This window comes from Olea europaea, unplaced genomic scaffold, assembly GCF_002742605.1.
Source record: "Olea europaea var. sylvestris unplaced genomic scaffold, O_europaea_v1 scaffold568, whole genome shotgun sequence".
Taxonomy (NCBI): Eukaryota; Viridiplantae; Streptophyta; class Magnoliopsida; order Lamiales; family Oleaceae; genus Olea; species Olea europaea.
This window is the reverse complement of record NW_019264016.1, coordinates 104,954-209,577: the sequence shown is the minus strand read 5'-3', so window position 1 is coordinate 209,577 and position 104,624 is coordinate 104,954. Positions and strand designations below refer to the sequence as shown.

The 104,624-nt window shown below is 35.6% G+C and overlaps 8 protein-coding genes, 1 long non-coding RNA gene and 1 pseudogene across 10 annotated transcripts in view; 3 read left to right on the top strand and 7 right to left on the bottom strand.

Annotated features, from left to right (window-relative positions):
* The window catches only part of LOC111389189, a 2,979-nt gene extending 2,606 nt beyond the window's left edge, over positions 1-373 (bottom strand). The window contains exon 1 of the mRNA XM_023014080.1: positions 198-373. Within this exon, the coding sequence (XP_022869848.1) occupies positions 198-373 (176 nt within the window). The remainder of the gene's footprint in view (positions 1-197) is intronic.
* A 4,776-nt stretch (positions 374-5,149) lies between these two features.
* On the top strand, positions 5,150-6,769 carry LOC111389177 (UDP-glycosyltransferase 89B2). Its single transcript, XM_023014069.1, has one exon. The coding sequence runs from the start codon at positions 5,242-5,244 to the stop codon at positions 6,664-6,666; it is 1,425 nt and encodes a 474-aa protein (XP_022869837.1). The 5' UTR covers positions 5,150-5,241; the 3' UTR covers positions 6,667-6,769.
* Positions 6,770-7,047: 278 nt separating this feature from the next.
* LOC111389178 (temperature-induced lipocalin-1-like) lies at positions 7,048-8,429 on the bottom strand. Its single transcript, XM_023014070.1, has 2 exons — positions 7,964-8,429; positions 7,048-7,526 (listed from the first exon to the last, which is right to left on the bottom strand). The coding sequence occupies exons 1-2, from the start codon at positions 8,333-8,335 to the stop codon at positions 7,341-7,343; spliced, it is 558 nt and encodes a 185-aa protein (XP_022869838.1). The 5' UTR covers positions 8,336-8,429; the 3' UTR covers positions 7,048-7,340.
* Positions 8,430-19,237: 10,808 nt separating this feature from the next.
* Positions 19,238-43,045, bottom strand: LOC111389198 (FIP1[V]-like protein). Its single transcript, XM_023014085.1, has 9 exons — positions 41,981-43,045; positions 40,061-40,317; positions 37,599-37,725; positions 37,407-37,475; positions 37,117-37,251; positions 36,745-36,846; positions 36,360-36,655; positions 33,320-34,997; positions 19,238-20,470 (listed from the first exon to the last, which is right to left on the bottom strand). The coding sequence occupies exons 1-9, from the start codon at positions 42,983-42,985 to the stop codon at positions 19,907-19,909; spliced, it is 4,233 nt and encodes a 1,410-aa protein (XP_022869853.1). The 5' UTR covers positions 42,986-43,045; the 3' UTR covers positions 19,238-19,906.
* On the top strand, positions 28,530-30,860 carry LOC111389199. The gene is made up of 2 exons (XM_023014086.1): positions 28,530-29,974; positions 30,091-30,860. Exons 1-2 carry the CDS (start codon positions 28,668-28,670, stop codon positions 30,446-30,448), a joined length of 1,665 nt encoding a protein of 554 aa, XP_022869854.1. The 5' UTR covers positions 28,530-28,667; the 3' UTR covers positions 30,449-30,860.
* Positions 43,046-56,456: 13,411 nt separating the features above from the next.
* Positions 56,457-61,712, top strand: LOC111389183 (trafficking protein particle complex subunit 5). Its single transcript, XM_023014075.1, has 8 exons — positions 56,457-56,621; positions 56,996-57,084; positions 57,599-57,662; positions 58,560-58,637; positions 60,578-60,654; positions 60,811-60,877; positions 60,958-61,065; positions 61,323-61,712. Exons 1-8 carry the CDS (start codon positions 56,550-56,552, stop codon positions 61,350-61,352), a joined length of 585 nt encoding a protein of 194 aa, XP_022869843.1. The 5' UTR covers positions 56,457-56,549; the 3' UTR covers positions 61,353-61,712.
* A 3,746-nt stretch (positions 61,713-65,458) lies between these two features.
* LOC111389179 (protein RTF2 homolog) lies at positions 65,459-68,768 on the bottom strand. The gene is made up of 2 exons (XM_023014071.1): positions 67,540-68,768; positions 65,459-65,861 (listed from the first exon to the last, which is right to left on the bottom strand). Exon 1 carries the CDS (start codon positions 68,609-68,611, stop codon positions 67,544-67,546), a length of 1,068 nt encoding a protein of 355 aa, XP_022869839.1. The 5' UTR covers positions 68,612-68,768; the 3' UTR covers positions 65,459-65,861; positions 67,540-67,543.
* An 842-nt stretch (positions 68,769-69,610) lies between these two features.
* LOC111389195 lies at positions 69,611-70,998 on the bottom strand. Its single transcript, XR_002701699.1, has 2 exons — positions 70,761-70,998; positions 69,611-70,137 (listed from the first exon to the last, which is right to left on the bottom strand). It is a non-coding gene; the product is annotated as an uncharacterized LOC111389195 (long non-coding RNA).
* Positions 70,999-74,446: 3,448 nt separating this feature from the next.
* Positions 74,447-78,223, bottom strand: LOC111389188 (annotated as a pseudogene).
* Positions 78,224-92,590: 14,367 nt separating this feature from the next.
* Positions 92,591-98,427, bottom strand: LOC111389175 (two-component response regulator ARR12-like). 2 transcript variants are annotated; one of them, XM_023014066.1, is made up of 6 exons: positions 97,949-98,427; positions 96,761-96,913; positions 95,939-96,328; positions 95,764-95,843; positions 94,036-95,229; positions 92,591-92,865 (listed from the first exon to the last, which is right to left on the bottom strand). In XM_023014066.1, the coding sequence occupies exons 1-6, from the start codon at positions 98,094-98,096 to the stop codon at positions 92,797-92,799; spliced, it is 2,034 nt and encodes a 677-aa protein (XP_022869834.1). In that variant the 5' UTR covers positions 98,097-98,427; the 3' UTR covers positions 92,591-92,796. The 2 variants fall into 2 exon arrangements, with proteins under 2 accessions (XP_022869834.1, XP_022869835.1); XM_023014067.1 differs by having other exon boundaries at positions 95,764-95,840; positions 97,949-98,387.
* Positions 98,428-104,624: the final 6,197 nt, after the last annotated feature.

Below are 104,624 nucleotides of genomic sequence, written 5' to 3'. Positions count from 1 at the left end.
TTGCTTCAGGCGATAATGACTTCCCTATGCGCAAGACTTGATTGGGGTCTTCTGGATTGACTGGAAAAGTTTCCAGTTCTTCCATTGGGGTCGCGTTTGGTTCATAATCAATTATTCGGGGATCTAACTCGTCAAGAGGGTGTCCTTGTTCAGGGGCCTCTTCCATTATGACATCTTCCTCTTGTTCAGAGGTATGCCCTTGTTCAGGGGCGTCGAGCATCTCCACGTCCGTACCGGCTTCAGCGGGTACTTCTGCTAGAATTACATTGATAGTCCGGGGCTCCGATTTGCGTAGTGAGTTCAGGTAGCATACCCTGGAGCTCATCTGATCGCCCCGAACCGTTGCAATCCCACGTTCGGTTGGGAATTTCATGCACAGATAGTGAATGGACGTCACAGCCCAAAGATCTTTTAGAGCCGGTATGCCCAACACCCATGATAAGCCGACCTATGATCTACCACCAGAAATTCCATGAAATGCTGGGCGACCAGGGGGGCCGAACCCATTTCCACAGGCAGGGTAATCCGCCCTCGTGGGATGATGCTGTCCCCAGTGAATCCGAACAGCGGGTCGGTCATGGGGATTAACCCATGTTCAATTTGCATTTTGTCAAAAGTGGAGCCAAACAATATGTTCACGGAGCTGCCGTTGTCAACGAGCATGCGTTTTAATCCGTTTCTAGCCACTACGGCCCTTACAACCAGAGCATCGCAATGGGGATGGTGAACTCCCTCTGCGTCTTCCTGCGAGAAGGTGATTGGGGCCATCTTGTTCGCTGTTTTTGATTTGTCGACAATGTAGGTGATCATCGGGGGATCCTTAGCTTCTCTTGTATAATTTCTCTGGGCGTTCCTGGTGTTGCCACCGACGTGGGGTCCCCCGATGATGGTATCGATTTCCCTGATGACCTGGCTTCCAGCGAATTGAGCTTGGTTCTCTTTCCTGGATTGGCCTCGGTTTCTTGATTCTCTTCTGCTAGGAGGTTGTTCCTGGTGACCCCTTCCTTCCCTCCTCGGGGAGGGGGATCTGCGGGGGTGCTCATTTCTGCTGGAAGTGAGGGGGTTGCTTCGATCAGGGCGCCGGTTGACATCCCGACACTCACTGGTGTCATGCCCATATAGTTGATGGAAAGTACAAAATCTTGCTCCTGGCAAGGGCCTGTTTGGCCTCTTCTTCTTCTTGTTGTTGTTGTCAGTTCTTCCGGATGGTGCTGCCTCAGTGGGTGCGCTATCATATGCCAACACCGGCACTGCGTTCAATGTGGCGAAAGCTAGGGCCTGTCCGGATGTGGGAGCTATGGTATGCCCTGCTTGGGTCCATTGCTGAGTAACAAGGGGCGCTGCGGGGCCTCGACCTACCTGCCTCTGTGGGGGAGGGAGTCCCTGCGTGGCACGGTTACGATGATCAATCATTTCTTCACTAATTATTTCCACCCTCATCATCTCCACCAGCTCGTCGTACGTGGAGGGATTCTTGCTGCGCACGTCCCTCCAAAACAAAGTGTTCATGTTGAGGCCACCTTTCAGGGCCGAAAGGGCTTCCCTGTCAGTGACCTGTTCGCAGTAAGTAATCTCGTCTGTAAACCTGGCGAGATAGCTTTTCAGCATCTCTCCAGGGGCCTGCCTCATGTCTTGCAGGCGTTGGATCGGTGCCTCTCCTTCCCTGCATGAGAGGTACTGGTTCAAAAATGCTTTCTTCAAATCCGGCCAACTTCTGATGCTTAGGGGAGGAAGCCTGCTGTACCACACCTCGGCGGCTCCGCCTAGTGTTAAATGGAAGGCTCTGTACTTTAGAGCAGGTGAGGCTCCCCTAAGACTCATTTGCGTCATATACTTTGTGAGGTGCTTCTCCGGATCCCCTTTTCCCTCGCACTTGGGGATCTTTGGGGGCATGAAATTAGTTGGCATTGGGAAGCTTCGGATTTCCCTTGAGAAAGGGAGGTTATCGTCATCATCGTCAATCTCGTAAGATCGGCAGGGCCCCTCTGATCCTTGGTCATCTTGGACGTCTTGGGATGGAGGAGGTGCTTTCCCCCGGCTCCCCCAATCGACTAAGTTTCTCCTCTCCTTCCTGTTTCTAGGAGGAGGGACATACTCCTCTTTGTTGTCTGACCGGGCCGACCCTCTTGAAGGGCGGATCCTATTGCTAGGATCGTTCCCTAACCGGTCGAAGACGCTTACTGACCTCTGGTCATCATGTTCTTGAGGAAAGTTGTCCCCCAAGGGTGGTTCTGATGGGTGGCTCTCCTGCATATAAGATGTCGCTTCGGTGTTATCCTCTCTTTCGAGAGGACGTTCGGTGTGCCGACTCGTGTGGCCTCGAGAATGAGACAAAGGGATTTCCCGTACCGGATACGATCCTTGGGGCATCTGGTGTCCCTGAGCTTGCATGAGAAGTTCCCGCATCGCCATATTCTGAGCTGCTATGTCTCTCATGCCTGCAGCTATCTGGGCCATTCCTTCGGTGAGTACGGCTGTTCTTTCACCTCGTCGACGCCGGTGATGCGGTCTCTGATGAGTAACATTGTTGTGAAGTATTTCCTCTTCAGAGGCCTCTCTGATGGGGTTGTCTTCACGGCTGTAGCTCATCCTACCTCTTCTTTCAAGGATAGTAAGAACTTGGATTGTAACTTGACTTTTATTCTTTTTCAAGAATGCCTCCCTTTTCAGGGTCAGTCGCCGGTTTTCCGGTGGCTTCTCCGACGGGGAATGTAGGACTTTGAATGGGGAATGACGTTTCCCACAGACGGCGCCAAACTGTTGACCTCTAAAAATGGCTCTTCCACGTGGCCAACTTGTAGCTACTCCACGTATTCCTCCCTACGAAATGAACAAACTGTCAGGCGCACACGGCCGGAACCGACGGGGGTGGCGGCCGTATACACTCCGACGGTCAAGTCAGGTTTGGGTGGTCGGAACAGTGTCCAGGGACTACACAAATCAATCAGTCAATAAAGGGGGAGGAGAATATATAAACTTGTTATGGAGTGCTATCTATTGAGAGTTTCATTACCTTTGCCTCTGGCCAATCTTTGGGTATTTATAGGTGGTATGAACCGTGGGATGTGGAACACGTGTATACATCTGACGGTATGAAGCGTCTGCTCATAGGCGTCAATCAGCCGCGCTTGTAGAGTGGGCGGACAGTTTGTTTCCCCCGAGTTGAATTGACATAAAGTTGATAAGTCACATCAAACAGCTTTATGGGGGACGTCAAATCAATTTAAACCTTATATGAAGAGCAAATCTTAAATTGGCAGCGAATCTTCTAACGGGGGTCCACTTGAACCCGACCTCAGAGACGGGACACTTCGGTAGATCAGTGATAGGAATCGGTGTATCACTTTGGAGAAGTTTCGGGAGGTCGGAGTGATCTATTTGATTTCACCGGCTTCGGAGTGGCGAGATGACACTTCGGTTACTTCGGTACCGAGGCTCGTAAAATGAGGCGTAACAGCAGCATTTATTTTTAGTACTCCAAAATAATCGTACTCTTTTTCCTTCATTTTGATTTTATTCCCATTGTGTTTTTATCAAACAAGATTTTTACGAGACAGATATTTTGTAATGTGTCATTCAAGGGAGAGTGTTGTAAAAGAAAATTTTATTACGATTTAGAGGTGAAAGACAATTATACCTCTGGAGCCCTAAAAATAATTACTGTTGTATCCCTAATTCTGCCCTATAAATACAGGGCTTTAGTTCATAATAAAATACACACAAGTCTATTGACTTCTCTCCGTTCTCTTCTCTTTTTTTCATTTTTATAACAATATGAGTTTATTTATAGTACTTCAAATCAAATTTGTCAACCAATTCTCTCTAGTCATATAAAATGTATATCGTTCACATAAAGTTGAAAATCCGAATTTTTTATTATGACTTATTTATTAGGCCACATGACATACTGATGTCTAACTGGTGTTCAATTGATACTATATAGCTTTATTTGATTCAAAAATATACATATGACTCTTATTCAAATGTAAAGCAATTCAATTTTGGTGATTTTTAGCGTAGTAAACCCAAGTCATTTAAAACGAGCTGCTCTGTTAAGGAAAATCCTGAAACAAGCTCGTCCATGCACTTTCGATTTGATTCAAATTGCAATTTAGAAAGCTCAAATAAATTTTCAACTTCAACCTTTCAAAAACTTTACGAGACTAGCAACTGTGAGTCAAAACTATGTACATACAGTTGTACCAAACATGTGTACAATTGGAAATAAATATGTCAAGAAAGTAATTTCTAACACATTTTTCTTTATTGTACGGTGCCCAAAGCATGCATTATTGATTTCTTCAAAAAACCTCGAAAAAATTAAGTGGTTGGTGAATAATATTAAATCTTATACGCTCTAAGTGCTGAGAAAAGAAGGATATCATTAAATGAGATTAACATAAGAAGTATCAAAATAAGAAGAAAAATGTTATTTGTTGTATTTGAAATGGTATAATTTATTTGCTAAATTGTGAATTTGATGGATAGTATGGATGAATGTGACAATAATTCATTATCACATATACCATTATTAACAATTAACATTTCTCATTTGGAATTATTTGAAATTATAACAATTGGATTTTTTTTTTTTTTGAAAGAACGTGTAGTTAAAAAAATTTATGAAACTTCTTATAATAATATTTTATTAAAAAGAATATAATTGATAAGAAGAAATGGAGATAATTTTAATGGGTGAAGCAGGACTTAGGTCAATTTCCAATTAAAAATGCTCTGTGTACAGAAGGATGTGTTATAGAATTTTTTTACACACTTACATGGGTGGAGACACTCAAATGGGTGGGTTTCATGGTGTAATAGGAAAAGGTCAAAAAAAAACACACTCCCCTGTCGTGAGTATTCTGTGACATTTCGTGAACTAAATTTTTATACAAAGAGCACTGTTGATTTATAAATGGATTGAGCTCCACGTACAAGAGCTCGGTTCACGGGCCTCACAAAACCCTCACAGTAAGGGTCAGGGCCCACAAAAAAAAAATAAAAATAAAAATAAAAATAAAATAGGAGGTCACCTCCGCTCTTGCCTGGTGGGGGCCTGCGACCTCCATCCTTTTTCTAAATCTATCTTGAAACACGAGGGCCCTACTAAAAGGACAGATAACCAAAAAAAAATGAAAAGGATGACCCGGTCGAATTCCATTGGTTCCTTATTCAACTCTCTCACCAAACCCATTGTAGTCCCCCAGCCATATTCTCGCTCCGATTTTCCGAGGACCAAGGATGTCTGAATCCGGAGCACACATCCTGATCTTCCCTTATCCTGCGCAGGGGCACATGATACCCCTTCTCGACTTCACCCACCACCTAGCCACTGCCGGTCTCACTATAACCATTCTTGTCACCCCTAAAAACCTCCACCTCCTCCACCCTCTTCTCTCCAAACACCCCTCCATCAGTACCCTCGTCCTCCCTTTTCCACCGCACCCCGCCATCCCAGATGGCGTCGAGAACACCGTCGATCTCCCCGCTGGTGGTTTTCGGTCAATGTTGCACGCGTTGGGTCAACTCAAAAGTCCTATACTCAATTGGTTCGAGAGCCACCCTTCGCCACCGGTAGCCATCATTTCCGACATGTTCTTGGGGTGGATCCACCATCTTGCCGTTGAGCTAGGAATTCGGAGGTATGTTTTTTACCCATCCGGTGCCTTGGCTATTTCTGTAATTTTATCCTTGTGGTGTGATATGCCAAAAAGACAGAAGTCGGAGGACGAAAATGAAATGATAAAATTTTCCAAGATTCCGAGTTGTCCGGTTTACCCCTGGTGGCAGCTTTCTCCTATATATCGTAGCTATATTGAGGGAGACCCAGTTTCAGAATTTGTCAAGGATGGGTTTCGTGCTAACGTGGCGAGTTATGGGCTTGTGATCAATACATTTAGTGGGCTAGAAAGGGTTTACTTGGATTATTTGTCGAATGAGTTGGGCAATGATAGGTTGTGGTCCATTGGGCCGGTTTTGCCTCTGGATGATGTTGGGCCGGTTGAGCGGGGTGGGCCGAGTGAGGTTTTGTCTAGTGTAGTTAGCTCGTGGCTAGACGCGTGTCAAGATCACACTGTAGTTTATATCTGTTTTGGAAGCCAAGCAGTGCTAACAAATAAGCAAATGAAGGAACTAACCTTAGGCTTGGAGAAAAGTGGGGTGAAATTCATCCTGTGTGTTAAGGGCAAGACGAAAGGACACGTGGACGATGAAGATTATGGCGATATCCCACCCGGGTTCGAGGATCGTGTGGCCGAACGAGGCCTCGTGATCAAAGGATGGGCCCCACAAGTGTTGATACTTAGGCACAAAGCCATAGGTGCATTCTTGACACATTGTGGTTGGAATTCTACAATTGAAGGAATTGTTGCTGGGGTGCCAATGCTGGCATGGCCAATGGGGGCAGATCAATTTGCCAATGCAACCTTGTTGGTTGATGAACTTAAGGTTGCAATAAGAGTGTGTGAAGGGGATGAAACTGTACTTGAATCGAATGATTTAGTGAAGTTTTTGGGTGACTTTACAAGTGCGAAATGGATAGAGAAAAGGGCGATCGCAAAAAACCTAAGCAAGGCTGCAGTTGAGGCAATTGGAAAAGAGGGAAGTTCATTCAAGAATTTGGATGCATTTGTAAGGCATGTTTCTGAATTAAGGTTTGGTTTGTAGTTTGGATCAACCATGTGGAACTTGTATCTTTGTGACAATAAAGATGAAGTCTATGTTTACATGCTTACTACTGGGAAGAAAAATAAATTAACGTCTTTTTTCATGTCTTGTATTTCTATTAAATAACGTTTGAATTATTTCGAAAAATAAATTAACATCTTTTTTCGTATTTTATATTTCTATTAAACAACGTATGAATTATTTCTTGATCAAAAATGATCAAACTCTTGCCTTGGATATTGTCCCATCGCATAAATTAGTTCATCCCGGAATGAATACCCTAATATATAGGGAACATTGATAATCTTAGCACATACGTTCAAGAACCTTTACCCTTACAACATTTTTTAACATTTTCGGATAAAAATGAAGATAACCAAGGACAATTGGAAATTCTCATTCAAACTTCACATGGACAATCCAAAATGCATAATAAAACACACTTGACTTCATAATCTACAAAGATCAAAGAGAGAATACTTATATAATTTACAATACCTTTTGTGCCAAACACAATCAGACGATATAATAAGCAAGATTTTCACTTCTATTCTTTATTGTCTAAGTGACCAACCAAACACGTCGTTCACATGAAGTTTGGATAGGGCTCTGACCATAATTTTTTATATTTCTTACACACATTTAATTCATTTTATAGTTAATCTGCTTCTTAATCACTTCCCAAAAATGGACTTAATCCACCAAATTCCTTTGGTGTCCTTAGGTGCATCTTCACTCTCTGGTGGAGGATTAGCCTGTGGTGTCTTGTGGAGTTTCTCAACATCATACCCTTCATCTTTAGCTTTTTGTACAAGCATATTATATGTCTCCTCATCGAGCTGGGGCTGCCTGCACAATATCTGAAACAAACACAAAGAAAATGAACCAACATATGTTTATTAGGATCATCAATTCATTCGCAACAAATTTTAACTATTTTTATGTTCACATATTTGAGAATTTTTATATTCACACATTTGAGATTGTTTTATACTTAAAAGGAATCACAACTTTTATAAGCATTTTAAGTATATATTATCGTAATCTACTGAAAATATGATTTTTGTGTGTACTAAACAGAGGCTAACATTCGAAACAACTCTTAAGAGCTACCAAGCTTAGCCAAATTCCTCTAAAATCATCAAGAATTTTCAATATTCGAAGAACAAGAAATCATCCAAATCAAGAAACCACCAAACAGATAAAAATGTGAATATGAAAAGAAGGTAAAATAAAAAAGATACACCCCACATGATGACATGAATATATATGAAGAAATAAAATGAGAATAACATACCCAAAGATATCTCCTACTGGGCTGGCCAATCAAAGCATGCTGATAATCATCATCAATATACAAAACCCAGTAGTCCCCAGTGACAGGAATTATAGGCAAAAACGGGGGCACATAGAATCTGACTTCGAGTTTTGCCTCATCACTTTTGGGATCAACCTTCCATGCAGTGCCTTGAATGAACCCTCTTTTGCCATCAGTCCATGTCTCATTAAGAACACGTACAGTTCCATCAGGGTTCAGAGTGTAGGTGGCTCTTGTATTGACACCATTTTTGGGCTGAAATCTTGATGGAAATGAAGCTATTTCGTACCATCTTCCCATGTATTTTTCTACGTCCAAACCCTTCACCACTTCCATCTCTCTCTTGGCCATTTCTTAAGATTATTTTTGCAATCAAATGAGAGAAATATGTAGCTTTGTGTGTAAGAAAGAGGAGGAATATCTGGATAAGGCAAATCCAGTTGTGGGTTTTGATTTTGAGATAAATATAAATGTGACATTCCATTAGTGGTGATATACGTGGACTGTTTATGGACTTACACGTGTGCAATTGAAGATATTTGGAAAGTCCTAGAATATTGGGTTGTTTCTGGAATATGACCATAGTTCAGCTGGCTAGAATGTATGAGGGTAGTGTCTATGTAGGTCGAGTTGAGTCATTATCGTATTGACTGAATTATAATTTGAAAAGTAATTATAATATAATTAATTTTGATTAAATAAATTTTTTATGTGTACAATTTGAAAGATTCATCGTCATTATTCATTTATTATTTTTAAAAAAAAATTCATAACTTACAATCATTTAAGATTTAATCAATTCTCACATCAAGTGATAATCACTTTTTGGATAATTTTGACCCCACAATAATTCAATAATATCTTACTTTTTATTTTTCAATATGTAATAAATATTACGAAATATTTATCATGTATGAATTTTGTGTTAATAATTCTCGATTAATTACCATTCACATTAATCTAGACTCAATAACTCTTGATGTACATGAATTTAAAATTATTATAGATAAACTTATTTTTATTTATGTATCTAGTAATTTTAATGGATGTTTAGATTCATGTATTAATAATTTATTTATATGTAATGAATGTAGAATAAAAATCTTGTTCATTTGTAATATTTTATTATCACAAAAAATTTGAATCATAGAATTCAAGTTTTAAGATTGCAATTTTATTCTCTTAAATTTTATTTTCTTTAATTCGTTTGAGACTCATCAAATTATTCCAACAAATTGGTATTAAATACTATTTTTACATCACTTATAAAGTATTTAAAAATAACGTGCATTTGTATGTTCAACTCTGACTAATGATATTGCACGTTCAACTTTAGCTAGTGGTATAAATGTCTGTTTGGTTATGGGATTGAGGGGTTGGTTTAGTCTACATGGAACGTTTCGGACTTCTTAGGCCTACGCACATAAAATTTGATGGAATGTTCGGTTTGATGGTTTGGATTGGGTTGTCAAATGATCCAATTGTATTTGTTGAATTGGGCTGCGTAAGGAATTAATTTTAGTGGAAATTACATGGACTTCTACTTTTAAATATTGCATTTCAAAAATTAGAATTGTTGTAAAATAATGAGATAATTATTGATGATTATTTAGTATTATCATGATACATATATTATCATGATACATAGATAAACATTATTTAGTTTAGAAGACCTATTTTATTTCAATTGTAAATCTTATAATGGGAATTCGACTTCAATGGGGTTTCCAAAGCCCGGGCAAGGTGGGGGGGAGGGGTGTCCACCTTTTAGGGCTAGGGATGAGAATCGATTTGAATGCTAAGCTCGCTTGCGCTTTAGGATTCAAAACCTTATGTATGATCGATGCTTGCGGATTAACCTTATCTGGAGGCATTACAAGAAATTCTTTCATTTAGATATCTTAGAAGTCAGACCTTTCTAAACTTTATTTTTCAGTCTAATATTGGATACGGCTTTATACAGGAGCGTCATACTCATGGGTAGGCGTCCCATAATGTATCATCTACTCAGTCCTTCTCCCCTAACTTTTTTATCTACCAAGCCCCTCTTCAAACCTTGGGAGGATCCGAACTAATTCTGCTTTCATTTTTCCTGTATGAAGCACTGAGTTACTTACGTTATGGTCTTCAGTGGGTAGGCTACACTGAAGATGGCTAGGAAGGCCAAGAAGTATCAAATATTTTCGATGAGATCCATGAAGCAATTCTTAGATAGCAAGAACTAGCTCCTAGTGCGACTTCATAAAAATCAATCAAAGAGAAGATCGAAGAGAATGAAATACACGTGGCCAGTTATTGGCCCTAAACAAAAAATGAACCCATAAAAAAGAGTAAGCATTTCCTATCGAAAGATGCACATTTATTTGATCTTGATGCTTGTGGAATGAAAGTGAGACTAGACTGGATCTGCACGACCCTCTTAATAATATCCATTAATGACTTGCTTTTCTTGCTCTAGTATGAAAGTTCCATTTCAGGAAAAGACGATGTACCGAGAATTTTTTTATTTTTATTTTTTTTTGGGGGGGGGGTCAGTTTTGAATCTGGAACGAACCTTTTATTTTTGACGTAATAGCGGTAGAACATAACAAAATATTACAGCCACCTAACATAGGGGCAGGAGTTACGGTTTGACTCTCTATTTCTTTTCTTATTTTCTCTCTTTTCTTTAGTTTTATAACAAGAATTATATTCTATATATACACAAAAATCATATAATAATACGATATTTTAATAAAAAATAATAATATTATAAAATTCAATTGATTATAAATCCAAATCTCAAACCCTAATATTCATTTCTTTCTTCCTTCTCAATCCATTCTCTCTCTACTCTACCTCTTCTTCTCTCTACCTCACCATCGTCGCCGGACATGCCTAGACGTCGGAACAGTACTACAGGAAGTCGTGCATCGCCATCGACAAGGCTTCTCTACGTAACGTCATGCGCAAAAGCCGTTCGCAACGTCAACGAGGCATATTTGCTATAGCATTGCTCGTAGCGACTTGGAAACGTTGCGCTTTAAGGCACCTCGCACAATGAATGGTGGTGGCGATGGTTTTACTTGTTTAGAGTGTGATTTTTATTGGTGGAAATGGTGGTGGTGGATCTGGTAGTAGAGATATATTTTGTTGGATCGACGGTAGATCTAGGGGGATGGATTTGATGGTGGCGTTGTTGGATCTGATGGTGGCAGTGGTTTTGTTAGATTTGGCAGTGGCGACGACGGTGCAACGACAACGTAATAGTATCATCGTTTTTAGTGGTGATAGTGAGGTTAGGTTGGGCATGGAGAGTGTTTATGATCAGTTATTTGGTTGATTGTTAACCATAAATAATTTGTAACTAATTCTTTGGTTGATTGTGACTCAAAAAATTGGTTAATTTGTAATCAATGAAAATGTAACCTAAAAAATGTGACTGTGACTCACAATTTACTAAGTTGTGATCGATTCATATGATAATTTGTGACCATTAAATAAGACGTACTTTATAAAATTTGTGATTTTCTAATTGATGTATAATCTATGACCTCTAAAATTTTTAAACTCTCACAGAGAATAGTTTGCGACCTATAAATTTTTTGATTTGTGACAGAGAAACAATTTGTGATTTATAAAATTTTTTATTTGTGACCCAGAATTAAATTGTAACCAATTAATTCGATAATTTGTAATCAAATTCTATAAATTTGTGACATTAATATATTTAATTAATAATTTCATAAATAAAATTTAATAATACCTAATTTTTGAAGTTTTAAACCTTATTTCTTAATTTTGAAATGGGTAATGGTTAAACTTTTAGATATAAATCTTTTTCTTTAATTTTAGTGAATTTTTGAACTATTTAGAATAAATTAAATGAGTTTGAAAATTATAACACTTTTCGAGGCCAATTAATTAATATTTACTTGTAAGAATGATCGAATCGAGTTTGAAAACTACAATCCTTCTCGATTAAGTCCCTATTTGATGGCCATCAAAATAATATTTTGAATATTATTTTTTGGACAATGTATGGTAAAAAAGTAAGAAAACTTTTTAAATTTACATATAAAATATTTTATTACATGAATGTGATTAAAAATTAATATGAAAATTAAAGAGTTTTATTTTAAATAGAGAGCGAGGTGTAAAATGACCAAACTCACATGTTGTAAGCTGGGAATCAAATGGTGAAAAAAAGTCAAATATCAATATAAATAATAATAAATTATGCAGGTTATACGCTCGTTTGGTCTCTTTTATTTCACGTTATAATAAGAAGAATAGAATTTTTTGGAGAATGTGTAATTTAATTTTAAAAAAAAATTTGAATTTACGTGTATTATTATTTTATTGGAAAATGTGTAATTGATAAGAAAAAAGGAAAAATAATTATAATTTAATATGGAATAATGGGGCCAATTGGGCGTGGGTATAAATGAAGACCCAAAAATCTCATTTGCTGAAGAATGAGGGACGGAAAAAGAGGAGGGTGTTTTCGAGGGTGGTTGCCCCCCCTCTGCGAAATCGTGGCCTATAATTTCACAACTTTTTGCTATGTCAACAGCCCTTGTGATGTAACTTGATGATGAAAATGATGATGATCCCCAGTAATTTCCATTCTTACAAACCCTAATCGTTAATCTGTACTAATTTTTTTCGCGAAGAAAAAGCATTGAGTTCTGTCCTGGGCTCAATAGATTGAGATCGGTTATCGAAAATGTGCAGTGATTAATCAATTTTTGAGGCTGTGATGAATTTTTGAATCAGAAGATCAGATATAAGCGAATCCGTATATTGGCGCGGCGAAATCTGATTTGCCCATCTCAGTAGGCAACTGATTTTTGCAGCCATGGCGGATTCAGCCTTCGATTTTTTGACGATAAAGGTGAATCTGAGCCTCGGATATTCTTCTAACAGACATTTGATGTTTTTGTGTTTTAAAAAAAAAAAAAAAAAAAAAAAAAAAAAAAAAAAAAAAAAATTAGTAATCGGATTTAACTTAATTCTATAAAAAATGAAAATTTCTAGTTTTGAAAATAGTGTATTTGGCTTTTTTAGTCGAAAACTTTACTTTTCCCAAAATAACCTTTACTTAAGTTAAATTATTTTTAGGGATAATTGCAGTAGAAGTTTCAAACTTTTGAAATATTAGCAGACTTTTTTCAAACCTTTCATTTGTTGCAATCATGCCACCGTTAACATTTCCAAATGTTACATGTGAGGCCCTTTTGAATGGTTTCCATAAAAAATTTCATTAGTTAACCATCAAACTAAATTTTGACCACTTTTAATCAATTTTAAAAGGGCAAAATAGTAATTCTTTATTTACCACATTAAACAAATCAAAAACTAAACTCAAAAACAAAAGAAAAAAAAAAGAAGAGAAATCCTTCTTCTTCTTCCCCCAACCTAATCTGAAACGATTGCTGCAACCACCTCCACCACATCCTTGAACACCAACATTCAAGCTCATTTTTTACTAAATAGCTTGCAATATCCTCAAATTTATAACTAGCCGGCAATGAAACCATGGACTTTGTCATGTACTTAGAAACCCTAGTTTCCTTGTCAGTTACTTTTTCCCATTCAAATATTTTAACAATCCCCAATAGTTTCGATTTTCGAGTTCCAGATTCAGTTACAAAATTGCAAGGAGAAGACGAAAACTCATTGGCAATAAAATTGAATCAGAGGGAGATTTGAAGATGAGTTCATGCCTGAAGGGAATTTTGTGTGATTTTGCTAGTCGAACCAATGAGGCCTAATGAGAAGGTATGGTGTTAGAATAGACTATGTTGATTGCACCAAGTGAGGTCATGGCGACCGCCATGGAGGACTTAGTCACAATGTCCATGGGGGAGTAGGGATGTCAAATAGGCCAAGCGGCTCGTTAAAACTCGGCTCGTGGGTGGCTCTGACTCATAAAAAAATGCAAATTTATAAAAAAAAATGTGCAAATTTACCAAAAAAATTAAAAAAATCACGAGCTCGCGAGCTGCTCGTGGCTCGACTCGGCCCACGAGCTAGTGGCTCGTGACATCATGAGCTTCGCTCGTCTTTCACAAGCCACGAGCTCGACTTGTCGAGACGAGCCGAGCCCATCACTATGGGGGAGGCGATGCAAGGTATAGCAAGGGCAATGCGACGGCTGTGTTTCGTGGAGAAGAAGAAGAACAATTTCTCTCTCTTTTTTTCCTTCTTTTTTTTTCCTTTTTGGGTTTTTCATTTTAATTTTTTAATTGTTTAATGTGATAAATAGAAAATTACCATTTTAACCTTTTTTTGGCCTTTTAAAATTGATTAAAAGGTGGTCAAAATTTAGTTTGATGGTCAACTAACAGAATTTTTGACGAAAATCATTCAAAAGGGCATCACATGCAATGTTTGGAAATGTTATGAGTGACAACTGCAACAAATGAAATGTTTGGGGTAAGTCTGCTAAAGTTTCAAAGGTTTGAAGCTTCTCTTTCAATTATCCCTTATTTTTAAAAGAATGTTACTTAGTCCTACTTGCATTAGAACATCAATTTCAAGTAGTATATGATAAATTCAATTAAATAGATCAATCTCTATTTACATTTTAATGAATTAACATATGTTGTCATCTTGATGGGTGCTTGATACCTACAAGACTAACTAGCATCACTCTTATTTGTAAGCTTTAACTCAAACTCATAGTGTGAACTTATCATTTATTTTACAGCTTAATTTTTCACTTATGAGTAAACTAGCCTCATGCTCGTGCAATGCACTAACTATGTTTTTTCTTAAGGTAATGTTAGTATATGGCAAAATGGAAAATGCATGGTCTTACTTTTGAAATGGAATAGGAGATATCCATAATAAAAAAAGGTTAACCTTACAACATAGATTCTAAAGAAGAATAAATAATTTAGTCATGAGAAGTGGAAAAGATTTCAGTAAATTAAAGCATCTCAAATTGATCCTATAGTTTGTGCTTTTTACAAGCAAAACAAGAAAGACTCAAAGGGAAGAATAGACGCATATGGAACAACCAGGTACCTGAAGAAACACCGTGTAGTTTTGCCTTCATATAAAACTGATTCAGCTTGAACTCCAACTCTTCAAAGAGTCTCGGCAAAACTTTTACCGGAAGCAAAATTTGTTAAAAGTACATTTTTATAGCCTATGAAACACGTATGAGCTCTTTTACAATTGTTCAAAGTAATCTATTGAGTGAAAACATTATTTTCTTCTAACAGACAGCAAAATTTGAGTACTTGATTTATTACGTAGAGGGTGATGTATTCTGTTTGGATAAATGAGACCATCAACTGTCTTTTTTGTGGCTGGAGAACATTTATCAACAAAAAGTTCATGGCATAAGCATAAGAATAATGACAAACTTTGGGCATTTTACCTCTGGTGCGCCTTTGCTCACTTGATGCAGTTTATCAGCTGGATTTATGTATGCTAGAACCGTCCCTTCGTCTGTTGGATTGAATGGGAGGAAGTGAACTTATGTGAATCCAAAATGTGCCTTGCAGAAAATAGTTGAATCAAAAGAAAATAAACAGTACTTATGAAGTCATTCTCTATTTAAATTTATTCATCATTCTCTATTCTTTTGTATTGTAGAAGTATCTGATATTCTATATCATCCAGAGACCTTGACAACGGGTGAAATTTCTATATATTAAAATTAATTAGAAGTAATGAATTTGATTCATTAAGAGCAAAAATTAATTCAATACTTAGCAAAGCACTGAAAAATGAAAAAAGGGAAAATAAAAGATATCATAAATACCTTGCAGCAGCATCGAAACCCATAGATATCATAAACACCCATCCAAGGACTGTGACACTGTATATTAATTAATTAACTAATTATTTTAATTTTTTAGAACATGAAATAGTTTTTGAAGTAGACAAGAGAATGGTGAAATTTGGCCTTACCAAACAGACATGGAGTCCAATACAATTGTAAGATTGGGAAGCAAATCAGCAATAAAAATTAAAATTTGAGAGTACCAAGTCTTCAGGTAAAGCATAATCTTTTCCTTTGGATCCCCAACAAGTACTTGTGTTTTCGTTTTAACTTGATTACAAAAGCGTCAAAATTCCGGATAAAAAATAGGGAAAAAAATATTATAAAAGATACGCAATATCATGAAAAAAACTGCATAACACTTTCTTATGAAAATTATGAAATTAAGCACTTAAATTATACACAAAAACCTAGACAACACAGACAGAAAAGAATATCATTTGATATTTAAAATAACTCAACAATAAAATCATATTTTTATATCTTCAAAACAGTAAAGACGGAGGAAAAATAAGTCGTCTTACAATGATCCGACCATTCACAGATACGAGGCCTAAGCGAATTTGGACTGAACTCTAGCTCTGCTAACACCATTAAGACTGAATTCTTCGAATATCACTGTTCGTTTCCCAAAAAGAGTAGGTTTAGGAAATCAGCTTCAAACATATGGACATATACACAATTACACTTAAGAGCACCAAATTGTAAAGATAAACCCATCGTGTCAAAATTATCGAAAAGAAAACATAATATCCTAAAATTCAAAGAAATTGAAAAAATATGGGTTAAAAAATTTCTTAGATCACAAAAAAAGACTAACCAGGTGTGGCTATCAAGAAGAAAAACGTCGACTTCGATCGCTTGCTTACTATCGACAATTTGGCTAAAAAAAGGGGGGGGGGAGGCAGCGTGAAATGTGATTATGGCGTGAGAGAAAGAGAGAGATGAAAGATAGTAGGTTTAGATCTTGCGTCTCGTAAAGTTGCGTGATGAGAAAAATAAAAACGAAAAAAATTCTCCGGGAAGCAGGAAAGGGAAAAAAAAAAAAATTCTCCGTGCACAGAGTGAATATTCACTCCGTTTTCACACCATGCACGGAGTGTTTAAAAATATTTACTTAAAAATGTTGAAGTTAATATTTTTTTTATCGATAAGTAGCTTTTACAATTATAAATTTTTTTATTACTTTTAAATAACTTGAAATATTTTTTTACTTAAGTAACTTTTACATTCTAAATAGTGTAATCTTTTTATTATTATTTAATTTAAAAAACTAAATATTTATACTTAAAAAATTTTAAATTAATATTTTTTTTACTTATAAGTAGTTTTTACAATTATAAGTTTGTTTTACTTTTAAATAACTTGAAGTGATCTTTTCAGTTATAAGCAACTTTTTAGGTTTTAGAAATAAAGAATAACTTTTATGTAAAAGAGTATTTAAAAAAAATATTATTACTAATAAAATTATAGGGTATGGTCGATAGTTGATAACGTGAGAAAATGGAGAAAAAGTAATGTGTATCAAATTCAAAACATGTAAGCTGCAGGTAAAATATAAAACAGCGTCGCATGCACGGACTGTAATCTTTTTATTAATATTTAATTTAAAAAATTAAATATATCTCAATATTTATACTTAAAAATTTTAAGTTAATATTTTTTTTACTTATAAATAGCTTTTGCAATTATAAGAGAATGAGGGATTAATATTTTTTTACCTATAAGTAGTTTTTACAATTATAAGTTTTTTTTATTACTTTTAAATAACTTGAAGTGATTTTTTACTTATAAGTAACTTTTTACATTTTAGATAGTGTAATCTTTTTATTAATATATAATTTAAAAAACTAAATATATCTAAATATTTATACTTAAAATTTTAAGTTAATATTTTTTTTACTTATAAATAGCCTTTACAATAATAAGTTCGTTTTACTTTTAAATAACTTGAAATGATCTTTTCAGTTATAAGCAACTTTTTACATTTTAAAAATAAAGAATAACTTTTATGTAAAAAATTGTTTAAAAAAATATTATTAATAATAAAATTATAGAATATGGTCGATAGTTAATAACGTGAGAAAATGGAGAAAGAGTATTGTGTCTCAAATTCAAAGCATATAAGCTGCAGGTAAAATAGTAAATGACGTCTCCACCAATTAAAAAAAAGAAGTTATCGTGTGACAAAATATTATTTAAAAAAATATTGCTACTAATAAAATTATAGGATATGATTGATAGTTGATAGTGTGAGAAAATGGAGAAAGAGTATTGTGTGTCAAATTCAAAGGACCAAATCAGTTTCAAACCAATTCAATGTGAAAATCAATGTAACAAAAATGAACAGTAAACCTCACATTCTCAAAAAAAAATTCATAAAAATTTTAAATGAAAAAATTATTAATAATATGAACAAAACAAATTACAAAATAAATAACTAAAGAACAAAATTTCCACCCATTGGAAAGATCTCTCCATGAAATGGAGTCTCACGGAGGGTGTCTGTCCTTTTGAAAGAAGAGAGTAGTCAATACTCTCCTTTCGAAAGGCATCTCACGGAAAGATCTCTCCTTTTGAAAGGAGAGGAGAAACTCTCCTTTTAAAAGAAGAGAATCTCCCTCTCCGCCCACGGTGAGAATTTTGTCCTCATTTTTGTTTTATGTTTGTTTTGTTCATGTTATAAAAATATTTTTTTTTTGCGATATAAAATTCTTTTTAATTCTTTTCCTTTATTATAAAATTAAATTTTTTAATTTTAATTAAATGATATTTATATATCATTTGTTTAATTTTTGTAACTTTCTTTTGTTTTATTTATTTACTTAAATAATATTTATTCATTCTTTATGATAGAACGTCATTTGTTAAATTTGAATTAAATAATATTTAGTTTTAATTTTAATTATTTCAATTTAATTTAAAAACTTTTTAATAATTTTTTTTTCTATTTTTGCCTATAATTCCTTCCTTTTTTTTTTTTTTTATAAACTTTATATTTAGTTTTGTTTCTTTATTATATAGCATAGTATTTGATTTAATGAAGTGAAGTGTGTAAAAATGAAGAAATATTGCAATGGAAGTAACATTGCAATGAAATAACGCGTGAAAATGGTGACATACTACATTGTGATTGAATTGAATAATTTACTATTGCCAAATCAATTTCAAACCAACTTCATGTGAAAATTTATATGACAAAAATGAACAGTAAACTTCACATTCTCTCTTTTAAGATAAGAAAGGATTTACTTTGAAGTAGACTCGCATTAGAACAAGGAAGAGCATTACAAAACAAATTAGGTCAATACATCAAAACTCACTGGCTCTCGGAGAATGGACAATGAATTAAACAGCAAAATTCAATCTTTGGGATGTAATATTGGACAGAATTTCACCGAGGAACAAGATTTTTAAACTAGCATCCCATATTGCCAATTCTAATCGATCAAACATGTAGGATTACTATCAACTTGGCAAATTCAACATCCAAAAGCTCTGCAATTTCCTATCGGATAAAATTCAGAAACACGTAAAACTGATAGAATTCAATCTCAACATGGACACTGAAGAATAATAATTTCCTCCTTTCAATACTTCTATATCTCACTGGCTTCAGAAAAAGACAATAAAAAAGTAAAAGATAACTAATCCACATACAATACAACACATTAGCAACCATATTTTTCTAGCTCTAATCATATTCCACCCACAGTCTCATCTGCAGTCGAAAGCTTCATTCTCATACATTCCCTGGTTTTGTGTATTCTCCATATCTCAACATTCTAATTTTGAAGAAGACAAGCAAAAAAATCTCCATTCCTGGAGCTTCATCTTCATGCAAGGCCAGATCCTAAGATTATTTGTCCACTAGCAGTACACTATAAATAGAGCCATAAGCAACTAAAAAGTTATAGCTAGCCCCAATCAGCAGCCAGTGTAAATGTTACACATAATCATGTATACATGTACTCAAAATGAAAGGTATGTGCCACGGAGTCATGATTACAGTTCTGTCATTCTATTAAAGAGGTACAGGATAATGGCAGGTCGCCAACTATGCATGCTGTGACCGTAAAAAAGCGTACAAAGCAGATATATATTGGGGAAGATGAATTAAAGATCAACCAAAGTTCTTCCGCTCACTTCAAATTTCCAGTCCACCTCCTTTTTCGTGCTGGACGCTCTGGTTTGATCTCTGAATCTGGCTGGGTTTCAATTTGCCCTGAAGGCAAAGGTTCACTTTCCATTTTCTTTATCACCATGGCATCCTTTTCACTTGGCATGGGAAGCTTGAAACGCTCACTTCGCTTCTTCAACTTTGCAACTGTGTCTAAGTGTCTGTCATCCATTGGTTTTGTATCGGCATCATTGACTTCTGCACCTCCACTGTCTTTCTCTTTAGATGAAGGCTGGGTGTTATCTTCCACCTGCTTTGAAGGTTCATCGGGAAGTTTGTTGACCAAAGAAGCACCACTGGCTGTGTGCGTGTCTATATCTTTACTCTTCGAAGTAGATGATTTGGAAGTTATACCAAAATCCCTGTCCTTGTGGCTCATCCATCGTTCCAATTTAGAGCGTCCTTGCCTCGAGCTAGGCTGCTCCTCATCTGATGAGACCTCCACCTTGTGCTTTCTGGAAGAATGGCGATTCACACGGATCTCATTCTCACTGCTTTCTTGATCGGTTCTGCTTCTCGATTTCACCTAAAGGGGGAAGGTGGAGAGTGAAGAAAAATAACAATCTTTAAGACAGACAGACAGGGAAAGCTTATACCAGTAAATGGGAGAAAATAGGGAAAAAGCCATAAAAGAAGAAAAGGATGCACAGCTGCCAGCATGAAAATTATCAAAATCCAAATAAATCAAAGAACGATTTGTTGGGCATCTGGAGCAATTATTAATCTAGAAAAACTCCACGTCGTTATCTAAAGAGCCATTTGATAGTTCATTTTCTAGCTTTTTGGTTCATTTCTGTCCAAGTGAGCATTGCATTCTTGATTTGGACCCTCGGTGGTTTAGTAATGCAATGCCACCACCAGATTCACCATGCACTGCAAATTTCCATAAGATCAATAAATGGTAGTTAAACTTGTGTGTGATGGATTGGAATCATTGATCTATAGACTGTAACTAGTGTTAACAGTGAGGCTCCAGATCCGTGAATTCTCATCAGATGAAATTGCTGTATAAAAAACAATTGAAGTTATTAAATCGTGATTTATGTCAATGATACAAGTAATAAGACATCTCTCTCACTCCCCTCCCCCCTTCTCTTCGAACCTTCCCCCACCCCCACCCACCCATACACCAAAAGGAGAGGGAAAAGGATGTGAACATTACAATGACAAAAAGCACATCACCTCACTTATTATAGTTCCAAGTTAGGAATCTGTAATGATATGAACATAAAACAATGAGGAAGTAGGTTGTTTATATAAAAAAAATAAAAAAAATAGTCCAGCGAATTAAAACTTTTACAGCTCATGAGAAATTAACGAGTGCAACATATTGATTTATTCAGATACAAGAACAGAAGACATGTAAACAGATTAAGCCCTTGTTTGAGCTCCATTTTCAAAAATCTATTTTTCTCCATACTCATTTTTAACCACACATTCTCTAATAAGAAAATTTTACACGTCAACCCAAAAATTTTCCCCACTTTTTAATCACGCATTCTTCAAAAAATAACTATTTCAAGATCTACTTTCCCCAAATAATGGATCTCAAACAAGGTCTATGCCAAAACTTAAGAGAATGATTTTGCATTCCTAACATGGCAATCTTGCCATTTGACCTCACTCACATATCACCACAGAATCTATAAAGTAAACCGTCCATAATACAAAATTCACTTAGATGAATTTTCAGTTACCTACTAATTAGTTGAGTGACCCAAAAGATGGGCACACAAGAATTTGTATGCTGTTTAGTATTTGTCAAATATAGTTCCCTTTGGTGTCTATATGGATAATGCTCCCTTTATCGCATAACATTTAGAATCCAGTAAATTTCTCTCTTCTTTCTAATTATACATTATAACATTATTAATTTGGCACCACCTTCTGCTCTATGGAATAAAATTGGAGCATAATACATCACATTTGAATAGTTGGAGAAAGGAAATTATAAGATTGAGCAGAATATGAGCAGATAAGAGGGAAAAAGGTAAAATACTTACCTTTTAGAAACATTTATTGCCATTTCATTTCAAATATATTTCTATTCTATTGTTAAACTAAAAAGGAAGTAAGCAGTTCATCAATTTTACTTTTAAAAGTGAAGTAACTGAAGTGGTTCCCATCATTCATGAAGCTACCTTGTGATTTATTTTGACGGGGAAAAAGAAAAGCACAAGGCAAAAATACTAGATTCTACTTCAATCTAACATGAGTTTTCCCTTTCATCTTCCTTTGGTTATTTTCACGATTAAGACTGCACCTTGCGAAATTTCTGTAATTAAAGAACTATGGTATCACATTGAACTTGCACTATAGTACAAAAATTGCCAAGGTGTTAGAAATCTAAGTTTCTATGCTTTAAACAACCAAAACAATTGATGGAGATCCCTAGACATGTTATATGGAAGAGTTTCCAACTTAAAATACTTATTTTAGGTCAAGTAATTAGGGTGGGCTTTATATATTTCCTAGTATTTTATTAGTTATTTCTTACTTAAAATAGATTAGATTAAAACCTATGAAGTGACACATGTATTATTAGTCAGACTTTTATTGAATAAACTCATATTTCTCCCTCTATTTTCTTAATTCTCTCCCTTCTCTTTCTTTCTTCTCAAGGCTCATTTCTTGTTAATTGCATGTGTTCATTATCAACAATTTTTGTAGCCTTCTAATCTGTTGGTCCCACATTGAATACCTTCATTTCCTATTCATGATTTCAAAATTCATATTTTGAGAATACCCTCTTCTTTAATTACTGTTTTCAGAATTATTGAGTTAAAAAAAAAAATAATAAAAACAATAAATAAATAAAACACTGGTATCTAGGGGACGACAAAAAAAGTGCACAAAATGGATAGGGAAAATCGCAGCCGAAATACCAAACCTTTCGTTTATTAGCAGACTTTGTCCAAACTTTTGATTTGTGCCACCGTGAGTACCAAACCTTTAAAAAATATGCAACTCAAGTCCAAAATGACGTTTTCCGTCTGTTTGACCCCAAAATCCGTCAGTTGACCCCAGAAATTAAAAATCTTATTATTTTTCCCAAATACAGTAAGGGCAATTTGGACATATCACATTTTCCCTATTAAATTAAAAATTAAAAAAGCAAAAAGAAAAACCATAACCCCCCCCCCCACCCCATCTCCTTCTTTCTCAATTGGATGATTACCCATGACCTTTACCAGTAGAATAATGGCACAATTGGATGATTACCCATGACCTTTCCATCACCAATTGAAGTTTGGATAATCGAATTGAACAATTGGAGCAACATAGAAACATCAAATTCCCTAGAACTGAAGTTATCGCACACAGCCCCTAATTGCACCCATGAATTCGCTTAATTTTGGAACAAATTGGACTTGACCCATGGCTGGGCAAGGTGCGCTAGGTGGAGAGGAGGTTAGCCATGGTGGTCTGCAATCATGGGTCTACCGAATGGCACCGAAATCTGAGATTTTCGGACCCTGTTGCGCAAGCTACGCGATCGCGACCAGCGATTTTGTTGTTGTTAATTCCATGTCTTTTTGTACTGTTTGGAATTGATTAGGACCATTGTTGGAGTTAGATTTCGGTGGGCAATCGACTTGCATTGGGTTCCGATCAAGGAGATGACCAGAGGTGGTGATTCCGACAGTTTTATCAGCTGACTTTGTTGATTAATTGCGACTGAATCCACTGGTTTTATGGGGAGATGATCGGTGTTAATTGAAGAGGAGGTCAAGGGCTTTCCGACGGTACCAATATTCGGTGGTCTAGGTGGTCGGAAGTCATCGGAATTATGCTCCAATTGTGAGGGGGTTGGGGAAAAAGGAGATGGGGTTGGGGGGGAGGGTTGGGGAAGGAGGAGATGGGGTGGGGGGGTTATGGTTTTTCTTTTTGCTTTTTTAATTTTTAATTTAATAGGAAAAATGTGATATGTCCAAATTGCCTTGCTGTATTTGGGAAAAATAATCAGATTTTTAATTTCTGGGGTCAACTGACGGATTTTGGGGTCAAACAGACGGAAACCGTCATTTTGGACTTGAGCTGCATATTTTTTAAAGGTTTGGTACTCACGGTGGCACAAATCAAAGGTTTGGGCAAAGTCTGCTAATAAACGAAAGGTTTGATACTTCGACTGCAATTTTCCCAAATGGATATGCTCCTAACCAATAATCTTCTGAAATTCAATTAAGGTAAGAGATGGTGTGTGGCTAACACATTAGTTTGAAAAAATGTATTTTGAAATAGTAGATTGATGGAGAATATGTGGTTAAAGAATGAAGAAAAGTTTTGGATTTGCGTATTGAAGAATGTGTGGTTGAAATGATGTCAAATCATTATTTAAGAATATTTTTTTTTAAAAGAATGCGGCTCAAACAGGGCCTAAGAGTATTCGCTTCATAGAGATTCTAAAGGTACTCGTAATAGTATTGTCAGAAGTTCTTGACCGACTTCTGAGAGCCAAACTGCAATTTAAAGACAACACAAAAATATGAACCCAAGTGCATGACAATGTTTTTTCTTGAATTCAAGCACTGCATCTTTGGGATACATGTTTACTACTATCCTAATACACTTCATATCAAGTATAAGCCTAAAATGTATTGTGTGATCGGAAGCTAGTCTAGCAAGTTATGAAACATCTGTTTCGAAGAATAGGCAGGTCAAATGCATTCGTCTATGATATGAATGTAACATCCAGTGTGTATAAATTTAAAGACGTCTCATATCTAGAGATGATTAACTGCATATCTTTGGTATGTCATATTGACAAATACATGAATAGCTATTTTTTCAGCAAACAGGAACCACAAAACCGATACCATTGAGAGAGAGAGAGAGAGAGAGAGAGAGAGAGAGAAAGAGAGAGAAGGTCAGGTTGCTTTTGAAATACCTAAAACATGAGGACGAAAGACTCCAGCACATGACTGGATAAGCTTTCTCGTTTTCTGCAAGTGGAGATGATAGTTGTTTTTGAAGCTCTCAGATTGCCAAGGCATCATTACTAATTTTTATAATCCTCGAGCAATTAAGCCCATGTTTGAGCGTCATTCTATAAAGCTCATTTTTCCCCCAAACTCTTTTTCAATTGCACATTTTCCCAATAAAATAGTCTTGCACAAAAACCCAAAAATTTTCTTACCCCACATTCTCCAAAATGCATTCGCAGAAAATGGGGCTCAAATAGGGGCTGTCTTTTTTTTTTTTTTTTTGGGGGCTATAAAACAGTATATAATTCTCCTTTTCCTAATATAGTGTCAAGGACTGCAACTTTACTTAGCCCCTTGACGCTAACGCAGCCGCAGTTTGCCCAACTTCGGCCGCACATTGTAAATATTACTTCAAGTTTGAGTTGTAATTTTCTTTTCATTGTAATAGTTATTTCAATTGTAAAATAGCTCTCATATTGGTAAATGTTTAGTATGATTCCTCGTCTTTTAAACGTCTACTCTTGTCACTTAGATTTTTGTTCGGAATGCTATTATAGGGGGCATTAGTCATTCAAAAATCTTTCAAACTCGCTGGTATCCGCCTCCTGCACCAGCAATTGTAATTTTCTGCTTTCATCAATTATAATGTTCAGTTTTCATCAATCAATGTTCAATTTACTTTCAATATATTCAAATTCTTTATTGTAAGCTTTCTACAAAATTGTAATCAAATTTTCTTTCATCCCGACGCGACCAAGAAAAGGCGGAATGTAGTCTAACAGAGTAGACTACTGCCGCACGATGTCCCTTTCTGTGCCAAGAAGAAAGGCACCCCGTAAAAGTTGGTATCAGAGCTGCGGCTCACGACCCTCAATAAGAAAGCTATGGATTCAATTACATCCTACACCACTGAAGTGGTAGAGCCTCAAAAGAAGGGTACTACTAAACAGCGCGTGGATGCGCTTGATGAGACAATTACTAGGTTGTGCTATACTTTGGAAGGTCTCGAGGAAAAAGTCAAGATGGTCGAATTCGAGATTCGTGGATTACACATCCAATTGGATGAAAGCCAAAGGGCTTACGCAGCAATGACTGAAACTGCTGCAATCATTCCTGATCTGCAAGATGAAATAGAAGCGTTGAGAGCTCAATTGCGGGTACTCCAACGTGCAGTGGGCAATGGCAAGCTCCTGTACCTGAGTATGCTCCTAGACTCAAAATTCCTGAACCATGTACCTACGAAGGGGCACGTAATGCAAAAGAAGTCGAAAACTTCTTGTTTGATATGGAACAGTACTTTCTCGTAGCTTCGATCGAAGACGAAGCTAGAAAGGTAACCACAGCTACCATGTATCTGGATGGAGATGCAAAACTATGGTGGCGAACCAAATATGCTGACATTCAGGCCCACAGGGTTCGAATAGATTCTTGGGATCTCCTCAAGGAAGCGATCAGATCGCAGTTTTTCTCGGAAAATGTCGAGTATCAGGCTCGACGAGCACTTCGAGACCTGAAACACACGAGTTGTATCAAGGAGTATGTGAAATCCTTCTCAGGGCATATGCTGAATTTTCGAGATATGTCGGAAAAGGATAAGCTATTCACCTTTATGGAAGGGTTGAAACCGTGGACACGCACGGAACTTCAAAGACAGAAGGTCACTGATTTGAGCACGGCCATGGGAGCCTCTGAATGCTTGAGCGACTACCAAACAGAATCTAGAAAAGATCAACCTTCGAGGAGTAATCAAGCAATTGGAGGTGGTAACAGATCTTACAGACCCAGCTCGAACCAAAATGGAGGAGAGTGTTACTCTCAGAATAGAGAAAGAGCCTATCAAAGCACCCGTGACTTTCAGGGAAACTATCATAATAGCCGTCAAGAAAATTTTAACGGCAGCAACAGTAACAACTGTAACAAAGGAAAAGTAATGGAGGGCCGAACTGATGCCACTCCCAAATTAAAGTGCTTTTTATATGAAGGACCTCATCGGGTGTCGGAGTGTCCTCAGAAACGGATGGTGAATGCATATTGTCAGTTAGCAAGTGGCAGGTCAAGTTCAAAGCAAGAGGCCCCGCAGACTAATTATCATAGTGAGACCGACTCTAAAGAGGATGAGGACGTAGTTGGGGCATTTTCACATCGGTGCAACACACTGTCGCATCGAGTTGCTGAAAATGATGATGTCCCATTGAAAGAGGCAAACATAGTAATCTACGGCGAGACATTGGAGGAACATGTCCAGTATGTGAGGCAAGTTTTTAATCGGCTACGGGAGAATGAACTTCATGCTAAGTCGTCGAAATGCTCATTTGCTCGGACATCTATCAGTTTCTTGGATCACATTATTGAACAAGGTAAAATCCGCATGAATTCGAAGAAAGTTACAGCCATCAAAGATTGGCAACCACAAAAAATCGTACATGATGTACATTCATTTCTTAGGTTATGCAATTACTATCGAAGATTTGTGAAAGGTTACTCAGAAATTGCACTGCCACTTACTGAATTGACAAAGAAGGATAAGGATTGAGATTGGTCATCCCAATGCCAAGCTGGTTTTAAAAGGTTGAAGAAGTCTATGTGGACGAACCCGATTTTAGCCTTACCGGATATGGCTAAACCATTTGAAATTCATACAGATGCTTCAGATTTTGCACTTGGTGGAGTCTTCATGCAAGAAGGACATCCGGTAGCATATGAGAGCCGGAACTTAAACCAGACAGAACGTCGTTATTCGGCACATGAAAAGGAATTGTTGGCAGTAGTCCATTGTCTCGGAGGATGACATCACTATCTGCTTGGGTCTCCATTTATTATGAAGGCGGATAATATTGTAGTTAGTCACTTCATGTTCCAACCAAAACTATCGAGCAAACAGGCACGTTGACAGGAATTCCTTTCAGAGTTCAATTTTATGTTAGAGTATTGTCCTAAGAAGTGCTGACACGCTCCCGACGACGACGTACCGGTGTCCGACTCGTGTCGGACACCGACACGCGTCCGACACGTCGCCAACGCGTGTCAGAGTCACGGAGTCGTGTGGCTTTGGTGGGCTGAAAAAAAGAAACCAGTGAAAAGAAAGAAGAAAAAAGAGAAAAAGAAGAAGAAGAAGAAGAAGAGGAAGAGGAAGAGGAAGAACTTGTTACCTGTTGATTGTCAGGCATAGACATAAAGAAAGAGAGAAGAGACGGCTGAAATGAAATGAAAAGTCATGATTTATCAAAGCAAATTTCAATTTGTGGGCCCACCACTGTAAATTTTCTCCTTTTGTACACGTTTTGTATCTTTTGAATGGATGTAATTCTTTATAAAATAATGTACAATACTTTATTTGATCAATTTGTACCATTTTACCCTTCAACAACAAATCAAACTTATATAACAACACAAACATTTTCTTCCTCAGTCAGTAACTTGCGAAAATTTCAGAACATCCAAGTTTTTTTTTTGTTATTTCATCTTTTTCAAAAATTTCATCAATCCACATTTGAAGAATCATTTGCAAGATCAAGAAGAAGATATTTTTTCAAGTTTCGGGTAATATCACTCCTATTTTACTTAAGTATTTGAAATTATTTTTCTTTTGAAGTTATGAGTGATAATGCTATGAATGATGATTTGTCTAAACCTCTTTGGAAATAGGTTACAAAACTTGATAAATTTAATGAAAAGGATGGTAACATTATTTGGCAATGTAATTTTTGTAATGCAACTAAGACAAGTTCTTACACAAGAGTGAAGGCACATTTGTTAAAATTACAAGGCTATGGAATTGGGGCTTGTGGAAAAGTAACTATGAAAGATATATGTGAAATGCAAAAAATGGAAGATGAAGCCAAGTTGAGAATGCAAACTAAAGCGGGGAAAAGAGTGCCATTGCCATCGAATAATATGGGTTCTAAGGATTGTTATGTTTTGGAGGAAAGGAAAAGAAAGAATAGTGCAATAGAAAATGCTTTTAATGTGACAACACGTGACCAATTGGATTTCGAAATTGCTAGAATGTTTTATTCAAGTGGTTTGCCTTTTACTCTTGCAAGAAATCCTTATTACATTAGTTCTTATACTCTTGCTTCCAATAGTCGAATTTCGGGATATTTGCCTCCCAGTTACAACAAGTTGAGAACTACTCTTCTTCAAAAAGAGAAAAAAAATGTGGAAAGATTATTAAATCCAATTAAAGGCACATGGGTGGAAAAAGGAGTTACCATTGTAAGTGATGGATGGAGTGATCCACAAAGAAGACCACTAATTAATTTTATGGCGGTGACCGAGAGTGGACCAATGTTTTTAAAAGCGGTTGATTGTTCCGGTGAAACAAAAGATAAATATTTTATTGCTAACTTGATGAAGGAGGTTATAAATGAAATTGGTCATCAAAAGGTGGTTCAAGTAATAACCGATAATGCTCCAAATTGCAAAGGTGCCGGACAAATAATTGAATTGGAGTATCCTCATATTTTTTGGACACCATGTGTTGTACACACACTAAATCTTGCTTTGAAGAACATTTGTGCCGCAAAGAATGTTGAAAATAATTTGATTACATATGAGGAATGCAATTGGATTACTAATCTTCATGATGATGTAATGATTATAAAAAATTTTATCATGAACCATTCCATGAGACTAGCAATGTTTAATGAATTTGTGCCTTTGAAGTTGCTTTCCGTAGCGAAGACACGATTTGCTTCTATTATTGCCATGTTAAAAAGATTTAAGCTTATTCAACGTGGTCTTCAAGCTTTGGTTATTAGTGAAAAATGGTCACTTTATCGAGAAGATGACATGACGAAGGCAAGTTTTGTAAAATTGAAAGTGTTTGATGATCTTTGGTGGGACTCTATAAGTTATGTTCTTTCCTTCACTTCTCCCATTTATGACATGCTTAGATTTTGTGATACGGATAAACCTTGCCTTCACTTGGTTTACGACATGTGGAATACAATGATTGAGAAAGTGAGAGGAATAATTTATAGAAATGAGAAAAAAGTTCAAGAAGAGGAATTATCATTCTACAATGTTGTTCATCGGATACTTGTAGATCGTTGGAACAAAAATAACACTCCACTTCATTGCTTGTCTCATTCCCTAAATCCAAGGTAATTTTTAAATTTAATTCATACATTTAATGTTTATTTACATTATCATAATATTTAATATGTTTAGTTAGTTATTGAATGAATTGTCATTTTTTTATTTTTTTCCTCTTGTTTAGGTACTATAGCGAGGAATGGCTTAATGAGGATCCCACTCGACTTGCTCCACATAGAGATGTAGAGATTTCAAGAGAAAGAATAAAATGTTTTAAGAGGTACTTGTCAAATGAAGAGCGTATTATGGTGAATAAGGAGTATGCCAAATTCTCAACTATGGAAGATGACTTTGGTGATTTTGAATCCATCCATGATCGTTACCGCTTGGACCCAAAGACTTGGTGGGTTATTTATGGTGCTTGCACGCCTATGCTTCAAAGTTATGCTTTGAGATTATTGGGGCAACCATTTCTTCATCGTGTTGTGAGCGAAATTGGAGTACTTATTCCTTTTTGCACTCTCTTAAACGGAATAAGCTAACTCCAAAACGTGCGGAAGATTTGATTTTCGTCCATAGCAATCTTCGTCTCTTGTCAAGGAGGAGTGCGCAATACTCACAAGGAGAGACTAAAATGTGGGATATCGGTGGAGATGCATTTGATACATTTGAAGATATTGGTGTGCTTGAAGTCGCTAATTTATCTCTAGACGAACCGGAATTGGAAGCGATGGTATTTGCTGATGGAGATGAAGATGTTGAAGAGATTCAAGATGAATGATGTAATTAATTTCATTTTTACTTTTTGAACTTATGTCATTAAGAAACATTGATGAATTTAATGTCAAGTTTGATTTCTATTTATCATTATATATATGATTAAATAAGTACACAAAATTAATACTTTAGACTATAAAATTAAAATAAACAAAAAAAATTTTTTAATCAACGTGTCGGCGACGTGTCGTGTCGGAACTTTTTAAAAAAATCGCGTGTCGGCATGTCCGACACAGTGTCCGTGTCGGTGCTTCTTAGGTATCGTCCCTACTCTAGTAATCATGTTACTGATACTCTTAGTCGACGGGCCGATTTAGCTGCCATTTGCTCCGTAGCTGCTCTTTCAGGGAGCGCAGTCTCCACAAACACTAGAAACCAAATTCGGGCACTTATGGAGAAGGACCCGGCTACCCAATATTTGGTCAACCTCATCAAGTAAGGTAAAACTCGACAGTTCTAGCTCGATGGGGAACTAGTGAAGACAAAGGAAGACCGCCTATATGTTCCTAAGGACGGAGATCTGAGTAAATCACTAATTACAGCCATGACACAATTTGGGCAGGGCATCCTGAAGAGGAACGCACTTGTGCACTACTGCAACGTGCATACTACTAGCCTCAAATGCGGGACGACATTGCAACATATGAAAAAACCTGTCTCATTTGTCAGCAAGATAAGGCAGATCATCAGAAAAAGGCGAGCTTGCTGGAGCCCCTTTCTGTCCCAACCCGACCATTCGAAAGTGTATCGATGGACTACATTATTGGGTTGCCAAAAGTTGAAAATTTTGGCACTATCATCGTCGTGGTGGACCATCTATCAAAATATGCAACTTTCATTGTAGCGCCTAAGTATGTATCTGCGGAAGAGACAGCTCAACTCTTCTTCAAACATATTGTCAAATACTGGGGGCTACCTAACGACATCGTCAGTGATCGAGATCCTCGTTTCACTGGCATATTTTGGACTGAGTTGGTCAAACTTCTTAGTTCAACTTTGAACATGAGTTCTAATTTTCACCCACAATCTGACGGACAGATGGAGCTCTTCAATTCTATGCTAGAAGAATATCTTCTACACTTTATCTCTACTTCGCAGAAAAACTGGATAAAATTTTTGGATGCGGCCCAAATTTGCTTCAATACCCAAAAGAGCTCTTCTACCAATAAGAGTCATTTTGAGATTGTTACTGGCCAGCAACCGCTACTCCCTCATACAGTGGATATCGAACGAAGTACCAAGTCCCCTCAAGCAAAGAACTTTTCTCAAAAGTGAAAACGAAATATTGAAATTGCTCGGAGTTATCTTGAGAAAGCTCAAAAACGGTATAAAAAGGCTGCAGATCTAAAGCGTCGTTTCATTGAATTTAATGTTGGAGATCTGGTAATGGTTAAACTTCCCGACAGAAATGTTTACAAACAAGAGGGAAGGACTCAAGATTGTCGCCAAAATACATTGGACCATTACCTATCATGAAGAGAATTGGAAGAGTTGCATACAGAGTTGAACTCCCTTCATGGTGTAAAATCCACAAGGTCATTCATGTTAGTGTGTTGAAGCCATACTTTGCGGATAAGGAGGACGCATCTAGACATGAGCCAAAGCAACCTGTGTTTGAACTGAAGAAAGCTGAAAAGAAGGTTGCTGAAGCTATTCTTGACCATCGAATCACTCGAGCTTCTAGAAAAGATCATCAGGAGTACTTGGTCAAATGGATGGGATACAGCAGCAAGGAAAATACTTGGGAAAGAGAAAAAGATCTTGGAGCTTTCAAACCATTAATTAAAGCATATCATGCATTGATGGCACCGAGGACGTCGCCAAAACAAATGGGAGAGAATGTCAAGGACTGCAGCTTTACTTAGCCCCTTGACACTATCGCAGCCGCAGTTTGCCCAACTTCGGCCGCACATTGTAAATATTACTTCAAGTTTGAGTTGTAATTTTCTTTTCATTGTAATAGTTATTTCAATTGTAAAATAACTTTCATATTGGTAAACGTTTAGTATGATTCCTCATCTTTTAAACGTCTACTCCTGTCACTTAGATTTTTGTTCAAAATGCTATTATAGGATGTATTAGTCATTCAAAAATCTTTCGAGCTCACTGGTGTCCACCCCCTACACCAGCAATTGTAATTTTCTGCTTTTATCAATTGTAATGTTCAGTTTTCATCAATCAATATTCAATTTATTTTCAATGTATTCAAATTCTCTATTGTAAGCTTTCTACAAAATTGTAATCAAATTTTCTTTCGTCCCGACGCGACCGAGAAAAGGCAGAAGGTAGTCTAGCGAAACAGACTACTGCCGCACAGTGTTCCTTTTATGTGTCAAGAAGAAAGGCACCCCGTGAAAAACAGTCACGTGAATACAGATTTCCTTTCTATATACCCTTTGCACACAACCCCCACCCCCACAAAAATGGGGGGGAAAACACACAGGCAAGCATATATGAAAACCAGAATACCAGGTCAGCAAATATCAAACCAATTTTTCAATTTCTAGATAATCAAAATATTACTAGTTATACAATTTATGTAAGTTGGGAGTATTAACTCATTGCATAATTAGAGTTTCTACTGGAAGCTATGCCTGCATGGAATGCTATTATATTGGGTCTAAAGAAAGACATACCATCTCACTTCTCTGTCCACTGTGCTCATCCTGATTCCTCTTAGAAGGGACCAAGAAATTATGATATCCGCTCTCATATTCTTTACTCTTTCTACTGCTCTCTTTGTGTTTGTTTTCATGCAGCCTAGAATTGTCAGAAGCAAAGGCAATTCGTTCTTCATGAGTTGTAGACCTTTCATGTCTTGTTCTTTTTTCATTATTACTGAGTTGATTCACACGTGCATAAACATCTTCATAACCCCTATGTTGTGAAAGACTGTCATTTTCAGCTCGATCCCTTCTCTTAAGTTGCTCACTCTGCCGCCCGATATCCTTCAAGTAATGCTCTCTACCAGATCCCTTATATTCATCTCTCCCTCTAGAATGACTGGTCCATGTTTTGTCCTCAGCCCCTCGCGCACTTCTCATTCCTGCCCGTGTTTCTTCTCTCTCTCTCCTTGATAAAATTTCTTCATGGGACGGTTTAAGCCTATGCCATTCATCACGTTCTCTCTGCCTCTCATTCCTCTCCCTCTGAAATGATCCTTCTTCTTTTAATCTAACATAATGTAGATCGTCATTCTTCAATCTGGCCTGGTCATCTCTTTTTCGCTGATCCAAGCCATCATCCCTTTCTCTCTTCCGCCGGCTGCTACTTTCTCTATGATTATGCGAGATTCCTTCATTTTCGGTGTATTCCCTACTTAAAGGTACCTCTTCCTTACTTCTATTGCTGTGAAGATCATCCACTTTTTCATTCCGTCTCTTGAAATTATCAATCCTCTCTCTCTGTTTTGATCCCAAATCTTTATCAGGATTATCTCCCCTCCAGCTGCTATTGTCTAACTGATTTTTTGGCTGTTGATACTCATGTTTTTCACCCCTCTCACTTTCTCTAACCTTGCTCCGATGCCTGGACCCAATTTCACCACCATGCTCCCCGTTTCTCGTGTCATTGAGTCTCATCCTTCTCCCATATATATCCTCATCTCTTCGATGCCAGCCTCCTTCAGAAACATCATTTTCATTTCGTCGGTCTATACTCTCACTTTTCACATGCCTCCGAACCAATGAGTTAGGATCCACACCTCTACGTGCATAGGAATCTTCTCCCCCTTTCACAGCCATGCGGTGTCTTCTCATTTCTTGTCTGTCACGATGACCTTTCCTATATTCATTATCCTCATATACCACCAGTCTCCTGATGTTATCAGTGCCCAAAGAGCGATCATCCTGAAGAACTTCGTCCTCAACACTGTCATGGAACTTCTGATAATCTTTACTACTTTCTGATCTTGGTTTGCTGTTTTCACTACTTCTTGCAGCCTTTGAGTCTTCTCCACCATCATTTTCTTGGGAAGGTTCTTCCACTCGTGAACTTTGTGCTTGTTTCTTTGTAGAATGCATTGAATTCTCCTCTTCCTGCACATCAATTTTTGTGGTTGCATCCAAAGCCATTTCCTCCCTTTCCATTTCAAAGCTTCCATCATCCACTACCAAATCATCGTCAATATTACCCCTATCACTCACAGCCTGCTCACCTGCAGACCCAAAGGTGACAGGAGATGACATAGGACTGTGATTACCATCCCCACTGTCAAATGATTCTTCCTTCTCATTATCACCATGTTGCTTTTCTCTTTCATTTTCACCAGAAGCCATACTGGGGGACCCAACACCTGCTCTTCCATTTGTCCGCCTGTGAAAGAAATTTAAAAGCATTTTAGATAGTACAAGAAGCAAGTTGTTTAAAATGAGTGAATTTAGCATTTGTTGGGGAGAGATTATTTGAAGTGAAAATTGATTTTTCATTTTTGAGAATATTTGGTTAAAAAGTAAGGAAAAGTTATGCATCCACATCCAAAATTATTTTATTGAAAAAATATGTGGTTGAAAATGAATTTTAAAGAATTATGATTTTCAAATAATTAGTATAAGTATTTCTATACTAATTATTAAATGAAAAACCAAACTAAGCCTTTGTCTGATCCTCATTATTTCCAAAATACATTTTTCTCTCTTCTCTTTTCAACCATACATTTTTCAATAAAATAAAATTACACGCAAACCCAAAACGTTTCTGTGGAAGACCGGATTATATCAAATAAGGAGGAAGGAAAAAATTAGGCTCCATTGATTTAAGATTATTTCCTTACCATAATTAGTGTTGTATATAGTATAGTATTTGATTTCTTACTAGTTTTAGAAGTTTCATTTTCTATAACCTCCTTTGTGTTATAAATTGTAACTAGTGATTTTGTATAATTATTCGAGAAATAAACATTCAATTTCTCTACAGTTTCCTTATTTTTTAACCACACATTCTCCATCAATCTGCCATTTCAAAATACATTCTACACCAAAAATGGGGCACAAATAAGCTCTAAGCTGCATTAACTATAGACTTATATTTGATAGAGTAGATTCTAAGACTTCTTTCTCTTATTGCGAACAACAAAAGAAAAAAAGGTAAATGACAACATGAAGGATTTTAAACTCAAACGAGATAATCAGAACAGATAATTTGGAAAGGAAGTTGACCAAATTCCTTTAGGAAAGGTACATCATTCGACATGTTAATATTACTGATGTGGCAATCTCACAAAAAAGAGTAGTACAACACCTGACAGAAAATTACAAGAATATTTCCTATCCCAAAACTATTTAAGCATCCTTCAAAATAATAATCTAAATGTCAATTAGAAATGGGCTCCAACCGTTCTAAATTTCCCCAGTTTCCACTATTAGGTACTTTTTAACCTTTCTAGCAACGTGTTTTTTCCGCAGTGAAATCAACTATATAAAACCTCATAATTAGGCTTCTTTCATTTACAGGTATATTAAATTTAGTATCCAGCTTTACACAAAGCAGCTACTGAACACTCTACAAGGTAACCATGTCTAATATCAAGCAAACTCATACTTCCTAGAATGTCATCAAATTTGCATGCGGTTTGCATAGAGAGAAGCATCACCAGTCAACCATAGATTTAAAGACACAGGAAAACAAAACAAGTGGACGTGGAAATAATGGACAGATATGCATACAACATTTTACTACCTCTCCTCTTGAGGGACACCAAACTCCTGACCAGTATGGTATTTCCTAGGTGCTTCTGACTGTAAATGAAAAGCATGGTCTCCTACAATCTCATCGTCACGAACAGCTTTTGTGAACTGTGCACTTCTTCCAACCAGTTCCTTCTTGCGACCATCATATGCATGTGAAAAGCCATCATTGTTTTCAGTATCCTCCCGCGGAAGGTCATCGGTCTCATCATCCCCTCTGAGATCCTTTATTGGAGGATCATTTTCTTGTTGCTCAGCGATGTCTTCGTCATCTGCCTGACATATAATCTGTTTGCCAACAAACACCAGTAGTGTGATACAGATGCAATGATGTTAATGAATTAGTTCAGTGCCAAGAGAAGAAGGTGACTGCTCACCTCAATAATTGCATCTGAATCATGCATTCGTGGACGCCTGGTGTCAATGGATGGGAGACGATCGCCAGAACCAGTTTCTACCGGTATTGGTCTGCCAACAGGCTAGTATCAAATGAAAGCTGGTGAGAAGATGATTTTGATAACAAACAAACTCTGTATATTACTACCACAGGTTTGCTTACAGAAACTTCAAAGAAATTTTATATCCCCTTTTGCAAGGCATAGCTGAAAATGACTTTCTAAAAAGGATTAAGTGAAGAAGACAGTGGCTAAGCTATCCCATAGAGATCCTAAACCTAGGTAGCATAAATAAAAAGCTTCCAAATCTCCTCCAACATGAATCATAAAGAAAACGTAGAATACATAACGTACAAGAGGCCGTCCACGTGCTGATGCTCTTTCTAAGTCATTTGCACCAGCATCTGTTCTAAGATTTGCATTTTCAGATGGAATATCTTGGATGCCGACTGCAGCTGCAAGCTCGGGGGGAAGATCAGGATCATACTCCTAAAATACAACAGCAAGCGAAAAGAGAAAAGTAGAGTAAATAGAACTCGTGAACACTTTCTTAATCAAAAGGATGGTAACAGAAAAGCATCATTTACAAATAGTGTCCAAATGACGTATATCCATACACGCAAGCGCTAAGGGCAATAAACTACCTGTTCTGTTCTCCCGCTTTCATAAACACGAATCTTGCTTTGCATAGTCGTCTCAATGCGGAGTTGTTCCTAAAGATTTTATTTCAACTTCTTAGCTTCCACTTCCATGGATCGATAAACAAATAAGCACAAAAAAGGTTCACACTCAACAAACTTAAATAAGCATGGGAGCCAATGCAAACTCAAACCTACCAGTTGTTTGCAATAATCTTTCCAAGTGTCCTCATTTAAACCGAAGTTGAAAAAGTCCGAGACATCGATGCCCAGAAGTCTCCATGGTTTTTCCTCAAAGCTATCGATATCAACTTCAAATATGGTCCTATTAATAGAGAGAGAGAGAGAGAGAGAGAGGGGGGGGTCATCAGCAGAAAATAGATACACCATCACATAAGATCACTAATCAGGACAACCAAACAAGTGTAAATTGTAGAAAGAAACATTTTTGTGACCATGGGTATAGATGTTCATATTTTACTCAAAAAAAATGGATACACCATCACATAAGATCACTAATCAGGACAACCAAACAAGTGTAAATTGTAGAAAGAAACATTTTTGTGACCATGGGTATAGATGTTCATATTTTACTCCAAAAAAAAATAATGACTATTCAAAATGTGAATAAGACCACATACAACTGCTAGCATAATGAAACTAATTTTAAGAATTGTTTCCAAAACAAAACAGAAGAACCTATTAAGAATTACTAGAACGTCTGACAGCCAGATGTAACACGGGGCACCAGTATTCTGAAGTAATAATAGAAGCTACAATGCAGTACCATTGTGATAATAAAGATCTATAAATGCACTTAAAACTCGCATGGAAAGTAAAAGGTTAAGCAGGAGGTCCAACAACAATGTCTAGTGTCAGGTTCTATATTTTCAGATAATGCCAAAATGAAAGAATAATACCACGAAAAAACGAGATGTCTATACCATGTTGTCACAAAACTCGACTGATGTAACAACTCATCTTTTTGGCATATATATTCAAACACTGGTCAAACACAACAAAACAACTATGCGCAGATTTTCTTCTTCAGTATGTCACATTCCCAGCACAAAGGTTGGGGACATGCAATGCTAACGACAGATAGACAAACAAATGATAACCTTTTTCCTAATAAATTTGTTGTGAAAAAGATCATTTATCAATAAAATCCTACCACAAGAAGCATTTTGTGGAATAATTGGCAAAGTTGTTTACAATAGTTTTATCGGCAAAGTAGGATTAATTCTTTACCAGAAGATTGACTCCTTTTGATCAGATGTGCCATAGTGAATGTTTGCAAACGCCAGAGAGAGAGAGAGCAAGGGACAATTTAGAAGGTGTACCAGCCACTCCCCAAGAAATGGTAGCAGAATCCGAATTAAACACTGAGAAAGTGCGTAACAAGATACATTCATCACTACACAGCTGCCAACCAACCTCGATTAATTTATGGAAGTCCATATTATTGAGGATAATGGATTCAAATGTTTTTACATCAACAGAGAGGACAAGAGTGAGAGAGAGGACACGAGGTAGAGAGAAAGAGTTTAAGAAAGAACACGTGCCAATTTCTTCCTTAATAAGTGAAAATATTACTGATAATGCATGTTGCTCATCAGCTAAGAAAAGAAAGGATGATCAAAGAGCTAGCAAGCGGAAAAGATTTAAGAAATAGAAAAAGATAGCAACCCTTTTAACAGCTCACTTCTTTGACGATCATTTTTAAACAATTCATTGCAAAATGTATCCTGTGGACCTAGTAAAAAATACGATTTTAAGCACATATTCTACGAGAGTCCACACTGCTTATTTTTCAACCTAACATTTAATATCCTAACTTGGAACTAAGCAATAATTAGTCAATGCCATGGACAAAATGGAGCGCACATTTCTAATTATATTCTCCATGACCTACCCAATAACATTATACATTGTTCTTATAAATGCAATTGCAGAAATGGTTACCCACTTCCCTTAAATGTCCTCCACTGATGTAGTGGTTCCCCAACTATTAGTCACATCCACTAAAGAAACTGTAAATTTATGAGTTATGATCGTGTGTATGTCCTCGTACATGCGTGTATAACATAAAAGGGGCGGCCATCAGACTAGAGACTTAGAAACAATTGATTAACTGGGGGAATGGACCTCATTTGGATATAATTTAACTACACAGAACTTTCATACCGTATCTTGCCAAATTTTTCACAAAGAAAAGAAGATATGAGTTGGTCAAAAAGGGGGAAGAATTATTTGCTACCGACAAAAAAGATTATTGGTCACAATACCTGGGAACACAGAAATTAATTATAATGAAAAGATTATTAGTCACAATGCCTGAGAACACAGAAAATAATGATAATGACACCATGAAAGATCCAAATTCAATCTACGATGTTCCTATTGAGTAGTAAGGTGCCTAACTTCGTAAAGAAACTGCAGTTGGATATAAAAGTTGTAACTTTTAAGACACTTGCAAGCTTTGCAGGTAACGGGTTAAAAAATGATGTTAGTCCCACTCATTCATTCCATCACGCAGTCATACGCCATTTGGAATTATTGATTCAATGACACACAAAGAAAACACAGACAAGAGTGTGACAACAAAGAATCGAGAATATAGTTGTATTGAAGCTCAGACATGCACCTAAATAACATACTTGTGTGATGGTAGAGTGAAATCCAATCCACTTCCAAAACCACGCCCCGCTGCATTAGCTCCCCAAACAGGCATTCCATAACCTGGACGAAAACCTTTCTGCATGGGGACAGCACCAGTTATTCCTGATGGTCGCCAATCACCTCTACCACGTCCAGCAATAGGGCCAATGGAGACAGCTGGACGAACTTGACCAGCGGTTCCACCAGGTCCCACGGGAGCTGCTCCAGGCATAGGTGTTGCACCAGGTCTCACGTACTAAATGGTTCCCCGTCAAAAAAAAAGAAGGGAAAGAAAAAGAAGTTAGTAGTTGAGGAAGCAGTTAAAAGAATGCAGTAAAGCTTTCAAGCAATATAATTCTAAGTTAGAACAAATCAAAAAATAGTGAGCTTCCAAACTCATAAAATTCAAAATTCCAAATTACAGCTATCTTTCACTATGTAAGCAGACCCTACGGAGACGTAGCAAGAGAATTTAGTCAGTAGACTAAGTACTGGATAGGATAGAAATAACATAAGCACCAGATAGTGGTTGCCAAAATAATTATTATAGGTTTATAATTTTTATATGTTTTTGATAGAATTGGTGAAGTTCTAAAATTTCCCTACAGTCTAGATCCCAAAATTTGACAGAGAGGAAATACAAGACATTACTGTCGATGGACATGACAAGAATCATTCTTGATCAATTGAACTCGCGTGAAAAAGCAGTTTCAGTTGTTTCCATACCATGTCACATTTTGTTTCAAGTGCGATAGGACTTCATAAGATATTAGGGATGAAATAACAGAAATTTGTATGGATAAAAGTCTAGGTGAGACAAATTCAACTTAAACTTAACCAAAATTAGCTTCCCAAAAAATCCTTGTCTTTTTAAAGTCAAGTGGGGTAAAAGATTCTACTGTTTTCATACATCATTCACAATAAGCCCCTATTTGACAACCGTTAAAATGAGTTTTTTGGGGAAATTGAGTTTTGAAATAGTGAATTTTTTGAGAATGTATGGTTAGAAAGCAAGAAAAAGTTCAAGGTTTTATGTGCAAAATATTTTATTTTGAGAATGTGTGCTTGAAAATGAGCTTGAGAAAAAAATTTATTTTAATTGTTGTCAAACAGGGGCTAATACTGACTTCAGATTATGGGGAAAATGTGGAAAGCTTCCTAGAGTGACTTAAATGAAATTATCTTTTATCCATTGCGGTTTGTTTTCAAGACTTCTTCATACCGGAGTGCTGTCAGTGACCATTTACCAGAATTTCAAATGCCTAAAACAATCCATCCATCATACCAAAATATACTGGCATGTTTCAGAAATCATTTTTGACCTTATATGAGTAATAGTGACAGAAAACAGAACTAAGAGAAGCATCCAAAAAACTGAGTTCTAGTGATTAAGCATTCGACGTGTTATCGTGTTACTTTTTACAATTATCATTTCAGACTCGTATTGGATAAAAAAACTATTTCCTGATAAGTGCTCTTGGCAATAGGAACCAGGAAAAGATTTTGTATTCACGTGCACTAGAATGGAACAAATTCATTGCCTATCTGCAAACTGCGGATTGTACAGTATATAGCCTGGCCACAAACTCGATAGGCTCCCTGCTCCACTGTTGAAGTCCCTTAAACTGTGGATAATTGCTTAATTGATAGATAACTTTCAACTTAACCAAAGATTTTAGCTTTCCAGACATCACTAGCATTACTAAATGAATGCACTCTGTTGGAACTAGTTTCATGAAGAATGTAATTAATTTCATTGACAGTGAAAGATTACAGTCAGTACAATTGTTAAACCCATCAGTATAACAAACACTGATAAACTTCAATATCACTAGTTTCCACACTTGCATCATACAAATATTGCAAGTACAACTACAATCCAATTTACATTTCAAGTTCTCATCGAACAAGATGCTGACCTTGAATTGTGAATGGAAAGGATGATGGTAAGCATGATTGCTGAACCCAATCTTAGGCTGCACTACTGTTGCAGCCGCGGCACCTCCTCCACTTGCCTTGGCTGCCTCACCCAACTCCTTCCTCTCTCCCTCTGCCGCAGGCCCCACATCCTCACCATCCCACACTTGCTCCTCCGTCATCTGCAAGTGGTGGTGGCCTGTGTCACCATTATCCGCAACGATCACCAGTGGTTCTCCATCATCGTCATCATTGTCATCCATTCCCGCCATTCTTTCCATTCCCATTGGCACATGATTGTTGTCGTTCAACACTATCTGCAAGTCATCTTCACTTTCTTCACTGTCCCACTCGTCCTCAAAATCTGCTCCCCCACGATTCTCTCGCTCACCCGACAATCCCGGAATCATTGGCTCCGAGCCAAATTCTCCAGCTCCACTTTCACTGGCGAGATTAACACTCTCTTTCTTCTGGTCCCCTAAATTATTGGTGTTTTCATTTATGCTCTTCATGTTTTCATCTTTCTCGACCAAGTCATAGTCTTTTTTGTCCCCCTCTTCCACTACGATATTAATATCATTCTCCTCCTCCGCTGTAAAATTCGAGCCTGCGGAAGTCCATTCCGGTAATTTCACCCCCTGACTCTTCTCTAAAACCCTGGCTCTAAACTTCACCTCACCATCCTCGTTCCCAGATAAACCTGGAATTCCCTTTCCCTCTTGATTCGAGTCCAAATTCAAATCAAATTCTCTCGTTTCGGGTAGGGCTTTTCCTTCGATTGCGACTTTCAAATTCAATCCATCGGCAGATTGGGAATTAAAATTTTTAGAATCTTGAGCTTCAAACGGAATCTCTTCATCATCACTATTGACGTTCAGATCAATCGAGCGACCCTGAAACGACGTCGATTTGCTTCCAGCTGCCGGCGCATCATTTTGCGGCTGGGAGGCTTGAAACGCCGTTGTGAGCACGTCCGTGTAGAGATCTCCAAAGTCGTCATCTTCCATGTGTGTGTTTCTCGCAGATGAAGGCGTAAAGGGATTTCTGATTTAGGGGTGCTTGGTAAAGGAGATGGTGACCATTTATAGGTGGATACTGCGTATTGAACTGATTTTGAGTGTTGATTTTTTTACCATCCGGATAAAAGTGGACGTCATTTGTGAGAGAATAAGTCAAATTTTATTGTTGAAATAGTAAAATAACGATCAGAAAATTAATTTTTTTGATAAAAAAATCACTCACAGACAATCTCTGTATATGCATGTAGCATGGCATGTAATATGTAGGTTCTGTGATTTAATAATTTTTTATTTTTTGGTAATTATACCCCCACAAAATTTATCAATGCATAACTTTATATTAACACCACAATCAAAATGTAATTTTAATAGTGAAAACTACGTCTAGACTAGTATTTAAAGATTGAATTTTAAAAATAAGGTTTAAAGTTTACTTATTCGAAAATCAAATAAATAAATATAATATATTAACAAATTAATTTATATTCTCTCCACCCAATTAAAATTCTAAATTATTTTCTCCATCTTCCCATCTTCTTTCACCTCCTCTTTCTATCGTCTCTCCCACATGATCGTCGATTAGCGAGCGGCGCTCCCTGCTATCTTCTCCGAGGGTCGCTCACTACAATCTCCTTCGTGCAATGACCGTGAACAGCACAGCGCTGTCGTAGGACTTCTCATGCAGCATCGCTACAGTGTAAATCGGTGATGGTGTTCATTTTTTTGTTATTGTTTTGATGTTAGTTGCGGGTGGTTTACTTGTTTTCAGCTTTGCAAATGATTGTTTTAGTGGTGGTAGCGGTGTTGGTGATTGTTGAGTGGTGGTGGTGCGGCCGTGCGTAGCAACTTCTTGTGCAATGTCGCCATTGTGACTATGGAAGGGAAAGTCTTAGTTGCTAAGGGCACGGTGAGTTGGTGTTGGTGTTAGTGTGGTGGTGATGGTAGCGACTGTAACTATGGCTATGATAGGGATGACGATGGTGGCGTAGGTTCATATCTAGGTTGTGGTGGTCGTGATAGTGGTGAGGTGGTAATGTTGGTGGCAGTGATGTTGTGTTATTGTTATTATTAGTGGTGGTTGTGACGGTGGTGGTGGAGGTGACGCCAGCAGCGACAAGATGGGACAAAAAGTGTCCGTAACCAACCATTTTATCGATTTGTAACCAAGTATTGGTAGTGGATCGAGATTAAGATCGGATTTTGGGTATATGTGACCAATTATTTGGTTCTTTATGATTAACCATTAAAATGTAACCTTAAAATTCCATATTTTGTGACAAAAAAATGGTCCGTGACCAACAAATTTGAAATATGTGATTGATAGATATATTATGATTTATAATTTTTTTTGATTTGTGATCAATGAAATAAACCATGACCCATAAAATTTTTGATTTGTGACCTCGAAATAATTTGTGACTAATTAATTGGACAATATGTGACCTATAATTATGTACATGTGACCCATAATTGAATTGTTCATACTTAATACATGATTTGTGAATTTTTCCCATTTTAATAAATACACCACAACAAATCTATAATTATAAACCTAATTTAATAAAAATAATTTAAAAAAGGAAGGATTTTGGGTTTTAATAAATTCGCCACAATTGAACTTTATATTTTTCTTTTCTTTCAGACATTTTTTTTCACTGTATATTTTTTATTTTTTATGTAGCATACATCCATGGCTATATGGATGGGATTATTAGTGTTTAAAGCAAGCTCAAGGATTTGGAGGATTGCTATTGGAACTTCATAGATTTGGCTACAATTTATATTTTCTTCTTTTTTTAAACCTAATTTGCTCACAATTTTGTAAGAATGATTTTTCTTCATTGGCAGTTAGTCCACTTAATTGAGCTTCGAACTTATAATTAGTGCAAATTACTCAAAAATGAGTGGTCAGTTTATTTATGATCTCTAGCAATTATAGAAAAAGAAGAAGACAAAGAAGAAATTAGGTTTAGATTTGTGGTAAAATTATGATATAGTGTGATTAATGTTAGACTTTATCTTGATCTATCATGTGTGGATAAACAAGCAACATATAAATCAAATGCAAAAATAAATAACAGAAACTAACCTCCAGCCATTGATCTTCAAAGTACCAAAAATTTCAGATTATGTTTGGTACTTCCAAATCTTCAAGACTTCTCTGCGATGGTGCAATGTTGTGAAAGTCTCGACTTGGGGACCAATACCACTACTTCCGTTTATAAACTCCTTCCCATTAAAGGAATTATGAAATATGAATGATTAGGGAAAATGGACGGTTATGAGATGGTGTTTAATATCTAATAAATGAGGAAAATGATGGGCCATTAAAAAAAATGCAAAACGTTTACATTTTCCCACTTGGTCTATACATTTCACTCGATATGAAATACAAAATCCATCAATTCTCACTTTCAAGAAACAAAAATACATGAATCATGGCGATATGTCCTCTAAATACGAGTATTATCATCCATGTATCACAATACATCATGTCTCTTAAACACCAGCCCATATAACTTAATGAATAAACCCTATGTTTATTCTAGATCCAAACATCAATGATATTTCTCAACGTTAATGTGTACACAAGGAAAACCAAATATGAGAAAATATCACAAATAGAGTTTCATCAAATTAATCATTCGTTCTTATTACGAAAATTTCATAAAGGAATCAAGTCCCATTTTATTCACATGATCCTTAAATCTTAACGGTGGCATGCCTTTTGTCAAGGGATCAATGATCATTAATTCAGTATTAACGTGTTTAATAACCACTATTTTTTTAACACGTTCCCTTATGGCCAGATACTTTATGTCGATGTACTTGCTTCGACTACCATTTGTTGTTCTTAGCCATAAAGACTGCAGCTGAATTATCACAATTTATCTTCAATGGCTTAGAGATAGAATCCACGATTCTAAGTCCATAAAATGAAACTCTTCATCCATACACCATGCGAGATAGTCTCAAAACAATATACGAACTCAGTTTATCTATACGTAAGCATATAATTTTGGTCCCTTGAAGGTACCTCATTACTTTCTTCATTGGTTTATAGTGGTCCATACTTGAATTACGTTGATATCGTCCTAACATTCCTATAGCAAATGCAATGTCAGGTCTTGTGCAGACTTGAACATACATTAGGCTTCTGACAGCAGAAACATAAGGAATGTTCTTCAATTTGTTCCATTTCAAATCATTTTTTGGGTAATGGTTCAAATTGAACCTATCACCCTTCACGATGGGAGCTATACTTGGTGAACATTCTTTCATCAGAAATCTCTCTAAAACTTTATTGATATAGGTCTTTTGAGACAGGCCTAAAATACCTCAAGATCTTTGCCTTTCGATCTTAATACCGGTAACGTAAGATGCATCACCCATATCTTTCATCTTAAAAATTTTAGAGAGAAATTGTTTCACCTCATGTAGCAAACCCTTATCATTGGTTACAAGTAAAATATCAACATATAGAATAAGAAAACAAATTTTACTCTCACCGACCTTCTGGTATATACATTGATTCATAATGTTATCTACAAATCCAAATGAAGAGATAACATCATGAAATTTCAAATACAACTGACGGGAAGTTCCATATATAGATTTCTCAAGCTTGCACACCACATGCTTACTGCCACTAGAGAAAAATCCTTCTGGTTGTTTCATGTAAACCTCTTCCTTTAGATCCACATTGAGAAATGCCATTTTTATATCCATTGCTAGTGAAAACATTTCAAGATCATTTTCGACTTCAATATTATAGTTTGATTCTTCCAAATACACAACATAATCCCCAAGCATCGTTGATTTCTTTATTCTAGTATATCTCTTTAATGTTGTATCAACATTTTCTTGAAGATCATGTTGTTCAACCGGTTCAACAATTTTAGGCATTTTCTTGAACATCTTGTCTACTAGATTATCATCTCCTCATCATGTCCATTAAAGTTCGATTTCTTCATTCTGCCACACCATTTTGGTCCGAGAAACCAAGCATGGTGCGTTGGGCAATTATCCCATACTCTTGAAAAAACTCAGCAAATGGACCAAGTGCTTATCCATCCTCAGTGTATCTACCATAATATTCTCTATCTCTATTTGTTCTCACGATCTTAATTTACTTTCTACATTGTTTATCTACTTCGGCCTTGAAAACTTTAAAGGCAACGAGTGCTTCGTTCTTGTTATGAAGCAAGTAGATAAACATGTATCGTGAGTAATCACTAATGAAAGAGATGAAGTATTTCGAACCATACGAGTTCATATCTGAACTACAAATATCTGAATGTATGATCTCTAATATGTATGTACTCCTCTTAACACCTTTCTTGGACTTGTTGTTTGCTTTCCCTTAATACAGTCCACACAAGTGTCGAAATCAGTAAAATCCAAAATACTAAGTACTCCATCATCTACTAATTTCTTAATCCCTTCTATGGAGATATGATCCAATCTTTGATGCCACAACATAGATGAATCTTCATTCATAACACATCGTTTAATACCACTGTGAACATGCATAGCATTGTAAGTAGTATTATTTTGTAAATTAATAGAGAAAAGGCCATTAGATTTATAAAAATAAACTGAAAGATATTTCTAAGAAATTGAGGGTATACTCCAAAGGTACAAGTCTAAAAACTGAAAACAAGTTTCAAGAAAAACTTGTAATGTAAAATGTCTTTTCTAAATTCAAAATAAATTCATTGCTTAAAACTAAAATGCATGTTTCAACAGCTTCCACATGTAAGCGCAACTGCTCACTTTCACTGGTTTCATTAGGTTTCACATACCCTGTAAGGTATTTGAAATATGGATTGTAGAACCAGAATCAATCTGCCATATGTTAGAAATAAAATCAACCATATTAGATTCATAATAGATAAGTGAGATTAATTTACATTTCTTCTCAAGCCATTTTTGGAATTTCGTGTTATCCTTCTTTATGTGTCACTTCTTTTTACAGTGAAAAACCTTTGGATTCCTTTTTTATTCCACTTTGGGGAGGTATTTTACCTTTCCCTTTTCTTTTGGCTTGTTTTTCGTCATTTCGTTGCGTTGCCGTCAATGCACTTTCACTTATTTCCATTTGTCAACCTCCCTTCTTCCTAAACACATGTGGTCGGATGTTCATTAATTGACCATTTATCCATATGCGTGTTATAGGATATCTTGAAGAGTCCACATTGATGTGGAAGGGTGTTCAAAATATATAGTGCACAAGGAAAGACTTAGACATATCAATCCCAAGAGTCTTCAATTGAGTCGCAATGTCCCTCATTTGCATGATGTGTTCACGCACACCTCTCTCGGTAGTGATACTTGTGGATGAAAACTTCACAATCAGGGTGTTGGCAAGTGCTTTATCTGAAATCTCAAATTTCTCATCAATAGCCTTCAGCAATGCCTTAACATTTTTATGCTCTTCGACAGAACCACGAATACCAGCAGAAATCTTATTCTTTATGAATATCACACTAACATTTTTTTGGTTCATCTTTCCTAATGACAAAATCAATGTCCATCCACCCCAAATAAAGGAGAATCTCTTCTTCCAGACTTTATAGTTTTCACCCTTTAGTTCGAGAACATCATATTTAATATCACAAAAATTCACAGATTGTGAAGCTACATAATGCTTATCTTAAAATTGAGGTTTTTATTGAGTAGATTGCATGTTTTACCAATATAAGTCATGCTAAAATTGAATATAATGATATAAAAATTGCCTATGGGCTAAATTTTTAATTCAAGTATATCCAATTATACCTTATGATAGAATTATCAAATCACAATTTACCAACGAAAAATCATGCTTCAAAAGATAAATCTAGTGAGATAGAACCTGCCCGTGGGCTAAAGTTCTACTCAATTAGATCCACGCATAAACTTTATGATAAAACTATCAAATTACATTTTACCAATGTAAAATTATGCTTCAAAATATGTATCTAGTGATATAGAATTTTCTTGTGGGCTAAAGTTCTACTCAATTAGATTCATGTACAAACTTTATGATAAAACTATTAAACCATGTTTCAATTCCCAATTCTTGTGGGTAATTAGGAAAGTAATTTAATATTTTATCCTAGTTGATCATACAAATAAAAATTCCTATGAGATAAAATTCAATATATTAAATATGATCAACCACAATTAATGTCTTTTCTCAAATATGTGATCTATACTTTAATATATAATTTTATATAATTAAGGATGCTGTGGCTACTCCCTAATTAATTAAAATTATATGGATCACTCGATATTATAAATATAATTCACAAAATGTGCCCGTATAAATTGCACAAACTTATTAGCAATATGAGCACTAAAATTAAAATTTTAATGTGCTAAATTATTTATCTCAATGTTGCATGTATAACAAAACAAGAAAATTATACATACAAAATAACAAAATTAAATAACTTTAGCACACAAAAACAAAGTCAATAAATAATTCCCATTAACTTTCAGCACATGGGTTCACAATGATATAAGAACTCAAAAAATTCCAGCTATATCAATGTTCAATAGTCAAAAATGTTATTAAAATATTCCAAAATAATAACATAACCAATTTGTTATGAAAAGGACCTGGAAGCCTGCACCATTTTTGACCAACTCACTATTTGATAATCACGTGTAGTAACAAATTGGTAGAATCGATCTTTGCCAAACTTAACGGTACAACAGTGGCCTTATTTCACGTAAGTGGGCCCATGAGTTTAAGGGAAAAAATGCCTCTTGTTTTTTTTATTACTTTCTACAATTGGTCTTCAGCCAGATCATTTTGACCCGGTTTCGACCCAATGAAAAACCTGACGGTTTCTCTATCTTTCGAACACCAAAAATTACATTTCAAATCCCAGAAATGTTAGAAATCTAATTTCCTAATGATTCCTATCCTTATTTCCATCAAAACTATAAAATAAGATTTTGAAATCTCTGAAAAAATTGCAGAGAACTCAGCGAGCAAGGCAGAGGCAAATATGACTTTGATACCAACTGTTAGACTTTATCTTGATCTATCATGTGTGGATAAACAAGCAACATATAGATCAAATGCGAAAATAAATAACAGAAACTAATCTCCAGTCATTGATCTTCAAAATACCAAAATTTAAGATTATGTTTGGTGTTTCCAAGTCTTCAAGACTTCTCTGCGATGGTGCAATTTTGTGAAAGTCTCGACTTGGGGACCAATACCACTACTTCCGTTTATAAACTCCTTTCCATCAAAGGAGTTATGAAATATGAACGGTTAGGGAAAATGGACGATTATGAGATGGTGTTTAATATCAAATAAATGAGGGAAATGATGGACCATTAAAAAAAATGTAAAACGTTTACAATTTAGGCTATTGGCCCTAATGTGATGTGATTAATTAAAAGTATATAACCTCAATTATGTAATTTTAGTCAAGGCTATTTAAGTAAATAAGAGAAAACTTAAAAATTGTGGTGTACTTAACAAATTTTGTGGTGTTACCCTAATTTTTTTTCACAATTTGAACTAAATGAAAATTACTCTTCAAGCCCTTTCCTTCTGTCAAATGTATGATTCAATCCCCTTAATTGATAGTATGCTTGGATAACTCTCTTGAGCTCACTTCATAGGTACACTCGAGAGTATTGACCTTCTCATGATGTTTGAAGAATATATATATATATATAAAATTCACGTTGACCTTAAAATCTTGCAGAATATAGTTATCCGTCTTTTTTTTAAGTGACTATCGCTATCTCAGTGGCTTAGCCATTTCACCATCTACTTGTATGATATATGCAAATTAGAAGAGCATATTAGAATACAATGTCATTGCTATGAGGGATGGTGCAACATTCATATCTACTTTGAGACTAAAGCTGAGACATAAGTTGTGTAAAAAGACAAAAAGACAGTTTTATCTATGTTGCATACCTTTACTTGGATTTGTTCGTGACGTTCACATATATATAAAGCGTCAAACAAAAGTGTTCAAACTTAGGTTGATTTCCTTGTGCATCTAAGGTATGTTGATGTGTTTTTTATTACCTTTTCCTTGTGCCTTTGATTGGTATCATTAGACGTGAGGGCACACACTTCTTTGCACTGAATGGTGCTATAAGCAACCCAATATTGTTCTATTCTAGGTGGTGCATCTTTTTACCTTCGAGTTTTTCGTCTTCGGTGCTAACTAGTAAAAAGCCAAATAATTGGTACACACTGCTATTTGACCATTTGGGAAATGTTATTAGTTGTTAGATATCATTCAACAAATATTCTTAACCATTTATCCCGAGTTGTAAGAGGGGCAGATTTTCTGCTCCATCTAAGATCTCCAGAACAGCAAATCTATCGGACATGCGCATGGTTCCTCCATTGGAGGTTTGCATCTTTCATATGGAGTTCAAGCTAAATTGGGCTCTCAGCTTCAAGTAATGTTACAAGAGTTGGGCACACTTGCAACCCATGGGGTTGTCAAAGGTGTAAAGTGCCCTTCTTTTTCTTTTCGTTGACATGGACAAGTGTACCTACATGGTCTATATGTGGCTCAGTGTAGGGTAGAGGGTGTAACAACTTTCATGCTTATTGCCAACATTGTAGTGACTTAGACTTATATTGTCCCATTGAGGTGGTTTACAATTTACAAATATCGAGTTGACAAGTTTTAGACAATTAACTCCTGATTTCTTGAGGTCAAACGTATGGTTTTTTATCAATATGAAAATCCAGTTGAATCTCGAGTTTTCATCCACAAAATTCATCGGCACAAGCTGGTATCTCCTCGATAATGAAGTAAGTCTCTTAGATATGTTTTGTTGAGGATGTAAAGTAACACGCCTCGTATAATAGAACTTCATATTTTAACTCGGGTACCCTTTGGGATCGTTTTTTGTTTCTTATCTATGATCATCATTGGTTGCTCTTTTGCATCCTCAACATAATTCTAGTGGGCACAATAAAATTCTTCATTGATATGGGGACTTCAAGATCATGTGATTTTCTCCTACGAGCATGTGGTATCGTAATGTGGTTTCCACCTCTTCTCTAAGCTACTTATAGTTGGTAGTGTAATGATCAACCTCGCAGTTACATAGATAGTTCTTCTAGTCTCCCATGCCTATACTTTTTCAAATTATAAAGATTTTCCTCAAAATATATTGATTTTGTAGTTACAATTAGAGAACTTCCAATCTCGTGGTTTGCAAAGGGAAATAACTAAATTGCTTCCATATAGCGAAAATCACATGTTGTATTGGACTAGGTAAAGCTTTTTACATTTTATTTTGGGGTTATCGTTTATGCCTCTTCTTATTTGTGGCGCTCTTATTCATATCATTTTTCTTTGATTCTAAAACATTGCCTTCTTGTGTGTATCACTTGGCGATCATCGTATATAAATGCTCTAACTTCATCATTTTATAATTGTTGTTGCACCTACTAATCGTATAAGGAATATAACTTTAGTCAACGTGACCTCTCTTTTGGTGCCTAATCACATTTAAAGCACATCGAACAAAGTATCAAGTTGATGAAAGGGGTTTCCTTCCCCCCATCACATGCGAGACATATAAATAAATAAGAAATTGAATTCGATGAACCAACTTTTTTCATAAAAGGACAATGCAAAGAGTGCTTTTTCATTAAAGGAACGAGTTAAAAATATATTCTAATTCTTTGTTTGAACGAGATTCCTATATATGTCAAGAAATAAATTGCAATTGCATAGAAGAACAAAATTATAGCAAGTAATTTACATTTTCAAAAATAAAGTTAAACTTATTCTTTAGAAAAGTAAATATTAATTATTCAGTACGTACCCGAAGGGTAGTGACTGCGGGTTCCTCCATCATAAAAAAAAAAAAGTAAATATTAAAATATAGTAACAAATTTGCCCCTCAAGAGTCACATGACTTACAAGTTAGTGGCATATCCTAGTACCAAGTTTATATACTAGGGTTTCATTAATCCTCAAGGTGCAAAGTGCAAACCCTAAAAATAAGTTGTAACAATTTGTTGTTGAATTAGTTTGAGTCTCATTTTTTGAAATTTTTTTAAAAAAAAAACGCATTCTTAAACAGTGTTTTGATATCATTTCAATTACATATTCTTCAATAAAATAATATTAAACGTAAGTCCAAATTTTTTCTTATTTTTAAACCACACATTTTTCATCAATGCACTATTCAAAATTTTATTCATATGAAAAGAATGTGGCTCAAATTTTCTATTCTTTCCCTTTATTTTTCCTACAATAATCATTTTCAACTATATATTCTTTATTAAAATAATATTACGTCTAAATCAAAAAAATTTCTTTCTTTTTTAAACATACATTTTCCATCAATTTACTATTTCATAATACATTATAAAAAAACTTAATAGAGCTCAAATGGGGCCTAAACTAGGTTTCCAGAAAATGTTTGACATGGAGGTTGACATCCTCTCCCATGTGCTTGGATCCACATAGGACCCATATGAATTAAAAAAGACCAAAAATTATCCCTCCATCCCCTATTGTGAGCAGGTAATCTGGGAGAGTTTCAAACTCAGCTCGGCAACCTAGCAAGGCTGTTTGTTGTTTTCTCATTTAGTATTTGTTTTCTTTCTATAAAGGAGTTACATCTCTCTAAAATGCTATTTAGCATCGTATTTAGCCCATGCTTGACATCCTTTAAAATAAAATAATTTATTTTTTATAGTCATTTTTAATTGCACATTCACTCAATACAATATTTTAAATATCAATCTAAATTTCTCCCCACCTTTTAACCACAAATTCTTCAAAAAATTCTATGTAAAATATTATTTTTACAAAATGATGCCATCAATCAAGAGTTGAGCCTTGTTTGAGCCTGATTTTTTTAAGAAAAATTGCATTATTCATTAGTGTTTTGACATCATTTCAACCACACATTTTTTAATAAAATAATATTATACGCAAATTTAAAGTTTTCCTTATTTTTTAATCGCATATTTTTCATCAATACACTATTCAAAAATGTATTTTTTCCTAAATGGGACTCAAACAAGGGCTTAATGCTTGTCCCAAAGATTGACTCCCAAGTCCCAACATTAATAAATTAAGGCCCTATTTGAGCCGCATTATTTGGAAAAAAAAAATACATTCTTAAACAATGAGTTTGACATTATTTCAACAACACATTTTTCAATAAAATAATATTACATGCAAATTCAATTTTTTTTTAATTTTTTAACCACATATTCTCATCAATCTACCATTTCAAAATACATACTTCAAATATAATGTGGCTCAAACACGTACCAAGCCCTCGTTTGATAGCAATTTTTCACCCTGATAAGTGTATTTTATACACTTATTCAGAGTTTTAAAACGATGATATTTAGTTGCTTTTCGAATGAATTATGGTCTAAATTATTGCATATTAAATAAGTAAAATTCAATGACGGTACAAGAAATTGAAAGAAATGAGCAAAAATTGGCAAAATTGAAAAAAATGGCTAAATTGTAAGAGATCCAAAATTCATGGACTAAAGTGAAAATACTCAAAAGTTGTGTAGAACCTCACGATGAAGATTCAAGACTGCTCGAAGTCAATTGGATAATGAAAGACATCAAAGGGATGAAATATAATTATAGTATGATCGCACATCAAGTTCAAATCGGAAAAAAGTTATGCACCGTTTTCAATCTCATATTGAGACCCATTTTGACATAGCAAATGATCGAATTTGAAAATGGTATCTGAATAAAAGTTGTGGCCTTTTGAGTTATCTTTCCAATGCATCTTGAATCGCTTCAATCGAATATCGGAAGAAAAAGTTATGATAGAAAGATTAAATATTGTGCAGTGCAATTGTAATTGACGACAACGCTCAAGCGTTATGTTTCTGATTGTAGTGCCTAGGAACTTCGCTACTATCAAAATAGGATTTTTCAAGTGAAATTCATCTTTTTAAACGTCCAACTCAACTAAAACTCTTCCAAAGCTTAAAGAAGACATAAATACAACTTAGAGAAGACAATTGGGGGATTTACACATTGGGATCCCCTTTTATTAATGAAAACACCTCAGAAACATTGGAGAAATGAGAGAATTCAAGAGGGTAGAAGATCAAGGGATTGAATCTACTCATTATGATGAAAACACATGCAATTAGAGATTGAAAAGTGGGATTCAAGGGAGAAAAACATTAAGCAATCCAAGCTTTGAAGCATAAATTGGAAGAAGAAGAAGATTTTGGTGCAAGATTGGTTTCTTATTTTATACTCTTATTCAAAACCCTGTGATATCTCCCATAATAAGTGCTTTTTTTTTCTTTCAATACTATGTATAACTAAATTTAACTTTTAGGGAACAATGTACCTATTTGTGACTCTTTATTATTATTATTTTTTTTTTGAGATTCTTGTTCGTTATGATTATATGTGTGGATTTTAATTACGTTTTCAATGCTTTGAATTTTTTGGTTAATTATTCAATGATTTCGTGAACAATAATTACGTGGAGATGCGGATTCTTTATTAAGACCACATATTAAAATCCAATAAATTAATATAACGTGTATATTAATTTGTTGCGGTCATAAATGAATTTTCAGAACTATTATTTCGTTGAACTAAATTTGATTCACGTAGAGATATGAAATTGTAATAGTTAAATTGATTCAATAAAAATTTGAGAGGGGTAAATTGAATACAATAGAAAAATTTGATTGAACACTACATTAGATTTTATGAATCTTGATTTAAAATTTAAAAGTGATCAATAGGTAAAATTGTTCCGCCATATTATCCATTTATTATTTGAATTCTCAATTATTCTTTGTGTGCATCCACGTATTGTTAGGTAGTTAGATTCAAAATCATAATCAATCATTGTTTTTGTTTCTTTTTATCAAATAGAAGTTAGAAATAATAAATTGAGTATTAAGTATAGTCCTCGTTTACTTTAATACTCCTCGTGGAAATGATACTCCTGACTCAAAATGTTCACTTTATACTTGTTACGATCCGTACACTTGCGAGATTTAAAATTGACAACACATCCAAAAAAATCAATTTTTTGATTGTTATTTTACTATTTCAACCGTCAATTTTTACTCCATCATTCACGGGTGAAATCCAATTTTCTCTTTAACGGTCAAAAAATAATTTTATAATCACTACCGAACATACCTGACAATTAATTTACTTTATTGGAAGAAATCGTCTAGAAGCTACGTCATAAGATGAGTTGGATTAAAATGATTGGATGAAAAAGTTTACTTTATTTTAAACTTTGCGCCTTCTTTGAGCCTCATTACTTTTTCATTAAAATGAAAAATATGATCGTTATCCATCACATCAAACTTTTATATTTGATTTTTTTATCTTTTATGTGGGGTATATATTATATTTTTTATTCTTATTTTTACAATAACTTGGGTCAAATTCGGCTAAGTAAATCGTTATGTAATCCTTCTTGTACCCGCATGATTGATAAATATACAATTTGCCTTTATTTTTCCACACACACCAGAATCTACAAAATTGCCCGTACTGGTAATCAAAACTGTAAATCGATCGAGCAAATGATAGGAGCTGGGAAAATGAAGCAGTACACTAATGTTCTTGATCGACCCCTCAGCAAAGGCAAACAAGAGGTACTTTTATTCTTCAGATCTCTAATCAGTTTTTCTTTTTGATAAATTTCAAGATTTACAATTTGTTCTGCTAATTGTTGGGAATTTCAATATTTCTTTGATCGGGTGAAGTTGCAGACCCATTTCAATCTTCTTTTCTTTCGTACTGAAGACCATATGCTGGGTTTAAACTGAAATTTTTGAAAAGGGTTTTTCTTAAATTTTGATCGGGTAAAAGTCACGGACCCATTTCAATTTTTCTGCATTGAAAGCCAGATTCTCATTTTAAATTAATTCTTCAAAGAGTAAGTCTATTTTTTAATGACGTATGCAGAAAGGGTTTTCATTTTTACTTGTATTCTTGATTACTATGATGATATGAGTACTTTTTGCAGGTTAGTCTGAGTGGGTTTGCATTCTTGTTCTCGGAGCTCGTTCAGTATAATCAGACTCAGGTAGACAACATAGCAGAATTGGAAAGAAGGTGATTTCTGATCAATAGTTTCAAAATACGACACTGGTTACATTATTGTCATTCTAGATCTTTGTGAAATGAACTTAATTGGAGAATGTCACTGCTACTGATAATGATACTGTCGATGATCTGTTGAGCTGGTTTAAAAATCACAAATAAAGCTGTTTGCTTTATCGAAGTGGTAAAAGAAAGTTTTTGGCTGGAACCCAGTGAAAGGAGCTACATGGAAGTAAAGCTCAGAATCCTCTTGCTAAAAAATAGTACTTGAGGATGATTGGTAATTTAGACACTGTTGATGTGATTTAAAATTTCGAATGTTGGTTGTTAGAAAGAGAATTATAAGATGAGACCAGAACTCTAGAGTTTTTTCTCAGCAAATATGATATCTGCAGAAGTTATTGCTACCGAAAGTTTTGAGATTTTCTTGGATTTTCTAAATAATTAAGTTCACTGGCTTTTTATGGGATCAGTTTATTTTAAAATTTGGCTTAAGTATATGATACTTTCTTTTGATCTTGATCAGGTTAGAGGATGCAGGCTATGCTGTTGGGACCCGGATTCTGGAACTTCTTTGTCATAGGGAGAAGGTGGGAAACATAATTGTAGCACATCTCAATATGATTTGTCAAAATTTCTTCCTTGCAATCATAGTCTCGCTTTCATTATGTTTATATGCAGCATAGTGTTGTCACTGAATGAATTTCTTGATTATACTTATGTTTGTGCTTATTTGCTTTATATCACATCAAATATTTTATTCCACACGAGTTTGTCTACTATTGAACCAATTTTCTGTTACTGTAGTCAGAAATGTTAAGAATTATTTAGCCTGCATAACATACATGGATAAAGCACTGTGATACTCTGAATAGCTTGACTATGTGCATGCAAGTAGCTTTCACATTATAGTTACTCTTAAGGTTTATTTTTTTATTTTTTCCCCTTTTAGAACTATTCATTAAAAGATGTCACTTTTCTCTTATTTTGTATGAATGTTTTGGGGTGTAGCTTATAAGACCTGTGTCTTTGTGTATTATTGATCATCAAGAGTTTAAACATTATAATATGTTGTTTTTCACCTTGAAAGAAGAAAATATTTCCCCATTGTGTATGTCTTGCATGATTATTAAATGTGCTCTTTTCTTTTAGTATTACACAAAACTGCAGTGTAACTGCTTTTGAAACTAAGGCATTAAGCTGCTAATTTTAAACTTCAAACAAAGATTCTGAGACAGACATTGCTTTAGGAATTCGCCATCAACACCATGAATTTGAAATCTGATTTTCATTTGTTGAGTGACATGACGACCAGACTCCTTTTTTGATGTTCCTCAACAACTGAACTAATGAAATGTAATATCATTGCTCTCCACAAACTTTTCATCACTTACAAGAATTTAGACCATAATATGTTAGTTTCTGCATACTACTTTTTCTCTCACGGAATTGATATATTGTTATGCGATATTTTTCTGATATTTTAGGGTAACAGAAGGGAGACACGACTCTTGGGAATTTTGTCCTTTGTGCATAGCACAGTATGGAAGGTCTTGTTTGGAAAGGTTCGCCAACTACTTAACTCTTAGTAGGGAATTCCCTTTTTGTTTTTGTCTCCCAATAGTAGTAGAATGCTATTTTGAGTGGATAAAATTTCTTCCTTAAACACAGTGGGCCACTTATTAAGAGAGAGAAGGAGAATCTGCTAACTCCAATCAACACGTATTGTCGAAATATATTCTTCAGTTAAGCATTTCATTTTTCCAAAACTCATTTTCAATCACATATTTTCTCATAAAATAATATTATATGTAAACCCAAAACTTTTCCTTATTAAAAAAAAAACCACACATTCTCCAAAAAAGTCACTATTCCAAAACACATTTCCCCCAAAATCTCATTTTAATGGAACCCAAACATGGGCTAAGTGATGTCACTTGAAAAAATATGACCTACTTAGAATTTGAATAAAATATGTACACACAAAAACGTACACTAGACACATTTAGTATATTACATAGGTCTTCTTCTGCAAATTATGATAGCAAAACACTTTTTCATTGATATATTTGATAAATTCAGCGGTTGAAATCTTGCCTTATCAGAACAGTTCACCATGTTAATAATTCAGCACTCATTGTGATTTATTAGTTCAGTCTAGATTTTGGTTTTTTAGATATCCAGATTTTAGTTATTAGATATCCCTTGTAACAAACATCATCAAAATGCTACAAAAAATATGGAAGAAGGCAATTGAGAAGCATCAAAAAGTACCAAAAGGAAGAGGACAACAACATACTTGTTAATTATTTCTATGTATACTTAGAATCCTATAGGAACAGGAAATTGTCATTTTAGATTTATGCAGACATTTAGAACTGGAATATTGCATCTGCATTAATATATTTTCCTGAAAACATAAAATCAATAATTTTTTTCCCCACCTTCAAGTCTTTAATGAACCTGGTACTAGAATTTATGAGTCAAACAAACTGTTGAGGCTATTTTTATGAAAATTTAATGATCTATGTAAAATTGAAATTTTTTGTCAACCCAAGATTTCTTTAAGTATTTTTGATTTGTATGGTTGTAGAATTTTTAGGACTATATCTTAATTTTGTACTATTGAATCTCATTAAATTACCTTCAACCCTTGAAAAGTTTTAAATATTATATAAACTTTCGCTAAAATATTGAGTCTCTGCCATCTCCTTTATTTCCTTGAATAACTATATTATTATTTTCTGTGACGTTTATGACCTAAATAAAAAGTACTAACAGAAATTACCTTGTTTTGGTATCCCAGATATTCAAAAATTTACCTATAACCCTTTCAAAGAACATGATTCTATGAGTTTGGTGTTCCCCTAACATTTACGAGACACTTTAGTAATATGTGGAACTGAAGTGTGATCGGTGGTATAGAGTAACTTATTTTCTTGTGCTGCAGATGGTATATAATTTTGTTTAGTTGATGAAATGTATCCACTTTGTCTGTCATTTCTGATTGATGTATTAAGTACTTGCACTTCTTGAGATTATTGCTTGTGATGAAATCACCCTGGAATGAATACTCTTTTGAGTTCTTACGCATGTGGCTCATTTTTTTGTTATTAGGAATTCCTCGTACCTAAGCAACAATAGTTTTTCTGTACCAGAATCTTTTTTGGATAAATGTCTCTCTTTTATTCAGCATTCCTTTTTTACCTTAACAATGTATGCTATAATTTATCAAGCAATCCCATTCCATATTATATATCCATCCACACAAACCTGATATGTTTAGTGCCAGGCCTGCTGGCAAGCTGCTTGTTGTGGACCTTATATAATGTAAATGATTATTACGCTTTCAAGACCATGTCATTCAAAACAGCATAAAGCATACATTTTTTAGACTGTGATGCACTGCCCCTTAATTTGATTATGTGCACTTTCAATCTTGTAAATTTGTGGAACAGGTACCATATGATATATAACCAGTGTGGCTTTTGTGTATTAACATCAGGTAGCAGACTCACTTGAAAAAGGAACTGAGCATGAAGATGAATACATGATCAGTGAAAAAGAACTCCTAGTCAACAGGTGAAATTTCTGTGTTCATGATGTATGTTGTAATCAGAAACTAGCGAGATTTTTCTTTTCCTTTTTTTTTTCCTTCTTTTTTTTCAGTTTGTTTTTGGGCAGAAAAGAGGGTTTGTTAACTATAGTCTTCATCTCTCATGCACTATTACATTTTAGATTTATTTCAATACCTAAAGATATGGGTGCCTTCAACTGCGGAGCATTTGTTGCTGGAATAGTGAGGGTACGCACATAATTAACATATGATTTTTAAGTGATATTTGTGTCATTAGACGTTCTGACGGGCCTTACCTCATCTTGAAGGGAGTCCTGGATAATGCAGGTTTTCCAGCTGTAGTAAGTGCACATTTTGTACCTGTGGAAGGGCAGCAACGACCTAGAACAACCATTTTGATAAAATTTGCTGAAGAGGTAATTTCTGAACGCGCTTCTCAGGTCATTTTTTAATAAGCGGCATTTTCTTAAATCATTGGCAAAATGTTTGGCCTAACAGCCATAGAGCTACTGTTTTCAATACGACAATAGTCTCTTCATGTTGTAAGGCCAAAAGTAGTTTCTGTTGTCCGTACCCAGCAACTTTGTTACCTGGTTTCAAATTCTCTCTTTTGAAAGCAGACTAACATTTCTTGTTTTCTTGGATTTTTTTTTTCCTTCCTAATTCTTTTCAGGTACTACAAAGAGAAGCAAGACTAGGTTGATACCTGCTCTGACTTTTCCCCGTATCCAATTTGCCTAATCTGCAATCACAAGGTTCCTGAATGACAGAGTTTTCTGGTGAAACAAATAGGATGTTTTCATGTAATACCTGTTGAGGTAGCAATTTGTGTTCTATCCAAAGGCTTGATAATACTTTGTGCGCATTTGAACTGCTGATCAAGAAGTATACTTTCAACACATTGAAAATGTTGTAATGTGAGATGGGGACTGGTGGAAAATTATATTATTTTGTGAGCTGGTAGAGAATTTACCTGGTGTATAGGATGTTAAATTTGACCTATGCAAATTCAGTGCAGGAATTCTGTGCATCATTGAAATTTGTTTTCATCCTTTCGTGTGATGACATAGCTGTTAACATAATTGAGAAAACTTATTTGTCCCAGTTCATCTTCTGCTCATCTGTCGAAAAAAGGTCAAATGCCCTGTTTGCTGCTGGTTGCTTCTATCTGGCTAGAACTAACAGCTGATTTGTGGCACTCCAGTCGGCCATTGTAGAAGATGGTTTCAAAAGTGCCCGACTCAAGAATGGTTTCAATTCCTACTGGATGCAGACCAATGTATTATATGCACATCAGTATATGGATGACTGTTGCTTCACGTTAAAGGAAAAGCCCAGATATCTATTTCCTCATAATCCTGGGTATTTAGATATTTTGCCTGGTAGGAGTAGAGGATGAACCAATCTCAGAGTTTACAATTTGATTTCAAACGGCGCATTTGTTGAACAAGAATGTCACAAAGAACAAGCTAATCAAGATTAACTATATGGCATTAACAGGGTGTTTAATCGGAGGATTTGATATTGTATGGTGCTCGACATGGAGTAAAGAAGCTATAATTTTGTTTATAAAACTATCAAATTCTGTCCAATACTTTGTACCTATATGTACCAATAACAAAAGTAAAGGGAGCAAATGGACCTGATGAAAAAGCACTTCGGCTGAGAAACGTATCTGGATATACATCCATAAAGGTCGCAGAAATATATACCAGAAAAGGCCATAAAGAAATGCTGTTTTGCATTTCAGTGAACACCGAAGGACGATTCACTAACACAATATTTAACGAAAATCGCGGTGGTGAAGAGTGAATCTCCAAGAAAGACAGCAAAATCTGGACCCTTATTGTTGGTAGGCATCAGAATGTGGACCTTTATGAACATGTATTGGATAGAAAAACACTGTGATCAAGTACTGCACGACAAACGTGTCATTACAATTTGTGAGCATCAGAAGCAGACTACTACTTAAAAGGTCTGGTTGGAAATCATTTGTGAACAGACAGCGATTGGAAAAATCTTAAGTATTATCTAGGAATCAAGCAAGGAAAGAAACACCACTTGCGAGGATCTAGCTAGCAAAGGAGGTATGACAAATGAAAACAAAAATGAATTATAAAGAGTTTCATGAATGGGTATTCTTGTTTGTACAGTCCTACACTGGGTATTCTTGTTTGTACAGTCCATGTAGGACTGTACAATTACAGTCCTCTCTTGTAAGTGGGGTCCACGATTATTGTGTGTGTGCTGTAAACCATGATGTGAATAATGTTGTACTCATAGCATGATTCAATTTACTTACCATCTCGGCCAACATCCCAGCAGGAAAATGAAATAACACACTTATCTCTAATTCTCTACTGTAGAAGAAAGCAGAATGGGAAATTAAGAAAACGGAAAGTACATGTATCAAACAATTTGCGATAATAAATAAATGGTTCAGACACCAAGACAAAAATTTGGACAAATAAATTTCCACTCAAACAATTTAAAACTTTTAAACAAGGTGGTTTAACATGGTATTGACAGACAAAAGTTAGGTGGAATGTTGAAACACTTCAGGGGGAACATACAGAACAAGAACCCAATAACTTCGTGATTAAACCCAAAAAAAAAATATATATATATATATTATAATAAAAAAATAAATAATAATAAGGGATACGGTATAGGGAAGCCATCCCAATACAAATAAGCATGTTAGAACAAGAATAAAACCCACAAAGAAGAATGGATGACACCCAAACGAGCAAGGCAATGGAATTAATCCTATTGCTTCCACCAGTTTTCTTTTTCTATTCAGTCATAGGCTTATTTATAGCCATTAGCTGTTAAATTTCCCAAAAATAATTAACAATATACCTGTGAATTTATTACTTACTATACCACCAAAGCTATTTCCTGATGAACTGAGAATCTAAACAACTATATAGTCTCCATGCACTAATTCTATTTTCAAAAAGGGAAAAAAAAAAAAATTCAGAACCAGACAAAAGTGTGACGAATACCTTCGGCTCTTCAAACCTATCTAGCTGTGAGTTTTACAGTAACATAGCTGTTTTCACCATCTTGAGCAAACTAATATTATTCTTGAATTGCTTAACCTGCTTAATTTAATTTCATAAGAAAACGCTTACATGCCATCGTCAGGTTTCTGTCTTTGTGGTATCATGCGGAAAAAGAAAAGCACTTTTAAAGTCTAACCTGTTACCTGTGTGCATAGGCAAGGCTAGTGCACTGCGAAATATGGCAAGCTTGCAACACTTGAAATAGTCCTTTTACCCTTCTATAGTTTAATTTTTACTTCATTTGTATTTCTCCATGAATCCAAATGAAGGAAAATTGTTTTTGGGTAACACTTATTATTTTCATTTATCCTACTTATTATCTAAAATAGGAAAAAAGTACGAAAAGGAAGTGTCCATAAATGGAGCCTCAATACGAGTTAGTTAAGCAAATGTGTGCAAGTGATTTCAGTGAACAATTTTGAAGTTCACAGGATATTTGACTTTTTTTTTTCATTTACAGTTCATTTGCAAGCTTGGTTGATTAATCTTATGTTTCTAAAGTATAGCTCAGTCCTCGTAGAAGATGGACATATCTTAAGCTTATCAAAATTCATACATTACTCTCTGATCAATGGAGGTAAGATAATTATGTAATTTTGGACAGTACAAACAAATGATACAACAGGCATGATTAGGGAAAAAAATGGTGCCTAGAGCCAAGCCAAACAAATGGCACGAAAGATATAATGCTTGTTGTACCGGTCAATTTTAAATGGATCCATTTCCCTAGTTGCTGGCTTTCTATATATCTCTGATATCTAAATAGTGATTACGATGATACTTTACATACATAAATTGGTGATTTCCTGAAGCGAGAATTAATGTTTAATCTAATAAATATATATCCATATGACCTGAATTCTGGTTTAGAAAAGATAATAAATAAAAAAGCTTTTACAACAAGAAATAAAGATAGGATTGGTGGTTCATTTAATCACAGAGGAATATTACATAGTAGATAACTGACTAATCCTAAGTCAAAGGGTCAAAAAACTCAACGCCACTATTCTTGAACAACTTGGAACTTGGCCTTCTTTTCGCACTATAACGGATATGAAAATAATGGTGAAAATCGGATTAAATTGTCATCTACCTTTATCGAAAATAGGATTGACTAACTATTCCGAAGTAACTGAAATTACATCTCTTTTTCATTTCCATTCAAGAGTTCTTATGTGTTTATAATCATGCTTTTTATACAACATCCTTAACTGGGACTGTAAGATGACTTAGCCCAACTAACTCATTTTTTGATCGATGAGTAATTTGATGGAATTACGAATGGTGTGGGTGTTATGAGTTTTTTTGTGGGAGAAGGTAAAATTCCCTTCATTTTTCCGTTCCCAATACAGTTTAGAATATTATTTCATTGTTAAATTAATTTTATTTTTTTTTTAAAAAATCAAGTTAATATTCAAAAGTATTAGATGAAGTCCTTTTTCATGAATGACAGACACAACCACTACATGCAATGTTAGATTTTTCTAACAATATTAATCCTATCGAACTTATCGACATGACAAAGAGTTTTCTCAGTGAAAGAATGATTTTCATTTCCCGACATAATTATTTTAGCATTTCAGTTTGAAAATGGTGAAGACATCGACTAAACATTCTACTCAATGTATTATGTATATTAAAGTAGCTATGTTGTGATAATTTAATTAAAATAAAAATATTATTTGTGAAATAAAAAAAATTATGAAAAAAAAATTAATGTTTAATCAACTAATATATAATATAAACTTCCAAATACTCACTTTTAATGTTGCCAACCAAAATATCGTAAATAAATTTTTAATAACAAGTCTTTCTAAAACAAATTATACTCACAACCACTGTGCCATATAGACTGTAAAACCTCATTTTCCTTATTTTTCTGAACTTAGACATCTCCTTCTTCAGTTTGAGACGAGGTCAAGGCTTCAATTATTCTGGGAGCATCCGCCTGCTCTAGATCCGAAGGCAGTAGAAAGAGCAATGCAACCGATTAGTCAGCACAAAGAAGGTAGCTATCTCCATTAGTTGTCGTCTACTAGTAGTCACCATTTCAATCCACTGCCATCTTGATGAATCACCATTTCAATCCACTGCCATCTTGATGAAGATGAACCGCTTTTCTTTTTATGCTTATGGATAATTCCCTGTTCCAACCACAAGGCCTTCTTGAGAACATATAACATCAAACATTGCAAACTATGATTTTGGCCATAAAGGCAACTGAGTTTCAAGGTAAACGAAGAGAGCTTTGCAAAATGGCCGCAAAACAAACATGACTTACTGATGGTGAAATTGCGCATCATTTAAAAATAATAATAACAACAAGGCCAACACAAGACAAATAGGTAAACCGGCTTAGAAAAATAAATTTAGCTCTTCAGTAGATTCTAATGCTGTATAGGCACTACACAATCCTCACTAATGAAGTCACCACGATAACAATTGAGCAACACCTAAACGTTCTGCAAACTTATCAGAAGTCAAGAAAACATGGGCACCTTGTTACAAAGCAATGCTAATAGGCAATCTTGATTGAGAGGTCAGAACTAATAGGTGACATCAATAAAGAATTATCGTTACAAGTCACAAACCAGAATGCCTAGGGGGCCAGGACAAAATATCTAGCGCTGAAGCTATTCCATTAACGGCAGCCTCTAAATGCCAAAGGAATTAGCCATCGGATATGTTACAAGCTCATCAGATTCGAACAAGCAGCATTGATCTGCAAGTGTCTTCACAAGATGGACTTCTTTGCCAAAGAACAATTTAAAATTTCTTAATTGAATTGGCAGCAACATATAACAGTAGAATAAAATGCAATACAAACATTTCATCAACCATAAATTAAGGTTTTGACAACTTATATCACTGCAAAAGCAAGAACCATGAGTACACTCCTAAATAAAATTTCATAACTATATAACTCACAACTTCTCATCTCATGTACATAAAACAGCTACATATCCATTGAAGGGCAAATCCAAGTAAACAAATTTATTGCAGGATCTATTTGTCTGTAGAACATGAGAACAAAAGGCAACTCATTTGCTCACACAGTATATATAAAAAGGTTACACTCATAATGGCCTTCAAATAAAAGGAAGAGGCTTTATTTCTATAATCTCATTGGAATTGGGCTCATGAAACATTCTAAAATTGTTCATTTACTTACTCCAAGACAAGACAATATGGCCCAACTTCTTTCAAGATCAATCCATTTCAAGTATGCACTTTACTGTATCAGCATCCCAAACATTCCAATGGCATTATGTGCTCGGTGAAATGATTATAAAACTGCCTGCCTCAATTTTAAAGGAACTGAATTCAAGGTGACAAATCACCAAACACTTATTACTGCAAGTGGACTTCTAGATTTAGAAGTCATTTCATTGGGACACAACACTGTACACGGGAAAAATCACCCCTACAATTCCTCCATATGTTCGATTATATACTAAATGAAGCAAAAGACCTTATCTCTTCTCTTCATAGTATTCCAACACAGGGAGTCACACAAAACATGAGGTTGTTATTCATCAATGAGAAAAATCAACAGAAAAAAGGCTACCAAAAGTTTAAAAAGGAGGGGAAAGGATTAAAAATGAACTTGCAACAAAACAATTTTTATAATTCAAAATCAAATTAACGAACCACAATCATCTTTATGGTAAACAAAACAAACAAGAAAATTCCATAGAAACACAATCAGTCTTTTAACAAAGGACATAACAATCCAACACTCAACAGCTCTTCCAGGTCACAAGCAACAGATATACAAGACAAATAGTTTGATTTACTATAAAATCAGCTCATGTGTACCACCTCATCAGTTTCTACCAAGAGGTAATGATCTACAAGAATACGTCTCCTTGAAATCTTTCTTCTTTGACGAAGTAAAAATTGATGCATACACCTCCTTGGTTGCATTTGCAGGGGCCATATCCGCTGCCTTGAACCTCTTGGAGGAACCGTTATTATGGTTAATAACATTCCCTTCAATCCCATGTTTTGTACCTATCAGACGTCCAAACTCTCCATTCGCAACCCCATTCTTCACTTTCTTCGATTTCTTGTTATTATCTTTCAATTTTGCCTCTTCTTCAATCTTCTCTCTCAATGCCTTCACTTCCTCTTCGTTCCCATTGATCACAATCTTATCACTTTCTGTGAACTCCTTGTGACAAACCAAACACGCAGATGACTTTACCTCCTTCAACGCCTTGGCACTCAATACATGCCCACAACTTTTTATCGTGAAAAACTTGTATTTCCCATTAAATTCCAGCCCCGTTATAGGGCACTGAAATTTCACTGCCCCCTTCTCTCTAATCCCTGGAGCCTCAGCCAGCTCGACTGCAATCATATCCTTCAAACCCTTTATATATCCAAACTCTCTGGGCAAATTTTTCTTCAATAAAGTCTCCACCAACGCCTCTTTGTTAAACAAATTCCCTAACTTATCAATAACTACTGGGTGTTTCAGCGGCTCATTTGATAAACTACAATTTAACCACTTTGACAGCCGCATCTCATTAGGGTCAACCTTATCGGGCTTTTTAACAGCATACATATTCAAATAACAGTCACGCGACTCAGCCCCGGTAGCGCCACCATCTCCACCACCACCATTATGTCGCAGATGGACGGTCAGAGTGGAGAGGGGACCAATTTGTGGATTTTGAAACAGGGGAGTAGAATCAACGAGGAGCTTTCCATTAAGGCTGAAGAAAAGGGATTTCGGAGAAATTCTCGTTCTAGAAACAAGGTCGGATTTGAGGTGGTGGACAGTGAAATTTGTGTTAGGGTTAGGGTTTTGCAAAATTAAGGCACGGGTGGGGATCTGGAGATCTGCCGATTGAATGAAAATTTGGAAGTTTTGAAGTTTGGATTTCATGATTACTCTAAATTTTGTGGAAATTCTCCGAAACGATGAATTTTTTTACGAATATGAATTGAATGTTGAAATTCAGATGATGAAGAAGATAAGTAATGGAATCGTGTCTACATGGAACGCCTGGGAGACACCGACCAATGGCGTATGGAGAGAAGTGAAGACGTGGCATGAAGTCTTTTAGAATTCGGCTTTTAATCGGATTGGGCTATCAGATAAATCTCTACGATTTGGGCCTTTTGGCCCGCATTGTTCAACTCACCAGGAGCGGGCTACAGGCTTATCAAATTTTCAATGGAAACTTACAAAAATACCCTTAAAATTAAAAGTATTTTAAAAAATTATATGAAAAAGTTTTTTGAAATTAAAAAATACTGTGTAAAATTAAAAGTCACTTTTTTCACAATTCAAAAAAGTGATACAAACTCAAAAAAAGTAACAATTTTTTTTTTAAAAATGATTCAAACACTCAAAAAGTGACAAAACTAAAAAAAAAAAAAAAAGGAGACAAACACTTCAAAATTGACAGAATTCAAAAAAGTGACAAACACCAAAATAACACAATCGATTTGTATAGTACTAATAATTATGTTCTTAACATACTCAGCATCTTAAGGACAATCCACGTGAGCGTAGTGTTAGTTATTAACACAATCCACATGTTGATCATGTTAGGAAAATATCACGTATCATGTCACTTTTTTCAAGAAGATAAAAAATCGACAAAAATTTGAAAGGTTACAAACTTAAAACAAGTTTTTTGGAAGTAAAAAATAATGTGTAAAATTAAGGAGTGACACAATATTACTTTCTTATATAAATTGTCACTTTTTTTTAAAAAAAAAGTCACTCGATTCAAATAAAAGTTACACAAACTCAAAAAAAATGACAAATTTTATTTTATTTTTTAAAAGTGAGAAACACCAAAATTGCACCATCTAAGAAGAACTAACAATAATTGCAAAGTAAAATTTGCAAGGAGTTCAAGTAACTTAGAACGACAAAAGGAAAATTCTCAAATAACTTAATATTCTTGAAAATGACAGATTATACCTTGCAACAATGATAATCAAAGATCTCTAGATTTCAGATGAAAGATGTTGTCCAGTTATATGAGCAATAAAGGAATCAATCTCCTTGCGAGTGGCACTACCTTCCATCACAAATTACTTTACGACATCTCTTAATTTTGCTGTCCTCTTTTGCATCTCTTCTCCTCTTGTTGAATCCATCAATCTTTTTACAGCCTTCTCTACCACAGTAGGTGACAGCGAAACTTGCTATGTGTCCAGTTCCGTACTTCCACAATGATTTTCAGTACTTTTGTTATTAGCACGACATTTCTAGGTTGATTTAAATGCACCGGCCAAGTTGTTATTGGAACTCCCATGCTTATGCTCTCAATACATGAATTATGTCCACAATGACTCCTTAATTCTGATTTTTCACCATATTGATATTCCATCAATTGTTTACATAATGCCTGGCTAGGTGGAGATATACTAATAATGGTGAAAAATGAATTTTACCTACATAACAAGATAATCCAAAAACATATTAAGCTTGTTGGGTCAAAGACAAATACATATCATTACAAGATTCCAGATGAAAATGAATATCGAACTAAGGAAAATAGAAGGAAAGTGTGTGAATGGTGGAAGTCACAGATTACAAAGAACATTACTATGTGCAGACAGACATTGGCATAAAAAAATACCCAGAAAAAAGGACCAACATGGGACTACATATTCTCAGAAAATTATGGCACAAGCTATAAATTCAAAAAAAGAATTCGAAAATTCTATGCCCAACCATTAGACAATGATTTCAACTATAAAAAAAAATGCAAATTTTAAAAACAATAAGTTGCTTTTAGAAAGGAAGCTGATGCAAAATTAAGATAAACAAAATGGAAATCCCAGCAGAGCGACTAACAATCATCAATCTCAAATTCATTGGCATGTTGCAATTGCAAAGTAGAAAAACGCAATAAAATAATTGATAGTCATGAGAACACAAGAATTGACCGGTTTAAAAAGATTCCATTTTCTTAAATCACTATTGAAAGTTCGCAATATGTGGAGAACTTCAGCAAATGCAGTTAACAAAAAATGATGAATATTCAAACAAAAATAAAGTGAATAAGTTAAACCAGGGGAGCAACAGCTAAAAAGCTAGATGATAAAGAGATTGTTGTTGAAAGAGAGCCTATTCCATCAACGCCTGCTGCTGCTGCTTCAGCCTTTGGTTCTCCATTTTTTAAATGATCGTGATTTTACTTGATCGAAAGGGATAAATACTTTCTAAGGTTTGAAAATTGATTAGGAATTGTTGAGAGAGAACGAAATGGGCCTCGAAAGGAAAAGAAAGAAAAAAGAAAGTAATTTTGAGTAGAAGGAGAGCGTTTTTTTACTGAATGAAGTTTGGATTGAATGTATTAATTACGGGTTGAATGGTTTAATTAGTTTTATAAGGTTATTATTCAATTTAGTTAATTTAAGAGTGTATTTGGCCTAATTTACCCTTTAGGTAATTTAAGAGTGTATTGGGAATTATGAAAGTTACAAGGTGGCAGGTACTTAAATATTACATTTCAAAAATAAAGATTAATATTTACTTATTCAAAAATCAGGCAGTAATTCAACTTTTTAATATTAATATAAATCATAACCTATCGCCCCGCCCCGCCCCGCCCCGCCCCACCAACACTATCAATCCCTCATTTTCCTCTCTTCTTTCTCCTCTCTCCCAAATCTAGTAGTTGGCCACCACCCAAAACCTATTCTCAAACTCGCTCTGTATTATCTATTTTCTCCTTTCTCTCTCTACCTACCCATCCCATTTGGTGTCACTCAGAGCCTCACACAACGATGCTTGGCTGCACGCAGTGATGTAATGAAGGGAGATTTCTGTTTATTTAGTTTTTCTAGAGTCAGTGTAGTTCATCAAGATAAATTACGGCCAATTAGCGGACAACCTCTCATCGTCAGTGGTGACTTCAAAGTTGTTGTAATCAACGGCAATCGAGAAGGCTTCATTGAGACAGTTAGAATCTTTATCCTCTGGGAGCTTTATACTAGCAATCCGAGTTATGTAGGTTTCAATTTTGGGATGTCAACATTAGCAGTGATCGATGATAGTTGTGGTGATTGGTGATAATGGTGGCGCGCGTTTCCTATTTTGTGGGCTTATTATTTGTCTTGTTTAGATGTCATGTGTGTTTTGGGTAGTTTGTTGGTGGCTTTTATGGGTAGTATCATGATTCAATGCACTATGGGTGTTGGCGATGGCGATGGCGGTGGCGATGGCGGTGGCGGTGGTTCTAGTGGTTGCGGTTCTAGTGGTGGTTATGGTGTTGGTTTTTGGTAGTGTTGAGATTTTATAAAGACGAGGTGTGACCAATAAATTAGGTTAATTTATAACCTATAAATAATAAATGATCAACAAAATAGATAATTTACGATCAATAAATAATATGCGACTCGATGGTGGTGGTGGTTCTGGTGGTTGCAATGCTAATGGTGGTTTGGTGCTGGTTTTTGGTAGGGTTGAGATTGTATAAAGACGAGTCGTGACCAATAAATTAGTTTAATTTGTGACCTATAAATAATATATGATCAACAAAATAGATAATTTACGATCAATAAATAATATGTGACCTAAAAAAATGTAAGATTGTGATTAAATTTATCATCGTGACTTACTATTTGTTCACAGGTCAAAGGTCATATAGATTACAACTCAACGTCCACATATCACAGATCAAATGGAATTGATCACAAATCACCGACTTATGTTTATAGGTCACATGTTATAATTCACAGGTCACACTTTAAGATCTTATTGTATGGGCCACAAAATAATGTCAACAAATCACATATCAAAATTAACTGGTCATGGATCAGATGTCACGTGCCCAACTAGTCACAACAACTAATTTATGTTCACAAGTCACATATCACATATCACACTTCACAGATCATATTATATAGGTCATAAATCAATGCCAATAAGTCACAGATCAAAATTAATTGGTCATATATCAGAGTCGTATGTTTTCATGCACTGATAATAGGTAATAGATTTAAGTTTACATATTACAGCTCATATGTTATAGGTTTCAAATAATGGTTCATAAGTCACATGTCATATTGAATATGTAATGTCCACTAACCACAGATCCAAGAGAACTAGTCATGGACCATTGGATCAATATCACATTTTACAGGTGACATGTAATAGATCACAGGCACAAATTCAAAAGAACTAGTCACATGCTATTGATTTCTCGATCGTTGCCTTCAAAAATTCTGATACATAGTGCCGATAACTTTTGATTTGTGAGTGCAAATGTCTAACGGATTTCAATTAAACAGATTTTGACAGTGAGAATTGAAGTAATTTGCTTCGACGAGTTCTTTGTAAATTCTTTTCTTGTTTCAATCTTTTAGTACACAGTGTCAACAACTTCCAATTAACCAGATTTCGAAGTTGAGAATCGAAGTTATTTGCTCCGATGAATACTCTATAGATTCTATCTTTGTTCGTTCTTCTGATGGCTTTCAATTTGTGATCATAATAGTTTGATAATTTTCAAACAATCAGATCCCAACGGTGGCAATTTGCTCCAAAGAGGTCTCTGTTGCTTTTGTACTTTGCTTGGTCTTCCAGATTTGTTGTTTTGTAAAATATGGTAACTGAAGCGTTATTTTAGGATTTATATTTGTTAGAATTTATTTTATATTATATTTATTAATTACCACATGAGTTTGCAATTTTAAACCTTTTCTCTTAAAACTGAATTAGGGTTATGTTTAGGTCTGAGTTATGTATTGTTCCCTTTCAAATTTATCTTTGACAAAAAATGGATTTAAATCACAAAATTCTTATTAAAGCTCAATCAAGCATTGCACTAAAATATTACCAGGAGTTAGATCGAAATTCTGACCCAAAACGTACTTTGCGCTTCTTTAATACGGACAAGTTTACGATAGGATAAAATACATTTCTAATATTGATCTCAACTAGAATCGATGATAGACTCAGACTTGTGGGGTAAAAAATTAAAATATAATTTTTTTAAAACAACATAATATTAATAAAAAAAAAAGATAATACACTATTACAATTGTAGTCTATGCATCTTGATATTTTGAAAACATCATATAATTCTATCATTATCAATATTGTCAAATGAATTTTGTTACTTTTATAATTTTGTTTACCACCTCGTTGTCAAATCTTGAGCCGATGGTGAGTAAATCAAGTTGAATGTAGGAAGTAAATGAATTGAAATAAAATTTCAAATTCAATTTCCGAAGTAGATGAAATTCAAATTTAATTCGAAAGTAATTTAAATTACATTTTATTTATAATGATCCTAAATTTTTTTACAACATAATCCACGTAGAATTTGCTACTAAAACGATGTAAATTATATTAAGATTTTTTTGTGCAAAAATAATCAACGTTAATGAAATAATTAAATTTTTTTAAAAGAAAGACGAGTTTGACATCTTTTTTAGAGATTTAACTATTTTCGATATACATTTGGACAACTCGATATGACTATGATGTAATTTTCTAAACTAGCTTCTAGATGACGTAGACGGTTTGTAGATTCGGCTAAAGTACGATTATCGACGAACTTTTAAAGTTAGCAAATTATCAAAATTTTCGAAATACTAATTTGGAATGACCTACTTTGAAACGCCATATCTTTTGTTACGGTTGACCATTTCAAGCGTACTAATGAGCGAAAAACTAGGTTGTGAATACTTCGAAATGATATTAATTATGCAATATTTCGACTTCGTTTGACATTCCGTAACGAGCGCGTCAAAGTACTCCATGAAAGAAACGACTACGGATTAAGAAAAATGTGAGGTCATTTGACCCCATATGAACCCATGTGGGTCCACCCATGACTGGAACAGAGAAGTAAAACTAGCTCGGGAACAACCAAACATCTCACTAAAAAATGGTTCAATCGAACCTCGTACATCATACCAAAAAAGTCAATGCAAACTCCAAATAGACAATATACATCAGAAAAGTATCAAATCAGCAGCCTAATCATTTTATGCACATTAATAGATTCAGAAGCGTAGTTCACTTTCTTAACCGTGTTACTTGAACAAGGCTGATGATAGGACCATTAAACAGGGGCTGAGGTGCAAGTAGCATTATACATAAAAGAAGGGTTTTGCTTTATATTGGGCGTGGGCTCCCCTCTCTAGTGAATCCCGATCACTTTAGCAAAACTCTTAAAAGAAATTAAATCTAGCATAAGTTCCTCCACCTTATACAGGGCTCAAGAAGAATGCTTGTTCTCAACGTGGATGAGTAATAATATGACTTGAGCTCCTTAAGGTTAGCGATTGCCTCTTCTCCGATTCTTGCCAAGTGTCATTTGTTTTTTCTGCGAGTATATCGAACTCTTCAGTTCTCTGGTCAACATGATCGTTAAGAGAAGCAAAACCCGAGAAAATTGCAGTCTGCTTCAATTCAGACATCGATTTAAGCAGCGAGTCAGCTACCTGAATCTATTTGTTAATACTTGCAATTAGCCACATGAAAATAGAGGATTTAACTATAAAAATTACAAATGCCAAACATGATATAGGCGTTTGATGCAAAAACACAAAAGAACTGAAAAAATTTTGCTCCTAGTTTTCGGGTTGGAGATGTAAAAGACATGGGCATGTTAGCGATTTTTCATTTGACTAAATACTTTGAAAAACATATTTGCAGATGAATCTTCACTGTGCATATTTATGTATGCATTTACTAAAAACCAGAATAAGCTCTTACCATTCTGGCTGCACGCATCTCCATCATGAAAGCTTCCTGAGAATTTTGCACTGGTGGATCATTGACCTGAAATATATGCAGCGTTATTGAAGTGTTGTGCACTTCGGAAAATGATTTGTGATCAGGAAGTTGGAACATTTTCTTTATTTGAGACCCTAGAAGAACAAAACACAATCTCATATGTAGAGAAACCTCGAAGGCTCTCTCCTTGCACAGACACATCAACCAATGCCCCCAAAAAGAAAAAAGGGGGGGGGGAGGGGGGGGGGGGAGACAGTGCTGCTTAGCATAATGGCTGCAGCCCAAAAATAAGTCGGTAAATGGTTGAAGAAAAGAGAATTACATGCAATATGCTCACAGAAAAATAAAATACACCTCAAACATAGAATTATTATATTATTGGAGAAAAGAATATCAACACTTCAATTCAATACTAGTGCATTTACTAGCTTCATTTATTGGCTTATACCTTGGGCAAAATCATATGCCTAAAGAAATTAACTACATTATCATTATATCCTGGAGGACCAGTTCTTGTAAAAAGTTCAAGATGAATGATCTGCTCACGACATGGTCACTATACAGGAGCAGAGGTCATCTATTTAAAGATGAAGCTTCTTTTCGTCCTTAAAACTTTTCTAAAAATCCCCCGCCTTCCACCTTATCTCATGACCACATGACCCTAATTTAGGACTTTGTAAAATTTAGACCCCACAATCTTTTTGTGCAAAATTTTAGATGCTCTTGTAATCTGCAAGTTACTATGAAGAGCTTGAATTTAAGAGTGTGTGTGTCTAGATATATACACACATTTGCATTCATGCTTGCTATAGGCCTTCCATCACAGTGCTCAGTATCATATAAGAGTCGCCCTTATGCTTGATTAAAATCCCCACACCCTGCAAAATGAAAACATAATATCCCGCTCTTCCACTAATTCTATTGCTAATAGTGTGAAAAGTCATAGAAGCATTCCATTCACTTAACAGAAAGACATGATATATTATAGATATACTTAAGGCAGATCCCATTAACTCAATTCTTTGCAGTTTTCCAAATGAGTTATAAAGCAATGATGAATAGATATAAAAATAGGGTCATCGCATTGATGCTTTTCACATGAGTAACGAAACTATTTTATGAAGCGTAACAAGGGAACACTACAAGAATAAAAATTTCATATACATTCACATAAACATACAATGTAGCTCAAGTCAATCAATCAGCAAACGATCTAAACATGGTAATGCCACAAGCGCACTTCTCTGCTATTAACGATCAAATTATTTCAACATTTTGAAGTGCATCAGGTATTGCTATTGTGTTTACCAGGTGTATTCTGTTTAAGGATGTCAATACATTTTCAGTCTTTACATCCATGTTCATCTAGATGTTTTCCAGGTGCACCAAATAGCATTACTCGTATAGCTAATAGTGGATAGCCCATGCTCCCAATACCAACAGCAATAAGATGGAAATCTCCACATGTACAATCACGTATGTCCAAAGGGCAAGTTGCTTTCATAAAACATTGGGTATTTCATTCCCTACATTCACAAGCATAAGTACTATATATATTCATGGATATTATATAGAACCACAAGTACACTCTTCATTGCTATTAACTATCAAAATTATGTCCACATTTTGAAGTGCATCAGGTAGCACTACTGTGTTTCCAGGTGTGTTCTCTATATGTATCTAAGGATGCCAATACATTTTCTCTGTCTTTATATCCTTGTTCCTCTAGATGTTTTCAAGGTTTACCAATTAGCACTACTGTGTTTAGCTAATAGTGGATATCCTATGCTCCCAACCCCAACAGCAATAAGCTGGTAATCTCCACATGGACAACCACTTATGTGCGAAATGCAGGTGGCTTTTTTAAAACATTTGGCATATATCATTCTCTACACCCATGCGCAAGTACTATGTAGCTTCATGAATATTACTGAGAACCACGTAACACAAAGTATGAAGTCCCATCAAAGTATGGGCATCTCAACTCTTTACATGATAAAAAATTTGAATCGAGAACTATTACATGCTTAACATGTAAAGCATTGACGCTTCTACACTAAACACCCAAGAACTTTTCATTTGATTTTCACCCTTCTTTTAATCAAAGAGGACTTTCAGTAAAATATTGGACACACTGCATAGTTCAACAAACATGATTTTAACTTAATTTTCTTGTGTCATCCTATCTAGTGTTGTTCAATTCAATGCACCAAACAAGCCATATGTATCATGTCGAGTGAACTTCAGTTTATCAAAGGTGTTAACAACATTTCTATAATCTTTTCTCAGCAAATAAGAGAGAAGGCTCTCAGCACAGCCTGGCTTCCTGACATGCTCAACTGGCTTTCAGTTTTAAAATTGGATTTACTGTATATATTTAAATTAAATAACAAGAACACACATTGTCACCAAATATTTTTATAATCACATTTTCTAAATTCAATTATTAAATAAACGACCCTCATCATATTAATTCCTGAAAGGCAACCTTTTTATTAATCATTACATAGTAATAAGAATTTTTATAATCTAATCAATCAAGATATAACAAGCATAAAATTATTCTAAAAATATCCATAGCTATTGAAAGGAATTAGCAAAATTACTGGTGCTACATTGCCGAGGAATCCGAAATTATCGACAAGATGTTCGATGTCATTGTCCACTCTCTGCAAAAGGGCCTTTTGTTTTTGGGGTGGCCGTAGCTGCCGCTGCAGCAGTTGGTCCACCTTCGCTGTCGCCGCCAGCTCCACCACCCAGTCCCGCTCCTCCTTTGTTCATTATAATACTCCTATCAAATTTAAGTAACTTTCCCATCAAATTTAAGTAACTTTCACCGCAATTGGAAGGGAAAAAAAAGTCAGAGAAACAACTAACAAAACTGACCTCATGTTGCTTTAAAAGACGTCGTCAAGAATACTTTAGGCCTTTGCTCAATGTTTTAAGCTTAGAAGTCCTTTAGTCCATTTTTGAATAACTTAAAAGTCTTAAATAGTAAAGACCCTAGCTTGGAAATGTCTTAGCATTCTTTCCTAAAATTAAAGGCCAACTTTGGTCTCCACATCCACACCATTTCCACAAGTTTGTAAAATTTGGGAAACAAACATAATCATCTGGAACAATATTATTACACGCCATCGTCAAATAACTTCTCCACCGAGCATGTGCCAATTATTTAGACTAGGCGTACAAATGTGTCTTGCACATTTCATCAGGCACATCACGTACATTTTCAGGTGATTATTTAGCATATATACTAACTATATTGGCTTCGACAAATGGGTTTGAATCCTTTAGTAATACTCCTATAGCATAAATAAGTGAATGGGAGTTGGTTCTGCATTGGGCTATGAATTAAGTACTTTAAAATTTATTTTTTTTCTGCAATCCAATTAAACTGTAAAATAACTCACTTTTAAGGCAATATTTTAGGAAATATCAATTGCAACAACATGTCCACACCAACAAACGCGGTTCAAGATTTCGCTTTCGTAATAAGAATCACACCTATCCGTAAAATTATTCATGTGAAAAGTTCCAACAATCAATCAAATCAAATCTCCTTAAACAATATACACTGGTAACAGGAAGATGGTCAGAGGAGGAACTAGAATCAATTGGAATATCACTCTACAATAATTATGCGGAGCGTGGATCTTCAATCTTTTGGTTCTTCTCCTACTCCAATTGAAGTATTCTACATTGTACAATCACTACCTACTTCTTCGATCTGTTCTGGCTTCAGACGTACGATTGCCGACTCTTCCCAATCCTTTGGAGTTCTATTTATTCTTGTTCTTTTCCACGCCCAGATTCTTGCCCGCGTACTCAGCATGTAAACGTGGAGTTAAATGTTTGACTAGCCATTGAACTTTGATACATGTCACGATTTACTTGCTGTCCTTTGAAACTTGTCCCATTGGCTATTCAACTTTGCTCCGTCCAGCTCCATTGGCCACCGGATGGAAAATGTCAGTGAACGTGTACACGTGGCCGACGAAAATTTGACATGTCACGTTAAATAGAAAATTACTGCCATGTAAACGCCGAATAAGCAGTGCCAAACACGTCTTTATCTAACAAACACATTTAAAGTCTTCCAACCCTTCTCTCCTCCCATATTCTACTTTAGAATTGCTATTTGAAGGAAAATCCCCAATTCTAAAGGAGGCAAACCCTAGGTAAACGTAGCGAATTGTGGAGGCCAAAAATTCGACCCGCATCTACTGTTGCCATAGGCCATCAAAGAAGATGCTATTACGCGAAGTTTTGGGTAAGTTCTCGACAAGAGTTGAGCGTAATCGATTTCTCCAATCCTCGTAGTTGATACAATGCTGGGAAATTTTTTTAGCTACTCCTGAACGTAAGCCCTCACGCATAAATCACCATTCAAAAAGAAGAAATTTAATTTGGATCTATGGAGATTACCGGAGGGATACGCCAGTCGACTTAGCTGCATGTTTTTCGTTGAAATTTATCTACAGCGTGGAAAACTTGTTATTGAATTTAAATTCATATATAACCTGATTTTCGAGTTAAATTGTGCTAATGTGGGTTTTTGTTTACTGAATCATGTCGATCAGGAAAAAGAGATTACAATGACTGGGAAGAACAAGGGCATTTGTCACAGCTATAGGAAGCCCGGACAATAATTGTCGGATTGTCCATCGAAGCAACGATGTCCAGAATGTGGGTTGGGATCGTGAAATGTATGGAGGTTGAGAAGAATACTAAAAATATAAGACGATTGTTCTTATATTGCACAAGAGATTGTGGGTTGTTTGAATGGAATGATGCTTCATCATCGAGGGCAAAACTGATGCAATCTGAAGGAGAAGATTTGTCGTCCATGTTCAAGACATTTGCGACCATAACCGAAGAGAAGGATGTGGATATATCCTTTAACATAACAATGCGCAAGGGAAATGGATCAACATAAGGTGATATGATCCAGGAGTCGAGCCCGACGAAGGTAAGTGCGAGACGAGACCCATTGATAGTCGACAACGGACCAATGACGCGATCAAGGGCAAAGTAAGTGAAACAAGCGATGGGATTGCTCGTTCAAGAAACCATTGATGGAACCATGTTTGAGACTCAAAGTGGAGCAACTTTCATGTTCGGGTCGAAGGCCAAATCAACTTGGACAATTTGTTATCAAGCGATGAAACCGGAAGCTGAAGACAAGCCTGTGCCGCCGCACAGGCAAAACATCATGCGGCCGCACAGTGGCATACCAAAAACAAATATTGTTTTTTTTTGTTAAACCATGCGACCGCATGAATTTACACCATGCGTCCGCACAAGCCAAAAAAATTGACGAATTTTCTAATTTTGGCTGAATTTCCTAGTTTTGATAGAATTCTTATGAAATCAAATTATTACCATAATTTGATGGTTTTGGACGTTTTATTCATTAGTATAAATAGGAGATTATTTTTCATTGTAAGAACTTTTGACTTTTGCTTAATATTATAGAGAGAGAATTGTTCTTTCAATTTCTTGTTCTTCTTGAACAATCTTGTAACTTATCAAGATTCAACTTCTTGTGACGTTCTATTCAATCGGATTATGGGTTCTTTTAATTGTAATCAAGGGGTTTTAGGTTCTTCGCTAATCTAGGATTTCTTGGTTCAATTCTTGGGGTTCAAGATCCAAAACCGGGTTAGTATTGGATTTCTTGGATTTCGCATCAATCTCGTTGTGGGTTTTGTAGTTTCCATTGTTACGGGGTTCGCATCAGTTGGTATCAGAGCCAGGTTCCAATTTAATCAGGTTATATCCTTTGTTTTCTAAATTTTTTTCAATTCCTTGTGTTCTTGTGTGCAGAAGGTTTTCTTGATCTTTTGATCCAAAAGTTTCATAAAAAATCTTCAAATTTCATTTCTGGGCTCAATTTTCGCCCGAATCAGTTTTCGTTTTCTTTGTTGGTTTTGTTATTGATTTTCGGATCTAAAAAAAAAATTTACTGTTAATCCGTACAGTAAAAAAACTTGTTAAATATTATTGATCCGTCAAAGACCAACTTTTATTATTCATTATCGTTTCTAAATTACTTGGACACATTAAATCGTTTCATTCCTTCAATTCAAGTCAAGCTTTAAAAGTTTTCTTTGAGTCCTTTGTTACAATTATTGAGTCACATCCGGTTTGGAGAATTCTACACGATTTGATTGATTGATTGAGTTCATTGATTGTTCCTAGAAGCAATTGTTGAAAGAACTGAGTAGTAAAAGGTAGAGAGGTGAGCTTAATAGAGGGTAAAAGCCCTTGTGTGTGTTCCGAGTGACTTTTGGTGAGGCAGTAAAATAAAATCTTTAGTGTTAGGATGTCAGAAAGGGCAGAATCAAACTCAAGCCGACAAGGCAATAATAGCAATGCATCGGAAGATTTAGTGCAAAGGTTTGAAAGGGCGTTTGGAAATGTGAGAGATAGGTTGGAGAAGCAGGAGGCTTGGATGAATAGATTAGATACATCGGTGGCTAATCTTAGTCGGGAGCATCGAGTGGATGTATCCAATGCCAGAGGACCGGATAGATGGGAGCCTAGGAGGGAAAGGCGAGAGGAGTATGGATATGGGAGTGACATGGGTGAAGATGAATTTCACGGTGTTGAAATGGGAAGGATGAGGAATAGAGGTGATAGGTTCAATAGACGGGGTCGGAATGATCGTGGGGAGGAGTTGGATGGAAACTTGGGAAATATAAAAATGACAGTTCCTTCATTCAAAGGAAGGAGTGATCCCGAAGCATACCTGGAGTGGGAAAGGAAGGTTGAAATGATCTTCGAGTATTATAACTACTTGGAGGAGAAAAAGGTGAAGTTAGCAGTTTTGGAGTTCAGTGACTATGCAATTTCATGGTGGGATCAAGTGATTACTTCACAACGTAGGAGTGGGGGAAGACCAATCAGCAGTTGGGAGGAATTGAAGTCATTGATGAGAAAGAGGTTTGTTCCTAGCCACTATTACCGAGAGATCCATCAAAAACTGCAAGGTCTATATCAAGGGTCGAAAAGTGTAGAGGACTATCATAAGGAGATGGAAATACTCATGATTAGGGCCAATGTGGTGGAGGATCGGAAGGCTACCTGGCACGATTCTTGAATGGGTTGAATAGGAAAATTGCCAATGTAGTGGAGTTGTAACATTATGTGGAGTTGGAAGACATGTTGCATGTGGCTATAAAGGTAAAGAGACAGCTAAAGAGGAAAGGAGCAGCTAGGCAGCCGTTAGGAACTTCGAGTGTTAATCCATCTTGGAAGCCAGGGTGGAACAACAACAACAAAGGTGATAAAGCTGTACCTAAAGGTAGGAATGAGTGGCAGAAAGAGAAAGTAGAAAGTGCTAGCAAAACAGCACCCAAAACAGATTCACAACCATCAAGGAATCGAGACATCAAGTGTTTCAGATGCTTAGGGTCAGGGCACATTGCTTCTCAATGCCCAAATAAACGGGTAATGGTTTTGTTGGATAATGGAGAGGTGGTGAGTGAAAGTGAAGGAGAGTTTGAGGACATGCCTGCATTGGATGACGTTGAAGAAGAAGAAAAATTGGAGTTTGCTGTTGGGGAATCGTTGGTGTCAAGAAGAGCTCTTAACACTCAAGTCAAAGTGGATGATTCGGAGCAGCAGCGAGAAAATATATTCCACACATGTTGTTACGTCAACGATAAGGTATGTAGTATGATTATTGATGGTGGGAGTTGCACGAATGTAGCTAGCACAACTTTAGTTGAGAAATTAGGACTAGCATTGTTAAGACACCCTAGGCCTTATAAGTTGCAATGGTTGAATGAAAGTGGGGAAGTTAGGGTGAATAAAAGAGTTTTAATTAATTTCTCAATTGGGAGTTATAGTGACAAAGTAGTATGTGATGTGGTGCCTATGCATGTGGGTCATATCTTGTTAGGAAGACCGTGGCAATATGATAGAAGGGTCACACATGATGGTTATAGGAATTGTTATAGCTTTGTCAAGGATGGGAAGACTATTACTCTTGTGCCATTAACACCGGCACAAGTGTATGGAGATCAAATCAAGCTGAAAAGTGAGGAAGACGAGAGAATAAGAGAGTCAGGAAAAAGGAGAGGCAATAGTAAAACCATCAATAAGAGAGAAAATAGTGAGGTGGCTGAGAGTGGAGAAAAGAGAGAAAAGCCACATGAGCGGAGAGAAAAAGAGTCAGTTGAGAGGAGAGAAAAAGAGTGAGCTGAGCGGAGAGAAAAGCTAAAGGTCAACTTCTATGCAAAAGAGAGTGAGTTGAAAAAGGCTATGAGCAATAATAGGCAAATGATATTGTTAATGTACAAGGAGTCCCTCCTCAATTTCGAGGATTCTAACACATCCCTCCCTAGTTTGGTTAAGTATTTATTGTAGGAGTTCGACGATGTGTTTCCTGAGGAGATGCCAAGTGGATTGCCACCAATCAGAGGCATCGAGCACCAGATTGACTTTGTACCCGAAGCTGTCATACCGAATCAACCAGCTTACCGAAGCAATCCCGAGGAGACGAAGGAGCTTCAAAAGCAAGTGGAGGAGTTGATAAGCAGAGGTTATGTCAGGAAGAGCATGAATCCATGTGCTGTACCTGTTTTGCTGGTGCCTAAGAAGGACGGGACTTGGAGAATGTGCGTGAATTGCCGAGCTATCAACAATGTCACGGTAAAGTATTGTCACCCAATACCTAGGCTAATGATGTGCTTGATGTGTTGCATGGTGTTTGCATTTTTAGTAAGATTGATCTTAAGAGTGGGTATCATCAAATTCGCATGCGGGAGGGTGATGAATGGAAAACGGCGTTTAAGACTAAGTATGGATTGTATGAATGGTTGGTTATGCCGTTTGGACTCACTAATGCACCGAACACTTTTATGCGTTTAATGAACCATATTTTGCGTGCTTTTATTGGGAAATTTGTTATAGTTCATTTTGATGACATCTTAATCTATAGCAAAAACCTAGATGAGCATTTAGAACATTTAAATTGTGTGCTTGTTGTGTTGCGAAAGGAACAACTATATGCTAATTTCAAAAAGTGCACATTTTGTATGGATATAGTTGTTTTCCTAGGATTTGTGGTTAGTGCTAACGGGGTGGAAGTCGATGAAGAAAAGATAAAAGCTATAAAGGAATTGCCAACACCTAAGACTATTACTGAAATTAAGAGTTTTCATGGATTGGCTAGTTTTTATAGACGATTTGTAAGAGATTTTAGCACCATCACCACACCGTTGACTGAAATAGTAAAGAAGAGTGTAGGTTTTCATTGGGAAAAATCTCAAGAAATTGCATTTAACACCATTAAGGATAAGCTATGTAAGGCACCTGTTTTGACATTACCAAATTTTGATAAAACATTCGAGGTTGAGTGTGATGCATCAGGAATAGGTATAGGAGTAGTGTTAATGCAGGAAAGGAGACCTATTGCTTACTTTAGCGAAAAGTTGAGTGGGGCAGCATTGAATTATTCGACATATGACAAGGAGCTGTATTCACTTGTTCGAGCATTGGAGACTTGGCAGCACTACTTATGGCCAAAGGAATTTGTGATACACACCGATCATGAATCTTTAAAGCATTTGCGAGGTCAAGGTAAGTTGAACAAAAGACATGCGAGATAGGTGGAGTTTATCGAGACATTTCCCTACGTCATCAAGTACAAACAAGGTAATGAAAATATAGTTGCTGATGCGTTGTCCCAAAGGTACGTGCTTTTAAATTCATTAAGTACTAAATTACTTGGTTTCGAGCACATTAAGGGCATGTATGAATCTTATTGTGATTTTTCTAGTATTTATGCTTCATGTAACAAAGGTGCATTTGATAAATTCTATAGGCATGAAGGATATTTGTTTAAAGAAGATAAGTTGTGCATTCCTAATTGTTCTTTGCGTGAATTATTGGTAAGGGAAGCACATGGGGGTGGTTTAATGGGACACTTCGGGGTTCAAAAGACTTTAGACATGTTAGGGGAACATTTTTATTGGCCTAAAATGTGACATGACGTAGAACAAATATGTGGAAAGTGCATAACTTGTAAAAAGGCTAAGTCTAAGGTTCAACCCCATGGTTTGTATACTCCTTTGCCTGTACCTAGTGAACCTTGGGTAGACATATCTATAGACTTTGTGTTAGGTTTGCCTAGGACAAAAAGGGATCGGGATTCAATATTTGTAGTGGTCGATAGGTTTAGTAAGATGGCGCACTTCATACCATGTAATAAAACTGACGATGCTACTAATATTGCAGACTTATTCTTTAGGGAAATAGTACGTTTACATGGAGTACCTAAAAGTATAGTGTCTGATAGGGACATGAAGTTTTTGAGTCATTTTTGGCGTGTTCTGTGGAGTAAGTTAGGAACTAAGTTATTATTTTCTACAACTTGTCACCCACAAACAGATGGACAAACTGAGGTAGTTAATCGAACTATGACTCAACTACTTAGGACAGTGATCAATAAAAATCTGAAATCATGGGAAGAGTGTTTACCATTTATAGAGTTTGCATATAATCGAGCTACACATTCTACTACCTCATTTTCTCATTTTGAAATTGTTTATGATTTTAATCCACTAACATCTATGGATTTAATGCATTTGCCTGTGTATGAACGAGGTAGCTTGGATGGGAAACGAAAAGTCGAGCTGGTGAAAACACTCCATGAAAAGGTCAGGATGCAGATCGAAGAGAAAGGAAAGCTGATTGCATCAAAAGTAAATAAAGGAAGAAGACGCGTTACATTTGAGCCTGGAGATTGGGTCTGGGTGCATTTCAGAAAAGAGCATTTTCCAGAACAGAGGAAGTCAAAATTGCAACCACGAGGCGATGGACCGTTTCAAATCATCGAGAGGATCAATGACAATGCATACAAAGTGGATTTACCAGGTGAGTACAATGTTTCGGCTACTTTTAATGTATCTGACCTCTCTCTGTTTGATACAGGTTCAGATTCGATGACGAATCCTTTTGAAGAGGGAGGGGATGATATGATCCAGGAGTCAAGCCCAACGAAGGCAAGTGCGAGACGAGACCCGTTGATAGTCGATTGCGGACCAATGACGCGATCAAGGGCAAAGCAAGTGAAACAAGCGATGGAATTGCTCGTTCAAGAAACCATTGATGGAACCATGTTCGGGATTTAAAGTGGAGCAACTTTCATGTTTGGGTCGAAGGCCGAATCAATTTGGATCAATTTGTTATCAAGCGACGAAACCAGAGGCTGAAGACAAGCCTGTGTCGCCGCATAGGCAAAACATCATGCGGCCACACAGTGGCATACCAAAAACAAATATTGTTTTTTTTGTTGAACCATGCGACCGCATGGATTTACACCATGCGGCCGCACAAGCCAAAAAATTGGCGAATTTTCTAATTTTGGCTGAATTTCCTAGTTTCGATAGAATTCTTATGAAATCAAATTATTACCATAATTTGATGGTTTTGGACGTTTTTATTCATTAGTATAAATAGGAGATTATTTTTCATTGTAAGAACTTTTGACTTTTGCTTAATATTATAGAGAGAGAATTGTTCTTTCAATTTCTTGTTCTTCTTGAACAATCTTGGAACTTATCAAGATTCAACTTCTTATGGCGTTCTATTCAATCGGATTGTGGGTTCTTTTAATTGTAATCAAGGGGTTTTAGGTTCTTCGCTAATCTAGGGTTTCTTGGTTCAATTCTTGGGGTTCAAGATCCAAAATCGGGTTAGTATTGGCGTTCTTGGGTTCCGCATCAATCTCGTTGTGGGTTTTGTAGTTTCCATTGCTACGAGGTTCGCATCATAAGGCGTGTGTGTTTTAGTTCTAGGGTCATTTTTATGTTTGTGTAGTAGGCAGTAACTTAGGTTTAAGTTATGTTTGGTGTATGTCGTGTGTAGCTTATTTGGAAATGACTATGTTGGAGACATTTTGGCTAATTCCTATGATGGTAATTCTATGCTGATTCCTGTGACTTATGAAATGCAATTATGTAGCAACACTAGCAGCATGCTCAACCATTGCATGATTTTTTCATCTTGAGGAGATTGGCCGAAGAAGCCATTCATTATTCTTAGAAGTTATTTATTAGCTTCTCTTGCATTACCCAGGATCTATGAACTGCATTTAAGTACCATCAATTATTTATGCAATTTAATGGAGCGACTTTTTTAGTTTTATATTCTTTTGAGTTGTGTAACATGTACATACAAGAGTAACAGTCTTTTTTCCATTTCTAATTTTTGTAGTTTTCTAATTTTACAATTAATTTCCAATTAATTTCTGTGCATAATGGTTTTATCAAGTAATCTTGCCATACCACCACTTGTCATGTCCAAATCTTCAAGAGAATATATTCTAGCAAATGCAAGACCAAGCTCTTTTAGAACAATCATTCAATTGAAGGAGTCCATCCCGGCCAAAAAGAAAAATATTTATAACGAACCAAGGACATCATTCCTCACTAATAACCAAAACGAACTATATGAAGAAGACAAGGAATTTAGAATAATATTAACCATAACCGACACAAGAACATAAAGAATCCACGTACATATATAGCAAAATAGAATATTACATCACTAGGTTGTTATCCACATACGTTTACAGATTTAGCAAAATAGACATTTGGTTCATGTTCATGTGTCCAATTCAAAACAAATTTACAGATTTCTATCACTTTCGCTTCTTGCCATCACGTTTCTATGCCCTCTCGCAGTTCTTGTCACCCATTTTTTCGAAGTTTACTTCCACAGTTGCCACAGTATCCGCTACAGGCTGACCGGCTTCATATTCATCACTAATAGGCATCGTCATTGTCGGACCGAGTGCAATACGATCCCTTCCCGCTTCACGTGTAACCATTGGTGTCGGTATAAAATAAAAAGAACTTTTACCTTGTGGTGTTACCTACTGAATATGAACCATTTCCACCAATGGCAACCATTTTACCCTACCATTACATTTCAAATGGTTAACTATATTAAATGCGACAATCTCAAAACAAATACTACATTATATCACGAAAAACTATTTCACGTACTCTGCCATGCACGTGTGTGTTACACTATGTGTCAACAGGTTCCAAGTTGCCTTCGAACCAATCCTGTGGAAATGAAAATATAGTCAGATGCTGATATATTCCATTCGAAATTTTAAATGGACTATTGGCACTCGCATCTAATAGAGCATCTGGCCTAGAATGGTATCGCTTATTGTGACCACGCAGTCCTCATTCTGAACAAGTCATCTTTAATCATCCTTTTTTTCTCATGTATGTTTTCTCCTGTGAATGCACTACCACATCTTCGTCTGCACCATTCCTTCCATTTTTTTGCCTCTTTCCTTTTCGTAGAACAACCCATGATCGGGGAATGATAGCAGCCCTGTCCAACTCCGGCCATAATTTCATCCCGTTAATTGGGTTGAGGACGCTATCATAGCACCGCATGTATGTTTCAACTGAATAGAAATTGCCAACATATTCTTCTGGATCGTTCCTACATTCTCTTATCACTGCAACTACATGCATGCATGGTATGCCAGTAAACTCCCACTCCCTACATGCACAACTTCGTTCTAGTAGATCGACGACATATGTGCCAGAGCTACAATCTGCTTGCCATTTGGGCTTGCCAGATATGTGTAAGGTGCACTCATGTGAGTGGTCAGCGTTCTTGTTAAGATTTTTTCTAATTTTTGGACACAACCTACTATTGCACCTCATCATCGTGTCTCGACGCTTTCTAATTCTTGTCATGAAGACCAATTGCATTGAAGTGAGCATCTTCTCCCTATCACTCCTCAAGGTCTTGTTGAATACTTTGCATATGTTATTCAATAATATATCACTTTTTGAATGGAGAGAGAAGTGTGATCTAGTCCATTCTTAAGGAGGACTCTCCATTAACCATTTATATGCGTCCTCACTAATGTTGCGGATTTGCTGCATCCAATGTTTATAGTCAGGGATAGTGGTCGACTTTACAGCCCGCCAAAGATAATTTTTTAGAGTCTTTCACTTGAAACCCGCACTGAAAAAATTTGTGTACGTGTGTCGTACACAAAATCGATGCTCGGCCTCAGCAAACAACTCATTTGTCACGTTTTGCAGACCTTTCTGCCTATTTGTCATCAATGTCCACCCTCTGCCATTTTCAATTTCAATATCCTCCGCAAGATAAGTCATAAATCATCGCCAAGTCGGCGTGTTTTCCTTTTGAAGAACCGCATAAGAAATAGGGTAGATGCAATCGTTACCGTCTAGGCCAACAGTAGTCAGCAAAATTCCTCCAAAGCAACCTCGTAAGTGGCAACCATCAATGCCAACCACCCTCGTACAACAATTTCTAAAGCCCATCTTACAACCATTGAAGCATACATACATCCCCTGAAACACTTGTTCCTGTAAAGCTATGATGACAGTAGAACCAGCATTTGTTCGAAGTACCTCGGCAGCATAAGAACTCAATCGTTCGAACTAGTCTTGCATAGTCCCGACTAATACTTCTCTAGCATATCTTTTAATCTTCCACGCAACATTTCTACTTATGTCTATGTGTAGGTCCTTTTTAACTGTCGCTAAAATTAGCTCCGTTTTCCAGTCGGGGTCCACTTTGAACTACTCCAGGTAACAACGTGTCAAGAACTTGTAGTTGCAGTGTCTATTAAACTGGTCCCGACTACATGTATGGTCTGATATGTATGATTTCACCTATAATGTGTCAATGTCGTCAAACGAGAAAGCTCTTATTATCCATTTACACCCAACTTTGCACACACCTTGTACTCGCCTCTCCTCGTTCACCGTAAAATTCACATTATATCCATTCAATGCACCATAGGTTCTAACCGCGTCCCTGAACTCAACTGCTGAGCTAAAAATCTGACCTACCTCAAATTGTGGGTTTTTCATATCGGTCTCAGCAAAAAATTGAGGAAATCGAAACCCACTCTCGTCATCTAATGAGCATTGTGACAATAACTCCTCCGTCGGATATTCCAAGTCGTCTACTTCCATATCGTTGCCCTCTCCCCGTTCATCTTGAACTTGATCATGGCCATCCAACCCCATCTCGATTCCATCAGTCACGTTTTGGTCATACAGTGTGTCGTCTTCATCCTCCACATCCGTCTCAGAATCAACGAAGTCTGAATCATCCTCCAACATTGTCACATACATATACACCACAAGCAATTAGGAAATTATAATTCACGTATGGAAATACATACTACGAACACAAGACTGGAGGCAAATTAATCATAAATATTTTCAGATTATATATATGTATGGTATGAAAAAGCTTTTCTCAAATTATATATATTTATGTGTTCTGTCACAGTACATTCCGATTTTATGGAAATTGGTAAAGGGCCTTTCAGAATCATGTAGTTGAAATCATGAAGCATATTCATCAAAATACAGAGGAAGATACAAAAATTTATGATTTCAATGCTTAAATGTAAATTTGAACAACATATTAAATTTGCTCATTTGTCGGGTTCTCGTTGTCCACATTCATGGAAATAATGGAAAATATGATTTTCAATTACTTTCTAGTGGTCCCTCCATGTGCAAGCCCTCCTCGTTGCAACACTTTGCATTGATTCGTGCTCGAGGGGCCTTCGCGTGGGGTAGTACCGTTTAGGGGTTAGGGCTTCAATGGGGTTGGAGAAGACGTGTTTTAGGGGCTGGGAAAAAATGGCAATTTCGAAGACTTTAAATGTGTTTGTTAGATAAAGACGTGTTAGGCACTGCTTATTCGACGTTTACATGGCAGTAATTTTCAATTTAACGTGACATGTCAAATTGCCGTCGGCCACGTGTGCGCGTTCACTGGCGTTTTCCATCCAGTGGCCAATGGAGCTGGGCGGAACAAAGTTGAATGACCACTGAGACAAGTTTCAAAGGACGGTGAGTAAACCATGACATGTATCAAAGTTCAATGGCCAATCAAACATTTAACTCGTGTAAATGTGGAAATTTCTTAAAGAGCCTTTTTATTCAGACCATTAAGGTAGCATTTTTTAGGTTTTCATGAAATATTCTTCTTTTTATTTAAAGATTATAAATCAAAATAAAAACAATATTTCATCCTTGAAATACAGAAGATTCATATTCTAAGCGCCTATTCGATTGCCATTTTTTGCGCAAAGAATTCATTTTTTTTTTATTTTGAAATGGGCTCACTTCCTACGAAAAAAAGACTCACAGCATCCGTCCCATCGTGATTTGATTGTATCAATTACCATTTCAATCCTTCATTTCGTATCAGTATAAAAATATGGATGGACAATTCTGTCATTTTCCCACCCATATTAATTGTCAATTCAAATGATCATTGACAAGCGTCGACAATGACAGCCCTCACAAAGCCAACAGTTGAAATTTTTGGCAGAAGTGTTCTTAATATTTATTACTTTTAATATGCTACACATGAATACATACTTTTGGGTGAACTCGAACTTGAGACGAACATGGTCGAAAATTTGTAAAAGAGAAAGATAATTTGAAATAATAAAAATTGATTAAAGAAAAATGATAAAGGCATACTCTTATTTGAAAGAAGATAAATGATTTGTTTGACAGGGCTTCTAAAAAGTCTTCTACAATTTAAAATTTTATTTTTAAACATGTTTTAATAATTTTCTAAAGGTGCTTTTAATTGTTTCCCTCTTTTGAGAAGCATAATTCTACGAGAAGCAACAACTCTTCTTGATAAAATAATTATTTATAAATAGGTTAAACTGTCTAATGACAAAATGATAGTTTATGTAATAAGGTAATAAACTACGATAATTGTTTAGAAATTTATTGAAAACATGTCTCAATCAATTAAAAAAACATTGACAAAAAAAGACCCTTTGCGTAAAAATAAAATAAAATAAATAAAAAGGGAAAATGGTCATTACAAGTTATACAATGTCTTTCCCTCTCACCGATATTGGTCTAACTCGACCATCAAAGTTGAAATGGCCGCCTTGCCAGCTTCTGGCATCCGAAAGGCTAATCTGTGTTTGTTTCGCAAACAATATCACGACGAAGAAGATAAACACACCATCCATCAGAAGGGTCTTGTCCAGTTCAATCGACATTGGCCAAACAAGTTAAGACAATTTCCCCCATCAACAAGAGTAATGGGACAACAACTACAAAGGAAGCACAGATATAGGCCAAAAGAAATATCCCAGATTTTTTAGTTACTCATGCATAGTTTATAGGACAACTAACAAAGTGTTCTTCAAGAAAACAAGCAACAGCTAACAAGCTATTGTAATTACAAAGTTGCAACTAATTCAACAACTAAAAAAGTTTTGGAAGAAAAGATGGATTTGGAAACTCTACTTTTCACATAAACTAGTTGCCAATGAAGCTTCATATTCCTGGTCCAAACGAGTAATCATCAAACCCGAAATTGCCATCTGATATGTTTCCGTCTTGTTCCTACAAACCAACAGAATACAATCCTTGAATGAAGGTGTATAAAAATATTAATATGAACTTAAAAGCAAGACAACTGTAATGTATTGGAACTGTCTTATATGAAATGCCACAAATATAGGGAAGAAGGACCTTCACGATCGCATGATTGAGGATCATCCTGATGCTCAAGTGTATAATAAAAGTCGACAGAATCAATAAGGATGAAAAGACAGGCACGTGTGAAGAAAAAACATAAATAAAGTTTACATTAGTCTAAGACCATTACCATATTAAACTTATTAGGAGCACACGCCAAGCACTCCTCAGTCTAAATCACTATTGGACTAAATCACTATTGGACCAGTTTTTATTAAAGAGAGAGAGAGAGAGATGAGCAAACAGATGTATTTGGATGACATAAATTGCACTCATCACAGCCATGTTATTAAAATACCCTACCCTACCCACAATCCATATATTTTAAAATATTAACTATCAAGTCATTGATGAAATATTTTCACCCCTTCATTCAGCAAACTGCTTGAGCAAGAATAAATTAATTATTTAACCTCTAAGATATCATCAAAATATCCATTGTGAAAGTACAAATCATTAATGATGATTTGCTCAATAAGAGTTACCAATGTGGAGCACCTGTTCTTATTGGCTGTCAACAAAGGTATATCAGCATTTTGTTTCAGAGAATTACATCCAGAACATAACTCATATTTTCTACTCTTTCAAGAATGACCAATTTTTCATGCTAAAGGGTTTTGCATTCTGCATTTCTCTGCTCATTCTTGAGATGAAAATATCCCAATCAGTACACATTTCAAAATTAAAGCATCCTTGCATTGCTAGAAGTAAATAAAAAGACTTCCTACCAAAAAAAACTTATCTAACTCCTCATAGTATGAAGAATGCAATTCGGTCAAAATTATACTTCATTCTTTTGCAAGTTACATGATGTTTCCCCATAAATTTATCAGGACACAGCTTAACAATATCTTTTACAAAATATGAGCCTTCCATATTTGGCACAAGATTGTGTTAACCATCAAACAATAAAACCGAGTTCACATCTTTCAACTGAATATTGAAAAACATTCATTTAAAAGCATCTTTTCTTTACAGGAAATTATAGAAAAATAGCAAGAAATGAGAGAGACAAGGCTTGCAAGTGTATCATACCCGTTTGACCACTGCATTCACTAAATCATCCAATGAACCGTAACTTTGAGAAACAAAACCACCTTGCAGCTTTGCTTGCTCCAAAAGAAAGTTCTCGTTAGACCTTCTAGAGTCAGTATTTGATTGTTCAATCTCATTCCGCTGCATAAGAGTAGAAGCACCTCCAGGCAACCTACTATTTACGACCATTTCCATCTTTCTGTTGAAGATTCCAGTACTTTGGTCCAAACTCTTGCTCGAGGGAGGCAGATTTCCATTGGCAGGAATATTAAAGTCGAAGGAACCAAAAATAGTGTCCGAGTTTTGACCAACCAATCCTTCTTGAAATTGAATCTCTCCTCTTGAATCCTCAAGAGGTCGTGAAGCCATGGTGGTGGAAGAAATATCAAGAGGGTTGTTCTGTAAATGAGGACTGTTTGAAGAATTGTTGTCTCTTACAGTATTGAGAGGCAACTGATCCTGTAAATGCTCAGCAGAGAATAAAGTATTTGACTGCACCTTAGGCAGTTGAATTGTCTGCCAGGTCTCATTAAATTTACCATGATCCAGAAAATTGGAGGATTGACCAACACCACCATTTAAGGATTCTGCATTAAATGAGGCCATGTTGAGAGAAGACTGATTTCCAAATCCTCCGCTCAGTGCTTGCTGGGAGTTACCATGTAACATCATAAGATTATTTGGGTCACCATTTAAATAGTTGCTTGAACTACCAATTGCTTCTCCAGTATTCGTGAATGCGCTGGCAGCTGTAAACATTCTTGAATCATCCATAGAATTGAAGTTTGTGATTTCTGTAGTGCACTTATTCTTTTGTAACTGGTCCATTTCCAATGATCCTTGAAATAAACTGCCATTTTGACTTCCAGGTGTTATAACTGGATGAAATTTCCCCGCATTACTCATGGAGTTGCTCAAGTTTTGTGCATGATTTGGTTGGATTAGTGCAGATGAAGTAAGATTATGAAGGTTAACACCACCAGGGCTATTTAGTCTACCAAGCATGCCATTTGCTGAATAAGGTGATAAAGCAGTATTTGCAAATCTTCCTGATCCAGCCAAATTTCGAAAATCTCCAAGCCGGTCTAGTGAACTCATACGCACAAAAGGGGAATCCTTAATCCCCAGTGCTGCAGCCATGTTTGCTTGCTGGGTTGCGACTGAACTGATCCTTTTCAGGTAAAGCCTATACTTCTGCAACAGAGAACAATCTATTCATTAAGTTAAAAAAATGATAAACTTACTTCTTACTCCCAATTAATGACACCTAAGAAAAATGGATGGTATAATCTCATCATTGATGTCCCAGTTCATCAGATGATGGTTCTCTTTATGAGGATCCTTTTCATTTTTTTATAGGTTCTTCCCAATAATAAAGAGAACGAATTCTGGCTATATACACCCACAATATCCAACCCATCACTTTCACAACATACATTCTTCTTTGGGCATGCAAAGTTGCATCAAGATATATGAAAAGAGTGATATATCAGCATGCCGCCATTTTTGCTAAAAAAAAAAAAATGCTTTGGAATTATGGTTTAAATCATTGAAAAAACATGCCAAACAATTTAACAATCCTAAATCCAGACAATATTTATCCACTTCAATACCGGACTCAGGATATTATATGGGCTAATAAATTCCTAGTCCATGATATTTCACAACAGATGAAATAACATTCAGTAAGGCATGGGAAATGACAAGCTGAGAAGGATGAATTCGTGCCTGGAGATGACTAGCTACATTTTCCCGGGTGAGCCCTTCGACATTCATCATGTCGAGTATTCTTTTAGGAACAGCTTCTGCTATGAGAAACAGCAAAAAGAAAGAGAAAATATCAGAATCAACACAAGTGAATGAAATCCACGTGCATGGAAAGTACAGAAGTAGAAGAACTTACTTTCAATGCCCAATTGATTCACAGCTGCAACAAATTTCCTATGAAGCTCTATAGACCAGACTACTCTAGGCTTCTTCTGTGTAGCAGGGTCTTCATTTTCATCTCCATTGTCTTCACTCTCATCATCGTCATCTTTCCTCTTTCTATTAAATTTCCCGTTCTGATCCACAGTGCCTGTCATTAGAGACATTTGACCTTGTCCACTTGCTTGACAATTATTGATTTGATCGGTACATTTGTTCTGCTTGCCGGAGTCAAACTTTTTTCTCCTGATTACATGTTGCCATATATTCCTCAGCTCCTCAATTCGGATGGGTTTCACCAAATAATCACAAGCACCATGAGTAACCCCTTTCATGACAAGTTTGGGATCACTATTTGCAGACAGCACTGGGACAAGATAAACGTGTCAAATAAACTTTCGAAGGTGGGCTCACGTATGCCATGTGACGAATCAACAAATTTTTCAAGCTTAGATGCAAAACTCAAAGCCTAAAAGAGAAATTGTAGCATAAATGGACTCAATAATCTTGTATATTCATGCCAAAAGATCCAACAACAATAAATTAAGCCTTGTTCCCAGTAAATCTTGGGCCAGTTACATAATCCTTGTGCATCGTTCCGTTTTGTTCATTGCTAAATTACTGAGCGATCTAAAGTAAATAGATCCTTAGCAACTACAACATGCCATACTAACGTTGTTCATTCCCTCCCTCTTCTAACTTGCTTTACTCTTTAGGTAGATGCAAACATGACATTCATGCGAAAAGAACAGAAAAAATATCAATGAATTTTAATGGAGACCAAGGCATGAAAACTTACTGATGACAGGAAGATCCATTTCAAGGCCAACAAGCTCCAGAAGCTTAAAACCATCCATGTCCGGCATATGTACATCACTGATTACCAGGTCAAATCTGTCTTTGTTTTCTCTCAAAATCTGCAGTGCCTCCCTTGCCTGGCTCTTCACTGTAACTGCAAAGACAACAAACCATTTACAGGAGGAAAAAAAAAATGTTGCTGGTGAAGATCCATTCAAAGGTTCCCATAAATAAACATGATCTCTAATCTGTACTCAGAAATTATTCAACATGAATCAAGATTCAAAATTATTACCACTCCCATAGTCCTATCAAAAAGGGCATATAAAGAAAAAGATAAATTTCACATTACGAAAACAAAGAGTATCAAAATCCGTCAGAAAATTAGTGCAATACTTGGAACCATGGGAGAAAGATCAATTGCCGAGGGTAAGCTTCAGAGCTCTAACTGTACTTCTACACAAACCAGAAAAAACTACAAAAGTGCAACCTATATCAAATTAAAAGGAAAAGTAATACTGCCTTAGATCACAACTAAACTAAGTACAAGCACTCAGGGTGAGATCCAACTGCATTTTCTATTTTCTCTTATTTTGGTCCACATAGCTAACAGATTCTCATGGAGGACAACAGCATTAGATAAATATAACTAAAAAATCTAAGAACGGATTAAGGATAAAGTACAGAGAATAGGCGCCCGTTCTTGCTCACTCAAATTCATTGAAGAAAATATTTACTTATATCAGGTAAAAATCGATAACAAAGGTCCCAAAATGGATTGAGTCCATAAGTACTCACAAGCAAAGAACCCACAAAATCATAACCAAGACCTCTAAATGTTCAATAAACTAAAATTTCCAATTGGATCACAGAACCCTAACAATTCATAACACGATGTTTTGGAATTCTGAACTATAATTCAACACCCCCAATTTAAAATCTAAGATCTATTGAAGTAATAGAACAATTAAGCTAGAAACAGAATCTCGAAATGAACGAACAATTTATTTTTGAATTAATTCAAGTCAAACCATGTGTGGTTGAACAGACGACAACTCTCAGAAATCCCTTAAAACTTGGAAGAACAGTAGGTCAAACAATTTACCATAAACCTATAACACCAATCAACAAACCGACGAAAAGAAGACATAAAACTAAATAAATTAGGCAAAAAAGGGTAAAAACATACCATGATACTGGCATTTTCTAAGTAGAGTTTCCAATAACCTCAAGCAAGTTGGATCATCATCAACCGCAAGAACACGCATACCCACTGGGAAATTGTCATAATTTCCGTTCTCACCCCCACTTTTTCCTCTGATTTCCTCCACAACCATTTTCCCCCAAAAATTCAAAAAAACCCAGATGCAAAAATTGATAGACAGAGCCAAAGATTCAGAAAATTACACAAAAGTACCCTGGAAAGAGACAAAGAAACTACTCAGTTGAAGCAAAAGCTGTGTGCGTGGACAATGATTGTGATTGCCAGAACATATTCAACCCAACAATATATCAAAAGATACCAATCTCTCAGTTTTTTAAAATTCTGCCTTTAGTGATTAGCGACACAATACGGATACGCATGTGATAATCGGACGTGGAACTTTGCATATAGACTAGAATGATAGGCAGGTAGCATGTATTTCATCTTTCAAGGCGTCTAAAGTTTTGTTGGAGTGGTTTTAAGTAACCTCGACCCTCCGTTTGATGTTTCTATGCACATTAAACTCATCTTGACCGTTAATGTTAAGCTAATAAAATTTATAAGATGTGTGTTGTACATTTTCAGCACATGATATGCATTTGACTTTGCAAACAAATTTTCATTTGCTCGAACTTCAGTGGAAAGAAATGTTTTTTTGGAAATTGTTCATAAATGATTTTTATGACATTTGTTTTATACCCCAAATTGCTTTGCGTGAGTGGAAATGAAGGGCCCATTTGATAAAATTAATACTTTTATTTTATTATTATTATTATTTGCTAGTTAGACAAAATATTTCTAAAAATTTATCCAAATATGGATAAAAACGAAGTTTTAGTCTCACGAACAACTTTTGACTTTTTGAATGTTGTGTCATGAAGGGCTCGTAATAAACTTTTAAGACTATCTTAATGAACAAATTAAAATAAAAGAATGGGTATTTATATCTGCAACACATTTTTTTTTATAAAATTTATTCGTTGTTATATTGACGTAGTCTCTTAATAACATTCTTATCATTAACATTTCATCAATTAGCGATTTTCATCCAAAAAAATTGATATTGTGCTTTAAAACGATGGACGAGTATTAATCATAATTTTGATTTTTTTTGCTTATTAAATGCACGAGGGGTAAATAATTCTTTTATTCCCTCTCAACAAAATTTATGATAGAAATTGTAATCGATGACAAGATATACTATAATTAATGAAAAACTCAAGAAACGAATGCAATGAAAAAAGTTGGGGACATAAGTGTGACAATAACTAAAGATTAAGAACATTTCATACAATTAAATTGTGGTTTGCTTATTAAAAAAAAAAAAGTGATGTTAATATATTTATCCTATAAGAATCTACTGATAATCTAGATAATAATATAAGATTGCAATGTAAAGATATTCTAATTTTCTTTATGTGGAAGTCATTTAACGCCTCCGGTAAAGCAAAACTGATTTTTTTTTTTTTTTTTTTATTTTTATGGCTCTTTTTCAAAAAATTGATAACTGACAAGATCAAAGACAACTAGACTATGGTAAAAACCATTGGAGGTCACGGAAGTTTCAACAAAATCCAAAGTGTTTTTTATTTATTATTATTATTATTATTATTTAGATCATTTAAATATCAGGTCCATTTCAAGTTAACCACTGTCAATCATTTTAACGTTGTAGGTCCCATCTGACAAAGCACATGTAGATGAGCGCAACGAACAACTCGTAAGAAATTAATGAAAATTTGATTAAACTTGAATATAATATTATTTGATTTTATAAGAAAGTTGCTACGGCACCATATACATCATTTTTGACAATCCTCTCACATATAGGAGGTGGGACCATTCTACTTATACACCTTTTTTCATATCAATTTTCACAACACACACACATGCTAGTGGGTGGGGTTCACGATTAAAATAATCGTGGACCCCACTTTTGTGACAGGAGTGTGAAAATTGATGTGAAAAAAGTAATGTACAAATAGTATAATTGTAGGAGGTGGAGCCCAACATTATTTTAATCACGGGCTCCACCTCCGTGAGAGGGCTGTAAAAATTTACATTTTATGTGCTGTGCAAACAATATTTCTGATTTTATAAACTTCGGAGATTTCTAGATATCTGGCATTTTTTCGTGATTTCTCTCAAACACTCGTGCAGGCAACCCTGGCTCTTCTAGATATCTGGCATTTTTTCGTGATTTCTCTCAAACACTCGTGCAGGCAACCCTGGCTCTTCTAGATATCTGGCATTTTTTCGTGATTTCTCTCAAACACTCGTGCAGGCAACCCTGGCTCTTCTAGATATCTGGCATTTTTTCGTGATTTCTCTCAAACACTCGTGCAGGCAACCCTGCCTTCTTTGGAGCCAATCACACCTTGATTCCTCGAACCTTATCAGTGTATCCCTCAAGAGAATCAATAGCAAATTCCAAACTATGGTTGACAGTAATTGAACTAGTTAGTATTATAAGCCAAGAAATCGGCTCTAACCAATCATAAAACTTCAATTTCGACCACATCCACGGCATTCGATATCGTGAATTATACTCATGAATAACACAATCAACGAAGAACAATATGAATCCAAACAAATAGTTATAGAGATTAAATTCAATTATGATTAATCAACAAAATCCACTACAAGTAAACACTAAAGATTCAATCTTTGATTGAAATCTCCAACAACTATGTGTCCAAACAAATAATCTCAAAAGCGATTAAATTCAATTATAAATGATTCTCGAAACCCACTAAAACAAATAATTTCGAAAGAGATTAAATTCCACTATAAATGTTCAACAAAACCCACTAAAGATAATCAACAAATAATGGGATTTGATCACCTTTTTATTAATTCCTTCAAATTGTTCGTTAAGTTATGCATTGTAATAGGGCATCTTCATAAAGGGAATCGATGAATTAATGAATCGATAATTACTCTTGTTATCGCAAGTACATTTAAATCAGTTTAGATAACATGGTGGTTCTGCTCGGATTATCACCCCCCGCCCCCCCATCCCCCTTCTTTTCATTGAACAAGATTTGACTTGCTTTTAAAATGAGTCCTACTTAGTATACACTAATCTGAATGCTGCCCTCTTAGCCCTTGTATATGGTTACACCTTCTTAGAATTGATTGCGCGTACATCCTTATAGAATGATTGTGTAGACATCCTTCTACTAATATCTACACAATTATTACTTAAATCTCCTTAATATTGTCTCTATGGTTTTGGTACCCCATTTTAGAGTGCCTCCATATTTTAAGGTCTAGGGTGTTTTCCTGATACCACGAGTGACACTAAATAATTTTTGGTATGAAGTGATATACACTCATATATCGCACCTCAAAAGTATAGGCGTTGTTTGATTCACATTCTTTCAGAAAAATATAAATAGTGATTTGACATTATTCCAATCACACATTCTTATATAAAATAAGAATTTGTCTAGTGATACATAATGTGGTGTACCGAATGGTGTAAACCCCACTCACATGGGTGTGAGACTCATGTGAAAGAAATGATATTTTATTCGAGTGGGTCCCTAGCTCATGTGAGTGGGGTGTACACCATTAGGTACACCCCAATGTATCACTAGCAAAATCGATAAAATAATATTACATGCAAATTCAGAACTTGTTTTTATTTTTTAACCACATATTTGTCATCAATATATTATTAAAAAATGTATTCTTATGAAAAATAATGTGGCTCAAACAAGGGTATAATCATTCATAATTTATAGTTATACTTTGTAAAAATTTATCCTGAATAACTTTTGCCCCCAGGGCACATCTCCAAGTGGTAAAAGGGGAGGGTGGAGAAATTTAGCTTTGCTTGAGGCTGCTGCGTCAAGGGTTCGAATCCTGAAATATGGATTTGGCTCTTGGGTAAGTGCAAGTGTACAAGCAACCTTCCACCCTGTACCCTTGGAAGCATAACCTGCGATTTACCTCCCTCACGATATTTCAGAGCAGGAGTGGTGGGGGACCCTTAAGATTAGGGTTTAACCTTTTTTTATCCCGAATAACTTTTAACATCTGACAAAGATGAGTTGCATGTGAAACTAATACCAGCTTTCCTAATATAGAAGGTACAAAACTGCGACAGTAGAAGGCTAATTACTTTTCATGAAGTTTGGCAAGGTACAATCTGTTCTTTGACAAATAAATTTTTTAAATTAAACAAGCCTGTAATTTAAATTGAAAAATAAATATAGATTACAAGTGATGGAGTTAAAAAAAATTTCCAAAGGCACCTTCCTCATTGTCCAAGCAAACTTTTGTTCCCTAAGAGGTGCGATTTCCCCCTGTATTGACCTTGTGCAATTTCCCTAGTAACTGTACTGTGATTCGTAAACAAAAGTTTGTAGGCATTTTGCTGCTCTGCCCAAATTTTTTGCCCGAATATTTGACATTCTCTCACATGTCGTGGATCTTCCGTGAATAAAGAAGTCCCAAAAAAAGTGGGCTTCATCATCGTGAGAGTCGATCATCCTCTCTATAAAAAAAATTCGATCACGGTAATGGAATTGAAGTTTGTAGATGCGATTTTCAGAGGCGAATCTCTCATGTCTCAGCACTCATCAGTATCAAAAGGTACAACTCGTACAGAGTACAACCTGGTTGTATGCAATGTGATATCTCATATCTGTCAATAGCACTGTATTCCGCTCAAGTTTCGGAACATTATTGGCTAATCAGAGTATCAAGTAGGACCCAATTGAGATTCTAAAATCCCGTGGTGATGACGTGTCAATTGCATGATAAACTCCCTCTGGTGGTCCTGCTGTGGGACTTGGTCCAAGTGCTGAATAATTTGTACCATTTTGGTGGGACCATACACGTCTACAAGGTGGCGTACTACTGTATAAAGTGGTCAGATCAAAGGCCCGTTTGTTTTCGATTTATGTAAAAATGAGAATGAAAAATATAATCGTCACGAATTTCAAACAAGAAATAGAAATTCAAATATAGTGGTTTGATATAATAGATAACGATCATATTTTTTATTTTAATATGAAAAGAATAGGAAACAAAAATGTCTAAAGTTTGCTACTTTTCTTTTTAAGGAAAAAATAAATTCATGTTTAATGTAGTTAAAAATTAAATTTGATAAAAATGAATAAAATATATAATTCAAAAATTAACAAAAGTTATGGATTTCATTAAACCCCTCTTTGGACTCCATGTTTCAAAAAATATGATTTTTTTTAATTTCATTTTCAACTACACATTTTTCCATTAAATAATATTACAACTAAATATCAAAATTTTCTTATTTTAACCACACATCTTCTCCAAAAAATCATTATTTCATAACACATTAAATGTATTAAAATTAGAGATGTCAATGAATTGAGATGAGTCGACTCATGAGCCAAGACTTGAGGCGCAAGCTCGGCTCGAGTAAAAATGGTTCAAGCTTTTTTTGGTCCAAGTCAAGTCGAACTTTTGATCGGCCAAAAAAATCTAAGCTCGACCCGAACTTTGGGTTCAAACCTTATCGAGCCGAGCCGACTGACATTTTTTTCTCTAAAACACAGTTAGTTAAGTATGTGACTACACGCTACAGGCTACCTTTTGCAATAAAAGGCAGCCAGCTGCTTGCCAACTTCATTTCATTTTTTTTTCAGGGTTGGCTCGTCATAGGCTGAAAAATGGCTCATGACACGAGCTGACCCATGTGGCTCATCAAGCCTCACGGGTTGGCTCAAGCTCGGGCCAACGCCCCAAAATGGGGCTTGGCCTTAGCCTCGAGTTGGATCAGCCCAAAAAATTTTCGAGTCGAACCAAATCACTAGGGGCTCGAGCCGACGAGCTAAATTGACACATCTAGTTAAAATTAATTGTTTATTTTAAATCTTTATCAAATTTTAGTCATACCAATTTGGGGCTTAATGGAAGTCTATAATTTGAAAGTATTACGAAAAAATGGTAATAATATGGAAAATGTAGTATGAACTTGTTTGGTACAGTTAAAAAGTTAATTAAAATCAATTTTTTGACCTTTATTTCATTATTACAGTCGTCATTTTTGAATTTTTCTTTTATAGGTAAGACACGTTTTATCTCTAATAATCAAACAATCAATTATTAAAATTCTTACCAAACAAGTACTATGTAAAGTGATGAATAAGTTAATATAATACTATAATTGAATAATGCTATATAGTACTGCTAGTCCTTTTGCACTATTTTAGGTGACAGTGGATCTCTGTGTTGAGATTATTTGTCACATGGGTTTACATATGTAATTAATTGTCTATAAGGCTATTTCAAAGTTAAACCCAAAATTAATTTGATCTAATAAAAAATTAAATTATTGGGTTTAGGGTATCTAAATAAAGTGTGTGTCAAATTATATGTATAGAGATCGGATTCATTAGGGCTGTATTTCTTTGATGAATGACAACACTTATAGAAAATATAAATAGGGTTACGATCCTCAATTCATATGTGAGTTCTCGTTCTTCATGCCTTCCATCAACACAAGAATAATTAAGAAAAAACATATTGAAGAGGAAAATCAAATACCCACAATCAAAAATCAAGAAAAGGAATTCAAGAATCAAAATCAAGAACAAGAATTAAATAATCAAATGGGGCAAAATTCAAAATTAAAAGTGAAGAAGCCAAACATGAAAAAATTGTAGTT

Coding starts and splice junctions, on each gene's coding strand:
- LOC111389177 (XM_023014069.1), top strand. CDS start 5,242: ATGTCTGAATCCGGAGCACACATCCTGATCTTCCCTTATCCTGCGCAG.
- LOC111389178 (XM_023014070.1), bottom strand. CDS start 8,335: ATGGCCAAGAGAGAGATGGAAGTGGTGAAGGGTTTGGACGTAGAAAAA. Junction 7,527..7,963: donor CCAGTAGGAGATATCTTTGG/GTATGTTATTCT, acceptor TGTTTGTTTCAG/ATATTGTGCAGGCAGCCCCA.
- LOC111389198 (XM_023014085.1), bottom strand. CDS start 42,985: ATGGAAGATGACGACTTTGGAGATCTCTACACGGACGTGCTCACAACG. Junction 37,726..40,060: donor TTCACTCTACCATCACACAA/GTATGTTATTTA, acceptor CTCTATTAATAG/GACCATATTTGAAGTTGATA. Junction 36,847..37,116: donor CAGCACGTGGACGGCCTCTT/GTACGTTATGTA, acceptor ATTTGATACTAG/CCTGTTGGCAGACCAATACC.
- LOC111389183 (XM_023014075.1), top strand. CDS start 56,550: ATGATAGGAGCTGGGAAAATGAAGCAGTACACTAATGTTCTTGATCGA. Junction 57,085..57,598: donor ATAGCAGAATTGGAAAGAAG/GTGATTTCTGAT, acceptor GATCTTGATCAG/GTTAGAGGATGCAGGCTATG. Junction 61,066..61,322: donor TGATAAAATTTGCTGAAGAG/GTAATTTCTGAA, acceptor AATTCTTTTCAG/GTACTACAAAGAGAAGCAAG.
- LOC111389199 (XM_023014086.1), top strand. CDS start 28,668: ATGAAAGATATATGTGAAATGCAAAAAATGGAAGATGAAGCCAAGTTG. Junction 29,975..30,090: donor TCTCATTCCCTAAATCCAAG/GTAATTTTTAAA, acceptor CCTCTTGTTTAG/GTACTATAGCGAGGAATGGC.
- LOC111389179 (XM_023014071.1), bottom strand. CDS start 68,611: ATGAAATCCAAACTTCAAAACTTCCAAATTTTCATTCAATCGGCAGAT.
- LOC111389175 (XM_023014066.1), bottom strand. CDS start 98,096: ATGGTTGTGGAGGAAATCAGAGGAAAAAGTGGGGGTGAGAACGGAAAT. Junction 96,914..97,948: donor TAGAAAATGCCAGTATCATG/GTATGTTTTTAC, acceptor TTGTCTTTGCAG/TTACAGTGAAGAGCCAGGCA. Junction 95,230..95,763: donor ATGTAGCTAGTCATCTCCAG/GCACGAATTCAT, acceptor TCTCTGTTGCAG/AAGTATAGGCTTTACCTGAA.